This window comes from Mustela putorius, unplaced genomic scaffold, assembly GCF_011764305.1.
Source record: "Mustela putorius furo isolate JIRA1106 unplaced genomic scaffold, ASM1176430v1.1 tig00000868_pilon_pilon_pilon, whole genome shotgun sequence".
Taxonomy (NCBI): Eukaryota; Metazoa; Chordata; class Mammalia; order Carnivora; family Mustelidae; genus Mustela; species Mustela putorius.
Window position 1 is genome coordinate 1,687,965 of NW_025421502.1, and position 144,179 is coordinate 1,832,143.

Here is a 144,179-nt window from a genome sequence, read left to right on the forward strand (position 1 = left end):
TTTTTGCCTTTCTTTATGCCCAGAGCACCTAAAAAGGAATACACAATTAAAAGTACTACATTATCTATGGAGACATCTAAAATGTTTCTTTCATTTCTCTCTTTGACAACAGAACCTTTAGGCTTTACCTTAAGAGTGGAGTTAATGCCTCCCAAATTTACCCTCTGTAGTACTTTTTAAAATCTAACTCTTGAATTGGATATAATGGGCTTAACACCTTAGACACTTCAGGGGGCAGAAATCCTTGCCTTTCTAAGTAAGAGTTATCTTCTGTCAGCCCAAAGAAATGTTATCGAAAATAGAAAGTGTCAATAGAAATGTCATCTAAAACCAGAGCTTATAAGCTACAAACTATTCTGTAAATTGTTTTTGACACTTGGCTATGCTTTTTATGCATTGGTGCTATCTACTTATGCCTCCGCTTTATAACCAGTCCACTTTATTCCTGCAGGTACTTCATATTTTACATTCAATTTGTAATATCATTCTCAGATGGTCTACACTAAATTGAGCCAGATAATAATTGATTACCTGGAACGCTATTAGGATTTTCCTCTGATGGTTCTCTCTAATTTCCTTACATTGCAAGTTCAAAATTTTTATGAGATTCCTAAGATGGGTCCCTTGATAGAGTAAGTTTGGAAAATCATCTATTGGCTAGTTCTCTTTTTAAAATAAAATATTAAATTCTCTGAATACTAAAAGAATTTAAAAAAATATTTGTTTAATGATGTTTTTCCAAACTTATGTAACCAAAGATTCCCTCTTATGCTACACACTTCAAATTAAACATATTAACATCTTGTAACACTGATTTTTAGTAAACACTTTTTGGGAAAAAACTATGTTGTTGTGCACATTTGTATTATGCATATGTTTTAAAGCCTCTAAAATTTGTTTTAGAACCTGTTTTTGATGGTTTTATCTGTTTCAATAGAGTATACTATCTAAATTAAAAATGCATCTACATGATGGTTCTAGTTATTGTATGCATTTATTAAAAACCTAAAAGCAATGATTAGGGGAAAACTTTATAGACTAGGATGTGAGTGGTACCATATAAAGCTGGGCAACATAGCACCCTTGTAATGACAAAGTTAAAATCAAAAGCAGAATGTGGTTGTATCACCACAATTGATTTATTCTTTATTAGAATGGTGCAGTTCTCTATTCTTTCTGCATGCAAAATGACTGATGTAGATTAAGTAGGCAAGAAGACTAATCATTACAGTTTAGTTTGTAATATTATATTAAGAATAAAAAAGTTCAAGACTACATCACTCATATATTTCTGATGGGAATGCAAAATTATAGAGCCTTTCTGGGACACAGTTTGATAGTTTCTTAAAAATTTAAGTATACACTCACCATTAGATTCACCAATCTCACTGTTACGTGTTAACTGCAAAGAATGAAAATTTATAATCACACAAAATTCCCGTGTTTATAGCAATTATATTCATAATGGCCTCAAACTCAAAATAACAAAATGTTCTTCAGTGAATTAGTGGATAAACAAGTGGTACATTCATGTAATAGAATACAACTCAGTGATAAAAATATAACTTAGATGTCTCTTAAATGTATTATGCCAAGTGAAAGTAACCAGAGTCAAAAAGTCCCTTACTAAATGATTCCACTAATATGAAATTCTGTAAAAACTAAAACAATAAAGATGGAGAAGATATAGGTGGTTGCCAGAGACTAGGGTTGGGGGGTGCATTTGATAAAAAAAATAAGGGTGCTTGGGTGGTTCAGTCAGTTAAGTATCAGACTCCAGATTTTGGCAATGTTCATGATCTCATGGGTGGTGAGATGGAGTCCTGCATTTGGCTCTGTGTGTAGTGTGGACTCTGAGATTCTCTCTCTCCTCCCTTTGTCCCTCCCTCCACTCACACTAGCTTTCTCTCTCTCTCTCTGAAATAAATAAGTGAAATCTTTTCAGAAAATTAAGTAACGTAAAGGAATTTTTGAAGATGAAGAATCTGTTCTATATTCTGATTGTGGTGATAGTTACATGACTCTTTCTATTTGTCATATCTCACAAAATTGTAAAAAAAAGTGTCAATTTTATTGTATAGAAATTTAAAAACCAGTATGTTAAATATTCAACATGTAATTAAAAAATAAATGGATGGCAATATATTTATTTTAGAAGTAGTTTCCCCAAATAGATATATAGATAGATAGATATAGCGATTATCTTTTTTATAAAATTATGTTAAAATTATAATATATAGTTACTAGAAATACAGACAAATTCAACAACACCATACAAAATGGAAATTAAGTGACTGTAATGGTTTACCTCAAGAAGTAGAATGTATGGCAACAGGATGGGGTGCCCACATTTTTGGATGAGGATTGCTCTCAGTTTCCTGGCTTTTGTTTCAAGTAGTGAGTTTTGGGTACTCATATTCTAAAAATATTACTTAGAAAACCATACATCTTTTCATTAAATAATCAAATAGACAAAACTTGATAGTAAGTTAGTAAAAGAGAAAATATTTCTAGTAAAATTATCTTGCAAGCAGTTGAGAGAGAAAGAAAACAGAAAAGTAAATTGTTAAGGAAGAGAAAATACGAGTTGTAATCAAGGTTTCACTAGAGACCCAAAAAGAAAAAAGATAAGAGAATAAAGGAACAGTATTATTTGAAAAGATAAAGAAGATAAATTTTCAAAATTGGTAAAAATCAGAAATCCTCAAACCCGCCAAGAATGGACAGCAATCCCTGTACCAATGGATGAAAGATTACTCTAAACTTTGCTGTGAAAGAAAGAAAGTGTGGGGGGTGGTGGGAGTCAAGGCTCAGAGACAAGACCCTTTGCCCTTCTTTGCTTCTGCTTTTATTGGTCCTTCAGGATAAACACAAAACTTTATCACCATTTCTCAAGCATGTGATGTGTGACAAAGGTCTTACTGGAACTAGGAGGATGTATTTACAGGAATGATATAATATGCTAATCTCTCTGTTCTAAACTCAGCCAAACATAGCCTAGGGGACAATGCATATATCTCTTAGATCACAGGGCAGGTGTTTGGGCTAGGAAAGCTTTGGGGAAGGCAACTCCCTACAGCATTCCTATGGCCAAGTGGTTACAAGGGCCTTGGTATTCCAAAGACCTAAGCCCTTCTCTGAAAACTGAACCCCTTCACATGTCACATTTTACCAAGCCAGGTATTTTGGATGATTTCATGCTGTACATTAATCCCAACATAAGCCCATAAAGTCAAATATTTAGAAAGCAGGATAAATACAAAGAAACTGACACCTTTATACATTGAAGTATATTTCCAGAATATCAAAAACAAGAAAAAGTACTAAGAACAGAGAAAAAAGATAACTTGACAGCAGTCTTCTCAATAAAAACCAGAATGAAGATAATGATATCTTTAATATGTTGTCATTAAATAACTGCCAAACTATAATTCTATAATTAAAAAAGGTATCTTTTGAACATGCATGCAGAATTTTTGTCCTCAGTAATAGCTAAGTAAATTATCACATTGCCCTCTAGCAGATAAAAACTTGAGATGATGTACAAAAAACACCCTGCTTTTAGGCACTAGAGAGTGACAAAAGCAGGTCCTCTTCCTTTTGTCTTCCTTGACACAGAGTTAACACATTTGGAAGGATGAAACAGTTCTGGATACATTTCCTGTTGTCATGGCACCTAGCATGAGGGCACACAGAGTCTTAATCATGTGGCATGGGTAAAGACTTCTTTACTCTTTCTGGTTTGAAGAACAAGACAACAGAACTGGGAAAACCAAAACTGCTGAAAAGTGTGGGGAGACCACAAGAAAGGAGTAGGGAAGAGGTACCCCCAATTCTGTTTATTAACTTCCCCAGTATTTGGGTGAAAGTGGAGCTACCACATGAAAGTAGAGTCTAGGGAGTCCAGCTAAACTGTGCTGAGGTTTTACCTGCCACCCAAGAAATATGGTCTAACCAATTTTTTTGTTAGACCTATTTTTAATAGACCTATTTTTTAATAGGTCTATTAAAGTAATCAGCTAACAATTCAGTTTTAAAGAAGTAAAACCAACCAACCAACAATGACAACAATAATGAAAGTCTTCAGATAATATAACACAACATAGATACCCCACACATAACATTTACAATGTCCAGAATAAAATCTAAAATCACTCAACATGAAGAATCAAAGAAATATGACTTATTCTCAAAAGAAATGATTATCAAGGTTTAATAACCCTATAATGGCATAGATGAGGGAGATGTAATTAACAGAAATGAATTTTGAAGGATATTATATTTATGCTTGGTCAATGGTATAAAGGAATATATGTTTAAAACAAATGAAGTCATAAGAACTCTAAAGAGAGAAATATAAACTATAAAAAATAACCAATAGACATTCTAGAAACAAAAGTACCATATCTGAAATTAAAAATACACCAAAAAAGCCTTAAGAGGAAAATGGAATTGACACAAGAAATAGTGAATTTGAAAATAGATCAATTCAAGTCATTTGGTTCAACGAAAAGAGAAAAAGATTTGAACAGAAAAACAAAAAAACCGAGCCTCAGAAACAAGTGGAACAATATCAAAAGGTATAACATGTGTAACTGGAGTCCCAAAAGAGAGGACCAAAAAGAAAATGGCAGATAACGATATGTGAGAAAATAATGATTAAAAACCTACATAATTTGATGACATATATTTATTGGAGTCCCAGTAAAGTAGAAAAATATTAGAAGATACAATGACAAAAATATCCTCAGATTTGTGAAAGACATAAATTTATAGATTCAAGAAAGGAGTAAATTCTAAGAACAAATATTACAAAGAAGAAAAAAAACCCATTCAGACACATAAGAGTCAAATTACTGAAAAGCAAACATACAAGAAAAACTAGCAAATAACTAGAATGACAACAACAACAAAAAGTAACACATTACATAAAGAGAAACAAAAATTCAAATGACCACAATTTCCTGGTCAGAAATTAGAGAGGCAATAAATCAGTGACAAAAATGCTGAAATGAGGAAAAAATAAAATTAATCCAGAATTTTTATCTAGCTAAAATTTTCTTCAAGAATGAAAACAAAATAAAAACACATTTTGACACAGAAAACTGAGAACTGATCACCATCCTACTCATACAACCTGAACTACTGAAGGATGTTTTTCAAGCTGAAAAATTATATATAAACGATACATATCTTTGGAAAGAAATAAAGAGAATCAGAAGTGGTTTGGCAAAATATAAACGCTGTTTTCCTCCAAATTCCTTTAAAACGCAGAACTGTTTTGTTTGGCCCTGTTTGTTCATGGCCCTGTTTGGAAGATGGCCAGTTTGAGTTAAGACAACAAAAAGTTTTACCAGCTTTAGAGCTATTTCTCTCACTGTACCAAAGCAGGAAATCTAATTCATAACGCCACTCATTGTTTTTGCAACCTTCAGCCCGTCTGATGTAAGTACCTAACCAGAGGACATAGAAAGTTGCATAGCTGATTCAATAGCCTTGTGTACAGTGGCACTCAAACAGGGAACACAGCACATGGTTATTTGGTCTTCAGAGCAAAAGTGGTAGCCTCACCTGACCACAGCATTCAGTATACACTCTGGCCTGATTAAGGTCTCGAAGCAATGGGCTATACACACACTGAGTCTTGCTGCTCTGCCAGGAAAGGAAATAACTCATAGCCCGATCTGCTACCCATCTTCTTACCAGTGAGTATTTACTTTAAATGTAAATGAATTAAATTCTCTAATTAAAAACAGAAATGTTGAATGGATTAACAAATAAGATCCAACAATATGCTGTGTGCAAGAGAGTAATTTTAGCTTTAAAGACATACACAGACTGAGAGTAAAGCAATGGAAAAAGACATTTCAATCAAATGGTAACCAAAAAAGGCAAAAGTAGTTATATATGCATCAGACAAAACAGATGTTTAAAATGGTTTAAAAAGAGGAAAAGAAAGTCATTATATAATGGTAAAGGGGTCAATATATCAAGAAGATAGAACAATTGTAAATATGTACCCAATATTGAGGCACCTAACTATACAAAGCAAAAACTAACGAAGCTAAAAAAAACATATAAACAGTAATACAATAATAATTGAAGACTGTCTCTCAAAGTGAATAAATCATGCAGAGACTCAATAAGGAAATGGTGCACTTGAACAACACTCCAGACCAAATGGACCTAACACACAGATACAGAACAGTATATTCAATAACAATAGAATGCACGTTCTTCTTAAGTGTACATTTAGTGTTTTCTAGGAAAGATCATATGTTAGGCCATAAAACAAGTCTTAGCAAGTTCAAGAAGACTGCAATCATATCAAGTATCTTCTTTAACCACAATGGCATGAAACTAGAAATCAATAATGAGGAAAACCAGAAAATTCATGAACACAGAAATTAAACAACTCTTCCCAGACAACCAGTAGATCAAAAAATAAATTAAAAATGAAATAAAAAAGGTTTCTTGAGACAAATGAAAATGGAAACACACACACCAGAACTTGTGAAATGCATCAAAAGTTATTCCAAGACAGAAATTCACAGCAATAAATACATATATTAAGAAACAAGAAAGATTCCATATAAACAACCTATCTGTGCTTTAATGAATTTAAAAAAGAAAAACAAACTAAACCCAAAGTTAGCAGATAACAGGAAATGATAAAAATTAGAGCAGAAATGAATGAAATAGAGGAGAGAAAAACAATAGAAAAAATTAACCAAACTAAGAATTGGTTCTCCGAAAAGCTAAACTAAATTAACAAACTGTTAGCTAGAATAACCAAGGAAAAAGAGAGCACTCAAATTAACAAAATTGTAAATGAAAAGGGACACATTACAATGGTTCCTACAGAGATTCAAAGAAACTACTATGAACAACTATATACTAACAGGTTGAACAATGAGTAGAAATGGGAAAATTCTCAGAAACATACAGCTTACCAAGACTGAATCAGGAAGAAAGAGAAAATCTGAATAGATCAACTACTAGTAAGGAGACTAAATCGGTATTAAAAAATCCCCTAACCTTCAGTTTTTTTGGAACAGCTTCAGGAGAATAAGTATTATTTCTTCTTTGAATGTTTGATAGAATTCCCCAGGGAATTCGTCAGGTCCTGGGCTCTTGTTTTTTGGGAGGTTTTTGATCACTGCTTCAATCTCATTATTAGATATTGGTCTATTCCAGTTGTCAATTTCTTCCTGACTCAGTTTTGGAAGTTTATAGGTTTCCAGGAATGCATCCATTTCGTCTAGGTTGCTTAACATTTGGGCATATAACTATTGATAATAATTTCTGATCATTGTTTCTATCTCCTTGGTGTTACTCGTGATCTCTCCCTTTTCATTCATAATTTTATTAATTTGGGTCCTCTATCTTTTCTTTTGGATTAGTTTAGACAATGGTTTATTGAATTTATTGATTCTTTAAAAAACCATCTTCTAGTTTCATTGATGAGTTCTACTGTATCTCTAGTTTCTATCTCATTGATCTCTGCTCTAATCTTGATTATTTCCCTTCTCGTGTGTGGGGTTGGCTTAATTTTTTGTTGATTCTCAAGTTCTTTAAGGTGTAAAGAGAGCTGGTGTATTCTGGATTTTTCAATTTTTTGAGGGAGAATTGGATGGCTATGTATTTCCCCCCTAAGGACCGCATTTGCTGTATCCCATAGGTTTTGGGCCGAAGTGTCTTCATTCTCATTGGTTTTCATGAATTGTTTAAGTTCTTCTTCGCTTTCCTGGTTGATCCAAGCATTCTTAAGCACCGTGGTCTTTAGCTTCCAGGTGTTTAAATCCCTTCCAAACTTTTTCTTGTGGCTGAGTTCCAGTTTCAAAGCATTGTGGTCTGAGAATATGCAGGAAATAATCTCAGTCTGTTGGTATTGGTTGAGTCCTGATTTGTGACCCAGTATGTGGTCTATTCTGGAGAAAGTTCCATGTGCACTCGAGAATGAGTATTCTGTTGTTTTAGGGTGGAATGTTCTGTATATATCTATGAAGTCTATCTGGTCCAATGTGTCAGTCAAAGCTCTTGTTTCTTTATTGATATTCTGCTTGGATGATCTGTATATTACTGAGAGTGGTGTGTTAAGATCCCATACTATTAATGTATTCGTATCAATATGACTCTTTATCTTTATTAACAGTTATCTTATGTAGTTGGTTGCTCCCATATCGGGGGGCATAAATATTTACAACATGTGTTGGAGAGGATGTGGAGAAAGGGGAACCCTCTTACACTGTTGGTGGGAATGCAAGTCAGTGCAGCCAATTTGGAAAACAGTGTGGAGATTCATCAAGAAATTAAAAATAGAGCCGCTCTATGACCCTGTAATTAATTGCACAACCCTGCGATCGCACGACTGGGTATTTACCCCAAAGATACAGACATAGTGAAAAGAAGGGCCATCTGTACCCCAATGTTCATAGCAGCAATGGCCACAGTGGCCAAACTGTGGAAAGAACCAAGATGCCCTCAGTGGACGAATGGATAAAGGAGATATGGTCCATATATACTAGGGAGTATTATGCCTCCATCAGAAAGGATGAATACCCAACTTTTGTATCCAACATGGATGGGACTGGAAGAGATTATGCTGAGTGGAATAAGTCAAACAGAGAAAGTCAATTATCATATGGTTTCGCTTATTTGTGGAGCATAAGGAATAACACAGAGGACATAGGGAGATGGAGAGGAGAAGTGAGTTGGGGGAAACTGGAGGGGGAGACCAACCATGAGAGACTGTGGGCTCTGAGAATCAAGCTAAGGGTTTTGGAGGGGATGGGAGTGGGAGGTTGGGGGAGCCTGGTGGTGGGTATTATGGAGGACACATATTGCATGGAGCACTGAGTGCATGAATAATGAATTCTGGAACACTGAAAAGAAAAATAAATAAATAAAAATTAAAAAAAAAAATCTCCCAACCAAGAAAAGCACAGCACCTGATAGCTTTTAAATATATTTATTTATTTATTTGAGAGAGAGAGAGAGAGATCACAAGTAGGCAGAACAGCAGGAAGAGAAATGGGGGGAAGCAGGTTCCCTGCTGAGCAGAGAGCCTGATGTGGGGCTCAGTCTCAGGACCCTGAGATGATGACCTGAGCTGAAGGCAGAGGCTTAAACCACTGAGCCAACCAGGAGCCCCAGCACCTGATAGCTTTATAGGTGACTTTTACCAAGCATTTAAGGAAAAATTAGTACCTATCCTTCTCAAACTCTTCCCAACAAATCAAAGAAGAAGGAATACTGTCAAACTCATTTTATAAGGCTAGCATTATCCTGGTACCCCAAACAGAAAAGAACACTACTAAAAAAGAAAACTACAGGCCAATATCCCTGATAAATAAAAATGGAAACATTTTTGATAAAATAATAGGAAACCAAATTCAGAAGCAAAAATTGATCATTTTGGATTTATGCCTGGGATGCAAATATGACTCAACACATTTAAAGGAATAGAGTAAATGTTGAAAGCAATAATAAGTGAAAAATTTCTAAAGTTAATGATAGATACCAAGCCACAGATTCAGGAAATTTAGCAAAAACTAAGCAATATAAATAATAAAAATCTTTACCTAGAAATATATTCACACTGCAGGAAACAGAAAACAACAAAAATCTTTTAAAAAACCAGAAGGAAAGAAATAGGAGCAAGGTTATGAATTACATCAAATATATCTTTAGAAACTATATAAGTACGGAGAGAGTTGAGTGAAATACTTAAAGTGTTGAAAGAACTTGTCCTCCAGTTTTCTTGGAAAAGTCTCTTATGAGAAATAATTCTGAATTCTCTCCTATTTAAAATGGTGTGTCGTGCTTATATGTAGCAAAAACTTGTCTGGATATAAAAATCATTGATTCTTCTCTCTTCTCTTAAATATCCTGTAGATGTTACCTCTTTCACTGTCTGCAACTGTCTGTTGCTAGGGAGAAGTATAATCCCAATCTGATTTATTTTCCTTTACAAGTAGCTTATTTTCACTCAAATGTTCAAAAAATTCTTCCCTTAACTGAAGTCCAATGACTTTACTAGAGTATATTTCAGTGTTAAGAATTTTGGGTAGGGGCACCTGGGTGGCTCAGTGGGTTAAGCCTCTGCCTTCGGCTCAGGTCATGATCCTAGGGTCCTGGGATCGAGCCCCACATCGGGCTTTCTGCTCTGCAGGGAGCCTGCTTCCTCCTCTCTCTCTGCCTGCCTCTCTGCCTGCTTGTGATCTCTGTCAGATAAATAAAGAAAAATCTTAAAAAAAAAAAAGAATTTTGGGTAAATATTCCTGGATACAAGGTGTGCCTTTTCAATTTATAGATAAAGTTGTCTTTTAATTCAGGGAAGTTTTCTTGAATTATGGTTTTAAATACTGTTCAACTTTAATTTTTCTTTACATTTTCCATTATTTTGCCTTTTTTCTTCCTAATATACTGTGATCATCACTCACTGTTGCCTGGACATCTTTAACGAGACTTGCTGTACTTTTGATGTGATGATTTCCTTCACAGTCACAATCAATTTATTAAAAGACAATCAAATTTTAGTTTGTAATATTATAATCTAGGGTTCAACTGCTTTGTAATTACTTTGTAAAACTCATCTGCTGAAGTTAGGCTGTACTTTTCATCTTTCTTTCTTCTTTCCTTTTTCCTTAGAGTATTTTGGTTGTTAGAATTTTAAGATAACAAATCTAGGTAAATGTTAAATTTGGTTACAATACAATTAACTAACTCTATTACCATATTCCTGAAGTGCTTACCTTGTTTGCAACACTGCTTCCCTAATTCCTGTAGCCATATGAGCTTTTCGTCAACAAGAATATATATTAGTTTTCTCAAATGAAGAAAAATTAGGTGTCCTTGATATCTTAGCACCATATATCTCACTAAAAATAGACCGAACTTACACTATTCTGCTTTTTCACTGGCACTTTGAAGAAAGGAAGTCTTCTCTCATCTTCAAACTAGATCTATGAACAAATTAATGGAGGTTCTCAGCAAGGTGATTTGTGTAAACTCTGGTATATGTTTGTACATATATATTTTATCCAGGGGTCGGGTTTGTGATTTTCCTTATATTCACAAGGGAGTCCAAAACCAAAAACAACAATAACAAAGGTTAAGGATCATTTGGATGGAAGAAAGAGTAGTAAAATAAGACGTAGGGAAATCACAATTTGTACACTTACTTACATCACTTACTACCTCTAGGGAATAAATGATTTTAAAACTTCTTGCCTTGAAAATTCTGTGATTCTAAGGCTAGAAGTTTTTCTCAAATGCTGGCTGTCAACAAATCTATAAGAGCAATTCACAGATATCCCTTCCTTGCTATCTTCATTATGTGGCACAATAATCCAATTTTGTGTTAGTCAGAGCTGTGGCCAGCTGAGCATAAAGCTATAAAATACTCTTAGTCTTAGACCTAAAAGACAGTGAAGATCCAACAGAGTGCACAGATTCCAGCACTTGAAGCCACTATTTTTTTTATGACATTTAGATTGAGCTTTTAAGGTCAGAGTTAAAAGAGAACACTTAATTTAGAAGGAAAGCTGCTGTGGACAGCAATTTAAAGTTCACACAGAAAAAGACTGGTCATTTTTCTCTGGTTATTTTTATGCTCAGGTTAGAAGTTAAGGTACTCAGAAATCCCTCAAAGGAAATTTCTAACAACTAGTCCTCCCCTAATCTCACACCCTTCACACCTTATTAAACAAAACAAAACGAAACAAAAACAAATCCGGTGTAAGAGATTTGAATCTATAAAAAAGCAAATATTCTGTAGGCAACAACATAATTATAAAAGAAAACTATCATTTAGAGTAGTGGTATGAATTCCTTGCAACTCTACCTCAGCAGCCACTTTCTCTGGCAAATGACTATCAAACTAAATGAGACTTAAAGACCCTTCTTTAATCAGAATTTTCTTATTTATTTATTTACTTATTTATTTATTTGACAGACAGAGATCACAAGTAGGCAGAGAGGCAGGCAGAGAGAGAAGAGGAAAGCAGGCTCCCCGCTGAGCAGAGAGCCCGATGTGAGGCTCCATCCCAGGACCCTGAGATCATGACCTGAGCCGAAGGCAGAGGCTTAACCCACTGAGCCACCCAGGTGCCCCCAGAATTTTCTTCTTAATCTATTATGATTGATTATAAGGTTTTGAATAAAAAAAATTTCAGCACTAAATTAATTAATTAATTAAATTTAAAGATGTTGTGAAAATTGTAACTATAAGGCAAAATGAGGTTAGAAAGTGCTGGTGTCTGTTATAGACTGGATATTTGCACCCCTCCAAAATTTTTATGCTGAAGTCCCAAACCCCAATGCAACAGTATTAGAAGATGAAGTCTTTGGGGGAAAAAAAAAAAAAGATGAGGCCTTTGAGAGGTGTTTAGATTCTAAGGGCACAACCCTTGTAAATGGGATTAGTGTCTTTATAAAACAGACCTCCAGAGAGCCCTCTCCTTATTGCCCCCCACTACCCCCCCAGCCTTGTGATGACACAATGAGAAGATGGCCACCCATGGACCAGGAAGTGAGCTCCCACCAGACAGTACATCTGCTGGTACTTTGACCTTGGTCTTCCCAAGCCTCCTGAACTGTGAGAAAAAAATATTTGTTGTTTAAGCTACTCAGTCTATTAGCAGCTTGACTGTACTAAAATAGTGTCTGATATTAGAAAGTATTAGAAAGTTACATAAGACTAGACGCTTTATTTTGATTACTGTTATCTTGTCTCACTTAGAACACTGCTTGGGACTTAGGCATTATTCAGTAAGTACTTCATGAATGTGTGAAAATAAATGAATATATATATATATTATATACTGTAAAACATTTCATATGTATGAAGAAAGGAAGTCATTTCTAACTTACAGGTTCTCTACATAAAAGGCTTATCTGAAAAATAAAAGATATGCTATCAGATAACACTTCAAAGTCACACTAACGAATTAACCATTAGCTAATAAAAGTAAAAACTACAGATTATTCTGTGGTATTTCTGTATTCTTAAGATTCTCTAAACAAGGTTCTCCCAACATATTTTGAGTATGCATCCCAATATTTATACCCCAGTTTAGTTTCTTTTGTATCCAGTTGCAACAGTACTCATGTATTGTCATAGTGTAAAACACATGGAAAATAGAAATACAAAAACAGGTGATAAAGAAAAAATATATAAAATATGATACATCAAATGATTTGTGTTTATTTGTAATGATAATCATTTTTCCTTTCAATAAAACTATGATTAGTAAGAATATAGTTCTGTGAGAATGATGTGATTGACCTGGTATATTTAATTAAATCATCATGAATTTTATTTCCTTATGTCTAAAAAAGAGCTAATATTAGAAGTATCAGGTCAATCATTTTCTTACTGCTTTTCTCTTTATACTTGCATTATCAGAGCTATATATAAACAATTTTACTAAAGGAACTTTTTAAGCTACTTGTCTAATTTTTTAGGATTAGTGCAGTTTATATGATATAATGTTTCTATAAACATTTAATGGGGACAGAAAGGTTTTAATACTTGACGAACTTGTATTAAAAGACCAAAAAGTAAGAATGTTGCTTTCAAAATGTCAGGATGCCCTGGATGTTTTAAGGATTGTGGTAGCTATGCAAGGATCTAACCTGCAGAGCAGAGATGAAGGATCCAGCATCAATCCATATATTCAAGAGTATAAAAGACTAATTTCTTTCTCATTTTAGAAAAAAACACAAGTAGAAGTATGAATATTTTCCCCCACTACAGTCAAAGTTGTTTATACCTGATGACCTTTCTGATAATTTAATAAACCTTATTTCAAGATACATATGGTTGCTATGTTTTATTGTAGTCAACTGTTTAAGATGGAGGAGGATAATTCAATTATTAAAACTTAAAGGACACTAAGAGTCTCCTACTGTACGATCTTCATTCTACCAATGATACAACTGAATTTCAGAGATATGTGACATGCCTGCTATACAATAAGTATTTCTTCTATCCTTGTATTTCTATTGTGGCATATTTTATTGTTAATATATTTTATAATTAATGCTAAAAAGAAGCACGTAGTTCCTTCACACTAGATTACTGCAACATAAATCTTCAGAATGTAAATCTGAGAAAGGAACTTTGAGAATGTGTGTACAAATTAATCTTGTGAGGATTCATGCAGATTTAATTCTGTCATCGTAAGAGGAAACATATCATGACTGAGGAAATCATAAACTTAACCCCAATAGGTGAACACAAAATGTTATGTATTGAAGCGTTGAACTATTGAAAGTAACAATCTAAAATATATTTTCTTTTTCAGTCAGATGAAAGTCCTTTATTAAGAAAGTAAACTCTAGGGCCACCTGGGTGGCTCAGTGGGTTAAGCCTCTACCTTTCGGCTCAGGTCATGGTCTCAGGGTCCTGGGATCGAGCCCCGCATTGGGCTCTCTGCTAGGCGGTGAGCCTGCTTCCCCCTCTCTCTGCCTGCCTCTCTGCCTACTTGTGATCTCTCTCTCTCTGTCAAATAAATAAATAAAATCTTTAAAAAAAAAAAAAAGAAAGTAAACTCTAAAACTGCATGTCATTTTTCTGCCTTGTTCGTATTTTCCTACTATTTCAAATGGTAAGCATCTGTAGTGCTCCTAGTTACGCCTCTAACTTGGCTAGTGAGAGTTATGTAAACCTGTGTTTAAAACCAGGCCTATTATTTAAGACAACACAATTTGGGGACATTTTTTAACATCTCTGGACCTCAATTTCCTAGTCAGTAAAACAGGAATATAAAAAAGATGATGATGATGATGATGATGAAGAGGAAGAAGAAGAAGAAGAAGGAGAGGAGAAGGAGAAGAAGAAAATTAATACCACCTATGAACTAAGAGAGAGAACATAAATAAATAATCGGGCACAGTGCCTGAACTCCAACTGCCTTGGCTTCTTGAAGGTTTTGATGCCATCTGTGCCTGTCTTAAGCCTATTTGCCTTAAGATTCATTTCTTGTCATTTCCTTGTTCTGCTGTGTGTGGCAGAAGGCGGACTCTGCAGGCTATCTTTCTCAGGCTCCTGTATCCGCCAGTATTTAGCAGAGTCTGGCCAATGGGAGACCTTAGTGGAAGACTGGAAGGTGACAAGAAAGAAGATGCACACATTTCTGTGCTTCAGGCTGGGTGTCTAGAAGCTACCACAGCTCATGCAATGGCTCAGTGCTCACTGGACAGGCTGTTGTGGCTCCAACTTCAGCTGTGTGACTTCACTCCTGGAACTCTGGTAGCATACTTCCCATCACCCCTCTGATTGGGAGGTGATTTCTGCAGTTGACACTCAGAGTTATCTCCTGTCTTCCATTTAGCTTCCTTCCTCATTTATCCTTTGTGTAACAAAATGCTTTTGCTGATAGTTCCTTTTTCTTAAAATCTCAAATGCTTAGGTGCTTTCAGGTTACACCTGAAAGCAGAAAGCATTTGAGATTAGTTTTCTGTTGTTATAGACCAAATTATTCAAATTTAACAGATCAAAAGAACATTCATTTATTATCTCATAATTACAGGTAAATTCCATGTGGCTTCAACCTGATTTCCCATATAGGGTCTCACAAGGCTGAAAGCAAGGGGCCCTCTGAGGCTGTATTCTTAACTGGATGCACTGGGGGAGAATCTGCTTCCAAATTCACATTGTTGGCAGAATTCAGTTACAGTTACAGGTCTTCATTTTTTTGCCAACTGTCAGCTGGGGACTGCTCGCAGTCTCTGCTTTTCACATCACCCAGATCCTCCATCTCAGCAATGGACATCCTTTGTTCCTCATGTCCAATCTCTCTCGTGCTTTAAACATCTCTGATATCCTCCTTGAAAGGGTTTATGTGATTAAGTTAAGCCCACCTGGATAATCTCTATTTTATTTTTTTAATTTTAGAAAAAGATTCATTTATTTTTGGGGGGGGGGGGAGAACTAGTGGGGGAGGGGCATAGGGAAAGGGAGAGAAGAAGACTCCCCATTGAGCATGGAGCCTACACAGGGCCCCATCCCATGACCCTGAGATTATGACCTGAGCCTAAATCAAGACTCAAATGTTCAAACAACTGGGCTACCTAGGTGCCCAGGGATACTCTCCATTTGAAGGTCAATAATTAGTAACATTAATTGCACTGCAAAACGCCTTTTGCCCTATAAGGTAATTTAATCATTTAAGCAACACAAGCAGAGAAGGTCATCATAGAATTCTGCCTTCCACAGATCTTAAGTGATCTATTACTCTGGCACTTGCCAGGTTTGTGTTCTCGAGCCAACCATTTAACCTCCAAGGGCCTTAGATTCTTTATGTATAAAATATTTATAAATAAGAGACACAATCTGATTGCTAATTTTTTAGTTCCGTAATGCTACCATTCTATGACCAGAGACCAACATTATTTGGGCCAGTAGAAGACTGATATAGGGTTTTGCTCTCTTTTCTTGTGCAGTCCCCCTTTCACTGGGGAGCGTTTGGATTTCATTTCAGGAAAGGGGAATTTGTGTTTTATTCTACTTATTTCTTAAGTATAAGCATGATAAAAATGTTTATATTCCAACTGCACTAACTTCAGTATTTGGGAGTGAACTGGCACTTCTGGTGCTGTCAGTGCTCCCTCAGGTTCTGAGATAAGCCCCTATGTCAGGGTCCAGAGTGATGCCCTGATGTGACGTGAGCTGAAGACTATGGGAGGCCAGTCTGAGACGGGTAGTTAGAGGAGACTCAGTTTCAGACGACAGTGCCAGCCTTGGATCGCAGGCACACCACATAACATCTCTGGAAATTTAGTCGTATCATTGGTAGAATGCAGAGCTTAGAGTAGGGGCTTTTACTGTCCTTTAAGTTTTAACAATTGAATTGTCCTCCTCCATCTTAAACCCTTGACTCTAATAAACCATATGTATATTGAAATAAAGCTTATTAAATTCTCAGAAAGAAAGCTGAATACTTTTAAACAATATAATTTGGAAAATATCTTCATTAAATGATTTTGGTGTATAGGTTTGGATGCTATGATTCATCACTTTTTTTCACAGATTTAGTCTTCCAAATTTTTATAAATGTAAAACACCATCATATGGCAGTCATGTAACTCCCTCTCCTGGCTAAAGATCAAAGCACACCCTTTCTCCCTACTACAGCATTATCTGGAAATTTACACGTTCTTAGCTCTTTTCTATATATTTACGTTGTAGTGCATCTTTCAACAATTTTAAATCTATTTATTCCTTATTAATTCTAAAAATGAACATGTTTTATTGATTATATAGGCATTCACCTGCCTTAGTTTAACAAACATAAGCAGCTTTTTTTCTTTTTTTTAAAAAATTTTAATCTTGGAGCATAATCTATCTAGTTGGGATATTTTTACTGATAAAATTAATCAATTTGGGGGTGTATGGGTGGCTCACTGGGTTAAAGCATCTGCTTTTTCAGTTCAGGTCATGATCACAGGGTCCTGGGATCGAGCCCCACATTGGGGGGGGTGTCTCTGCTCAGCAGGGAGCCTGCTTCCCTTCCTCTCTCTCTGCCTACTTGTGATCTCTGTCTAATAATTAAATAAAATCTTTAAAAAATTAATCAATTTACCAGATTCACATTTTTTTTTCCAGATTCACATTTTACATTGCACTCATAAAGGACAAAGTCATAGAGAAGTTCTAAAACAGTTTGGTATTGTTATAATTTATTTTTTCAGTATGTTTGAGTTTCTGACTCTACATGTGTGTGGGAATTAGCTAAATGATTTGTGCTGCTCACTAACTGAGATAAACTGTACTATGATACTATTTTCCCATTACTGTTCCTTACATTTTCCATCTTGAACAGTGATTATTAGTCCAGTATTAGAACCATGTCAGAATCACTTGGAGGTATGGTGGGAAGATTAAATTTTTTCTAATAATGAAGTGTTAAATATTCTTCCAATATGTTGAAACACTTTTATAGCCTTATTTTTAAGATTAATGATTTATCACCCAAACCTGGACACTTTAGAGGGTGAAGAATTATTGGTAACAATCATATCAGTATACCAGTATAAATGAGGGCTATCAAAAGCAAAGCAGCAGTAGATCATGATATTTATATTACAAAAATGTATCAGCTGGAGTAATGGAAACTTGAGACTTACTCCTAAAATTCTGTATTTCTATTCTCAGTGGACTTTCTCATCTTCCATTTACAATTTGTTTGTAACAATTAAAATTTGTGTCAAACTTTATATTCTCCTTTAGAGACAGATGGCAGAGTTTCAAATCCTGCCAAATTAATTATTCTGCATCTCAGTTTTCTTACCTGATAGATGGGAATACAATAGTACTTACCTTACAGAGTTGTAACTTTTTTTTTTTTAAGAGAGAGGGAGAGAGTATGTGCATGCCTGCATGGGGAGGGAGGCAGAGGGAGAGGGAGAGAGAGAAAATCCCAAGCAGGTTCCATGCTCAGTGTGGAGCCTGATATTGGTCTAGGTCCCACCACCCTAAGGCCATGACCTGAGCCAAATTCAAGAGCTAGATGCTCAATCCACTGAACCACACAGGAGCCTCTAGGGTTGTAACAATTAATGAATAAATATGGGGTTGTAACAATTAATGAGTAAATATGATATATGAACATAGTAAACCCTATTATTAATAATAAAATTAGTAATTTCCACAAGTGAATGATAATGCATTTAAACTTTTGTACAGTATGAGCATTTTAGAGGTTGTACATTTATTTCAGGAAAGCAGTCGTAGTAGGCAGCCTCTAAGATAGTGACCAATGATCCTGCTTCCTGGTGTTCAGGCTATAGTGTAACCCTCGCCCCTTGAATGTGGGTTGGACCTAGTGATTCATTTCTAATGAGGAAAAATAAATGTAAAAGTGATAGGATTTCACTTCTGAGATTAGGCCACAAAAAGGCTGTGACTTCCTTTTTACTCTTTTTTCCCTTCTTACTCCTTCTCTCTTAGATCCATTGCTCAAAGAGAAAAGGCAGATGCCATGTTGTGAGCCGTCATATGGAGAGACCCCTGTGGTAAGGAACTGTCTCTGGCCAAAAGTCAGTGAGGACCCGAGGTCTAACAACACCCTTTTGGAGTAGCAAATGGTAGTTTAAAGATATTCAAAGAATCAAATTACAAGTAGTAGGAAAAATGGGATTCTTTAATTTCTATACCAACAGTTTTAAAATAATCCACCTCTTTGTTCATAAAAAAAAATCATTAGAATTTCCAAGTTAAAAATGTCTGTGCTTTGAAACAAAGACATATTATTACAGATAGAGCCTTTATAGAAATTCTAGCATGGAAATGAAACTGAAAGCTTCATGTCAATTTTACCACTTGATGGAGCCAGAATGCCAGAGAACACTTCAAAAATCACCATGTTTACAAGGAAGCAGTCTTTATGACAGATGTGAATAAAACATATCATTCGAAGTCTTGGTTGGGATCATTCTAGCGATTACCTTCTCCTGTCATCAAGCAATTTCTATAACACGTCAAAGAGAAAACTATATATAATAATCCTGAACTGTTAGGGGAGGAAAATTTGCTAATTTTTATTTTAATAATCTAGAAAATTTAAGGTTATTCCCTAGAAAATACTTACTTGTGCTGGGAAAGATATAATGTAATAAAATGTAAAGATGAATATTAAATCTTCTAAATATCGATTGTTTAATATTATGAGAAGGAAATGTGAACCTTCTTGGAGAGCAAAGGTTATGAAAGATTCTTGAGCCCAGCAGTAGTAGAAGAAAACGGATTTTTTTTTTCAAAGATGAAGGAAGATTCAAAGGGTGGAAGTGTTGGTCATGGGCAGACATAAAAGATTCATAGTCTCTATTCCTTATTAAAACTATTGTGTTTGGGGGCACCTGGGTGGCTCAGTGGGTTGAGGCTCTGCCTTCGGCTCAGGTCATGATCCCAGAGTCCTGGGATCGAGCCCTGCATTGGGCTCTCTGCTCAGCGAGGAGCCTGCTTCCCCCCCTCTCTCTGCCTGCCTCTCTGCCTATTTGTGATCTCTCTCTCTCTCTGTCAAATAAATAAATAAAATCTTAAAACAACAACAACAACAACAAACTATTATGTTTGGTAAACACAGGTCCCTTATCCCTTCTCTAAAACTTTGGAGCCAACTGTGTTTTAGAATTCAAAATTTTTCAGATTAAAAAAGACCCAAATATGGCAGTTATATCATATAGTACATAACATTTTCAGCAATGTCTAAGGTAGTGCCCTTAAATAAATATGTTGTCTCGGGCTACTTGCTATAAGAATCAGACTCTGTGACAGGTACAGGGAAGGATGTTATTTGGATATACTCTTGGGACCAAAACCGGGTGAAGAGAATTGAAGGAGGCAGGATTGAGCAGAGGGGAATGTTCCAACAAGAGCTTGAGGCAATCACATGGGAAGTTCTTGACTTGGTGCAGTCCTTTAGAGTTGTTTCAAATTTGAGTGAGGAGGATGAGTATTCATACCCTCCGTTTTGACCAGTCATTGAATAGAGGCTGCTGCTGGAAAAAAGGATTTTAGGTGCTGTTATCTTTTTGTGATCAAAAAGGGCTGACACTTGGAGGCCTTCTTCTGGCAAACTTTCCAGCAGCTGAGAGAAGAAATCCTTCATTCCAGTGGCATTGCTCAGACCACCCTCACCAAGGTTTCTGAGCCTTAGGTCACCAAGCGCTTTTCAGAAAAAGGTTACTGAATTCTTCCATCAAACATCAAAACTTGGTGATGGGGTACCAAGAGGTATCAAAATGATTATCTGCATATTAAAAATATTGTTTCCTGTCCCCTTTGATTACTTCTACTAGTGAAAAATGTCAATTACCCTTAATGATATGCTACCACTTGCATTCTGGTCACTTGCAAGAGAAGCATGGATTATTTAGGAGGCAATTATTAGCTTATAGTTAAACAGGGGTCTTGCTGTGTGTCTTGATGGAAAGATTCCCCTTTTGAGAGAAAAGCACCTGGAATGACAGGGATGAGAAGCACAAATTTGCCAAGTGAGTCACTGAGGATGATAGTAAGTGGAATTAATCCTGCTTCTACACTTTGGTTCCTGGACCAACATATTTTTCTTATTGAGGCACAACATCATAAAAAGATCTTTGAATTAAAGGGATACTGTCCTGGAGAAAATGGTATCACTGTAAAGTATCTCCTATAAACTAGCTCTTTGCCTCCAGCAGGCTATTTCGTTGCTCTATCTGGCCAGCATCTTTCAAATGACATGATATATAAGATGGCTGGTGGACCATGTGTTAGGATCAGCTGCAAACCCCCTGTTCTATCAAATGGGTCCTTTGACTCAACCCAATATTATATGGTGAGAGATGATTTTTTAAAAGATTTTATTTATTTATTTGACAGAGGGAAAGAGATCACAAGTAGGCAGAGCAGCAGGCAGAGGGGGGCGGGAAGGAGGCTCCCTGCTGAGCAGAGAGCCTGAAGCGGGGCTCGATCCCCTGGGATCACGATCTGGGCCTAAGGCAGAGGCTCAACCCACTGAGCCACCCAGGTGCTCCGAGAGATGATGTTTTATAGACCCTGGGACAGTGGTCTCCTAGGTCTCCTTTCCTAGGGCTCCATCCCTAGGAAACACAACTCCATAGCCATAATATGTATTGATTCTTCTCAAAATGAATTATTATTTTCAAGGTGGAAGAGATCCAGTTTATTCAGCTGACCACCAAGTAGCTAGTTGATGCCATATAGAAAGAAGGCTCAGCTCTGGTCTCTGTTGCTGACAGGTTGTACATTCTAAGGCTCTGGAAAGTAGTAGCCCATATTATTGGCCCATGCATAACCTGCATCTCTGTTCTCATGGATACTTCTCTTAGGTCTCCTTTGTGTCAACATGGGGATGGTTGCTGGCCAGAGGCTGGCTCATTTCAACTAGCCCATTCAGTTTTGTTGATCAGGGTGTTTATTGGCTCTTCCATGTTGTTGGACTGCTGGTGCCCAGTATGGTGTGATATGAAGATCCCCACAGTACATGACTATTTTCATATGTTCATGTACAGGCCTCTACCCAGAACTCCTTGAAACTGATCTTTCATTTCATTTCTCTTTCTAGGCCCCTGATCAGTCAAGCCATTTATCATTGTCCATTATTCCATACATACACTAAGCTTGGGCCACGTTTCTGTTTACATAAAGTAGATTACCAGGGAACGATTTGAACTTCTGCTCAATGATGATTTTCCATCGCCATTATTATTTTTTTTTTATGTGTTGTTTTCTTATCTTTGTAAACATTTTTAATTTAATTTCAGTTTAGTTAATATACAATGTATTACTAATTTCAGGGGTATAATTTAGTGATTTATCAGTTGCATATAATACCCACTGCTCATTATATTAAGTGCCCTCCTTAATGCCTGTTTCCAAATTACCTCATCTCCCTCCACCCCACGACCTCCCATCCAGCAACTTTCAGTTTGTTTTTTATAGTTAAGAGTCTCTTATGGTTTGCCTCCCTCTCTGTTTTTATCTTATTTTTTCCTTCTCTTCCTCTCTGTTCCTCTGTTTTGTTTCTTAAATTCCACATATGAGTGAAATCATATGGTTTTTGTCTGACTTATTTTTCTTGGCATAATACCCTCTACTTCTAACCACATCATTGCAAATGGCAAGAGTTCATTTTTTGTTAGCTGAGTAATATTCTATTATATGTATATTATTAATCCATATATACATATATTAATAATATATATTATTAATCCATATATACATATATAATGGAATATATTATATATATACATATACATATACATATACATACATACATATGCATACGTGTATGCATATGTATGTATGTATATTACCTCTTCGTTATCCATTCATCAGAGCTCTTTCTATATTTTGGCTGTTGTGGACATTGCTGCTATAAACATTGGGGTGTATGTACTCTTTTGAATCACTATTTTTGTACCCTTTAAATAAATACCTAGTAGTGCAATTGCTGGGTCATAGGGTAGCTCTACATTCAACTTCTTGAGGAACCTTCATACCGTTTTCCAGAGTGGCTGCACCAGTTTGCATTCTCACCAATAGTATAAGAGGGTTCCCCTTTCTCTGCATCCTTGCCAACATCTGTTGTTTCCTGAGTTGTTAATTTTAGCCATTCTGACCAGTGTGAGGTGGTATCTCATTGTGGTTTTGATTTGTATTTCTCTGATGTCAAGTGATGTTGAACATGTTTTCATGTGTCTGTTAGCCATTTGTATGTCTTCTTTGGAGAAACGTTTTTTGAGTGTTGAGTTTGCTAAGTGTTTTGTTTGTTTGTTTGTTTGTTTTTACAGATTTTGAATATTAGCCCTTTAATCTGATGTCATTTGTGAATATCTTCTTCCATTCTATAAGTTGCCTTTTAGTTTTGTTGATTGTTTCCTTTGCTGTAAAAGCTTTTTATCCTGATGAAGTTTCAAGTGTTCGTTTTGGTTTTGTTTCCCTTGCCTTTGGAAACGAGTCTAGCAAGAAATTGCTGGACAAAGTTAAGGAGGTTGCTGCCTGTGTTCTCCTCTAGGATTTTGATGGATTCCTGTCTCACACTGAGGTCTTTCATCCATTTTGAATTTGACTTTGAATTTGTTTTTGTGTATGGTATAAGGAAATGGTCCAGTTTCATTCTTTTGCATATGGCTGTCCAGTTTTCCCAACACCATTTGTTGAAGAGACTTCTTCGATTGGGTATTCTTTCCTGCTTTTCTGGTTTTTCTATTCTATACTGTTCTATACTGTTGATAAGTGTGTCTCTTTTTGTGCTAGTACCATACTGTCTTGATGATTACAGCTTTGTAATACAGCTTGAAGTCCAGAATTGTGATGCCTCCAGCTTTGGTTTTCTTTTTCAACATTCGAATTTTGGCTAGTAGGGATCTTTTCTGGTTCCACACAAATTTTAGAATTGTTTGTTCCATCTCTGTGAAAAATGCTGGTGGTGTTTTGATAAGTATTGCATTGAATGTGTAGATTGCTTTGTGTGTAATATAGACATTTTAACAATTATTTGTTCTTCCAATCTATGAGCATAGACTGTTTTTCCATTTTTTGGTGTATTCCTCAATTTCTTTCATAAGTATTCTATACTCTTCAGAGTACAGATCTTTAATCTCTCTAGTTAGGTTAATTCCTAAATATCTTATACCATCACTACTATCTTACCCTGAATGAGGAATTCATGCAGTTGTTATGCATATATAGTTCTCATCTATGTCCACATACCAAGTGGATCCATTTAAGGACCCAAACCTTTCCATCACTGGTTATAAGGCATCTATGTTGCAGCCACAGATGTGAGCAGAAAAAAAGGCACTGGTACAACAGTGACAGATGACTTGAGGGTCATTATGAGCAATTGCATGCACCAGGTTTCTGATGGTTAACCAATGCCACTGACCTCCGTTGTTTGGGGATATTATTCATTTTCTGTTGTTAGTAGTGAGTTCAGTCTCCCTGTCCTCCCCTTCCCACAGAAGAGAGCTATCACCTGAATTCTTAGTATTGTTGGTGCTACTCTCACTAATGTCATCCTTACTGTGTTGGAAAATGAGGTATCTTTGGGGTCTTTAATTTATTGGCTTTATTAATAATAGTTAAGACCAGAAAAGAATAGAGATCCTAAAGTTAACCCATGCACATACAGTCAATTGATTTATGACAAAGGAATCAAGAACATACAATGGGGAAGGGAAGTTCCTTCAATAAGGGTATTGAAAAAACCTTACAGCCACATGCAAAGAAATGAAACTGGATCACTATCTTATGCCATATTAAAAAATGAACTCAAGATGGATTAAAGATTTGAACTTAAAATATGAAGCCATAAAAGTCCTAGAAGAAAACATAGGCAGTAAGCTCCTTAGCATTGTAATTATGTGTGGTGATGAGGTTAACTACACTTACTGTGGTGATCAGTTTGCAATATGTACAAATATTAAAATGATTACCTAGTTTATCTGAAAATAATATAATGTTATATGTCAATTTTGTCTCAATTAAAATTATACAATGAGAACTATGCAAGAAGAAAAATAACTGTTGAATTTCAGAGATCTTTGTATTTTTGGAATTATGGATAAGGTGTTGTTAGGCAGAGAAATCCCTCTATGAGATTCCTATGACAACCTTTCATAAACAGGATATCACATTCCTGTCCAGAGAGAGCAATGTATCAGTGCTTTTTATTCTTCACAGTTCATGCCCATTCTCATTTGTCTAACAACAAACATGTCTCTACCCCAGACATCCTTCAAACTTCCTCAAGACCTTTTAATCTTTTCTTTACAGGCCCTTGAGCAGTCAAACCATTTGCCATTGCCCATGATCCCACATTTGTACTTTTAGTTTAGATACAGTACTGGGTGACTCAGAAACATAGGGATAGAAGCAGACTGGATACCAGAGTCTGATGACACAGATGCAATTATTTAATTGCAACCATTCACCTGTAACCCTGACCATCATGGGGCAGGAACATTAATATACCATAGTAGGAAGTTGAAAATCTGAGAAAATCCTCTTTACCTAAGTGGCTACTAGCTGACAACATAGCTATTGGTTAAATAATGAAACAGAAAAAAAACATAAGTGGTTATTTCAAAACACTCGTCAAAGATGTAGTAGAAAAAAAACTGTAAGAAATTTTCAGTGTTCGTTTTGTAGATTGTAATCTTAAACTCAATTTACTTGAAATCAAAACAAACTTTGAGACTCAAAGATAGAGCATTCCAATGTTTATATTTCTAGCACTGGTACAGATCCTACATTCAACCAATCCTTACCATTTTTTCCCTTAAAAACTGATTCATTCTGCTTTGTTTCTATTGCTGGCTTCTGACTGCAGACCTATTTCAGTTTTTGATTATAAATTACCCTAATTGAGTTTTCCCTGTCTAAAGAGGCTGCCTACCACTGCGAGGTTAGTTTTCCTTAAAATATATTTTTAACAGTTCAATTTTGACCCCAAATTACAAAAAACATAAATAGAAAGCTGCTCATCAAATACCCTTAAACAGGTTTAAAAAGAAGGTCCCAAATAGCAAGTTTATTAGCAAGTTTATTTTCATTATTACTTTTTAAACTTGTTACTACAAAAGGGATGCTTGCAACTTATAAGCAAAAGGCTCCAAAGAAAAATAGGAAAATATCACAAGTGATAATTCACAAATGAAGAAATATAAACAGACAATGCACATGAAAAAAAAATTCGAAGTTGATAATAATGGAAATGTAAATTAAAATACAACTCACACCTTTCTGTGCTACCCAGAAAGGGGTACATATGATATTCTGCGTTCCCATTATAATTAAAGGTAAATTTTTACAATATCTAGAACCTTTGATATCCCACAAATGAAGGACAATGTCCTCAAATCTCTTGTAGCAGGACTCCACTTACATGCGCCAGACTTGACTTCCAAATGGAATAGTACATCTACAAAGGAAAAGAGAGCATCTATATCATAAACCTGAAGAGAACCTGGGAGAAGATTCTGCTGACAGTTTGTACTATTGAAAATGTAGCTGATACCAGTGCCATATCCTTTAGGAATACTGACTGGTGAGATGCACTGAAGTTTGCTGCACCACTGAAGTCACTCCTATTGCTGGTCACTCCTAGAAACTTTGCCAACCAGATCCAGCCTTTGGGAGCTGTGACTTGTAGGAGTTACTGATCCTGGGGCTCACCGGTAGCCTATCACAGAGGTGTGTTGTGTTAATCTGCCTACTGCTGCTCTCCGTAACACAGACTTTGCTCTGTACTATGTGGACATTACCATTCTTTGCAACAAGGGAATTCATTCTGCAAATCTGATATGGTAAATGATGGCCCAGGGAGCTCTGCGCATGCATGGCAGGATCTCCCTTGAACTTCCATGGGAGGTAATGCATGATCTCTACTTACAGATATCCTGGAGAGAGTAAAGAGAACAGGCTGCTGCTGAAAAGCCCATGACCAAGAAGGAATTTCAGGGTGAGTGGACTGCTCCAGCTCCCTAAATTTCCTGCTAACTCAACCTGAAATCTCAGGCTGGTCTAAAGGTACAGAGGTTCCCTTTGTGCCCATCCAGTAGTTTCTTACCGAAGATTAGAGTGCTCAGCCTGTCATGGAAGACTGGTCTGCAAGTCCTACTGCTCAGGCCACTGAATGAGTAGGAATAGCCACTGAGACTTTAACCTCTTCTTCCATAGACTCTTAGACAGAAAATGGAAATAGGGGTAATGGAAAGTATTTTTTTTTAAAGATTTTATTTATTTATTTATTTGAGAAAGAGAGTGAACAAGAGAGAGAGAACGAGAGCAGGGGGAAGGGAGAGGGAGAAGCAGAATCCCCACTGAGCTGGGAGCCCAATATGGAGCTAGATCCTAGGACCCTGAGATCATAACCTGAGCAGAAGGGACTCTTAACCGACTGTGTCACCCAAGTGCCCCTGGAAAATAGTTTCTTAAAAAAGAAAATTCAGCTCATTATTAACTGGCTTTCATGTTGGTCAAGGTCACAAAGAATGATAATCAGCGAAGGAGTGAAAAACAGATCCCCTCAGGAATACTGCTGAATTGAATGTAAATTAATGTCGATTTTTGAGAGAAAGATTCCATAATTTGTTCTTAAAATTGAAAAATATGTAGGATCTTTTATCTAGGATTTACACTTTTAGAAATTTATCCTAAGAAATAATTAGGCATTTTCCCAAGATTTAGCTATAAAAATCTTGTCTCAAAACATTTATGCTGAAAAATGATATATGAAAGAAAAATAAGCAAATAAGCTGGTTTAAAAAATTGTGTAATCTGCATGTGGTAAAATACTTTATTCAATCATCAAAATGATGTAATAGAATATATTGTAGGGAAATATATCCAAGTTAGAGCATTAGGTAACAAAAGCAAGTTTTGTTTTTGTTTTTTTAAATTTTATTTATTTATTTTGACAGACAGAGATTACAAGTAGACAGAGAAGCAGGCAGAGGGAGGAAGGGAAGCAGGCTCCCTGCTGAGCACAGAGCTTGATGCGGGGCTTGATGCGGGGCTCCATCCCTGGACCCTGGGATCATGACCTGAGCTGAAGGCAGAGGCTTTATTAACCCACTGAGCCACCCAGGTGCCCCAACAAAAGCAAGTTAATAACTAATATATACAGTATGAAATCATTTTTAAAGAAAATAAACATGCATTAACAGAGAAAGGTCTCAAAATACATAACCCAAAATGCTAATAGGATTTTCTGTAGTGACCTTTCTTTTCTTTTTTTAAGATTTATTTATTTATTTTAGAGAGGGAGAGAGTGTGGGGGTGGTGGGGCGAGTGGGAGAGCACGAGCAGGAGGGGCAGAGGAAGAGGGAAAGAGAATCTTAAGCTGACTCTGGGCTCACTGTAGAGCTGGTTGTGGGGGCTTGATATCATGACCTGAGCTACAGACTCAACTGTCTATACCACCCAGGTACTGATCTTTCTTTTTAAATTAAAAAATACCTCTTAAATATGGAACATCTTATATAAAATGAATGAGTTTTTAATTGTAAAAATAAATGCCTATTACTTGCACTCTAAAGAGAATACCTGAGGACCACAGTCGTTATAGATCCCATTCTCCTGTCATTTTTCTGTACTTACCTTCCCTCCCACATAACCAGCCTGGGCCACTGAATTAACACAACCCACTTAGTCTGGAGACTCTCACAGGGAGGACAGACGACCTGGCTGCATAACAATTCTTCAGTATTTGTGTCCATGGTCCTCTTCAACATTCAGCTTCAGGAATGGCATAAATAGTTTCAATCAGATAAACCAAATGCCAAATCTATCCAGAATATTAACAGGGTGACAGATTTTGAAGTTAGATTTTCCTCATATTCAACTGAAAGAGTTATATTTAAGGATAGTATATTTGTTGTTCAAATGAAGGCTTTTAATAAATGTCTTCTCCAGCCAATTTAATTAATTAATTAAACCTGAGGAACAAATAAAAAATCCGTAATCTTTTGAAAAGTTAGAAGTAGTACTGGTAGCTTCTACTTCTTGTCTCAAGTTGTTATTATCAGTAAATTATATTCTCTTGGAATGAAACATATTTAAAAATCTCTCAAGCACACATAAGTAACATATACCTATAAACACAAACATGGCAATATATACACATCATGTAAGACAGAGATGGTATTTCTGAAAGGTTTAATCATGAATGGCAGCAGGTGTTATAAGAAAAATATTCCCTAGAATATGATCAATCTTCATTTTTAGCACAGGAGAACATTTCATTTCATAGTATACATTTCACAATGTATATTCATTTCATAATACCTGATTAAAATTCATTTCATAATACCTGATTAAAATCAGGGGAAAAGAACAATGTTATGGAAAGCAGCCAGGGGCCATGCATTGACCAGTTGGTGGGGGACCAGTTTCAAAGTCCTACCCATAAGGCACAGGGACAAGTTGTCAAATATTTACGTGTAGTTATGTCAAGAATTTACATGGAATTTTCATTTATTTATTTAAATTAAATTAAAAAAATATTTCAGTGTTCCAAGATTCATTGTTTATGCACCACACCCAGTGGAACTTTTAAAATGTGCATTTCCTTATCTGTTTTTAAGATACGCTAATGTATCTTAGGGGCCTGGGTGGCTCAGTCAGTTGGGCTGCTGCCTTCAGCTCAGGTCATGATCCCAGGGTGCTGGAATAGAGTCCTACATCAGGCCCCTTGTCCAGCAGGAGCCTGCTTCTTTCTCTGCCTCTGCCTGCCTCTCTGCATGCTTGTGCTCTCTGACAACTAAATAAATAAAATCTTAAAAAAATATATACTCTAATGTATCTTAATAACGCATTTGATCATGATATTGACCAATTTGGAATAGAAGTGCTCCTTCCAAATAAGGAGTAGGATCGTTTCTAAATTCAATGGAACAGCAGTCTTATTCTGTGGTCTTGACTTCCAGTGACTGCTGAATGACAAAATGTTTCCTTCTCCTGGTTTAGTTTCTCAGCCTCCTGTTGCTTCTGCTGTTCTGAACTTTTTAACATGAATGCCAATTGTTTGCTGACAACCATGGCTTCTGAAACACTTCTAAAACACTCATTTTTTGCTTCAAGTTGCAAATGATCTTCAAGGGTTTTATTCATCAGCTTCTGCTTTGTGGCAGAATCTTTGAAACTTCTGATTTCTCCTGCTTTAACAACATAAAATGGGGGCTTGAGGACTGTCTGCTGGTTCTCCCTCAGTCGTTCTTTCCTCTTCAACTTAGTCTTTTTCATCATCTGAATTCTTAGAACTTTCTGCATCACACAGTTTTCCTTTTAGTCTTTTCTTTTCTTTTTTCATAAAGTATTTGTTACTCTAAGAGTCTTCTTTCTTCACTAACTTTTTAAACAACTGGATTCAAAAGCTTAAATTCTTTACTTTCTTTCTCTACTTTGAAGTCAGTGTTCTCAAACAACTCTAAACCAATCATTGGTAAGGATATTATAAAGGCTCTTAATTTTCTTTTTCCAAGTAGATTTTTGCTTCTCTTTATGGTCCTCAATTAATTTAAGTTTCAGCTTTTTGTTAAATTCTGGCAACCCTTTAACTGGACTCTGGGCACAACATCTGTCTTCTATCAGATCTTATTTTTCTTATATTCTTCATATGCAAATCACTTTACTGTCAGTTTCACCTGTGACAGAGTCTAACATCCAGGAAAATTCATGCATACATGCCTGGTGAAAATGAGATGGATGAGCCCTAAATTTTCAAGGTCTGTCTTAGTGACAAATTTGTAATCATCATAAACTGCTTTCTGGATTCTTTTATAATTCTTCTGTTGAGTTGCCTAAAAAGAAACACCACCTGGAAGCAGAACTTAAAACTAGATTATTAGATTTTAAAAGGATGTAACTTAGAAATTACTAAAGCAGATTAAAGAGATGCACAGGGCGTAGGAGGGGAAAAGGGCCCAGAGTTTCCATACTTTTTCCTCGTATGCTACTTCCTGAAACTCTACATGTTCACCAACCCAGAAGTTCCCAGGATAAAGTATTTTTGTGAACCAGAACATGAAACATGGATGTCATATATAAAAGTATAATTATGGGTACAGTGAAGCAGCTTATTTTAACTTAGAATTGTTTTGGATAATCTGGGATATATGACTGGTTTAGAAACATCTTCAAAAAGTGGTGGAAAAACTGCTTTTTATTATTTTTTTTTTGGAAAAACTGCTTGTCAACTTAGGTCCATTACCATCCCCAAGCTTTCAGAAAAAATGAGAAAAATTAAGGTAAGCAATTCTTAAGAATTTTTAGAGTATCATGATAAAAAAAATCAACAATTTTTTTTCTTTTTATAATTTTTAATTTTTATAAACATATATTTTTATCCGCAGGGGTACAGGTCTGTGAATCACCAGGTTTACACACTTCACAGCACTCACCAAAGCACATACCCTCCCCAATGTCCATAATCCCACCCCCTTCACCCCAACCCCCTCCCCCCAGCAACCCTCAGTTTGTTTTGTGAGAACAAGAATCACTTATGGTTTGTCTCCCTCCCAATCCCATCTTGTTTCATTGATTCTTCTCCTACCAACTTAAGCCCCCATGTTGCATCACCACTTCCTCATATCAGGGAGATCATATGATAGTTGTCTTTCTCTGCTTATTTCGCAAAGCATGATACACTCTAGTTCCATCCATGTTGTCGCAAATGGCAAGATTTCATTTCTTTTGATGGCTGCATAGTATTCCATTGTGTATATATACCACTTCTTCTTGATCCATTCATCTGTTGATGGACATCTAGGTTCTTTCCATAGTTTGGCTATTGTGGACATTGCTGCTATAAACATTCGGGTGCATGTGCCCCTTTGGATCACTACATTTGTATCTTTAGGGTAAATACCCAGTAGTGCAATTGCTGGGTCATAGGGCAGTTCTATTTTCAACATTTTGAGGAACATCCATGCTGTTTTCCAGAGTGGTTGCACCAGCTTGCATTCCCACCAACAGTGTAGGAGGGTTCCCCTTTCTCTGCATGCTCGCCAGCATCTGTCATTTCCTGACTTGTTGATTTTAGCCATTCTGACTGGTGTGAGGTGATATCTCATTGTGGTTTTGATTTGTATTTCCCTGATGCCGAGTGATATGGAGCACTTTTTCATGTGTCTGTTGGCCATCTGGATGTCTTCTTTGCAGAAATGTCTGTTCATGTCCTCTGCCCATTTCTTGATTGGATTATTTGTTCTTTGGGTGTTGAGTTTGCTAAGTTCTTTATAGATTCTGGACACTAGTCCTTTATCTGATATGTCGTTTGCAAATATCTTCTCCCATTCTGTCAGTTGTCTTTTGATTTTGTTAACTGTTTCCTTTGCTGTGCAAAAGCTTTTGATCTAGATGAAATCCCAATAGTTCATTTTTGCCCTTGCTTCCCTTGCCTTTGGCATTGTTCCTAGGAAGATGTTGCTGTGGCTGAGGTCGAAGAGGTTGCTGCCTGTGTTCTCCTCAAGGATTTTGATGGATTCCTTTCGCACATTGAGGTCCTTCATCCATTTTGAGTCTATTTTTGTGTGTGGTGTAAGGAAATGGTCCAATTTCATTTTTCTGCATGTGGCTGTCCAATTTTCCCAGCACCATTATTGAAGAGGCTGTCTTTTTTCCATTGGACATTCTTTCCTGCTTTGTCGAAGATTAGTTGACTGTAGAGTTGAGGGTCTATTTCTGGGCTCTCTATTCTGTTCCATTGATCTATGTGTCTGTTTTTGTGCCAGTACCATGCTGTCTTGATGATGACAGCTTTGTAATAGAGCTTGAAGTCCGGAATTGTGATGCCACCAACGTTGGCTTTCTTTTTCAATATCCCTTTGGCTATTCGAGGTCTTTTCTGGTTCCATATAAATTTTAGAATTATTTGTTCCACATCTTTGAAAAAGATGGATGGTACTTTGATAGGAATTGCATTAAATGTGTAGATTGCTTTAGGTAGCATAGACATTCTCACAATATTTATTCTTCCAATCCAGGAGCATGGAACATTTTTCCATTTCTTTGTGTCTTCCTCAATTTCTTTCATGAGTACTTTATAGTTTTCTGAGTATAGATTCTGTGCCTCTTTGGTTAGGTTTATTCCTAGGTATCTTATGGTTGGGTGCAATTGTAAATGGGATTGACTCCTTAATTTCTCTTTCTTCTGTCTTGCTGTTGGTGTAGAGAAATGCAACTTATTTCTGTGCATCGATTTTATATCCTGACACTTTACTGAATTCCTGTATAAGTTCTAGCAGTTTTGGAGTGGAGTCTTTTGGGTTTTCCACATATAGTATCATATCATCTGCGAAGAGTGATAATTTGACTACTTCTTTGCCTATTTGGATGCCTTTAATTTCCTTTTGTTGTCTGATTGCTGAGGCTAGGACCTCTAGTACTATGTTGTATAGCAGTGGTGATAATGGACATCCCTGCCGTGTTCCTGACCTTACCGGAAAAGCTTTCAGTTTTTCTCCATTGAGAATGATATTTGTGGTGGGTTTTTCATAGATGGCTTTGATGATATTGAGGTATGTGCCCTCTATCCCTACACTTTGATGAGTTTTGATCAGGAAGGGATGCTGTACTTTGTCAAATGCTTTTTCAGCATCTATTGAGAGTATCATATGGTTCTTGTTCTTTCTTTTATTAATGTGTTGTATCACATTGACTGATTTGCGGATGTTGAACCAACCTTGCAGCCCTGGAATAAATCCCACTTGCTCGTGGTGAATAATCCTTTTAAAATACTGTTGAATCCTATTGGCTAGTATTTTGTTGAGTATTTTCGCATCTGTGTTCATCAAGGATATTGGTCTATAGCTCTCTTTTTTGTTGGGATCCTTGTTTGGTTTTGGGATCAAGGTGATGCTGGCCTCATAAAAAGAGTTTGGAAGTTTTCCTTCCTTTTCTATTTTTTGGAACAGTTTCAGGAGAATAGGAATTAGTTCTTCTTTAAATGTTTGGTAGAATTCCCCCGGGAAGCCCTCTGGCCCTGGGCTTTTGTTTGTTTGGAGATTTTTAATGACTGTTTCAATCTCTTACTGGTTATGGGTCTTTTCAGGCTTTCTATTTCTTCTTGGTTCAGTTGTGGTAGTTTATATGTTTCTAGGAATGCATCCATTTCTTCCAGATTGTCAAATTTATTAGCGTAGAGTTGCTCATACTATGATCTTATAATAGTTTGTATTTCTTTGGTGTTAGTTGTGATCTCTCCTCTTTCATTCATGATTTTATTTATTTGGGTCCTTTCTCATTTCTTTTTGATAAGTCTGGCCAGGGGTTTATCAATCTTATTAATTCTTCAAAGAACTAGCTCCTAGTTTCGTTGATTTGTTCTATTGTTTTTTTTTTTTTTTTGGTTTCTATTTCATTGATTTCTGCTCTGATCTTTATGATTTGTCTTCTCCTGCTGGGCTTAGGGTTTCTTTCTTGTTCTTTCTCCAGCTCCTTAGGTGTAGGGTTAGGTTGTGTACCTGAGACCTTTCTTGTTTCTTGAGAAAGGCTTGTACTGGTATATATTTTCCTCTCGGGACTGCCTTTGTTGTGTCCCACAGATTTTGAACCGTTGTATTTTCATTATCATTTGTTTCCATGTTTTTTTTTCAATTCTTCTTTAATTTCCTGGTTGACCCATTCATTCTTTAGAAGGATGCTGTTTAGTCTCCATGTATTTGGGTTCTTTCCAAACTTCCTTTTGTGGTTGAGTTCTAGCTTTAAAGCATTGTGGTCTGAAAATATGCAGGGAATGATCCCAATCTTTTGATACCGGTTGAGTCCTGATTTAGGACCGAGGATGTGATCTATTCTGGAGAATGTTCCATGTGCACTAGAGAAGAATGTGTATTCTGTTGCTTTGGGATGAAATGTTCTGAATATATCTGTGATGTCCATCTGGTCCAGTGTGTTGTTTAAGGCCTTTATTTCCTTGCTGATCTTTTTCTTGGATGATCTGTCCATTTCAGTGAGGGGAGTGTTCAAGTCCCCTACTATTATTGTATTATTGTTGATGTGTTTCTTTGATTTTGTTATTTTTTTTTTAAAGATTTTATTTATTTATCAGTGAGAGAGAGAGGGAGAGCGAGCAAGCACAGGCAGACAGAATGGCAGGCAGAGGCAGAGGGAGAAGCAGGCTCCCTGCTGAGCAAGGAGCCTGATGTGGGCCTCGATCCCAGGACGCTGGGATCATGACCTGAGCCGAAGGCAGCTGCTTAACCAACTGAGCCACCCAGGCGTCCCACTTTGATTTTGTTATTAATTGGTTTATATAGTTGGCTGCTCCCACGTTGGGGGCATAGATATTTAAAATTGTTAAATCTTCTTGTTGGACAAACCCTTTGAGTATGATATAGTGTCCTTCCTCATCTCTTATTATAGTCTTTGGCTTAAAATCTAATTGATCTGATATAAGGATTGCCACTCCTGCTTTCTTCTGATGTCCATTAGCATGGTAAATTCTTTTCCACCCCCTCACTTTAAATCTGGAGGTGCCTTCGGGCTTAAAATGAGTTTCTTGGAGGCAACATATAGATGGGTTTTGTTTTTTTATCCATTCTGATACCCTGTGTCTTTTGACAGGGGCATTTAGCCCATTAACATTCAGAGTAACTATTGAGAGATATGAATTTAGTGCCATTGTATTGCCTGTAAGGTGACTGTTACTGTATATGGTCTCTGTTCCTTTCTGATCTACCACTTGTAGGCTCTCTCTTTGCTTAGAGGACCCCTTTCAATATTTCCTGTAGAGCTGGTTTGGTGTTTGCAAATTCTTTCAGTTTTTGTTTGTCCTGGAAGCTTTTAATCTCTCCTTCTATTTTCAATGATAGCCTAGCTGGATATAATATTCTTGGCTGCATGTTTTTCTCGTTTAGTGCTCTGAAAATATCATGCCAGCTCTTTCTGGCCTGCCAGGTCTCTGTGGATAAGTCTGCTGCCAATCTAATATTTTGTATGTTACAGACTTCTTTTCCCGGGCTGCTTTCAGGATTTTCTATTTGTCACTAAGATGTAAATTTTACTATTAGTGACAGGGTGTGGGCCAATTCTTATTGATTTTGAGGGGCGTTCTCTGAACCTCCTGAATTTTGATGCTCGTTCCCTTTGCCATATTGGGGAAATTCTCCCCAATAATTCTCTCCAGTATACCTTCTGCTCCCCTCTCTCTTTCTTCTTCTTCTGGAATCCCAATTATTCTAATGTTGTTTCATCTTATGGTGTCACTTATCTCTCGAATTCTCCCCTCGTGGTCCAGTAGCTGCTTGTCCCTCTTTTGCTCAGCTTCTTTATTCTCTGTCATTTGGTCTTCTATATCACTAATTCTTTCTTCTGCCTCATTTATCCTAGCAGTGAGAGCCTCCATTTTTTATTGCACCTCATCAATAGCTTTTTTGATTTCAACTTGGTTAGATTTTAGTTCTTTTATTTCTCCAGAAAGGGCTTTTATATCTCTCAAGAGGGTTTCTCTAATATCTTCCATGCCTTTTTCGAGCCCATCTAGAACCTTGAGAATTGTCATTCTGAACTCTAGATCTGACATATTACCAATGTCTGTATTGATTAGGTCCCTAGCCTTCGGTACTGCCTCTTGTTCTTTTTTTTTTGTGTTCAATTTTTCCGTCTTGTCATTTTGTCCAGATAAGAGTATATGAAGGAGCAATTAAAATACTAAAAGGGTGGCAACAACCCCAGGAAAATATGCTTTAACCAAATCAGAAGAGATCTCAAATCGTGAGGGGGGAGAAAGGGGATAAAAATAGGTTCAAAAAGGAAGAATGAGAAAAAAAAAAGAAAAAAGAAAGAAAAAAATAAGAAAAGAAGAGAATTTAAAAAAAGAAAACAAATAAGAAAAATATAAAAAAGAAAAAATATATATATTAGATAAACTAGTTAAAAAACGTTAAAAAAGAAAAAGGTAAAAGTTAAAAAAAATTTTCCAGAAGGCAAGAAAAAAAAACAAAAAACGAAAAAGAAAAAAATTAAATTAACTGCAAGACTAAAAAAAATCACAGGGAAAAAGCTATGAGTTCCATGCTTTGCTTTCTCCTCCTCTGGAATTCTGCTGCTCTCCTTGGTATTGAAACTACACTCCTTGGTAGGTTTTCTTGTTGATCTTCTGGGGTTGGGCCTGTTGTAGTGATTCTCAAGTGTCTTTGCCCCAGGCGGAATTGCACCGCCCTTATCAGGGGCTGGGGTGAGTAATCCGCTTGGGTTTGCTTTTAGGAGCTTTTGTTCCCTGAGCGCTTTCTGTAGAGTTCTGGAGGACGGGGAATACAAATGGCGGCCTCCTGGTCTCCGGCCCGGAGGAGCCAAGAGCCCAGGGCCCCACTCCTCAGTGCGCCCTCTGAGAACAGCGCCCAGTTACTCCCGTCTGCCTGACCTCCGGCCACGCTCCGATCTCACCGAGCCTGTGACAGGTTCAAGGTTACACCAAGCTGTGAGCTTACTGTCAGCTCTGTCTCTGTAGCCGGCTTTCCCGTTCCAATACCCGCAAGCTCTGCGACACTCAGACACCCCCGATCCTTCTGTGACCCTGCGGGACCTGAGCCCACGCTGACCCCGCGTGGGCTTTGCGCCAGTTTAGCCTCTGGAGCGATGTCCCTCAGCGGAACAGACTTTTAAAAGTCCTGATTTTGTGCGCCGTTGCTCCGCCGCTTGCCGGGAGCCGGCCCCTCCCCCCGGGGTCTATCTTCGTCGCTTTGGATTCACTTCTCCGCCGGTCCTACCTTTCAGAAAGTGGTTGTTTTTCTGTTTCCAGAATTGCTGTTCTTCTTCTCTCCGATCTGCCGATGGATTTTCAGGTGTTTGCAATCTTTAGATAAGCTATCTAGCTGATCTCCGGCTAGCTGAAGTAGTCTCAGCCTGCTACTTCTCTGCCATCCCTCCTCCTCCCCTCAACAACAATTTTTTTAAAGAAACCAATATATCAACATGTTCAAAATGAAATCATAGGATTAAAAAGTGATGTGACTTTTTAAAATGCATACCATATGCTAAGTACCTTCTTATATATTAGCTTCTTAAAGATACATATCAACTCCATAGGATATATATAGAAAAGAGTTTAGTCTAGCTAGTTAGCAGAAATACTAAGGGAAATTAAAAATCTCCTGACTCTCTGGGAGAGCTGGAGGAGAACCAGACTTGGATGCTACACTGACAGGAATGGTAGAGAAAGGAGAAACTCCCAAAAAGGACTTATAAATAAAAATTATTCTGAGAAGTTTAAAAGGCATGAAGGAAGTATTAATAATAGTTTCATCAGAAACTGAAATTACTTTAGAAAACATATTGAATAGCTTTTCTTAACTTTTACATGCTTGATCTGCATCCAATTTCATGGCCATTGTAGGTACTTAAAAGCAGTATGTGTCCTTCACACTTGCTGACATTAATTCTAGTTCTAATGATGATTAAACAAGTGTTACAAATTACAAGATGGTCAGTAAAGTGATTCTCAGTGGTGGGTTGTATTATTTGCTTGCAATTACTTGTCTCTTCCCCATCCTTGCCATGATTCTCAATCTGCAGGGAACAATCTCTTGCCCACTAACACTGATTTAGTCATATGACTTGCTTTGGTTGCTGGAGCGAGAGTGGATGTGGTATACATTTGTTCAAGTAGAAGTTTCAAATGTGTTGCCTGGGTTGGCTCTGTCCCACCTGAGCAGCTGTCCTGTGCCATGAGAACATCATATCACAGACGGTGGCTCCTCCTTTAGAAGAGATTCAGGAGCGAGAGGACTCATGGATCAGGGCTGAACCCAGTGGAGCCCAGCAGAGAACAGCCTCCAAATTATGCCCACAACAATAAAAACTGTGCAATGTGGAAGTGGCTGCAATTTTGTTGCCGCCATTTACAAAGTTGGCTAATATACAGATAAGAACTACTTTTTAAAGTGGGCTTAAATTTAGAAGTTATTAAATTTGGGAAATCCTTAAGATTAAATTAAGACTGAATTAATCTTACTTCCAGACACCATCCCTAGTAATTTGCTTCTCCTTACAGAAATATATTTTAGCAAAAGAAATAAGAGTCCACAGGGGCCTCAATCTTGAAAGAGAGTATATAGCATATCTTTCACTTTTTATATAATATAGGAATACCTTTTGAGAATTTCCTAAATTGTATTTATAATTTTTTCTCAATCATAATCAGTTTCAGATACAAATAAAAATAAAATTGAATGCAGAATTCAGAAGCATTGATAATTAGTATAAATTTGTTTTAAAACAATTTCTGTGAACTAAAAATTATTATTGTTGGGCATGTTTAATTATAAGGCAAACTTTTTTTTCTCCTAAAATACTAACCCACAGATAACAGGATATAGTTACTTTATATCCAGGTCTTACAAAGTCTACTTATTGCAGGTCCTCTCTCTGTTTACTAAATTTGACTAATCAAGTTCTGTTTAGGGAAAAAAATACACTCCTGAAACTACATATGTCACTACTAGTATTAAGTGATTCATTAGTTGGTGACAAAGCAAGAAATTTTTTTTTTTTTTAAGATTTGACTTATTTATTTGACAGAGAGCGAGAGAACAAACAGGGGGAGTGGCAGGCAGGGGGAGAGGGAGAAGCAGATTCCCTGCTGAGCAGGGACCCCAATGTGGGGTTTGATCCCCATGATCTGAGCTGAGGCAGCTGCTTAACTGACTTAGCTCCCAGACACCCCAAGAAAAAATTTGATACAGATTTCTTCATTACTCTAGTGAGCATGACTTCACAATTACAAGTGTTTGATTATAAATAGGCCTTTTAAATTTTGCCTAAAAAGCAAAGCAAAAAGTGCTTATGTTGGGGAGATCACAAATGCATATACATAGGACAATATAAAAATAATGTACTCATGTTTCTTGGTTGTATAGGTGTGTAGAGTTAGGATAGATTTTCCAGTAAGAATATAATATACAGATCCAAAATGGTTTTATCTAAAATAAAAAATGTAGACCAATAAAATGTGCTTTCGACAAAAGCATTAGAGGATATAACAAGCGACTCTAATGATGATGAGACTATTTTAGAAGATGCATATGGAAAAAGGAATACAATGCAGCCATCAAAAGAAATGAAATCTTGCCATTTGCAACTATGTGGATGGAACTAGAGGGTATTACGCTTAGCAAAATAAGTCAAACAGGGAAAGACAGTTATATGATCTCCTTGATACGAGGAAGTTGAGAGGCAACATGGAGGCTTGCGGGGGTAGGAAAGGAATAAAGGAAATAAAATGGGATCAGGAGGGAGACAAAGCATAAGAGACTCGTAATCTCACAAAACAAACTGAGGGTTGCCAGGGGGTGGTGGGTAGTGGGAGGGTGGTTGGGTTATGGACACTGGGGAAGATATGTGCTATGGTGAGTGCTGTGAAGTGTGTAAACCTGGTGAGTCACACACCTGTACCCCTGGGGCTAATAATACATTATATGTTAATTTTAAAAAAAGAAGATGCGTATGGAGAGCTTGGCTAAAATATTTTTGAGAAATGTGAAAAAACATATTTCTATATTAATAAGGTAATTATATAACTTTTTTGGTTTGGTTTTTTTTTTAGATTTTTTAAAAATTTATTTATTTGACAGATCACAAGTAGGCAGAGAGGCAGGCAGAGAGAGAGAGGAGGAAGCAGGCTCCCTGCTGAGTAGAGAGCCTGATGTGGGGCTCAATCTTAGGACCCCGGGATCATGACCTGAGCTGAAGGCAGAGGCTTTAACCCCCTGAGCCACCCAGGCACCCCGGTAATTATATAACTTGATTTTGAATACATTTCATAACTTACTTAACAATTTAAATATTAAAAGCTAATATTTAACCATTTTATATACATAATTAAATGTTTATATAGTAGAGTGAGTTTAAAAAAAAAGTCTTTTTGAATCTTCTTGTGAATGGAATATAGGGGTTAACTCATAGTAGGGATATATGGTACCTGACTCAATTTGACCCATTTCCCTTTAATATTGACTACTATTAATCTCTCATACCTTTCCTACCCAAGATCAGTTCACTCATTCATTAATTAGTGAAGAAGACCAGAATGCAATTTGCAAGAAAAAAAATAATGTCCATCTCTCCTAACACCAGAAGGTTTACTAAACACTAAAGGTTCAGTAGAAAGACAGAGGTCTTATTTAATCATTCTAACATATGTGATTATTTTTTTTTCTTTTGATTAATGAAGAAGCAGCCAGAATTCAAGAGCCAAAGAGTATGCTGTCACGTCAGGCTCAGATCAACCCTTTGCTAATTAGGACACTGTTGAGCCCAATTAGACAAGTAATGATTTGACTACTATCATTGGTAAACGGGGACAGGCTCAATTGATTTCCGGCAAACACATTTAAAATGAATTTTCATGTGATCCGTAAAGGCAGATTTCTTAAAAAAAAATGGCAACAACAACAAAGGAAGACTACATTTTCCTTTTGGGGATCTCTTTTCCCATGGTTCTAATATTCCAAAATTAGAGGTTGTACTAACAGGAAAGGACACACAAATAGAAAGTACTTTCCATTGGTTTGTGAGTGTACTGAAATGAGTCCATCTAGGTTAATCCTGCCAGAATAATAATTAATAAGACTGTCAAAGTTATATCAGAAATATGTACTCATGTCCTTTCCAGAAAAACATGGAAGACATAAGATAATCCAAAGATTCTCTTGGAGCCTACCTACAAAAAATTTAATTTTGAGCCCTTCAGGTTAGCTTGTTCCAGTATTTTAATTTTAAGAATTAGTCTTTTAAAGAAGCACTTGTGGGTTTAGACAACTTGATCTAAAACTATTGTAAAAATTAGTATTTTTATAAATTTGATTGGTTCCTACTCTCATCTCTTTTCCTGTGCTGCTGATTCCCATGCCAGCCAAATCATCCCCAGCTAATAATCCCTTGTCTTTTCATATCTGTGAGTGACGTATCATACATGCATGATGACTATGCTCTAGAGCTTTGCTCTTTGAAGTGTGGTCTGTGGTCAAGTTCACAAAAGAGTGGACTAGAAATGCACTCAAAGGCTGCACTCAAACCTATTCTACTAGAATCTGCATTTTTAAGATGACTGGTTTGCACTTTTGAATTTTAAGAAACATTGGTATTTCCTTATTGTTATTCTTCAGAACAATAGTTCTCAGCCCAAGAGCTGCACATTAGAATCACCTAGGAGAATTTCGAAATCCCTAGTCCATAAGTCCATAAGACCAGGCCTTATACCTGACTATATCAGAATCAGTAAAGGTGGTCCAGGCATTAGTATATTTTAAAGATTCCCCAGGTGATCCCAATGTGCAATCAAGGTTGAAATCCTTCAGTGTGAATAAGAATCATGTAGTGGGATTCTTTTTTTTTTTTTTTAATTTAAACTCAATTAGCCAACATGCAGTACACATCATTAGTTTCAGATGTAGAGTTCAATAATTCGTCAGTTGTACATGGTGTGATTCTTAAAACAGATTCTAGCCTCTAAATGTCCAGCATTTAGTAGTAATAGGTAGGGTCTAAGATGTTGTATCTTGAACAACTTCCAAATCACCTAGTGCTTGCTGTCCTAGTGGCCATGCTATGAGAAATATGAACTTAGAGGATGTGACTGAAAGGTAGAAATTCCAAAAATCATCACCTAGGATAAAGTTTTCAGCCTATCTCCTGCTATCACCTTATCAATAAATTGATGAACTCAATATTTATGATGCATCTGACACCCCGAACTTCTTTCTTCTAAAACCTCTATTACTACAATTCTTCATAATCCCAATCACAGAACCACGACATAGATTTTTTTCACTTTTAAAGGGTCAAATTTCATGCTAGGTGGATACACGTGAATACAACACAACCACACCTGCCAATTTCCTCTTTCTGAATTTTTAATCTCACTAAATGATATCATCATTTACCTCAGATATCTAATCTATCAGGCATCCATCATTTTTTATTATTTTTCTCTTTTACCTTATGTCCAATATGCCAAGAAGTTCTACTGATCATTTTCCTGATCATTTCCTTTAGTCATATCTCCTCCTTACCCTATAAACCAGGAGCAATCAGGTTAGTCTCTAACTCTTTGCAGATGATTATAGCTCCCTCCAGCCTCATCCAGTCAGGCATTGACTGAATTCCTAAAATATAAATTGCTTTGAACACAAAAATCTTGCTTTCATAATCAAGAAGTGCCAATAGTTATCCATTACTCAAAATAAAGTCCAAAATAAATATGACATTCAGAAGGATACTCCTACAATCTCATCTTCTTTAATCTACCTTTCCAGTCTGTCTCCCACAGCTTTTCTTTTCTTTTTTTTTTTTTTTTAAGATTTTTTATTTGTTAATTTGACCAAGATCACAAGTAGGCAGAGGGAGAGAGGAGGAAGCAGGCTCCCTGCTGAGCAGAGAGCCTGATGCGGGGCTCGATCCCAGGACCTTGAGATCATGACCTGAGCCGAAGGCAGAGGCTTTAATCCACTGAGCCTCCCAGGCACCCCTCCCACAGCTTTTCTTCATAAGCCTGCTGAATTTTCAGACCCACTAAATCTCTAATGATTCCACAAACATGCTATTAATTTCTAATCATATGCATACATACACACATATATAACTACAACATACAATATAGAACATATTCCATATAATATACACTATATTGCATATATATGCAACTAGAATATATAATTTGTATTCTGTGTAGTTCTATATACTTCTGTAATATATAAGTAGAAACCCTCTGTTCACTCTTCCTTTAAAATCCCAATCAGTCTTCAGGACTCAGATCTCTTACTGCCTCAGATACAAAGTTTTCTTCAATGCCCTCAGATAGAATTAATAACATCCCATTTTACATATTTTTATTGTTAGTTTTATATCCATATGTCTTTCTTCACTCATAATAGTATCCTTTACAGCATTTAGCAGGATCTGGCTCTCAATAGAAATTGTTGAATTTGTTATTATATAAGTGGCAGAATTATCAAATAGTAATTCCCTGCCCTTGTGTCTGTAGCTGTACATCTGAAACTAAATGATAAAATGCATACATTTTATGTATGTATTTTTAAGCATACATAAAAAAGGCAGAATCATGGAAAATTCACTCTCCAATGTAGGCGGGCAGTTCCTTTCCATTAGAAGTTCAAGTGGATTAGAAATCCTGATAATATACAGCCATTATCTGTTACTACAGTATTGCTATGAAAGTTACCAATTGGGATTCTGACCATATTTTGCACCACTTCTATTGTAAGAAAAAATTGGATAGGAAAAGGATAGGAAAAGAAAAAATTGGATAGGACAAGGATGGAAAAGGATAGGAAATTGGATAGGAAATGGATAGGAAAACTTCTGTTTTCATTAGGTAAGAGCTATATTCCTCTGACCCCTTAAAATAATTTTTTTAAATGATCATCTGTTTTTTGTCAGTTTCAAATACAGTTCTTTCATATGCATTTTCACATCAACATTGAAATTAAGAGAGAAAATGTTCCTATTTTTTCCAGTTGAATGAACACAGAGACACAGGGAAACTAAATAATTTCCATGTCAGGTAATTAGTGACAAGATTAAGATGTAGCTAGGAGTTCGCTTCTTGACACACCAGAATACTTTACGGCCAATAGCTGCTTTCCGTTTCAATTAAGTATCTAACTTAGAGCATGCTGAGAGAATGACAAGTAATAGAATATTTCTGGACTTACTGAAGTTTCAACTACAGTAAGTAAAACCAACTTGAAAGAAATATATTAAACTACCAAAAATTTACAAGTTACTAATAGCAATTTAGTAATTAAGTAAATGTTTAGTAATTACTGAATAGTAATTTAACAAACATATTTCAAGAAAAATAAGTGAATCTTACAGCTTAAAAGGGTAATTTGTTACACACCACAATTAAATGTCAGCATGAGTCACAGTGAGGGAAAAAAACACTTTAACTAGTTCAGAAGCTATTCAGCTACTATTATGTTATAATCACATAAATTAATGTTAAAACAACCAAATTATGCAGAACTTAGGTACAAGAATATTTTGTGTGTGTGTTTCCTCATAAAGTTCATTATATCCTTCCTTGCCTAAATAAAGATAATATGTTAACTGTAATTAAGCTTTTACTTGATGACCCAGGGCAATTAATTTATATCAGTTGTGGACTACGGTATGGAGCCATTTCTTTTCTCCCTCCCCCATGCTCGACATAATCCTATGTATAAGGTATATCTTTCTCTTTTTACCAAAAATTCTGCCAGACATTTATGTTGCTCCATTTCAGCTATGTCGTTTTCTTTTATGACCAGTCATTTGTTATTGCTGTCAGATTTTCAGTTTCTTCTTATCCTATGGCTTTTTTTTCTATTCTCCAGTTGTAAATCTGAATGGATTTAAGAATTATCAGGAGATTTCAGAAAACTAAGCCATAGAACTATCAGAAAAATATTGTCAAATACAGAGATTTGCTTTTTTCATTTTCACTTGAGAAAGTAGTGGGAGGACAAAACCCAGTGGGAAGAACTGGATCCACCCCAAAGATGATCAGTCACACTGGAGATAGAATCACAGAAGGACTTTACTTACACTTGAAAAAGCCATCCTGGGCTATTCTGAGTATCCTGGATAATAAGGAAACAAATGTGACCTTGTGGATGATTGGGGCCTGAGGGTTGTCTATTTTGGGAAGAAAACAGATTTTAGAACCTAAGGCAGGTTCTAACCTTGAGGTTAGGGTGAAGTTTAAAGGAACCAGTCTCTGAGAGGATGACATGAGATTGTACTCCAGATGGAAATAAGACTAACAAGACAGCCAGCCCATGCAGGATCTTCTAGCTCTTTCTTGAACATCACATCCAGTCTTAGGTTTCCTGTCCACCCTCATACCATTCATTATTCTGGACTACAGTTTCCCCTGATTGGTTGTCATGAAGTCTTCACTGAGTCTGTAACCTGTTGTTCTTGGTGGAGTTACAAGAAATTATGGGAGAGGGCACTAAAGAGAAATGGGACTTTCCTTATATGACAATTGCAACATGATAATAGAAGGATAGTGGCACTGGTGTTTTGGGGGTTGATTATGATAAAGTGAGTGGTGGCCCCAGGCAGTGCTGAGAGAGGCAAGGAACAGAAGGCTGTGTGGAGAAGCAATTGTTACTTGGTTTAACTCAAGAAGTATATGAAACATACATTTTTTTACTGTCAGCTATATCATAGAAAGATGACCCTTAATAGAAGAGGTCACAAGCTGTAATTTGAACTATAATAAATAGACTTTATGACTACTATTATTTTACTAACTACTGATTTGTTCAAGATTACTTCTGAAGTCTAAGGCCGCTATAAAGCTGCTTCTTCTTCTTCTTTTTTTTTTTAAGTGATCACTTTAAGCATAAATACAGTCATACAGCTTTGCCAAAGCTAAACAAAAAACCAAAAATCCCAGGTATTCTGGAAAAAAATTATCTGCTGCTTTAGATTTACACAGTTAATAACCACACACACACACACACACACACACCACAAAGACACACACACACACACAGACACACAAGGACTTCATAAAGAATATGCAGTTTGCTATAGATCATTTCCTTATTTTTATAATATGCACATTTAGATATTTTGATGATCTAACTTATCTTTATCTGTTTAAGGCATACACTATATTCTTCCCAAGAAAATTGTTGTAATAAATATTTAAATGTCTAAAGTGGGTTACAGTACATTAGAGGTACATTTTGAGAATATTAGTTCTCTTTGGTAGCTTTTACAATCTGTTAAGGAAGTACAGTCTAGGTACATTAATCATTAACTAGAACAAATTGAATGATGGTACTAAAATTACAACATAAGGATTATTTCTCCACTAGGTATTAGAAAATAGTCAAACTTGGAAATTCTTGGTATTTTTAAATATGTATACCTTTTGAACCCAACTTCAAAATGGAGCTTTGCTGTTTTTGTGTCTGTAGCTGTACTAAGATGGTAGCCACTAGTCATATATGGTTATTCAAATATAAATTCTTATAATTTAAAAAAATTAAAGTGTTCCTTAAGCATACTATATAGCCATATATTTCATATGTTCAACAGTTGCCTTTAGGTAGTGGCTACCATATTGGAAAGTCCAGATTTAGAAACTTTCCAACATCCCAGGATATTCAATTGAATAGTGCTGGTGTATAGTATGATTTTCTTTTTTCCTTTCTTCCTTTTCTTCTACATTATCCAGGTACACATTAAAATATAAGCCATTATTACAGCATTTGTGAATGGCATATCCCAATATTCTGGCTAGCTAAAATGGAAAGCAGTTTAGTAATACAAGCACATTTTTCCCCATTTTCTTTCTTGGACTTAAGATGGATAAAGTTAAAAGCATTCAGAGTTCATTCAGTCCTTATATATAGATAGATTATGACTATGCCCCTGAGAAAAGGAAATCCGGTTTTTTATTCTTTGCATATGCTGGTATATTTTTCTTGGATTTACAGAATCCTAGGGAATGATAATATACAATTTGGGAAATAACACACAGTTACAACAAAAGTACACTCCAATCCCCTTCTAGGAAACAGGAGAGCATAGAGATCTATACTTGCTCATGGAAGCATCAAATAATTTCATCAATCAGAGATCCTTGTATTAACTTCAGGCCTCTTCTGTGAATTCCCAGTGGATATCATATTTAAATGGCTCCCAGCTTCTCGTTATGTTGCCATTAGGACAAATGTAAGGTCTTTGTTGGTATTATTTCCTTCTCTTCCCCAGGTAATTGCATTTTGAAAATGTAATCAAGATTAGAAATTACCTTCAATCAGAGATGTGATTTGGTTAAATAGTAATACTTAGTATAACCAAGTAAAAAATACCCTATTTGAGGATGAGAAATCTATTAACTGGTTTGAGGCATTATCGTTAATGTAATGAACAGTGGATGTACAAGTTCTAGTTTGAGCTCCAGACTAGTACAGCCAGAGGGCTACTGAGGTTTCTTGGAGTCCTAAAGTAAATTAAAAAGTGACTAAAATTTTGCAGGATTCTATGGAGGTGTTGAAAAAGAGAACTACACCAGAGGTTAAGCTGTGGGTTAATTGTGCCTACAGTACTCAGCAATTAGGATTTCTTTTTTTTTTTTTTTAAGATTTTATTTATTTATTTGACAGAGAGATCACAAGTAGTCAGAGAGGCAGGCAGAGAGACAGAGGAGGAAGCAGGCTCTCCAGGGAGCAGAGAGCCAGATGTAGGGCTCGATCCCAGGACCCTGAAATCAATGACCTGAGTCAAAGGCAGAGGCTTAACCTGTTAAGGCTTAACAGGCTTAACCCACTGAGCCACCCAGGCACCCAGCAATTAGGATTTCTGACAAGACTGGAAAGCCATGTCACCTGATAGTTGCTAATTTGGATTATCAGTATGTCTTGGAGGCAGTGGCCAACCTATAGAACTTTCTTGTGACCATGTGTCCCTGATACAGTCCTCAGCCCCCATATGTGTTTCCTTATTAGTCATCTTATATTACCTTAATTGTTTTCAGAGGTCTGGTTGACCCATATACCATAACTTCAATGTCTCACATAAAAAGCATAGGATCATCATTGAATAAAAATGCCATATTGCACTCACCTTGAATACCATGCAGTTGAGATCTGATGTACGGTTAATATGGTTTGTATGAATGAGTTCCTCGTATTGGTCAAGAACATATAAGGAAACCATCCATAAAAATCACTATTGCTGTTCTTGCTGATAGATTTTTGGGGAGAAAAAAGATTGTTTAGAGAAGCTACCTCAAGAAAATTTGTGGCAGAAACTCTGCAAATTACCTCTCTCTTAGAAGACTGCCTAACATACATCACTTCAGGACAATGTTTGAGATGTTACCAAGCAGACCTTTCCTTGGCAAAAGAAAATTTTCTGTTACAGGAAATCTTCTCAGAAGATTAAAATGATCAGTACAATAAGCTTGTAGAAATTATTTTAACTAAATTGTTCTTGTACAAAGACCTTGCCCATATCATCTAAACCATGGCAGCACTGGGATTGTTTAACATTAAAGGTGGGAAATTAGTTGGAAAACTAGTTTGCAGCAGGAGCATCGTATTTATTCTGTAGTCTAGAATATGGAAGCTCAGTGGCATAACAAAAGACAGTGTCCAAGAGTTGCTGTGGGATTGCTCCATGTGTATCATATCTGTGATTTGGCAGACCCAAAGACCCTGTAAGATAGGTAGGGAAATCAAAGAATACTGATGAACAAAAGTCTTGATCCTCTATGACAGCCTCACACATGCTAGTATTAGTAAACACTTGAATCACTTAAGCCTAACAATAAAAAAAAAAAAAAAAGAGAGAGAGAGAGACTTATTTATTGGGAAAAGAGAAGGCTCATCCCTATATACCATATACCATTACTAAAGGCATTTGAATTAATAGTTTGTTATTTTAATGTATAACTTTTACATGCTTAAATATATGGAACATGGATGGCCTTTATAAATGGTATATTGCTGGGAAGGGATTTTGCAAATGCAATTAAGATCCAAAATCAATTGACCTTAAAACAGGGAGATTATTTGTGATAGGCCTGAAATAATCACATAATCCAGAGGGCAGAGGGCTGGTCAAAAAGGAAGTCAGGAAGACTCAAATCATGAAAAGTATTTATTGCATCAATGCCAACTTCTACATGGATGAGGCCACATGACACGGACTGCAGGTTGCCTCTGGAGCTGGGAGCAGCCCCTGGCTGACAGCCAACATGGAGATGGGGACCTCAGTCCAATAACCCCCACCTCCAAAAGAATGAACTTGGAAGCACTTTTTCCCATCTCCAGATCAGAACTCAGTCTGGCCAACATCTTGATATCGGCCTTGTAGTACTCTGAAAACTCAGCCTCACTGTGCTGGACTTCTGAACTATACAACTAAGTGTTAACACTTAGTTGTTTGAAGCCACTGAATTGTGGTAATTTGTTGCATATCAACGGATAACTAATACACCTTCATTAAGACACTACATTGAGGACATTTTTAGAACAATGTGATTGAATGCCACTTTTTTAAAAAATCTTGGTTTAACATTTTGTCATAAAGAGATTAGAAGATCTGGCTTAGTATATTGTGATACCTGGCTTTAATCCCTGATAGCTAATAAAGATATCTCGCAAAGATATGTAAATCTTGGCTGAACTTATTAAATAATTTACTTATTTTTTACTTCTATCCATCGCAAAGGCCATTGTTGAAATTCAGGTAGCACATTTTGTATTTCCTAATGTTAATCAGTCATCCTCAAAACTAATCAGAAGATAGCATATTTTTGTATTTGTAATAAATCTGTTTGAATTTTGAATTAACCAAAATTCTTCATTTATAAGATTTTTAAACAGCTTAGAAATTTCTCTTGCCAAGTTTGTTACATTTTCAAAATCTGTGACATGTTCAAGCAGCAAAATCATATAATGCAAAGTATTTCCTAATATGTAGATCCATTTGCTATCTCTGTATTTTTGCTTGAAAAGCATTTGCTTACTCAGCTCTTTGTTTAAATTCACCTTCATTTTGAAGGGAAAGATTGTTTTTTGTTTTGTCTTTAACTGAACGTAACTTCTTGGAGTATACCACTGCCAGCCAGTGGTTATCACACACACACAAAAACAGAAGGAAGGAAGGAGGGCAGGCACGCAGGCTAGGGGAGGGAGGGAAGGACGAAGGAAGGAAAGAAAGAAAGAAATTTGGAACTCTTCATTTTTGTAAAATAACTCTGTTTGGCTTAATTTTTAAGTCCTCTGCCATGAACTAGCCAGTAAGCTTCTGTAAATATCAAAGATTTTCCTGATCATCTACATCTTACTATGAAATATTACACTATCCTACTCCTTAAGAAAATGAATCCAGAAATCCTTTTAATGGGAACATGTAAACTGTAATGTGTCTCAAAATGGTGAAAGCAAATGCACAAAAAAAGAAAATACCTTGGGTATATGAATTTTTTTTTTAATAAATGATGCTTGGCCTATGAAAAAAGGTCAAGCCTTTTTGGAAGCCCCATGAAAAAAGACAAATTGTGAACAAATATAAAAATTAATTCCAAGTAGGTATAAACCTAAAGAAAAAAACCCCTAAATATTTTAGATGATAACATGGAGAGTGTCTTCACCATCATGAGAGTAGGCAAAAATTTATTAAACAGTCACACAAAAAAGAACTAACCATAAAAAAATTGATAAATTGAACTTGACTAATATTAAGAACTTTTGTTTATCAAAAGATGCTAGTAAGAAAGTGAAAAAGGCAAGCCACAGAATGGGAAAATGTATTTGTAATATATTTACCTGAAAAAGGACCGACAAAGTCCTTGTATCAAGAATACATAAGAAATGATTTAAAAATTAAAAAAAAGATCATCTAAATAGGCAAAAGACCTAAAAGATGTTTTGAAAAAAAAAAAAAAAAAAGGGTTCCCAAACAGCCAACACATATATGAAGAAATTATCAATCTCATTGGTAATCAAAGAAACAAAAGTTAAAATCAGTTATATATTGCCATATATCCATCAAAGTAGCTAAATGAAAGAAAATAATAATGACTTTGGTAAGAATATGAAGCAACTGGAATACTCATGATCTCATGGTAGGAGTGTAAGCTACAACAAGCACTTTGCAAAATAAAAGCACATGTTCTATAACCCACTTCTAGATATATGCTTTCCAGAAATGTGCATAGATTCACCAAAAGACACTTAACAAAAGTTGTTAAACAGAATTATTTCTTAAGATGCCTGGGTGATTGAGTCAGTTAAGCAGCTGCCTTGGCATGACAGGTCATGATCCCTAGGTCTTGGGATCAGCCCTGCTCAGCGGGGAACCTGCTTCTACTTCTCTCTCTCTGCCTGCTACTGGTGCTCTCTATCTCTCCATCAAATAAATAAATAAAATCTTAAAATAAAAAAAAGGACAGAATTGTTTCTAAAATCCCCCAAATTGAAAGGACATAAATGTCCATTAGCTTACAATAAATGAACAAATTACAGTAAATGAAAACATGATATATTTACATAATGGAGTAATACACAGTCACTAAAATTAAAGTCTTTAGAACAACTTGGAAGAAATCTTATAAACATAAGGTTGAACAAAAGAAATTATATACAAATAAATACAGACTACACGATTCCATGTATTTAAAGTTCAAAAAGCAGGCAAAACTAAGCTATGCTAATTGAAGTCAGAAAAGTGTTTATTTTCAGAGGAGGGGAAAGATGAATGAGAAGGCACCTGAAGAGGTTTCTGAGCTGTTGGTGATATTTCCATTAATAATCTGGGTATGTTCACTTTGTGCATATTTTTAAATATACATATGTGTATATATATATACTTTGTGTACATTTATATTTAAATATATATTTAATATTTATATTTATATATAATATATAAAGTATATAAACATTATAATATATAAAGTATATATATACTTTATGTATATACATTTTGTGTTCACCAAGGTATATAATGATTTATGTACTTTTCATATATTTCAACAAAGAGTTACTTTAATAAACAGAAGAAAAATACCACCACTAGTATACTATCATTCTCTCAATACCCCCAAATACTAAACATGGCATCAAAGTATATAAACCAGATGAGGACTTTAGCTTCAATGGGGTATGAAATATTAAGACAGCTTAATTCCTTTCTATCTTATGCACATAAAACATATGCATATATGCACATAAAACACAGTATGAATTTCTTCTTTTACCTCAATGGATTGCTTTGCATACTTCCTGGGATGTGCACACTCCACTGTAGAGACCATTGGTATATAATATAGAAATATATATATTTTATATATATATATATAATATATTCTCTCTCTATATAAGAAATAATATATACTAATATGTATTGGTATATAGTATAGTATATAGTATAGAAGTATATAGTATAGTAGGGATCTGTGGAATTAAGAATGTGTACCATACTAATCACATGTAGGGGAGCAGTCGTGGGCAGTCTTCTAATGAAATTCATCCCTCAATTCTTGTTCTCCCAAGTGCTCCTCTGTGATCCATCCATCTCAGAGGAATTGTATCAGAAGCAGAGATCTACATTTATTTACTCAACCATTTTATCGTATTTCCTGAGCAGAGTTTCATAATAAAAAGAACTGAAATATTCTTATAGCTTGTTTTCTGATCTACTATTTCTTGTTTTAAATAGAGAATTTTTATTAAATATTTATGGGAAATTGAACCTTTCTCCTCTACCTTAACTCTTCTGAATTAGTAATGACCTGTTTTGAAGACTGGGGACTTGGGTAATATTGCAAGTACTATATAGTTCAGCTTTCATTATAGATTTGTAAGTCTTTATGACTGTCTTGGAACCAAATGTCCATTTTCAACTTTGTTTATAAGGACTAATTTTTCCAAGTTTCGAACTGACCTATAAATTAACCTTTCTAGAACAAATCTATCTGTAAACTAGGGATTTCTTATGTAACTGAATTGTGGAAAATGTAAAAAACAGAAACATATTTTTTATATTTAAATAGATTTAAAATGTGTTTTAGAAAACATGTTTTTCAAATGTAATATATGTTAAAAATATCGTAGGAATGGCATAGGTAGGGATCATTTTCTGAGATTAAGGCAAATTAATTATCTTCAATCTGGGATGGAGATGACTAACAAAGCCAGGAATAGAATAGTAAATGAAAATTGAGAATTTTTCCCAACCCAAGAATAATATAAGGTCAACATAGGATTATGTATTAGTAAATCTCCATTATTATAGTTGGAAAGTAGTTTTAGATTCAGTGAAATATCACAATGAATGAAAAACATCCTTTTAAAAATAGAAGCAGCGATCAAGCTAAGCAGATAACATTGTTCCTTCTGATTGTTTTATTTTATATAAGTCAGTAGGATTTCTTGAGATTTAAAATTTCTTCAAGCACTTGACTGAAAATAATTAAATGCAGCTGTTGAGAGCAAACATTTTGAAATCATACTTTCCAGTGCTTGGCTTTTGACAAATTCTTTGACTTTGCTGGGTGTCAGTCTCCCCACCTGTGAAATGGAGGTAAGGACATCCCTCTTGCAACATTGTGAGGATTAAATGAGATAACTCATTTAAAGCATTTGGCATCATACCTGGAATATCCTAAGTGTTTAACAAATAGTGTTCTCTGTAAATCTTTGTATTTAGTGCGGGTTTAATGTTGTCAAGTTGCTTTCATTTGTGGTAAGGAAACATGAAAGGTTAACCCTGGATCATGCTGTCTCTTCATTGATATTTAAATTATCATATTCAGCTGTAAGGAAATAAGAACCCTTCGTTCAAGCACAATGAAGATCATGATTTCATCCAAAAAAGTGGAAGTAGATGTTTTATTCAATAAACAGAAATTGCTATAAAACCGAGGTAACCCTCAATTATGTCCATGCAGATGACATAACTGATAAAAATGTACTGGAGTACTCCAGAACAGTACTGGAAAAACTGCCTTTACCATATTTTTCCAAAAATTTATTACACCTAGTTATGAGATGTTAGCTTATATGGAAGCATTGATGTTGCTTCTTTGCTTTTGTTGCTTTCTGTGAAAGATGTAAAATCTACACCTTAAAATCTGAACTATTAACAGATTTCGAATAAAAAATGGAAGGGAAAAGGAACGCACTTGTGCTTGAGTTCAGCTTGTGAATGAGAACTGAGGAAAAACAGAGATGAAAAGGTCAGAGATCAGGGCTGGCTGGGCGGCCCAGTCGTTATTAGGCGCCTGCCTTCTGCTCAGGTCATGATCCCAGGGTCCTGGGATCTAGCCCTGCATCAGGCTCCCTGCTCAGAGAGAAGCCTGCTTCTCCCTTTCCCATTCCACCTGTTTGTGTTCCCTCTCTCATTTTGCCTCACTCTGTCAAATGAATAAATAAAATCTTTAAAAAAAAAAAAAAGGGCAGAGATCAGATATAGGTACAACCCTGTTCTGTTCTGTAACATTAAAAATCCAGATGACAATCTGTAGAGAATTAAGTCCAGGTTTTCAAACAGTGCCAACAATGATGGTTTTAACTTCAAAAACACTGACTGTTTTCTCAGGATTGGGGGGTTTATTTCACATCTGAGTATCCCTGTGTATCTACTGTCCGTCTGGGCCACTCAGCTCTCCCAGCCAGATGTTAATCCATTTCCTCTCCTTCTTCCAAGCATCTTCTGGCCATTGAAACCACCCAACACCACACCTCTCCATGCTCTTCACTTTCACTTCAATCAGCAGAAAAGTCCTGGATCTCCTGATACTCACTGGAAAACAAACCAATTCCATGGGTTATTTTGTTTTGATTTTCAAAATTAGAAGAATTAAAGGGCTACTGAAGTAAAGTAACCAATAGAAAAGAATGAAAGCAGAGGATTTGTTGACCTGTGATGACAGGATATAATATGCAGAGAATGATTTCTTTATCCTTACACAAGCCATCTGTGGTTGCAACGAGAAGACTTTTCAAATGTGCTAAAGCAAGTTTCTTCCTTTATCTTGAATGATGTCATTTGTTTCAAGTTTGCTTTTTAATGACATCAACCCGAGAAGAATAATTTCTTATAATCAGATTTACATGCCATCATCTTTTTTTTTTAAATAGTTAAGAACCACTTAAAATGGCAGAATTGGTGACTGAGTGCTGGAAAGTTTGCTGAGTTTATCATTATACTTATAAGAATTAATATTAATAATATTATATTAATAATAATAATATCATTGTGGCAGCAAATGGAGTAGAAAATACCTGTTTTTTCTTCTGTTCCCAACCCATCCTCACTTTCAATTTTTTTTTTAAAGATTTTATTTATTTATTTGACACAGAGAGAGAGAGAGATCACAAGCAGGCAGAGAGGCAGGCAGAGAGAGAGGGAGGCAGGCAGAGAGAGAGGGAAGCAGGCTCCCTGCTGAACAGAGAGCTCGATAGGGGGCTTGATCCCAGGACCCTGAGATCATGACCTGAACCTAAGGCAGAGGCTTAACCTACTGAGCCACACAAGCGCCCCCTCATTTTTAAATTTTACAATCAAATTATTTGGCAAAGAAGAGTATTTTCCTCAACTTGAAGCCAACTCTTCACATCCAATCAGCCTGGAAATTGTCAACTGTATTATTATTTACCAACTAGTTATGTTCCATACTTCATACTTCTATCACATGCCAATGTATAGACTTCAGGACTGTGGGAATGAGCGCAGGTGTTTTTACGTGAAAATGATTATCTTACATGGTGCAATTATTAAATACCATTTCCATCCAGAATGAGTTTAGTGCTGCTACTCCTTTAAAGAGGAGATCAGAAAAGTGAATTCAGAGTGTGGTACAGTTAGCAAAAATGTCTCAAATATCAAGACAGAGCAGTGAAATAATTATAGGAAATCATTCAGCATTCTCGTTTCCAAATGAAATCTTCTACAGCTCTGGTTAGATTAGCTCCTTATGAAGGTAAGATGGAAAGCATTTAGACATGTCTATTGTAATTGTAACTTACACTTTTTAACAGCATTTTCTTGTAGGTCTCAAAAGAACCTATGAAATATATTTACCTCTTAGGTGTATATGTTCATTCCTGACTTGTAAATAATGGGGCACTCATAGCCTTTATGAAACAATGAAATTTCACTGGGTTATTCAAATGATTTATGTCCATCTGATTCAATAGATGTCTGTGTTTACATTCCAGTAGCATACACTGGTATTTATGTAAAGTGAGCTATAAAATGAGTCATTATACATAAGATGTTAGGATTCTTGCTTCTTTGAACAGAGGATGAGATACATATTTTGTCCAGACTTGTTCTCAATTAGTGTTAACATACATTCTAAATCTTTTTCTGCAGGTAAATTATGGGTAGTGTAAGATGAATATATACATGCCAACATGAATGAGAGACACACCAACAATTAATTACATTAGTATTTGTGTAGGTAAATAAGCACTGGCAATTGCATTGGACTATTTAAGAGAAAATACTCATATCAGGAAACAGATATCTTCCTGTTTGATTTTAGTTTTTACTATAGGAGAAGGACTTACTCATAATATTAACAGGCAATTCATGTCATTTGTTCTACATGTTAAAACTTTTTAAACCCTCATTCTTAATCAGTTTAAAACTATTTTCTAACCCTATCTCCAAAAAGAATGCTTCATTTAAAGAAGATCATGTTTCTATATTCTTGGAGCCTTCTGACATACTTGATTATTTGTGCATAGAGCCAGGAACTTACTTCTTTCTTAAAATTTGCTTCCTTTTCAGTAGCAAAGAAATCCCAATATATCTCCATAATTATTTTACCATGTTTCTTTTAAGGAAATATTGGTATCCCTCTTACAAATATTACTCAATAGAATTTTGGACAGACTATCATCATGGTTCTAACACTAGGTTCTTTCAAGTTAAAAAGAAAATGATTTTTCTTTAATTGACCTCAGATTACTTTGTAAACTCTCTTGACTTTGAGAAAATATTCAAGTAAAATCCTATACATGTTCCTAAAAAAAGGAATGATTTCTGACATGGTGATTTAATTTGGTTTGTGCATTGACTTCCAAAGCAGCACATTCATTCATGTAAACTTTACATGTAGGCAAGTCATAGGATTTTTCCTTTTTTTATTTTTTATCTTCTTCATTAGAAATTCTTAACCTTCATAAACTTTGGAGATCACCTTTTACTTTTTTGATGAAAGTTTCTCTTAAAACCATGGAGATCTTTTCATAGAGAAACTTATAAGTTTTTTTTTTCTTTAACCTTCCCAAATAGACACCAGTCATTTGACAACGTCTCTCCATTATTGCTATTCAATTCCTAATCTATACCTTATGGTCTACTCGACATTTCCTCTGGGATATTTAATAAGCATCTTAACCCAAAAGCCTGATCCTCCTTTTCTATCTTAATGAAAGACTACTTCTTTCTTCCAGGTTTTAGGCAAAAAAAAAAAAAAATTCAACTTTTTTATTTAATTTAATTTCTTTTCAGTGTAACAGAATTCATTGTTTATGCACCACACCCAGTGCTCCATGCCATACGTGCCCTCCATAATACCCACTACCAGTCTCCCCCAACCTCCCACCCCCAACCCCTTCAAAACCCTCAGATTGTTTTTCAGAGTCCATAGTCTTTCATGGTTCATCTCCCCCTCCAATTTCCCTCAACTCCCTGCTATTTCTTGTGTTCCACAAATAAGTGAAACCATATGATCATTGATTCTCTCTGCTTGACTTATTTCACTCAGCATAATCTCTTCCAGTCCCGTCCATGTTGATACAAAAGTTGGGTATTCATCCTTTCTGATGGAGGCATAATACTCCATAGTGTATATGGACCACATCTTCCTTATCCATTCATCTGCTGAAGGGCATCTTGGTTCTTTCCACAGTTTGGTGATCGTGGCCATTGCTGCTATGAACATTGGGGTACAGATGGCCCTTCTTTTCACTACATCTGTATCTTTGGGGTAAATACCCAGTAGTGCAATGGCAGGGTCATAGGGAAGCTCTCTTTTTAATTTCTTGAGGAATCTCCACACTGTTCTCCAAAGTGGCTGCACCAACTTGCATTCCCACCAACAGTGTAAGAGGGTTCCGCTTTCTCCACATCCTCTCCAACACACGTTATTTCCTGTCTTGCTAATTTTGGCCATTCTAACTGATTTAAGGTGGTATCTCAATGTGGTTTTAATTTGAATCTCCCTGATGACTAGTGATGTTCAACTCATCTTTGACTCGGTCTCTCATATCCCACATTTACTCTATCATCATATCCTCTCAGCATACTCTTCATAATCTATTCAATATCTTATTACTTACCACCTACCTCCACTGCTACCTCTACCTTCTATGAACAAATCATCATCCTCCCTCCCCTGGACTACTGAAGTCTCCTTACCTTACTGTAATTTTTGTGCAATTACAGTTTATTTTCAACATAGCAACTACAGCAATTCTCCTAAGAAGTGGTAGATCACTTCACTCTCCTGTGCAAAACCATCCAATGCTGACCATCTCATGTCTCATGCAGAGTAAAGGGGAAGATCCCTGCAAAGGCCCACACATCCCTCCTAGATCTGCCCACCTCCTCACCTCCCATACCCTCAGTGCTCTAATTCACCTTCTATACTGTCACCTCACTGACTCCAGACACACTGAACTTCTCATTGTTTCCCCAGTAGAACAAGTATGCTGCCTCTGGATCTTTCTTTCTTTTCCCCCTCTGTTTATAATGCCTTACCTCCAATATCCACTGGCTCACTTTGTCATTTCCATTGATCTCTTCTCAAATGTCATCTTATCAAAGAGATCTTCCCTGAACACCCTATATAAAATACCATCCTGTCACCACCACCAATCTCTAAGCATTCATTCCATGGATTGCACTTATTACTATCTGACATGTTATATATTTCTTGAAATTTGTTTTGACTTTGTCGACTTCAAAACTGACTATAAACTCAAAGAAAGAGACTTTGTCTTGTTCAATCTGTATCCTAGTGATTGGCATATAAAAAAGTCTCAACAAGTATTAATCAAAAGGATGTGTGAATGAACTGCACAACGTTCTGTATTATATGCTCCTGGGATTATAACACATGTCTGAGGTTGAAATAGTCATGTAAAAAGTATTATCCACACCCTAATTTCTCTTTAAAATAACCCCTTTTACACAGACTATTTTAATGAAGCGTGGGTACCTGTGGAGTCCTCAAACTCTTGGTTAAATAGTTTTTACTTTAACTTCTAAAACAAAATACACAAAAACCTGGGTTCATCATTATTCTGCTGAATGCTTTCTTTATGTTCCCTATCAGCATCACCATCAACTAATATTTATTGTTCATTTGCTGTGTTTCAGTCTTTGTACTATTACTACTCTAGTGGCTCACACTTTGTCTCTAGAGAAAAAAGTAAAGTTTGTTAGATTAAAAGAAAGAGAATACATATACTCTAATACGAGCAATGGTCAGAATTATTGTCAAATAACTGTAATTTTATTGGTTCAGAGCAGACTCTGAAATATTTCCAGACAGCTCTTTCACCTACCAGGATGTTTTAATAGTCCTCTATTTTCATAATTATTTCATTCATTTCTTACTAATTCCAGGTGGTAGGATTGTGGTTAAAAAACGGATGCACATTTGACTGATGATTGATGAGAGTGTAGGGCCTTACAATACAAGGAATCATGAAGGAACCCTCTGCTTTATTTTTGACACCGAAAGCACTGCTTTACTACTTGTTTTCATTTTTTTCTTGCCTTCCACTGGGAGTATGTTCTAGTTCCTAGTCACCTCACACTTAATCCTTTAATTCCTTAGCATCCTGGCCACTCAAATTTAATCTTAAGATAACAATCTTATAACTAATATCCATATTTAATTTTCTTTTTGTAGTTTTCTCAAAACTCCTTCTTCAGCACTTGTATTTAAAAATAATACCTGAGAATGAATTATTTACATTAAGCATAATGATTTTTAGGCTTCTATAAACCTTAGGTTTTATAAAATTTATTAAAATAGTATACAGACGAGAAAATATGCCGTCACAAGCAAAATATCCCATTACCTGGTATAAGACTTTTCTTACTTGGATAAGCAAATACATAAGGCCTACCTTTTGTACTACAAGGATTTCAAACGCACTAGCAAGCTTTAATTCCTAAACACAGAAGACTAGTTCACTTACTACATCTATTGCCTATATGATTATAAAATAACGCTGGAATTTGACATGTTAAAGAATAGGCATCCTTCTTTAAGTGTAATTATTTTAGACCCTAACTGGGTCTGTAGTTATTCATTTAAAAATGATATTTTTTGGGGGAGGGGTCCATCTACAAAATGATTTGTGAGTATCTGGCAATATTTAACACTGTACTTTGTTCTTATTGGTATTGTAGGATCTGTTTCAAAGTTAAAAACAAATATATTTATGATGCATTGGAGAGTCTAAAGTTGCTTGGAGCAGTGATAGAAATATTTTTTACATTACTGGGTGCTTTCTAATCTTTCAAACTAGAAACATTTTTCTGCCTTTAAGCTCCCCTTAGATATCAAATGCTAACAAGTTTTATTCCTCGGGCTCAGCTGTGCATCAGTTCACCAAAGGATTAATGACTCTTTGAAAAAATGGTCTTTTGAGATCAGTCTAGGATGGGGAAAAATATTTTACTAAACCTTCTCTGCCTTTGTAAATGGTTGGGGACCACTAGAGAACATGTTTCCAGGAGGCAAGGCATTAAAACTTACATCAGCAAGCCACTTGGGATGAATTTTAAAGTCAGGACCTTGACTCAAAGATCACATTTTGTAGATGAAGAAATGAGCTGTTTTCAATAACAAATAGTGTTTTGAGAACTAATTAGAACTTGGAATAAAAGAAGGCAGTGATTGTGGCTAGTTATGAAATTAGACTTATTTGTAGAAGCTTAAGGAAGATGTGAAGAAAGGTGAACCAACTGAACATTTTGGTTTCTGTGAGAAGGTGTGTGATGTGAATAAAAGAACAGAAACTTTGGAGAGAGACAAGGAACTGTGTATCTAACCTTGAACATTTAGCAGCTTGGCACCTTTGTTATCTTGGGCAGACCACATATTACCACAACTATATTTCTATTATCACTGCTATTATTACTACTAACTATACCTTAAATAACTTGCTCAATCCAAAGAGAGATTAACTTCTCTAAGTATCTAATTTATTTTAGAATTTATCTTATTTTATTTTACTTAACTCAACCTTTCGTGGTGTTTTAAGAATTAGAGTTAATTTCTATAAAGATGCTGGTTGGCATTTAGAAGAATTTATTTTTTTAAAGATTTTATTTATTTATTTGACACAGAGACGGCGAGAGAGGGAACACAAGTAGGGGGAGTGGGAGAGGGAGAAGCAGGCTTCCTACTGAGCAGAAACTGGATGTGGGGCTCTATTCCATTACCACAGGATCATGACCTGAGCCAAAGGCAGAAGCTTAATGACTAAGCCACCCAGGTGCCCTGTCATTTAGCAGAACTTTAAAAACTGAGTACTCTTCCGTTAATAGTGGGTATTAGGACACCCATGTATAGATCTTAAATCTCAACTTACTGAATTTAGCCAGAATTTAATTGTAATAGTGGCAGAAAGCAAGAATTACTTTCCCATATTCTTAAAGCTTTTTGAAATTCAAGGAGCTCACATGGAGTTTAAGGCTACTTTTGATCATAATCCAGTTTCCTAAAGACTATCAAATGGCCATGTTTACATGCTTGACTCTCAATATATATTTGTTGAATAGAATGTATTGAATCCATACATATAAGTAAAAATGCTAAAGACTTTAGATATCTTTTTTTTTTTTTTTAATGTAGTCTCCACACCCAGCATGGAACTCAGTGTGGGGCTTGAACTCATGACCCCGAAATCAAGACCCAAGCTGAGATCAAGAGTCAGACACATAACCAGCTAAGCCACTCAGGTGCCCCTTTTCATATCTTTTTTTAATGAGAATATTGAATTTACAAAATTGCACCAAATCTGCCGGGGAATTGGAAGTAATTTGGGAGAGAAGAAAATATTGTTTATAATTAACTTTTATGTCCCAGGTAATCAACTAAACACAACTAGAGGGGTATCAAGGTCAATTATGAATATGCAAATAGTTTTTTTTTTCAACAACTGTCCTAAGTGTGCCATGTTGAACAGTCATTCCACCCACAATTAACAGTGAACATCTACAGGGAACATCTCTAGGGGACACATTCACCTTAAAATTCTCTTCCATTACTTTATTTCAATCCACATGCACAGTTTATTTTCAATAATTTTATATTACTAAACAATCACTATTGTTTTCCTACTCAACGCATCCTGGGAGGTTAAACTTCAGCAGCTAGGAGGATTAAAAGTGTGTGTGTGGGGGAAGGGACACTCTGGTTTCCAAATCTCTGCTCCACACTATCCCTAATGTGTGCCTTTCTAGGAAAGTTAGAGTTGGGTTAAAGGAATAGGGGGGCAGTCTCCTTGTTTCACTGCCCAAGGCAAATGATCTCCTCTTTAATTGGTGCAAACTCCTCAAATTGCTCATTGTCTATGGGCTTGATGTTGACCTATTCACCCTATAGGTAAAGGTTCCTTCCTATGCAGCTCACGAAATTAAGCCACACTCTTTCATCCTTCTGGCAGCCTCATTCCTCATTCCTCTGAAAAGTACACACCTCTGACCCACACCCCTCTGATCCCTTATAATACTATGGCTATATGTATTATTTAGTCTCTTTGTGAGTTCTTAGACTAGAGACACCTATGGGATCAGACTCTGAGGTTACACTGCTTTTCTCTCCTTCTCTTAGCCTGGAAAACCCTGCAAAACCTCATCTGTAATGTTTTCGCCCATGCTTTGTAGCACAAAGAAGCAGGAAGTCTGATGGCTAAGTAGATATCTAACCAGAGAACAAAAATGTGGGTCTCTCTTTTCACAGGTACCCCAAAGTGTTTATAAGAGATTTTCTTTTTTCTTTTTTTTTTTTTAAAGATTTTATTTATTTATTTGACAGAGAGAAATCACAAGTAGATGGAGAGGCAGGCAGAGAGAGAGAGAGGAAAGCAGGCTCCCTGCTGAGCAGAGAGCCCGACGCGGGACTCGATCCCAGGACCCTGAGATCATGACCTGAGCCGAAGGCAGCGGCTTAACCAACTGAGCCACCCAGGCGCCCTATAAGAGATTTTCTTTGAGACTCCCACATTGGTTTTACAGAGAAAAAACATGCCACCTATTCAAAAGGGAGATGAACAGATGGAATGGCTACTTTTTATAAAATGTTCTATGATTTTTTCTCGTAATCTTCATTTTGAATCAATAAGAAACAGTAATGATAATCGTATCAGAAAAGGTAATGGTAATAAATCAGAAAGGAAGTAGCCTGAACAGTCAGAGATTCTCTGAACTTAAGACATAAATTTCTAATTTGTGAGTCTTACTCATTAATTTTGATGCATATTCTATTATCCTAGATGGATTTTTACATGTTTGGCATTCACAATTCAGTATGCTTTAAAAGAAAGAGTATATATGATTTAGTAGTTAAATTGGACCTGGATTTCAATCTCTACTATCTATTAGCTGTATTAATTTATGCTAAGCTGGGGCACAGGGATAGCTCAGTAGGTTAGGCCTCTTCCTTTGGCTCAGGTCATGATCTCAGGGTCCTGGGATCGAGCCCCACATTGGGCTCTCTGCTCAGCAGGGAGTCTGCTTCTCTTTCTCTCTGCCTGCTGTTCTGCTTACTTGTGATCTCTCTCTTCTGTCAAATAAATAAAATATTAAAAAATTAATGTTAAGTTTATTAACCATCCTGAGCTTCAATTTGTCCTGTTGCAAGATGTAAATAATAATTTGCACCTAAATTTTCAAAATAACTTGACAATGTATAATATAATACATATATATATGTATTATATATATATATCTTTCTATTTATCTATACACACACACATACATACATATGTATATGGAAGAGAGTGAGCAGGGTAGCAAGGGGCAAAGGGAGAGAGAGAGAATCTTAAGTAGAGTCCACACACACAGCACAGAGCTGACAAAGGGCTCTACTGCATGATTATGAGATCATGACTCCAGCCAAAACCAAGAGTTAGCCTCTTAACAGGGAAATACAAATCAAAACCACAATGAGATATCACCTCACGCCAGTCAGAATGGCTAAAATCAACAAGTCAGGAAATGACAGATGCTGGCGAGGATGTGGAGAAAGGGGAACCTTCCTACACTGTTGGTGGGAATGCACACTGGTGCAACCACTCTGGAAAATAGCATGGAGGTTCCTCAAAATGTTGAAAATAGAACTGCCCTATGACCCAGCAATTGCACTACTGGGTATTTACCCTAAAGATACAAACGTAGTGATCTGAAGGGGCACATGCACCCGAATGTTTATAGCAGCAATGTCTACAATAGCCAAACTATGGAAAGAACCTAGATGTCCATCAACAGATGAATGGATAAAGAAGCGGTATATATACACAATGGAATACTATGCAGTCATCAAAAGAAATGAAATCTTGTCATTTGCGATGATGTCGATGGAACTAGAGGGTATCATGCTTAGCGAAATAAGTCAATCAGAGAAAGACAACCATCTCATGATCTCCCTGATATGAAGAAGTGGAGATGCAACTTGGGGGGTTAAGGGGGTAGGAGAAGAATAAATGAAACAACATGGGGTTGGGAGGGAGACAAACCATAAGTGACTCGTAATCTCACAAAACAAACTGAGGGTTGCTGGGGGAAGAGGGGTTGGGAGAAGGGGGGTGGGGTTATGGACAATGGGAGGGTATGTGCTACGGTAAGTGCTGTGAAGTGTGTAAACCTGGCGATTCACAGACCTGTACCCCTGGGGATAAAAATATATGTTTATAATAAAATAAAATAAAATAAAATAAATAAAATTAAAAAAATAAAAGACTTAGCCTCTTAACCTACTAAGCCTACACATGCCCAACAATGTATATCTCATATAAATAATTTGACAATGTATATTTTATATAAATAACTTAGGAATATGTATGGTAAATAAATACTTAGGGAAGTTTTTTCTCCATTTAAAGCTAGGAAACCAATGTTCCATGGAGATTATAAAAAGCTGTCAAGATCACTGAAGGTAGCAGAGACAGTATTTGAACTCAGATCTGTCTAAAGCTAAAGCCTGTATATTTTCCACCACCACATGTCACCACTGCATTTGAAATTTACTGAGAGAAATTAAACAGTTGACCTATTTTCCTTTTGTACAAAAGCAACTTCTAATTAAAAATGTGAATTTTTTATTTCTAAGAAGGATTTAGGATATTTTTTAAAGATTTATTTATTTATTTTAGAGAGAGGGAGCACGCACATGGGGGTGGAGGGTGGGGCAGAGGGAGAGAGAGAGAATCTCAAGCTGAGCATGGAACCCAACTCGGAGCTCATCACAGGACCCTGAGATCATGACTTGAGCTGAATCCAAGAGTCTGGCACTCAACCAACTGAGGAACGCAGGTGCCCCAGGACATTTTTTAAATATACAGTGCTATAATCCAAATTAGAAGCAGTGAGAAAAGTATAGCAAAGGAAAAACAGGAATCAATGTAAAATGAAATTAGCAATGGGGCAAGTTCACAAAATAAGTGCTATGAAGTCCTATGTATTTGATAATAGTGGGATGCTGATAAACCTCTCAGAGAAAATCATAATCAATTACACGACTCAGATCTAAAAATGAATACCTATTGTTTAATGGAAACACAACACTGGTCTGCTCCTTAGATCAAAATGTATTTCCCTTAAGGCTATTTATGAAGAGGATGCTGAGCAAAGGATTTCAATGTCCCTAAGTGCATCCTTACAGCAATAAACAAAATACCTCAATATAGGCTAATGACTTATACCAAATGGAGATTATGGGGAGCCAAAAATATTCATGTGCAGCTCTGATAAATTAGCAGTATATCTGAAGAATCCTTTGATCAACCTTAGGTTTTAAAAGAGTCCTTGACTCTCTGAAATTATGTGAGATATTTAAATATGAATACGTACATGTAATATCCTTAAGTATTCAAACTGTTTTCATCAGAAAATTAAATGCAGACCTTTTGTGGTTAAACAATCATGGAGACTCATGCTAGCATCCTTTACAAAGTATCTGTGTCCCCTGGAAGGTCACCTCACCTCAGCTTTAAGCTAAATTTAACTAGAAATACCTTCCAGGATTTGAATATATTCTTATGTCAGGCACAGACATCATCTCTAAAATCTGGATTTATGCACACTAATTGATCATTATCTGTCATTACAAATTTGAGGACACAGATCCAAGGTTTGGGGCCAAAAACTGCCAAAAGTGGCTTATGTCTCAAACCTAATTACACAGAAAAGGATAAAAAGACTTTAACAACTATTTCTCATTATTCCCATGTTAGATTTCTAATAAGCATCTATAGAAAATATTCAGGTTTTTGTCTTATAAATGCTCTTTTATATACCTAAAATATTTAAAAGTTTTGAATAGCAAAAGCTTTAACATTTCTGTTTATATAAAAATATGTAATTATTATAGATTATCACTGTGCTTATATTTTCCATTGTTTAGCCCAAACTCATTTACAGATACCAATTAATTTATTGCAAATTCCATTTTTCATCTACAATATAGATGTAAATATTAGATTAAAAAAAAACTTCAGCAAGGCATTTTCAGCCTATCTCTTAATCTTATAATGCTATTTCTTTCTAAATAACTTAGGATAATTAAATACTTTTAAAATACTTTTTAAAACTAATAGCTTCAGCAATAAATTCAGCTCTCAGAAATACCAGAACTATCTTAAAATGTCTTAAAGTCAGGATGCTTCTCGTGAATATTTTTTCTTTTTACTTTATCAAATGTAAAATATTATTTAAATTCATTTTAGTTTTAAGGAGGAATCAGCTATTCTAATCATCTCTGTGGAAAAATATATTGAAAGCCATTAAAATCTTGAGGAAAAAGTAATGGAAGCATACATTTCATCAATGGGAGACCTATAACTCAATGCTAATATTTAAAAAAGATGAAGAGAATTAAAATTTTATTGAAATCAATATATTGACCAAATTATTACCTACTATAGCAGTGGGAGAATATTTCTGATATGCCAATGTAAAAAAATGAAACAACATTTAATGTTAAATTAGATAATATTAGTTACCAAACTGCTTCAAAGTACCCTAATTATATGATTCATTACTCCAATTAATAATTACCACACATTCAAGAATATCTCTTAGACACATTATTGCTATAAATCATGCAATTATATAATATTAGAAGTTGACCTTTTATTATTTAATTATATCCTCATATCCATTGGAGATGAGAAAGTTGAAAATAACATGAGTATTGGATTAGCATAAGATCTGATATCTCTGTCTTCCGGATAAGCACTTACCACATGACTAGTAGAATGTTACTTCATTTCCTTGACTCTGTTTTATTTCTTTTGTTTTTAAATTTTTATTTATTTATTTATTTATTATAAACATATAATATATTTTTATCCCCAGGGGTACAGGTCTATGATTCACCAGGTTTACACACTTCACAGCACTCACCATAGCACATACCCTCCCAATGTCCATAACCCCACCCCCCTTCTCCCAAACCCCCTCTCTCCAGCCACCCTCAGTTTGTTTTGTGAGAATAAGAGTCACTTATGGTTTGTCTCCCTCCCAACCCCATGTTGTTTCATTTATTCTTCTCCTACCCCCTTAACCCCTTAACCTGTTAAGTTGCATCTCCACTTCCTCATATCAGGGAGATAATATGATAGTTATCTTTCTCTGATTGACTTATTTCACTAAGCATGTTACCCTCTAGTTTCATCCACGTCGTTGCAAATGACAAGATTTCATTTCTTTTGATGGCTGCATAGTATTCCATTGTGTATATATACCACTTCTTCTTGATCCATTCATCTGTTGATGGACATCTAGGTTCTTTCCATAGTTTGGCTATTGTAGCATTGCTGCTATAAACATTCGGGTGCACGTGCCCCTTCGGATCACTACGTTTGTATCTTTAGGGTAAATACCCAGTAGTGCAATTGCTGGGTCATAGGGTAGTTCTATTTTCAACACTTTGAGGAACTTCCATGCTATTTTCCAGAGTGGTTGCACCAGTGTGCATTCCCACCAACAGTGTAGGAGGGTTCCCCTTTCTCCACGTCCTTGCCAGCATTTGTCATTTCCTGACTTGTTGATTTTAGCCATTCTGACTGACGTGAGGTGATATCTCATTGTGGTTTTGATTTGTATTTCCCTGATGCCGAGTGATATGGAGTACTTTTTCATGTACTGGCCATCTGGATATCTTCTTTGCAGAAATGGCTGTTCATGTCTTCTAACCATTTCTTGATTGGATTATTTGTTCTTTGGGTGTCAAGTTTGCTATGTTCTTTATAGATTTTGGACACTAGCCCTTTATCTGATATGTTGTTTGCAAATATCTTCTCCCATTCTCTCAGTTGTCTTTTGGTTTTGTTACCTGTTTCCTTTGCTGTGCAAAAGCTTTTGATCTTGATGTAATCCCAATAGTTCATTTCTGCCCTTGCTTCCCTTGCCTTTGGCGATGTTCCTAGGAAGATGTTTCTGCAGCTGAGGTCGAAGAGTTTGCTGCCTGTGTTCTCCTCAAGGATATTGATGGATTCCTTTCGCACATTGAGGTCCTTCATCCATTTTGAGTCTATTTTCGTGTGTGGTGTAAGGAAATGGTCCAATTTCATTTTCTGCATGTGGCTGTCCAATATTCCCAACATCATTTGTTGAAGAGGCTGTCTTTTTTCCATTGGACATTCCTTCCTGCATTGTCGAAGATTAGCTGACCATAGAGTTGAGGGTCTATTTCTGGGCTCTCTATTCTGTTCCAATGATCTATGTGTCTGTTCTTGTGCCAGTATCATGCTGTCTTGATGATGACAGCTTTGTAATAGAGCTTGAAGTCTGGAATTGTGATGCCACCAACTTTGGCTTTCTTTTTCAATATTCCTTTGGCTATTCGAGGTCTTTTCTGGTTCTATATAAATTTTAGGATTATTTGTTTCATTTCTTTGAAAAAAATGGATGGTATTTTGATAGGAATTGCATTAAATGTGTAGATTGCTTTAGGTAGCAAAGACATTTTCACTATATTTATTCTTCCAATCCAGGAGCATGGAACATTTTTCCATTTCTTTGTGTCTTCCTCAATTTCTTTCATGAGTACTTTATAGTTTTCTGAGTATAGATTCTTAGTTTCTTGGTTAGGTTTATTCCTAGGTATCTTATGGTTTGGGGTGCAATTGTAAATGGGATTGACTCCTTATTTCTCTTTCTTCTGTCTTGTTGTTGGTGTAGAGAAATGCAACTGATTTCTGTGCATTGATTTTATATCCTGACACATTATTGGATTCCTGTACAAGTTCTAGCAGTTTTGGAGTGGAGTCTTTTGGGACTTCCATATATAGTATCATATCATCTGTGAAGAGTGATAGGTTGACTTCTTCTTTGCCAATATGGATGCCTTTAATTACCTTTTGATGTCTGATTGGTGACGCTAGGACTTCTAGTACTATATTGAATAGCAGTGGTGATAATGGACATCCCTGCTGTGTTCCTGACCTTAGCAGAAAAGCTTTCAGTTTTTCTCCATTGAGAATGATATTTGCGGTGGGTTTTTCATAGATGGTTTTGATGATATTGAGGTATGTGCCCTCTATCCCTACACTTTGATGAGTTTTGATCAGGAAGGGATGCTGTACTTTGTCAAATGCTTTTTCAGCATCTATTGAGAGTATCATATGGTTCTTGTTCTTTCTTTTATTAATGTGTTGTATCACATTGATTGATTTGTGGATATTGAAGCCCTGGAATAAATCCCACTTGGTCATGATGAATAATCCTTTTAATGTACTGTTGAATCCTATTGGCCAGTATTTTGGTGAGAATTTTCACATCTGTGTTCATCAAGGATATTGGTCTGTAGTTCTCTTTTTTGATGGGATCCTTGTCTGGTTTTGGGATCAAGGTGATGCTGGCCTCATAAAATGAGTTTGGAAGTTTTCCTTCCATTTCTATTTTTTGGAACAGTTTCAGCAGAATAGGAATTAGTTCTTCTTTAAATGTTTGGTAGATTTCCCCCGGAAGCCATCTGGCCCTGGGCTTTTGTTTGTTTGGAGATTTTTAATGACTGTTTCAATCTCCTTACTGGTTATGGGTCTGTTCAGGTTTTCTATTTCTTTCTGGATCAGTTGTGGTAGTTTATATGTCTCTAGGAATGCAACCATTTCTTCCAGATTGTCAAATTTGTTGGCGTAGAGTGCTCATAGTATGTTCTTATAATTGTCTGTAGTTCTTTGGTGTTAGTTTGATCTCTCCTCTTTCATTCATGATTTTGTTTATTTGGGTCCTTTCTCTTTTTGATAAGTCTGGCCAGGGGTTTATCAATCTTATTAATTCTTTCAAAGAACCAGCTCCTAGTTTTGTTGATTTGTTCTATTGTTTTTTTGGTTTCTATTTCATTGATTTTTGCTCTGATCTTTATGATTTCTCTTCTTCTGCTGGGCTTAGGGTTTCTTTCTTGTTCTTTCTCCAGCTCCTTTAGGTGTAGGGTTAGGTTGTATACTTGAGACTTTTCTTGTTTCTTGAGAAAGACTTATACGGTTATATATTTTCCTCTCAGCACTGCCTTTGCTGTGTCCCAAAGATTTTGAAGCATTGTATTTTCATTATCATTTGTTTCCATGAACTTTTTCAATTCTTCTTTAATTTCCTGGTCGACCTATTCATTCTTTAGAAGGATGCTGTTTAGTCTCCATGTATTTGGGTTCTTTTCAAATTTCCTCTTGTGATTGAGTTCTAGCTTGAGAACATTGTGGTCGGAAAATATGCAGGAAATGATCCCAATCTTTTGATACCAGTTGAGACCTGATTTATGACCCAGAATGTGATCTATTCTGGAGAATGTTCCATGTGCACTAGAGAAGAATGTATTCTGTTGCTTTGGGATGAAATGTTCTGAATATATCTGTAATGTCCATCTGGTCTAGTGTGTCATTTAAGGCCTTTATTTCGTTTTTGATCTTTTGCTTGGATGATCTGTCCATTTCAGTGAGGGGAGTGTTAAAGTCCCCTACTATTATTGTATTATTGTTGATGTTTTTCTTTGATTTTGTTATTAATTGGTTTATATATTTGGCTGCTCCCACATTAGGGGCATAGATATTTAAAATTGTTACATCTTCTTGTTGGACAGATCCTTTGAGTATGATATAGTGTCCTTCCTCATCTCTTATTATAGTCTTTGGCTTAAAATCTAATTGATCTGATATAAGGATAGCCACCCTTGCTTTCCTCTGATGTCCATTAGCAAGGTAAATTGTTTTCCACGCCCTCACTTTAAATCTGGAGCTGTCTTTGGGTCTAAAATGAGTTTCTTGTAGGCAACATATAGATGGGTTTTGTTTTTTTATCCATTCCGATACCCTGTGTCTTCTGACTGGGGCATTTAGCCCATTAACATTCAGGGTAACTATTGAGAGATATGAATTTAGTGCCATTTTATTGCCTGTAAGGTGACTGTTGCTGTATATTGTCTCTGTTCCTTTCTGATCTACTACTTTTAGGCTCTCTCTTTGCTTAGAGGACCCTTTTCAATATTTCCTGTAGAGCTGGTTTGGTGTTTGCAAATTCTTTCAGATTTTGTTTGTCCTGGAGGCTTTTAATCTCTCCTTCTATTTTCTTTTCTTTTTTTTAATTTTTTTAAAATATTTTTTTAAAGATTATTTATTTATTTATTTGACAGAGAGAAATCACAAGTAGGCAGAGAGGCAGGCAGAGAGAGAGAGAGAGGAGGAAGCAGGCTCCCTGCTGAGCAGAGAGCCCGATGCGGTACTCGATCCCAGGACCCTGAGATCATGACCTGAGCCAAAGGCAGAGGCTTAACCACTGAGCCACCCACGCGCCCATCTCCTTCTATTTTCAATGATGGCCTAGCTGGATATAGTATTCTTGGCTGCATGTTTTTCTCATTTAGTGCTCTGAAAATATCATGCCAGCTCTTTCTGGCCTGCCAGACCTCTGTGGATAAGTCTGCTGCCAATCTAATATTTTTACCATTGTATGTTACAGACTTCTTTTCTCGGGCTGCTTTCAGGATTTTCTCTTTGTCACTAAGACTTGTAAATTTTACTAATAGTTGATGGGGTGTGGACCTATTCTTATTGATTTTGAGGGGGGGTTCTCTGCCCCTCCTGGATTTTGATGCTTGTTCCCTTTGTCATATTAGGGAAATTCTCTCCAATAATTCTCTCCAATATTCCTTCTGCTTCTCTCTCTCTTTCTTCTTCTTCTGGAATCCCAATTATTCTAATGTTGTTTCGTCTTATGGTGTCACTTATCTCTCGAATTCTCCCCTCGTGGTCCAGTAGCTGTTTGTCCCTCTTTTGCTCTGTCATTTGGTCTTCTATATTGCTAATTCTTTCTTCTGCCTCATTTATCTTAGCAGTGAGAGCCTCCATTTTTGATTGTACCTCATTAATAGCTTTTTTGATTTCAACTTGGTTAGATTTTAATTCTTTCATTTCTCCAGAAAGGCTTTTATATCTCCTGAGAGGGTTTCTCTAATACCTTCCATGCCTTTTCCGAGTCTGGCTAGAACCTTGAGAATCGTCATTCTGAACTCTAGATCTGATATATTACCAATGTTTGTATTGATTAGGTCCCTAGCCTTCGGTACTGCCTCTTGTTCTTTTTTTTGTGGTGAATTTTTCTGCTTTGTCATTTTGTCCAGATAAGAGTAAATGAAGGAGCAAGTAAAATACTAAAAGGGTGGCAAAGACCCCAGAAAAATATGCTTCAACCAAATCAGAAGAGATCCTAAATCGCGGGGCGGGGGGTGGAGAAAGGGGATAAAAAGAGGTTCAGGAAAAAAAAAAGAAACAATTTAAAAATGAAAACGAATAAAGAAAAAATATAAAAAATATATAAAAAAGAAAAAAATATATATTAGATAAACTAGTTAAAAAACGTTAAAAAAGAAAAGGGTAAAAGTTAAAAAATTTTAGCAGAAGAAGAAAAAGAAAACAAATTGAAAGAGAAAAAAACATTAAATTAACTGCAAAACTAAAGAATCATGGGGAGAAAGCCATGAGTTCCATGCTTTGCTTTCTCCTCCTCTGGAATTCCGCTGCTCTTCTTGGTATTGAACCTGCACTCCTTGGTAGGTGAACTTGGTCTTGGCTGGATTTCTTGTTGATCTTCTGGGCGAGGGGCCTGTTGTAGTGATTCTCAAGTGTCTTTGACGCAGGCAGAATTGCACTGCCCTTACCAGGGGCCGGGCTGAGTAATCCGCTTGGGTTTGCTTTTGGAAGCTTTTGTTCCCTGAGCGCTTTCTGTAGAGTTCTGGAGGATGGGAATGAAAATGGCAGCCTCCAGGTCTCCGGCCTGGAGGAGCCGAGAGCTTGGGGCCCCACTCCTCAGCGCACCCTCAGAGAATAGCACCCAATTACTCCCGTCTCCCTGGCCTCTGGCAACACTCCGAGCTCACCGAGCCTGTGACTGGTTCAAGGTAACCCCGAGCTGTGATCTTACTGTCGGTTCTGTCTCTGTAGCTGGCTTTCCCGTTCCAATACCCTCAAGCTCTGCAACACTCAGACACCCCTGATCCTTCTGTGACCGTGCGGGACCTGAGGCCACACTGCCGCCATGTGGGCTTCACCCCAGTTTATCCTCTGGAGTGATGTCCCTCAGCGGAACAGACTTTTAAAAGTCCTGATTTAGTGCTCCGTTGCTCCGCCGCTTGCCAAGAGCCAGCCCCTCCCCCTGCAGTCTATCTTCCAGTCGCTTTGGATTCACTTCTCCGCCAGTCCTACCTTTCAGAAAGTGGTTGATTTTCTATTTCTAGAATTGCTTTTCTTCTCTTCGATCTCCCGTTGGATTTGTGGGTGTTTGCAATCTTTAGATAAGCTATCTAGCTGATCTCCTGCTACCTGAAATATTCTCAGCCTGCTACTTCTCTGCCATCTTTCTTCTGTTCCCCGACTGTTTTCTTGAAAAGTACTTTAAGGATCGAATGAGATAATATGTATGGAAGTACTTTATAAGTGATGAAATTATTGCTTTGTGAATCATGGAATGTTACATTTCCTTGCACAGTTTGCATATTTACACACCACTGAGAGACTCTATTTTGTGCACCCTAGGGGACTTGGAAGGACAGCAATGGAGTTTGTACTTTGCCTATCAACCATAAGTCCCACTGCACCAGTTATATTTACCAATGTAAAATGGCTCAGGAGGGAATACTGGAACAAGATAAGAAAGAGATGGAGAATCCTTATCCTACTTTAGGAATTAGCCAAAGAAGTATTAAAAATGATCTTATCCAGGATGCCTGGGTGGCTGTCAGTTAAGCATTCGACTCTTGATCTCAGCTCAGGTCTTGATCTCAGGGTTGTGAGTTCAAGCCCCATGCTGGGCTCCATACTGGGCTCCAAAAAATTATCTTATCCTTTTGTCCTTCCAGAGTCTGGAAAGCCTAGAACCTACTTTTCCCAAGATCCCTTTGCAGCAGAGTACTAGTTTAGGTTCCACCTTTGGGAGGCACCACACAATATTTGGAAGGTGAAAGAATCATAGCCATTTTGCTCTGGCAGTAAGATAAACATGTTTTTCAAGAAGCTTCACGTATTCTGTGAATCACCTACATCAGTGGTGCAGGCAACTGATGGTTAGTGGTGTCCTGAAACTGATTATTTCCTTTGTCTTTGCTACAACTTCTAGATTTCCTAAATGTTAGTGATGCCTTTCTTGACCTTTGTTTTTCTAGCTTTTCTAATGCCTTTGTATGCACATAATTTATTATATTAAAGTTCTTCTGTTTTCTTTACAAAAGCCTGACTGATATGATATCTCACTTTGCTGAGATATTTGTGAGAATTTCTTTATCAAATACCTAATTGCTAGGGCACCTGGGTGGCTCAGTAGGTTAAAGCCTCTGCCTTCGGCTCAGGTCATGATCCCAGAGTCCTGGGATCGAGCCCCACATCGGGCTCTCTGCTCAGCAGGGAGCCTGCTTCCTCCTCTCTCTCTCTGCCTGCCTCTCTGCCTACTGTCTGTCAAATAAATAAAATCTTAAAAAAACAAAAACAAAACAAAAAAAACCCCGAATACCTAATTGCTGCATAAAACACCACTCAAAAACTTTATGACTTAACTGAACAGTGATGGAATTAAACTAGGAATCAATTAAAGAAAGATATCTAGACAATCCCAAAACATTTGTAAACTAAACAGCACACTTTTAAATAACCCACTGGTCATAGTAGAAATTGAAATAGGAACTAGAAAGTATTTTCAACTAAATAAAAATTGGAGCACAACATATTAAAATTTGTGAGGAGCAGATAAAGCACTGCTTAGAGAGAAATTTATAGAACTAAATGCCTGTATTAGAAAAGAAGTAATATTTGAAATCAATGACTTCAAATTCTATCTTAAAATACTAGAAAATGAGCAAATTAAATTCAAATTAAGGACAGTAAATAAAAATTTAAGAACACAAATCAATAAAATAGAACATAGAAAAATAATAGAAAAATAAATGAAGCAAAAACTTGTTAACAAGATCAACAAAATTAATAAATGGCTAGTTAAACTGCTCAGGAAAAAAAGAAAGAAGGCACAAATTAACCAATATCAAGAATTTTACAGGTAATGTAACTACAGGTCTTGTAGATGTTTAAATTATAATAAAGAAATATTTTGAACAAATTTAACAATGATAAATTTGACAACCTAGATGAAGCACATTGTAAGACACCAACTACCAAAGCTCATCAGAAAAAACAGTTAAACAGAATGGTCCTAGATTTATTTATATGTTGCATTTGTAGTTAAAAACTTTTCTTCAAAGGAAACTTGGGGCCCAGATGGTTTCATTGATGAATTCTATCAAATGTTTAAAGAAGAAATAATTCCAAATTTACATAAATTCATAAATTCATCCATAAAATTTAGGAAGAGAGAATACAATTTATCCCATGAACTCAGTATTTCTCTAATATCCAAGAATGCAAAGAAAGAAAGTCATGGACCCACATACCTCACAAATATGCAAATTTTTTTGCATCTTAACAAACCTATGTTAATGATTTACAAGGGGAATGGAACATAATGATCAAGTGGGGATTATCACAATAATATGGTTTGTTTAATATTCAAAAATTAACCACTATAATTTATCCTGTTCACAGAGTAATATATATATATATATATATATATATACACATTACTTCATTAGATACAGAAAAACTATTTCTATCAGCAAATAAGAAATAGAAGGCATTTCCTTGAACGTAATTAGGAAAGACTGAATACCTTCTTCAATATGAGGAACAAGAAAAATATATCTGCCTCTGATTTCTATTCAACATCATTCTGGAGATTCTATTCTATTCTATTTTGTTACAATAAGGCAATAAAAATATATAAAGTATCCAGATTGGAAATGGACAAGTAAAACTATATTTACAGACAATTTGATTGTCTATGTAGAAATAGAAAGGAATCTATAAAAATAAGTCATTTGATAATCTTTGAAGGAACCCAGAAATTCACCTCATAATCTAACCTCCATTTATTTCCCTATTTCCATCTAATAATTTCTGCTAGTCTTCAAGCACCATCATTAAAGATTTCTATTATGAAATGCTAACAAGCACTTCATGTATTTTATTATTTAATTAGCTTTTTTACAACAGTAGTCTTTAATGTATGTATTTGTTTATGCTAATACACAGCTTTCAAGCTAATTTTAATTTAAATAAATTGGGATAAACCTAAAAAAATTAGTCATTTTAGCAAGATTGCACAATACAAGGTCAATATATACTAACAATATGAAATCTAAAACAAATTTTAAATACCATTTCAAATAGCAACAAGTTAAGAAATTCTTGGTGATAAATATGTCAAAAATATTCAAGACCTATAAACTGAAAACGACAAAATATTACTGAGACAGAGTTAAAAAAAAAAAACCCGAAATAAAGGTAGGTATCATGTTCAGGGATGGAAAGCTCAGTATTGTTAAGACGTCAGTTCTCCCCCCACTGAATCTATAGATTAATTCCAATCCTCACTCACCCTCCAAAAAAAAAAAAAAAATCCAAACACCTTTTTTTTGTAGGAATTCACATGGTGATTGTAAAATTTAGATCTACAGAATCCAAAATTATTTTGAAGAAAACAAACTTGAAGACTTAAAACCTAATTTCAAAATCTATTAAAAGGTAATTAAATAGTGTGTTATGTTATGTAGCTAGAGAAATATATCAGTGAAACAGAAAAGAAAGACCAGAAGTAGACTCACACATATATAGTCAATTTATTTGAGTTTATTTTATTTGTTTTTGTCAATTGATTTTTGACAAAATTAACAAAGCAACTCAATGTGAACTCACATTTTCAGTGAATGGTGCTAGAACAACTGATTAGCTATATGCAAAAACACGAACTTTGATCCTTATCTTTTGACTAAAACAAAAATTAATTCAAGATGAATCATTGCCATAAATGTAAAACATTTTTTTCTATAAACAAGCATAGGAAAAATATTTGTGAACTTGGGCAGGTATTTTTTTTAAGATTTAACAGTAAAAGCATAATTCCTAAATTAGTATGTATCAGATGGTGAATGGCTGAAAATGGCCTGAGGTCACTAAAGATGGTGGTAAGAAAATAAAAATTAAGAAAGATATTTATAAAATGTTGCTTTTGATTCTCCCTCTCTTATCTTTGCCTAATTACTGTCTGCTTTTTATTAATGGAAATTGGTAGCAACATCCTACACTGTTGACATTGATTCTGATAGAATAATAACCACAGAGGAGAAAATCCCTGTTGAGGTGATGGAAATACTTACAGATTGCCTAGGCTTTTGCTCTTTTACTACTTCCCATTCTAGACCTCAGAGTTGGGATTTATTTCTCTCTACAGCTTACACAGCTGGGATTTACTTCTCTATACAGCTTACAGATGAAACTGTGATCAGAAAATCTGCCTGATACCAAGCAAAAATAATATATGATAATTCAGACTTCTGATTGGATTCAGAAACAGAAACCATTAATATGTTCCATACAAAAGATCTACTTAAAAACACCCAATCTGGGTGAAAATAAAAGGATGGAGAGATATATACCAGGTAAATATAACAAAAAAGAAGGCTAGGGAAATAGTATCGTACTTGATAAAACAAATTTTAACAGAAGAAGATATGATAAGGGTAGTTCCTATAAAAGATATAATAGGGCAAGGAGATCTATATATCATAAGCATATGTCCATCTAGTAATATAGACTCAAAGTATTTCAAAGCTATAGCTAAACAGCAGGAAAACAGGTATAAATCAACAACTATAGCTGTTGGCTTTTTGAAGACCTTTCTCAGAAACTGATAGAATAAGTAGACCTAAAATAAACATAGACCTTGAAGACTTAAAGAATATAATGAAAAATTTTGAGCTGGTATGTATTTGTATCAATCTACCATCTATCTATCTATATCTCAGCTTTACTCAACAGATATTAAATACATTGATGATCGCTCCCTAGAACATACAGAATATTAATAAAATACATCATGTACTAAGCCATAAAGGAAGCTTAAATAAATTCCAGAGGATCAATATTTTACAGACTTCTTTGTTACCAAAATGAAGTGAAATTATAAATAAAGAATAAGAGCACCTGGGTGACTTAGTTGGTTAAGTGTCCAGCTCTCGGTTTCGGCTCAGGTTATGACACCAGGGTCATGAGACAGAGCATCAAGTGGCGCTCTGTGCTCAGCAGGGAGTCTGCTTGAGAGATTGTCTCTCACTACGCCCCACTCCCCACTCTCTCTCTAAAATAAATAAATCTTTAAAAAAAAAAAAAGAACAAAAGAAATACAAAAGAACAGCTAAGAAAAACCTGTTATTTTTACACTAAATAACATTGCTTAATAGTTTTTGGCAAAACCTATAAATTGCAAAGGAGATGTAAAGATATTTAGAACTTAATACAGCTAAAGCCATGTTTCTAGGAATATTGATACCGTTCAGTACTTTTATCAGGAATTAATAAAGACTAATGAACCAAATATTCAACCAAAGAAGTTGCAAACAGAACAAAAGAGAGAACTCAAGGAAAGAAGAAGGTGGGAAATAAAGGCAGGAATAAATGAAATAAAGTATAAACAGAAAATACCAACAAATTCAAAATCACGTTCATTAAAAAGGGTTGAGTGGGCTAAAAGTGGTCCTATCTCTTTCTCCATTGCCTGATAACTATGAAGCAACATGTGGCATTTTCCTGGCACAGTGTAGGTGTCTCCCTCAGTAACTGAAGACCCTATCTGTGTTAGTAAGAGGCAAGTGGAGGTATGCTGGGGATTTTCAGAAACAGTTTTCTCATTCTCATTCCCTTGGCTGCCAGAAATCAGTCTACTCTTCCAGTTTGGGACCATGTGGTATAGAATATGAGTCCTAGAAGTGTTACAGCCACTTTTTCTTTCCACTGGGAAGTCAAGTCTAGCAGAGAATGTTATGTGATCACCAAAACCTGTTTCCTATTTCTTCCTAGAGCTATAATGCATTTTTTATACCCTATAATTTAGGGATATCACATATCCTTATGACTAAATTCTGGTAACTGCAATATATATATATATATATAAAGTGTTTGTGTTGCTTCTGAGCAAAGTCATAAGAATTAAATATGTCTCCCTTGTGTACTCTTTTGTCTGACGCTAGAGAACCCAGGATTTAGAAGAGAGTAGAACAACAAAATTGAGAGGAGTCTGGGTCCTGAACTGGGAATATAAAAGGCAGCTTGACCAGAAACACTCACAGAATTCAAAATTATTTATTATAGCAGTTAATTAAATTTCTTGCCTTGGAATTAAGTTGATACAAAGAAGACAGTAAAGATGGAAGAACAACTAGGTGATACCACTGAGCTTCTGAATCAAATAATCCCTGAAACTCAAATTATCCTGAATCTTTCAATAACAGGAATGAATAAATCCCCATTGCTGTTTAAATAGTGTGATTTGGATTTTCTTTTACTTTTAGCTGAAAGAAAATTTCATGAACAAGAAGACCAAAACCAACCAATGAACAAAAGACACAAGACTAAGCCAAGCCACAAAGAACAAGGAAAAGAGATACATCAACAGAACTATTATGCAAAATAAGCAAGGTTCTAGCAATAAAGCAGAACAGCTGATCTGACCCAGAACTATCAAGCTAAGAATCCGTGGATCTGAGCCTGTAACTATCATTTCTTTTAAGTTATTTCCAAATGTGAAATGTGTTTTATTTTTTAATTAATTATTTATTTACCTATCAACATATAATTTGTTTCAGGGGTACAGGTCTGTGATTCATCAGTCTTAGACAATACACAGCACTCATCACAACACATATCCTCCCCAATGTCCATCACCCAACAACCCCCTCCCCTCATCCCTCCCTTCATGCTCAGGCTTAAAAGTCTCTTATGGTTTGTCTCCCTCTCTGGTTTCCTTTTGTTTCCTTCCTTCCTCTCTTCCCCTATGATCCTCTGCCTTGTTTCTTAAATTCCACATATTAGGGAGATCACTTGATAAGTGTCTTTCTCTGATTGACTTATTCTGCTTAGCATAATACCCTCTAGTTCCAGCCACATTCTTACAAGTGGCAAGATTTCATTTTTTATGACTGTGTAATATTCCACTGCATGCATATATCTATATCTATATCTATATCTATATCTATATATCTATATATATATATATATACCACACCTTTATCCATCTGTCAATGGACTTATCAGCTATTTCTATAGTTGGCCTATTGTGAACACTGCTGCTATAAACATTGGGGTGCAGGTGCCCTTTGGATCACTACATTTCTATTTTTGGGGTAAATACCTAGTAGTGCAATTGCTGAGTCATAGGGTAGCTCTACTGTCAACTTTTTGAGGAACCTCCATACTGTTTTCCAGATTGGCTGCACTGGTTTGCATTCTCACCAATAGTGCAGGAGGGTTCCCTTTTCTTTGCATCCTCGCCAACATCTGTCATTTCCTGACTTGTTAATTTTAGCCATTCTGACTTGTGTGAGGTGATATCTCATTGTGGTTTTGATTTGTATTTCCCTAATGCTGAGTAATGTTGAGCACTTTTTCATGTGTCTGTTGGCCATTTGGATGTCTTATTTGGAGAACGGTCTGTTTACATCTTCTGCCCATTTCTTGATTGGATTATTTGTTCTTTGGGTGTTGAGTTTGATAAATCAGAGGGGGAGATGAACCATGAGAGACTGTGGACTCTGAGAAACAAACAGAGTTTTAGACCAGAAGGAGGTAGGGGATGAGTGAGCCTGGTGGTGAGTATTAAGGAGGGCACATATTGCATGGAACACTGGGTGTGATACATAAAACAGTGAAACTTGGAACATTGAAAAAAAAAGATAAGTTCTTTATAGTTTTTGGATACTAGCTCTTCATCTTATATGTCATTTGCAAATATCTTCTCCCATTCTGTCAGTTGTCTTTTGGTTTCGTTGACTGTTTCCTTTGCTGTATAAAAGCTTTTTATCCTGATGAAGTCCCAATAGTTCCTTTTTGCCTTTGGAGACATGTCTAGCAAGAAGTCGCTGTGGCTGAGGTGGAAGAGCTTGCTGCCCATGTTCTCCTCTAGGATTTTGATGGATTCCTGTTTCACATTGAGGTCTTTCATCCATTTTGAGCCTATATTTTTGTGTATGGTGTAAGGAAATGGTTGAATTTCATTCCACATGTGGTTGTCCAATTTTCCTAGCACCATTTATTGAAGAGACTGTCTTTTTTTTCCATTGGATATTCTTTCCTGCTTTGTTGAAGACTAATTGACCATAGAGTTGAGGGTCCATTTCTGGGTTCTCTGTTCTGTTCCATTGACCTATGTGTCAGTTTTTATGTCAGTACCATGCTGCCTTGATGATCACAGATTTACAGTATAGCTTGAAGTCTGGAATTGTGATGCCCCCTGCTTTGTTTTGTTTTGTTTTGTTTTTTCAACATTCCTCTGGCTATTCAGGGTCTTTTCTGATTCCATACAAATTTTACGATTATTTGTTCCAGTTATGTTATCCTTATTTCTACTCTTGTTCTACTCTATCCTTTGAAGGAAGGTACAGTGGACTGAATGTGTCTCTCCAAATTTCTTACATTAAAATCCTTATCCTAATATAACAGTATTTGGAAATAAAGTCTTTGGCAGCTATCTTGACTATAAAGGTAGAGTCCTCATGAATAGGATTAGAGTCCATATAAGAAAAGGTCAGAGAGCTAGCGCTCTCTCTGCCATGTGAGGATACACAAAAGTGTCAGTGTGTAACTCAGAAGAGGAACCTGAGTACTGACCATTTGGTCTCAGACTTCAAGCTTTCAGAACTATGAGAAATAAATTTCTCTAATGTATAAGCCACCAGTTTATGGATTTTTGTTATAACAGCCTGAGCTGACTAAGGTAAAAGGGCACCCAGAGCTGGCGTGGTACTCATATTGTGGCCATGGTGTTCTTCTGTTAAACATAATCTCACAGATGACCAATATCTGACAAGGCCACTCTGTGATCATAGTGCAGCAAGACAAAGCAAAACCAGTTCATAATCATTTTTGAGCACAGATACATACTAGGTCACTGTGAAAACCTAAAAACGGCCAAATACCTCTCTCTCCCAGCTAATACAAATAACTGAGTTTTTGAATGTAAAACTAAACCGCTTACAACTTTAGCCTTACTGTTCTGGCTTCTGAGATAAAATTCATTAAGATATCCAATCATATAGGGGCACCTGGGTGGCTCAGTGGGTTAAGCTGCTGCCTTCGGCTCAGGTCATGATCTCGGGGTCCTGGGATCGAGTCCCGCATCGGGCTCTCTGCTCAGCAGGGAGCCTGCTTCCTCCTCTCTCTCTCTCTGCCTGCCTCTCTGCCTACTTGTGATCTCTCTCTGTCAAATAAATAAATAAAATCTTAAAAAAAAGATATCCAATCATATATACCTCATCTTCTTTATCTTATAAAGATAAAGAAGATGAGGTATATATGATTGGATATCTTAATGAATATATATAATATATATATATTTTATTTGTATATATATATAAAATGCTGGGAAAAATAAGTTCATAATCATTTTTAATCATAATCATTTAAAAACCAGTTCATAATAATTTTTGAGCACAGATACATACTAGGTCACTGGGAAAACCTAAAAACGACCAAATGCCTCTCTCTCCCAGCTAATACACATAACTGACTTTTTGAATGTAAAACTAAACCACTTACAACTTTAGCCTTACTCTTCTGGCTTCTGAGATAATATTCATTAATATCCATATATATGGATAAAGAAGATGAGGTATATATGATTGGATATCTTAATGAATATATATATATATATATATATATATATTTATATATATATATATAAATGCTGGGCAAAATAAGTTAATCAGAGATCAGAGAAAGTTGATCAGAGAAAGACAATTATCATATGGTTTCACTCATATTTCGAATATAAGAAACAGAGCAGAGGATCTTAGGGGAAGAGACGGAAAACTGAATGGAAGGTCATCAGAGAGGGAGAAAAACCATGAGAGACTATTAACTATAGGAAACAAACTGAGCGTTGCTGGATGGAAGGTTGGGGGCTGCTAATTGGTGATGGGCATTAAGAATGGCATGTGATGTGATGAGCACTTGGCGTTATATACAACTGATGAATTATTGAACAGTACATCTGAAACTAATGGTGTACTATATGTTGACTAATTGAATTAGTCAGTTAAATTAAAAAAGAAGATATCCAATCACAGAAGTACTCATTCTTCCTGACAGCATCTTTGAACCCACCCTGAAATCACCTACCACAAGCCCAAATACTATAAAAAGTTTTTCCTATTATTTTCTTACCAAGGCACCCCATGGTTCCCATGGTTATGTTTCCTGTGCTGTAGCAAACATTAATAAGCCAAAGTTTGACTACGGTTGTGTTCCTGGTGATCTTTGACTAGTGGACACCAACTTTATACAATTAGTCTCAATAATGTAGCATATTTAATTTTTTAGGACAATATAGTCTGATTAATTACATACAATCTAAAAGGCTTAAATTCCAGGTTCTACATGTAGATTCAAGAAGTCCATATCACAAAAGCTTTATGTGGTTACTTTTCCATCTAGCACTACTGTATCTCTAGCCCATTATATATAAACTATTCTTTGAGCCACTAATTAGAAGCCTTTTCTCTGATCATTAGACAGTAACATTTTTTAAAAAATTAAGAGGTATATTTTGGATTCACATCAATTAACAAGTAAAGCATAGCTGCAAGATAATGGAAAATAACTAAAGAATCCCTCACTGAATCTTTAAAGTATGCATATACTCAAGTGCAGGAGCTACTCTAGGATACTTTTTATATTCAACTGGGGTCAATAGTAGATAAATAAATACAACTATTAACATTATGTTGCAATTCTTTAATAGAGTCTTGATTAACATTAACCAAGTGAATAACACAGAAATCAAGTGATGCTTTCATACCACTTGATGGTATTAACTCTAAGCAACACAGGAAGTTCAAATCCTGTCCTGCCAATCACTCATGATCAATCGTATCTGGTTTCCAAATAGTTATTCACAAAGATCATGAGCTGAATGGGGATCTATAGAATTAATGCTCTTAGGGTCAGACTTTGGAAAATGCTGGGCAAGTTATAGTTACAAGATTAAAAAAAAAATCTCCCTTATACCAAAATGTACAGACAACAATGATTTATTTCTATCTTTATTCATGCTCTCATAATGTTCTACACTATTAATAGCAACACAGGCTCCAGATGTGCCTTTAAATACTTTTATAAATATGAAGAGCTGACTCTGGAATCTTTCTTTGTTTCTCAGTTCACAATGTGTACATTATGTTTGCTAAAGCTGCTATAATAAAATACCACAGACTAGGTGGCTTAAACAAAAGTAATTTATTTCTCATAGTTCTAGAACTTAAAAGTCCAAGATCAAGGTGTAGGCAGGTTGATTACCTTTGAAGTCTCTGTCTTTGGCTTGCAGATGGCCAACTTCTGGCTTTGTTCTTGTATGGTCTTTCCTGTATATGTATGCCCCTGGTGTCTCTCTGTGTCCAAATTTCCTCTTACAAAGACACCCATCAGATTCCATTAGGGCCTACCAATATGACCTTATTTAATTATAATTACCTATTTAAAGACCCTAATTTCAAATAAAGTCATATTCTTAGGTACTGGGGGTTAGGACTTTAACATACGAATTTCAGGGGAAGGGTACACATTCATCCTATAACAACATGTAATGTACTCCCTTTCCCAGCCCACTCCCTTCCTACTTTTATGTTTTCTCTTCATCACTAGTTTTCAGAAATTTGTATGATGGATTTTGGTGTGGTTTTCTTTGTGTTTTACCTTTTTTGGGGGGGGATTTATTGTGCTTCTTGATGTGTGGTTTTATAATTCTTTATTAAATTCAGAGTATTTTTGGACATTTTTCCCCTCAAATACATTTTAGGTCTTCCCTTTACTTCTGGAATTCCAATTACACATATTCTCAGCTTTTGTATCTCTGAATTGTCTATTTGAGTATTTTGTCCCTTTTTCTAGTGTTTTTATTTAGCATTTTAGCACACATTTTCTAAAGTTTATTTGTCAATAATATTGGTCATTTTCTATGAAATACATTGCATGCATTTTTTTCTCCAGTTTATCATTTGTCTTTTGAATTTGTTGTTATGTAGAGTTGGGGTTGGGGGAGCATAAAGAATTTTTTTTAATTTTTAATTTTTTATTAACATATAATATATTATTAGCCCCAGGGATACAGGTCTGTGAATTGCCAGGTTTACACACTTCACAGCACTCACCATAGCACATACCCTCCCCAATGTCCACAACCCAACCACCCTCTCTCTAGCCCACTGCCCCAGCAACCCTCAGTTTGTTTTGTGACATCAATAGTCTCTTATGCTTTGTCTCCTTCCCGATCCCATCTTGTTTCATTTTTTCCTTCCCTACCCCCAAACGCCCCACATTGCCTCTCAAATTCCTCATATCAGGGAGATCATATGATAATTGTTTTTCTCAGACTGACTTATTTCGCCCAGCATAATACCCTCTAGTTCCATCCACATCATTGCAAATGGCAAGATTTCATTTCTTTTGATGGCTGTATAGTAGTCCATTGCATATATATACCACCTCTTCTTTATCCATTCATCTGTTGATGGACATCTAGGTTCTTTCCATAGTTTGGCTATTGTGGACATTGCTGCTATAAACATCCGGGTGCACGTGCCCCTTCAGATCACTACATTTGTATCTTTAGGGTAAATGCCCAGTACTGAAATTGTTGGGTCATATTTTCAACTTTTTGAGGAACCTCCATGCTGTTTTCCAGAGTGGCTGCACCAGCTGTGCATAAAGAATTTTTTAAGGTGGCTGAATTAATCTGGTTTCTTTCTTTGCTTCTGATTTTTAATTATACAAAGACACTCCTTATATCCAGAATATAAAGGAATTAACATGTTTTCTTTTAGTACTTCTATATTATTTTTTTAACATTTGGTTTTCTGGTTTATTTGGAGTTCATGTTTTAAACTTTGTGAACCATGGTTTTAACCTTATTTTTTTTTTCCCACTGACTACCATTTTTCCCAGCTATTTTTTGCCATTGCCTAGAGTCCCATATTTATCATATGCTAAATTTCCATGTGGATGTGTATCTGTTTCTAACTTTGCTATTCTTTTCCTTTGGTCTTCTGTTTATTAATGGATCAGTATTATAGTTTTAAGTATGGTTTACTTAAACTACAGTTTAAGTATTGTAGTATTTCAATAACTATTAAACTAATCACTTGCAATTGGTCTTCTGCTTTAGGATTTACAAACAAAAATTTTATTTTTATTATTCTGTATGAACTTTAGAGTCAACTTGTCTAGCTCTATGAAAAAAATAACTTGGCTGATTTTTATTCAGGTCATATTTATAAATTATCTAAAGCAGATAATTATACATGACATCTTTATAATGTTGAACAACAGATTTTTTTTTCATTTGATGCAGCCTACTTTTGTGTTTTTCACAAGTGTTTTAAAGTTTTCTTCATACAGATTTTACATATTTCTTAGGTTTATTCATAAGTAATGTCTTCTATTTTGTAGCTTTTGTAAATATGGTTTTATTTTCAATTATATATCCTCATTATTGTTGTGTTTTCATGTGTATTGATTTTGTATGTTAACTTCTTCTCCTGCTACTGTACTTACTTCATTTATTGTTTGAGTTCATAGTTTCATTGGTAGGTATTGGGAGGCATAACTTGAATGAGTGTCCTGGGAGCTAAGAAGCACAGAAAGCAAAGTGTTAGTAGACTTAGAATTTGTATCACTTCCTTTGATTCCAGTACCAGATGGCAGGTCTAGAATCATAAAACACTAGCTAAGATGGACAATACTTGTGAAAGCATGGTAGGCTGAATTACAAATGGAAGGCAGTTACTATGCCTTCCAGGTATTCTCTTCTTATAAGAAGAGACTTTTCTAGAAGTATTCATACTGTTTTGCCTTGCCAAGGCCATTGCCTTTTTAGAGACCCATGAGTCTTCAAGAAACTATTAAATTATTATGAGTATTCATTTGTATTCATCTCAATTTTCAAGGGATGAGGAAAGCCTGGACAGAATCTTTTCTAGAAATACAAATAATGTTGAGGAAGATGCAGATAATACACATAAACATAATTTGATGAGCAACAAGCCAACAGTCAGACAAAAGGTAGTAATGCTTCCAAGATGGTGCTTCACCACAATTACCCTCCAGTTTAAGGTCCAATTTGGAGTAGAGGAGAAAAACAATATGAGAGAGACATCTAAGTGCAATGCAGTGTGTTGTTCTGGGTATCTCTCTACCCTCTGGCTGCTGGGTCACTAACTTTGGATGGCTATCCTCAGGGCATACATAAGATTAGATAGGAAGTCCAGCTGACCTGTCAGTAAGTGGTGATTCATTTATGCTGGTACAATGGTATTTATTTCCACTATTCTATTTTCCCATTTTTATGTAGGTAGAATAATACTGAATTACATGTAACATATATTTTACAAATATAGATTCAGTGGTGATTTTGGCAGATTAATTCTTGCTGTAAGACTCTCCTCCAAAAAAATTGCAAAGGAAAACTAAGTGGGATGACACCAGAATCAAGGCTACTGAATGCCTTTTGATCTATTATTCATTCTTGGTTTTAGATGCTTCTTGCTACCAACTGGTAGAAAGTGGAAGGTAGGGGAAAAAAGGAAAGTGTAGAAAAAAGACCAAATCAATGACTAAACCCTGGACCTGACATAAATAACAATTCATAATCTCTATCACCCAGTTTCATTTCTTAAAAAACATTAATGAATAAATTAAGTGAATGAATGAAAAAGGAGCTCAATATACATGTTATGGATATAATGCAAAGCTGATGTAAATAAAACATTAATGGTAATGTCTTATTTACCATTTTCACTCACTATTCGTATCATCTTTATATTCTCAACAGTCTTTTTTTTTTTTTTTAAGAAAATGAACTTTAGTATAATAACATTTAAACCTGGCAATTACTATTTATTTAATTTTTTTTTTATTTGAGTGTGGCTGACACACAATGTTACATTAGTTTCAGGTGTACAGTATAGTGGTTCAACTTCTCCATACATTATGCTATGCTCACCATAAATATAACTACTATCTCTCACCATACAACCTTATTACAAAATCATTGACTATATTCCTTATGCTGTGCCTATTACTACCATGACTTATTTATTTCAGAACTGGAAGACTATTTCATATTCCCCTTCACCCATTTTGCCCATCTCCCAATTCCTCTCTCCTCTGGCAACCATCAGTTTGTTCTCTGTATTCATAGGTCTGATTCTGCTTTTTGTGTGTTTGTTTATTCATTTTTGTTTTTCAGATTCTGCATGAGTGAAATCATATGGTATTTGTTTTTCTGAGTCTGACTTACTTCACTTAGCATAATACACTCTTATTTATCCCAGAAACAGAAGAGCCCATGATGTTAAGCTCTTTAAATCAATGTTTAACTCTCAGATGATTATGTTTAAAGCAAATACACCACTTATTGTAAAACTGCAATCCAAACTTAGATGTTCCTTATTTTCCAAAACACACTCTTTTAAAAATGAGTAACAGCCCCAAAATTTCAGAAACATAATTCTGCATGAATCTAAGTCAGAAAGTCCCTGCAAAACTGTGTGTGGTTTTGATATATATTTATGTCTATTATATATGCAGTTTAAATTAGATATTTCCTGATTACATTATATTTGCTTTATTTAGCTTAGTTTTATGCTTGTTACACACACATATTTTAAAATTAACACCTTATAAAATTCCAAAATGCAATTCTAAGTCATTATTTGGCTATGTGTGGTTTTGTACAAATTCCAGTAAATTTTCTGCCTGGGTCCTACTAATAAACATCAACTTAAGAATGAAACCATATTCCAACACAAAATTTCTTCTAGTGATAAATAGCATGCTAGCTCTGGAAAATATTTACCACAACATTGTGCAGTGTGACCTTCTTCCAAGATCAGTCAGAAACAGCTGGTCATCCTAATTCCCAGTGTAAGCATTATATTAAGGCAATGTAAATTCTCCTTAGATTGTACCCAATACTTGGCAAGATATCAAAAGTGGGTGTGAGAGAAGGCAAACACCCAGGAATCAAGATAAATAATATTCTAATAAATTCAATAACTGAATTTCAATAAACTCAAAAACTAAATAACAGACTTCAAATTATTATATATTTTTAGATTTGTATTTATTTACTTGACAGACATCGATCACAAGTAGGCAGAGCAGCAGGCAGAGAGAGAGGGGGAAGCAGGTTCCTCACTGAGCAGAGAGCCCGATGTGGGGCTCAATCACAGAATCGAGATCATGACCTGAGTCGAAGGCAGAGGCTTAAGCCACTGAGCCACCCAGGAGCCCCAAATTATTTTTTTAATGTGATAAACAAACATCAAAATTTTATATGAAGACAAGATCCATCTATACTTGCAAGACCCCATCTCACTCAACTCATCCTACTCTAAGTTCTGGTTTCAATACAACTTTATTTACAAAAGTAGATGGATAGCCCATAGGTCATAGCTTGTCAGCTTGTTTTTTGTTTTTGTTTTTGTTTTTGTTTTGAAAAATGTGTGTTTTGGTGCTCCCTTAAAATACATTTGAGATGAGTACTTCATTTATCTCACTCTATATGTAAGTATACAGCTGGCTCTTGTGTCTATGTATGGCAAGCCCTATTGAACAGTATACTTCAGATATCTGTAGTTGATTAAACATAAAGTATATCTCAATGAAGCTGTTAAAAATAAAAATGAAAAACTCTTCAGTTGTGAAGCTGTAGAAACTTTTATTTACTTTCACTCCCATTCACTAATCGATTCACAGGGCATAAATTTTACTGGCTTGTATTTAAGGAGAATGTTATCTCCTCTATTTCCATGTTCTTCTCTGTACTGATGTAGATTATGGTAGAGTATGAAAAAGAAGGGACCTACGATTACTTTCTGACAATGTAGTTGTGTACTAGTTGGAATTAGGTTTATCTGTGAGTTATAGAATAATAGCAGTAGTTTAAAAAAGATAAAGTTTATTTCCTTCTCTCTTTTCTTTCTGATCTACAACCTTTATCCTTCTGGCTTAAGTAGGTGACCTCTGAGCTCCTACAGCAAAATAGGAAAACAAAGAAGAGGGTAAAGGGGACATTCCAGCTGTCTCTTTGGGAAGGTTTCTGGAAGCTACTACCATAACATACTTCTGTTTTCATCCTTTCCACAGATTGTAGCCAAATAGACACATAACTTAGCTGTAAGGAGCCCCAGAAATTATTATGGGTGGCCATACATGCAGAATAATGGATTATTATTCATTAATAATAATGAACTAATTCATTATTAATTAATAACAAATTATTATTTCACAAATAATATGAAATATATTATGGTACTATAAATAGTAATATAATTAAATATTATAACATTATAAATAGTATACATATAATAAATAAATTAGAAATAATTTATGAAATTATTATTTCATAAATAAAGATAATTTATCTTTTATCTTTATGGGATTAGGAGTCACCTTTCTCCTCTCTAAAATAAGGGGGTTTGCTTCATGACCTAGAGGTCTTCCCAAAATTTAATATTCTGTATTGTAATTAAATCAGAAGCAAATGTGAACCCAATTTGGGGGACATTGGGAATGAAAAGAGGTAATAGTAATAAAGTTAAACCTGAGTGAAAATGGGCTCTCTGGTTTGAGTTCAATAACACACAAGGAAGTACATTTTAAAAAGTAGTTATACAGAATGGTTAAAATGCCTCTTTAAATCTGTATTTATATATTCTAAACTGGATATAAAAACTGGGAGTTATTTTAATAACGCTTGTCACTTACATTTGAAAACATGTTTAATTTTTTCCATGAATAAAGACCAACCTTTTTATCCTTTTTCTCTTGATTAAAAACTATTTTAAGCTAACTAAGATATGCATGTTCAATCTGATGTTTTTTGTCTTTTGGGGAAGATTTAGTAACAATGACTAATTTGTTCAAATGTTATATTGCAAGACAGCAACCAGTATTTAAAGATGTATCTGGGGGCGCCTGGGTGGCAGTGGGTTAAGCCGCTGCCTTTGGCTCAGGTCATGATCTCAGGGTCCTGGGATCGAGTCCCACGTCGGGCTCTCTGCTCGGCAGGGAGCCTGCTTCCCTTCCTCTCTCTCTGCCTGCCTCTCCGTCTGCTTGTGATTTCTCTCTGTCAAATAAATAAATAAAATCTTAAAGATATATCTGGAAGATTTTAGAATCGTTTAACCTTAAGTAGCTAAAAAGAAAAGCATGGAAATAAAGATATTAATGTATTTTTTAAGTAACTGTAAAGATCTCTGACCAGAGAAATTTAATAAAGAGCAGGAAAGTTGAGTGATTTTTGAGAAGACACTTGGGAACTGGAAAGATTTGAATTACAGCTTATTTTGTAAATGTTCAAAACTTCCTATTTTCCTAAGGTCTCAACAGCCTCACAGACCCTGCTATGAGAACCCCACTCAGGTGACCGGCAGTATGGCAGTATGGCAGTATGGCAGTATGGCAGTATGATAAGTAAGGTTGGTCTCTGCCACAAGTTCCCCTTCTTACCCTCCCCTGACTGTGATCTAGTGACATTCAAATACATCAATGAAATCACCTCACCCCTTTGCTTGTACACTCCACTCTGATTCCAAATAAAGGTACCTGCCCACAGATACTCTCTCTTAGTTTCTTACCCACTATGCTAAGTCCACTCACACAGAGCTCCTCCTGGGTGGCTTCCTGAATGGTATGCAAGTAACTTCCTCTTCTAGGACCCTGAATATAACAAATCTCTTTCATTTTCATATGTCTCTCTATGCTGTTATTCTATGTCCATACCAGACTGAGCATCAAAAATGGTCCACTTTAAGTAACATAATTATCCCTTATAACATGGAGTCCTTGAAGCTGTGCTGGAGTGACTTAACCTCTTTGAGCCTCAGTTTCATCCTCTAAAACAAAGGGTTGACAATATAACCTGTATAATAAAGTAATGATACTGCCTTAATATCATCATGCCTATGAACTGCTTAACTTGAAGCCTGTTACATGGGGATTACTCAATAAATGTATTTATCATTTGTTATCATTGTTAAAATAGGAGAGAACCCAACAAAAGGAGGGGGAGCAAGAAAGGCAAGTAGGTTTGTGATGAGGAAATGTAGCAATTTTTTATACTCAGGAACAATAGCATTTGTGAGGAGCATAACATGGTGGAATCATAAACAAATGACTTTAGGAAAAGCCATGATTCCTAGGTGCTGGCATAATGATAATGGAAAGGAATATATGTAGATGACCCCATTCCTGTGTAAATTCACCACACTCAACCTGTATTCCATGTGCCTCAAACCCAGAAGCATTTGAAAAACATGAAAAGTCTCGTGATATATGGGTTTTAACCAGGAAGCACCTCAGCTGTCTTACTGTGGAAATCACACAATCAAAATGTTTCCCAACCATACTTTCTCACACACAGTTATTCCTTACATCTGCAGAATGGCACCAGAAGTATGACGTCTGTGAGTTTTATCTGAATAGTGGATGACCACAAGTCCAGCATGCCATAAAATACTCATGTTGCCTGGCTTCACAGAAAGAAAATACACGATTCTTAGCCAGTGTGAAACAGTTTGATGATACATGGGAGAGAACAAGGGAAGGGTGAAATATATCCATTGGCTACTTTGCAATGCAAAATATAGTAAATATCCACTACTCTGTATTTGTAAAAATAGAAATATACAGTATAATGCAACAAAGAGACATAACAGACTAAGGACAAAGGGCACAATTTCTGGAATGAGTTAAATTAATAAATGTATTATTGAGTCATCAACAAAATGCTGGAATAAATTAGGTACTCATAAGTTTAACTCTTAGTTTAAAATATCAAGAGGGGTGCATTTGGGTGGCTCAGTGGGTTAAAGCCTCTACTTTATTCCCAGGGTCCTGGGATCAAGCCCTGCCTTGGGGAGCCTGATACTCCCTTTCCTCTGCCTGCACTATACCTACTTGTGTGCTCTCTGTCAAATAAATAAAGTGTCACTTCTGAATATTTTCTCCCATTCTGTAAGTTGCCTCTTTGTTTTGTTGACTGTTTCCCTTCTCATGCAGAAGCTTTTGATCTTGATGAAATCCCAAAAGATCATTTTCGCTTTTTGTTTCCTTTGCCTTTGGAGACATATCTTGAAAGAAATTTCTGTGGCCAATGTCAAAGAGATTACTGCTTATGTTCTCCTCTAGGATTTTGATAGACTCCTGCCTCATGTTGAGGTCTTTTATCCGTTTTGAGTTTATCTTTGTGTATGGTGTAAGAGAATGGTGGAGTTTCATACTTCTATATACATAGCTGTCCAATTTTCCCAGCACCATTTATTGAAGAGACTGTATTTTTTTTCCACTGGGTATTTTTTCCTTCTTTGTTGAAGATTATTTGACCATAGGGTTGAGGGTCCATATCTGGGGTCTCTACTTTGTTCCACTGGTCTGTGTGTTTGTTTTTGTGCCAGTACTATGCTCTCTTGGTGATCACAGTTTTGTAATAAAGCTTGAAATCAGGCAATGTGATGCTCCCACCTTTGTGTTTCTTTTTCAACATTTCCTTAGCAATTCGGGGTCTCTTCTGGTTCCATACAAATTTTAGGATTGTTTGTTCCAGCTCTTTGAAAAATGCCAATGGAATTTTGATTGGGATGGCATTCAAAGTATAGATGGCTCTAGGCAGTATAGACATTTTAACAATGTTTATTCTTCCAATTCATGAGCATGGAATGCTCTTCGATCTTTTCGTGTCATCTTCAATTTCTTTCATGAGTGTTCTGTAGTTGTCGAGTACAGATCCTTTACCTCTTTGGTTAGGTTTATTCCCAGGTATCTTATGGTTCTTGGTGCTATAATAAATGGAATTGATTCTCTAATTTCTCTATTTTTTCGCTATAGTGTAGTAAGAAAGCAACTGATTTCTGTACATTGATTTTGTATCCTGCCACATTGCTGAATTGCTATATGAGTTCTAGTAATTTGAGGGTGGAGTCTTTTGGGTTTTCCTTATAAAGTATTATGTCATCTGTGAAGAGAGAGAGTTTGACTTCTTCTTTGCCAATCTGAATGCCTTTTATTTCTTTTTGTTTTCTGATTGCTGTTGCTAGGATTTCTAGTACTATGTTGAACAACAGTGGCAAGAGTGGGCATCCTTGTCGTGTTCCTAATCTCAAAGGGAAGGCTGTCAGCTTTTCCCCAATGAGGATGATATTCACTGTGGGTTTTTCATAGATAGATTTTATGAAGTTCAGGAATGTTCCCTCCATCCCAATACACTGAAGAGTTTTAATCAGGAAAGGATACTGTATCTTGTCAAATGCTTTTTCTGCATCAACTGAGAGGACTGTGTATTTCTTTTCTCTTCTCTTATTGATTTGTTCTATCACATTGATTGATTTGTGAATGTTGAACCATCCTTGCATCCCAGAATAAATCCCACCTGGTCATGGTGGATAATCTTTTTAATGTACTGTTTGATCCTCTTTGCTAGGATCTTGTTGAGAATCTTGGCATCCATATTCATCAGGGATATTGGTCTGAAATTCTCCTTTTTGGGAGGGTCTTTGGTGAATATGTTCACCAATGACAGTACAGACAAACGCTGATATCCAAGATCTATAAAAAACTCCTCAACTCAACACACACGAAACAGATAACAATGTCAAAAAATGGGCACAAGATATGAACAGACACTTCTCCAAAGAAGACATACAAATGGCTAACAGACATCATCATTAGCCATCAGGGAGATTCAAATCAAAACCACACTGAGATACCACCTTATACCAGTTAGAATGGCCAAAATCAACAAGACAGCAAACAACAAGTTTTTGGAGAGGATGTGGAGAAAGTGGAACCCTCTTACACCGTTGGTGGGAATGCAAGTAGGTGCAGCCACTTTAGAAAACAGTGTGGAGATTCCTTAAGAAATTAAAAATAGAGCTACCCTATGACCCTGCAATTGCATTACTGGGTATTTACCACAAAGATACAGATGTAGTGAAAAGAAGGGCCCATGTACCCCAATGTTCATAGCAGCAATAGCCACAGCCGCCAAACTGTGGAAAGAACGGAGATGCCCTTCAACGGATGAACGGATAAAGAAGATATGGTCCATATACACAATGGAGTATTATGCCTTTATCAGAAAGTGTGAATACTCAACTTTTGTATGAATATGAATGGGACTGGAAGAGATTATGCTGAGTGAAATAAGTCAGGCAGATTCAATTATCATATGGTTTCACTTTTGTGGAGCATAAGGAATAATACAGAGGACATTGGGAGTTGGAGAGAAGTGAGTTGAGGGAAATCGGTGGGGGAGACAAACCATGAGAGACTGTGGCCTCTGAGAAACGAACTGAGGTTTTTTTTGGGGGGGTGGTGATCCTGGTGGTGGGTATTATGGAGGGCACGTATGGCATGTAGCACTGTGTGTGGTGTATAAACATAAATTTTGTGGTGTAAAAAATGAATTTTGGAAGACTGAAAAAAATTAAAGAATGGAAGAGCAGCTTTGCGCAGTGGCAGTATCGTAGCCAATGAGGTTTATCCGAGGCGTGATTATTGCTAATTAAAGAATGGAAGAGAAAATCTAGCTTATCATATTTTAAGTGGCTTGCCTAATACTTTATTATTGTTCTATCCACGGATTTGAAATGTTACCTTAACCATTAATCAATTTCCCCTAAATAATAGGGTCTCTTTTGGAATATTTATTCTGTAATATTTTTTGTTCATTTATTTATTGTGTCAATGCCAAATTATTCTAATTATTGTACTATTGTATTTTAATATATAGTAAAATTAAATTAGCCCCTCATAACTCTTTATTTTCAGAGTATTATGGTTATTTTCACATTTATTTTATTCCAGATAAACCTGGAATCATTTTGTCACATTTTATATCTGCATTACATTCCAAATAACTTAAATTTATATGTTAGTAAAGAAAAAAATCTTTTATTTAAATGTTGTATCCCTACCTAAATAAATAAATAAATAAATAAATGAAATGAAATAAAATAAAATACCAGAATGGTAAATATAAAGGCCTAAACTGTAGTGGACTGGTCTCTGATGTCATAGGAAAATCAAAATATCATCAGTAGTATGTGTAATGCTGTATTTATGATGCCTTTTTATGGACATTGGCTTAATTATAAAATTCTATTTTTTTCTTTTTTTAACTTTAGAATCAAAGGAACCCAGGAAATGAGGACAAAGAAAAAGAACATTAATTAGTAGGGTCTCAATGAGCATTATAGTAATAGGGTATCATGCTGGTCTTTCTAATACACAGTAGAAACCCAGCCAGTCATGTCCGTAGTGATTAATTCATAGATTCATAGCTCTAGATATTACATTTCTCAGTCAGGATGAATGAGTCCAATCAGCCAGGTCTGCAATGACTCCTAGTTTTAGTAGATGTTTTGATAGTAGTTGTTTTGATAGTAGTAGTTTTGATAGATGAACAGTTTAGAATGTCTAAAATTCCCAGTGAAAGCTCCTGGTTATAGTTGAATTAAGATGGTCCAATTTTATATATATATATGATATATATATATATCATATATATATATTATCATTAACAAATATTTTTAAAATGACAATTATTATTAAGTTTTTCTAAAGAATTATGTTGTCATAAATGGATTTTTTTTTACTTGACTATTTCTAGGTGCAAAGTGATAGTGAAATACTACTTAATCTAATACTCTTCTCAGAATATACTACATAAAAATGAAAATGCAAGAACTGTGATGTGTTACCCAAAAGTCCAACCTGATAAACCAGTAGAGGCAAAGAGACTCCAAAATTGGATCTTCTGGTTGTACGTTACTTCTTTCTTATACATATACATTATTGTATTTTTTTTGAAAGTGGCTATTATATTTCAAAGTATATTTAAATAGTAATTTTAAAATATTAAATTTTATATAAATGTGTCAGTACCAGTTCCTCACAGGCTTGGTATTTCTCACCTCTTTTTCTGCTCTCCATATTCATTGGCTAAATATATAAATATATAAAGTCAACATGTTTACATTAAGCCCTCTCATTTTCACACAGAGTGCTTAAAAAATCAAAATTAAACCTTTTTCTTAAAGGCAGAGTGATTTATATGTTGCCTAAATTTTCATAAGACAAGAAGCTAGAAAAATCAAGGAAACAGACCCTCTATGCTACAGTTTTCAAAACAGAATCTGCCCTGCCAACACTTTGATTTTAGCCCAGTGAGATCCATGTTGGATTTCAAACCTGTATAAATATAAATAATATATATTACATATTTTTATGTATAAATATATTATATATATTTCATTTACATATTTATTATGTATATATTTATCCTATATGCTTTATGTAAATATATAAAATATATAATATATAGTCATATATAATATATAATTTATATAACTTACATATAATATATAATTTATATAATAGATAATTATATATAGTTATATAGTATGTAATATACAATATATATATCTGTGAATAATATATCTGTGTTGCTTTAAGCTACTAAGTCCATCATGATTTATTATTCTAGCAATAGACATCTAAGTAACAGCAACTATAAGCAATATATATAATATACAGATAAATCTATGGTAAATGTAAGAAATACAAATTAAATATTATAGATATATATATTATGTATGTGTATATATATTATACTTATATTCAATAATAGCTCACCTTGCTAAAGCGAGCAAGTCATCCAAACATGAAACAATTGGAAGGTAATAGAAATTACTGTGTAAGCAAGTGCTAACTTGTGCGATTTAGAGAAAATATAAGACTTCAGAGAAGGATGTGTTTGAGTATCAGTATGAGCGCATGGAATTAGATAAAACTTCTCCTTAAGGAGAGAATTGCAGGATTATATGCAAGATGTGATTAAGAATTCCTTGATAATATTGACCATGAAGAATAGCTGAAATTACATAACACAATAAAAAAAAAGAATAACTGGAATTAAAGAAAATTTGGAGTTCTCATCTTTTTGTAATTCTTTCAGATCATAGATGAAGTTTTTTGTTTTTCTTTTTTTTAATTTTTTTGGCTTGTTGTTGGGTTTTGTTGGTTTGTTTTTTCTTTTTTCAAAATAGACAGCTTGCTTTGATTGATGGTGAGGCCCTGGAGATCTGGGATAGAATTCGAGACCTTATTTGGCCTCAGAAGGAAATGGTGCCATGGTATATTAAGGTCCCAGAGAAGAGTAAGACTTCCCACACTTAGTTTTTATATTACCACAGCTGATATTTAGCTCATGCCAGTTGATAAAATATGGAACTATAGTAAACAATATAAACTATTCAGGCTGATAAAAAGTGACTCTCTAACTCCACAAATATCTCACTATTACCTTGGCTACTTTGATTCTACCATGGGACCCTGAATTATCCCTAATTTAGCAACTATGGAACTAATGTGCAGTAGCCATACTGGTTGCTTTATTGAATAAAGGTAGGGTGTTAGACTAGATGATTTTTTCAAGGTCTGTTTGAAGCCTATGTTTATGTAGTACCTAGAACAAACAGAATATATATACTTGGTTAAAGGAATATATTAATTTATGTTTATAGATGTAATTTATTCTGAATAAAATGGAAAAGTAGCTGTATTAAAATTTAGTTCTTAGGAAAAGCCTGTTAATCACCATCATGGAAAAGCTGTTGGTATAAACACTTAATAAGATGCTTAGCAATGACCTCACAACAGTAGCAGGAGTTGGCAGATGCATGCCATTCAGTTTTCTCAGGCCAAATAGTACAGTTTCTTGGCACACTTTGAAAAAATTCTAAAAATGGCATTTTCCATGTGTAAAGCAATGAGAATGGAATGTCTTTTCTGTTACCACCATATATAGAAGGAATCTGGAGTTTCTTACAAACATGTAAGTTTTGTTGTAGTAGCTAGACACAATACCAACATATGGCGGCTAGAGAAACAGACATTTAGAGTATCTTATGTAAGAGAATTAAAAAATGAAAAACATTTCATTAGCAGTTATGCTGGGAGAATGTATGACTGTATTTAAGTCATGACCATATAAAAACAATTACTAAGGAAATGGCACCATATTCAGGTACAGCTGCTGTTCTCATTTATGCTTTTATCTATGAGGTCATGGTTGACTTGTTGAACTAGCCAAAACTGGACATTTTCTGTAGAAAGCAAATAGGTTGCCAGAAATTATTCTGTAAGAACAATTCCCTCTATGTCTCCCAAGCCTATGCAAAATTACATATTTCATATGTTTATCCCAGTCTTCACCTAGATTATCTATTTTACCTGAAATCTTTGTGCAATCTGGGCACTGAGCCAGTTGAATAAGTCTAGGATCTATGATATAGATCTTGCTTTTAAGGAAAATTAAACAAAATACCAGAAATGAGAATAACCCCGAATTTTATTGCTTAGTTATACTCTGCCATTAATGATATTTAAATTGCATTGTTGCTAAATCTAGACCTAAAATTTCTTTACTACTTTTTATCAAAGTTCTTCTGGGCTTGGCAATATGTTAAACTTCAAATTTGACTAAAAAACGAACATATACAATCCAAGAGCATAGAATGGTCTTCCATCTTTTTGTGTCTTCTTCATTTCTTCCATGAGTGTTCTGTAGTTCCTCAAGTACAGATCCTTTACCTCTTTGGTTAGGTTTTTCCCAGGTATATTATGGTTCTTGATGCTATAGTAAATGGAATCGATTCTCTAATTTCCCATTCTGTGTTTTCACTGTTAGTGTATAAGAAAGCAACTGATTTCTGTACATTGATTTTTGTATCCTGCCACATTACTGAATTGCTGTATGAGTTCTAGTAGTTTGGGGGTGGAGTATTTGGGTTTTCCATATAAAATATCATGTCATCTGCAAAAAGAGAGAGTTTGACTTCTTCATTGCCAATTTGGATACATTTTATTTCTCTTTGTTTTCTGATTGCTGTACTCGAGGAACTATAGAACACTCATGAAAGAAATTGAAAAAGACACAAAAAGAGTGTGAGTTCTTTATAGATTTTGGATACTAGCCCTTTGTCTGTAGTGTCATTTGAGAATATCTTCTCCCATTCTATAGGTTGTCTCTTTGTTTTGGTGACTGTTTCCATTGCTGTGCAGAAGCTTTTAATCTTGATGAAGTCCCAATAGTTGATTTTCACTTTTGTTTCCTTCGCCTTTGGAGACATATTTTGAAAGAAGTTGCTGTGGCCAATGTAGAAGAGGTTACTGCCTATGTTCTCCTCTAGGATTTTTTTTTTTTTTAGTGATTATTTTTTTTTAATAATTTTTTATTTTTTATAAACATATATTTTTATCCCCAGGGGTACAGGTCTGTGAATCACCAGATCTCCTCTAGGATTTTAATGGATTCCTGTCTCACAGTGAAGTCTTTCATCCATTTTGAGTTTATCTTTGTGTATGGTGTAATACAATGGTTGAGTTTCATTCTTCTGTATGTAGCTGTCCAATTTTCTCAGCACCATTTATTGAAGAGACTGTCTTTTTCCCACTGGATATTTTTTCCTGCTTTGTTGAAGATGATTTGACCATAGAGTTGAGGGTCTATATCTGGGCTCTCTGCTCTGTTCCTTCGGTCTATGTGTCTGTTTTTGTGCCAGTACCACACTGTCTTGATGATCAGAGCTTTGTAATATAGCTTGAAATCAGGCAACATGATGCCCCAGCTTTGCTTTTCTTTTTCAACATTTCCTTGGCGATTCAGGGTCTTTTCTAGTTCCATACAAATTTTAGGATTGTTTGTTCCAGCACTTTGAAAAATGTCAATGGAATTTTGATTGGGATGACACTAAAAGTATAGAGTTGGCACTGAAAATATAGATTGCTCTGGGCAGTATAGACATTTTAATGTTTATTCTTCCAATCCATGAGCATGGAATGTTTTTCCATCTTTTTGTGTCTTCAATTTCTTTCATGAATGTTCTGAAGTTCCTCAAGTACAGATCCTTTACTTCTTTGGTTAGGTTTATTCCAAGGTATCTTACAGTTTTTGGTGCTATTGTAAATGGAATCAGTTCTCTAATTTCCCTTCCTATAGTTTCATTGTTAGTGTATAAGAAAGCAACTAACTGGGGAGCCTGGGTGGCTCAGTGGTTTAAAGCCTCTGCCTTCAGCTCAGGTCATGATCTCAGGGTCCTGGGATCAAGCCCCACATTGGGCTCTCTGCTCAGTGGGGAACCTGCTTCCCTTCCTCTCTCACTGCCTGCCTCTCTGCCTATTTGTGATTTCTGTTGGTCAGATGAATAAATTTTAAAAAATCGTAAAAAAAAAGATAGCAACTAATTTCTGTACATTGATTTTGTATCCTTCCACATTACTGAATTGCTGTATGAGTTCTAGTAGTTTGAGGGAGTCTTTTGGGTTTTCCATGTAAGATATCATGTAACCTGGGAAGAGTGAGTTTGACATATTCTTTATCAATCTGAATACTTTTCATTTCTTTTTGTTGTCTGATTGTTGTTGCTAGGACTTCTAGTACTGTGTTAAACAATAGTGTCAAAGGTGGACATCCCTGTCATGTTCCTGAACAAAATGGGAAAGCTCTCAGCTTTTCCCCATTGAGAATGATTTTACTCTGGGTTTTTCATAGATAGATCTTATGAAGTTGAGGAATGTTTCCTCCATCCCTATACATTGAAGAGTTTTATTCAGAAAAGAATGCTGTATTTTGTCAAATGCTTTTTTGGCATCAAATGAGAGGACTATGTGGTTCTTCTCTCTTCTCTTATTGATTTGTTCTATCACACTGATTGATTTGTGAGGGTTGAACCACCCTTGCATCCCAGGGGTAAATCCCACCTGGTCTTTTGGTGGATAATTTTTTTAATGTACTGTTGGATCTTATTAGCTAGGATCTTGTTGGGAATCTTGGCACCCATATTCATCAGGGATATTGGTCTGTAATTCTCCTTTTTGATGTTTTTTTTTCTGTTTTGGGGACCAAGGTAATGCTGGCTTCATAGAAAGAGTCTGGAAGTTTTCCTTCTGTTTCTATTTTTGAAACAGCTTCAGGAGAATAGGTATTTTTCTTTCTTTGAAATGTTTGGTAAAATTCCCCTGGGAATTCATCAAGTCCTGGACTCTTGTTTTTTGGGAGGTTTTTGATCACTGTTTCAATCTCGTTACTAGATATTGGTCTAGTCATTTCAATTTCTTCCTGTTTCAGTCTTGGTTATAGGTTATAGAATTCCAGGAATGCATCCATTTCTTCTAGGTTGCTTCACTTATTGGTGTATAACTGTTGATGACTGTTTCTGTTTCCTTAGTGTTAGTAGTTTGGCAGTTTCTTATAAAACTAAACATACTCTTACTGCTTTATGGTCTAACAATTACACGCTTGGTATTTATCCAAATGAGATGGAAACTTATGTCCACACAAGAATCTGCATATGAATCTTTATAAGTAGCTTTATTCATAATTGCCAAAACTTGGAAGAAACTAAGATGTCCTTCAGTAAGTGAATAGATAATTAAACTGTAGTACATTCAGGAAATGAGATATTATTTTGTGCTTAAAAGAAATGAGCTATAGGGGCACCTGGGTGGCTCAGTGGGTTAAAGCCTCTGCCTTTGGCTCAGGTCATGATCCTGAGGTCCTGGGATCGAGCCCCGAATCAGGCTCTCTGCTTGGTGGGGAGCCTGCTTCCTCCTCTCTCTCTGCCTGCCTCTCTGCCTACTTGTGATCTCTGTCTGTCAAATAAATAAATAAATACATCTAAAAAAAAAAGAGCTATAAAGCTACGTAAACATATGGAATTTTAATCTAATAAAGAAAGGAAGTGGAATAGAGAAGGGCTACATAAAAATTATTTAATATTATTATTTAATAACCTCAGACAAAGCAGATTTCAGAATATTATCAGTCATAAAAAGGTTTGAAGTGGCAGGGGTGGGAGGTTGGGGGAACCAGGTGGTAGGTATTAGAGAGGGCACGGATTGCATGGAGCACTGGGTGTGGTACAAAAATAATGAATACTGTTATGCTGAAAATAAATAAAAGAAAAAAAAAGGACACTGCATTATGCGAAAGGGGTCAATTTTCCAAGAAAACATATTAAGCCTAAATGCATTCATCTAACAAAAAAGCATGAAAATAAATGACACCAAAGCTGATGGAACTTAAAGGAAAGCAGACAAAACCACTATTAAAGTTAGAATTTCAACACATTTCTTTCCGTTATTAATAGATAAAGTAGGCAAAATAATCAGTAAGAATATAATGACAGCACCATGAATCAAACTGATTTAATTCGCATTTCTAGAACACTCCATCCAACAGAAGAATACATTCTTCTCAGACTCAAATAGTATATTCACCAAAATAGATTGCATTCTAGATTATAACACATACCAAAACAAATTTAAAAGAACAGAAATCATAAATAGTACATGATCTATCAGAACAAGATGAAAATGGGCTGGATATCAATAATAGAAATATAGCAGAAAAATCCCCCAATATTTGGAAATTAAATAGCACCTTTTTAACTAATCCACATAAAGTAGAAAGTTTAAGAGAAATTTTAAAATATTCTGAAATAAAAGAAAATGAAAATACACCTTATCAAAATCTGTGCTATGCAGCAGTAGCAATGATTGGAGGGAAATTTATAGCATTAAATGCCTATTTCAGAAAAGAAGAAAAATCTCAAATCAATAACTGAAGTTTCCATATTAAGAAACTGGAGATAGAAAAGCAGAAATCAATGAAATTGGAAAGAGGAAAATGATAGAGAAAATCAGCAACAACAATAACAATGAAGATGGCTCTTTAAAGAGCCATAAATTCATGAAACTCTAGTCAGTTTATTAAGAAAAAGAGAAAATACACAATTTACCACTATTGGAAATAAAGTCATCACTACTTATCTCATGGACATTAAAAGAATAATAAAGGAATGTTATGAGAAACTCTATGTCCTCAAATTTGAAAACATAATTGAAATGGACCAATTCCTTAGAAGACTCAAAACTGCCAAAACTCACACAAGAATATCTATCAAAGAAACTACATCAATAATTAATAACCTTCCAAAAATAAAACACTAGAGGGCAAATAATACATTAAATGTTAATATAAACATAAAATAAAAAAAATAAAAATAAAGCACCAGATGATTTCACTGATACACAGAATTAAACAGTTGATCTCACAGAAGCAGAGAATAGAATGGTGATTGTCAAAGGCCAAGAGGTTGAGGCAAATGGAGAAATGTTGGTGAAAGGGTACAAAGTTTCAGTTATTCTGGATAGATAAATTCTGGAGATCTAATGTTCAGTATGATTCAGTATAGGTAATAAAATTGTACTGTATACTTAAAAATTTTGCTAAGATGGTAGATCTTAAGTGTTCTTACCACAGAAGAAAAATACTATGTGAAATGATAAATATGTTAATGAGGTTGATTACTGTAATTTCACAATGCATACATATATCAAAATATCAGGTTGTATACTTTAAATATATAGAATTTTGGTTAATTATACCTCAATTTAAAAATAAGATAAAATAGAGCATCAGGCGCAGATCGTGTCAGTGGTGAATTCTACTAAACATTTAAAAAAGAAGTAACAGAAACTGTCTCTGGTTTCTTCCAAAACATAGAAACAGAAGAAACATTTCCTAACTCATTCTAGGAGGTCAGTATTACTCTGTAACAAAATCCAGATCAAGATATTGCAAAAAAAAAACAAACAAACAAACAGAAAGACAACTACAGACCAACATCTCTCATAAGTACAAATAAAAAAAAACTCCTAACAAATTTAATCCAATAGTATAAAAAATATAACATAATGACCTGGTGGGATTTATTCCAGGTATACTGGAATGATTCAATATTTTATAGATTATATTTATATATAGATTTATATTTACATATATTATATATAAAATATATTATATATTTATATATATTTATATTTATATATAGGTTTATAGATTATATTCAGTCAATATAATCTACATATTGACTAGCTTTAGAAGAAAATACATATATTAATTTATGCAGAAAAAAAGCCATTTGACAAATTCCAACATTCATGATAAAAAAATCTCTCATGTTGCATTTCTACTCAAAATATACAAAGCCTCTTAAAATTCAACAATAAGAAACAAAAAACTCAATTAAAAATTGGGCAAAATATCTGAACAGACACCTTATAAAAATATACAGATGACAAATAAGCATGTGGGAAAATGCTAAATATCATATGTACATTGAAATAGTAATGAGAAATGTCAGATACCATTACACACTTATTAGAACGGCTTCAAAAGAAAAGAACTGCCAACTTCTCGCTAGGATGCAGAGCACGAGAAACTCTCATTCACTGCTTGTGGGGAAAAAAATGGTATGGTCACTCTGGAAGACAGTTTGGCAGTTTCTTATAAAACTAAATACACTCTTAACATTCCATCCAGAAATCACACTTCCAAGTACTTACCCACCTGATTTGGAAACTTAGGCTACCAACAATCTGAATATGAATGTTTCTAACAATTTAATTCCTAATACCAAAAACTGGAAGCAAACAATATGCTCTTCAGTAGGTTAATGGATAGCAAACTATGAGTATTCATACAATGGAATCCTATTCTGCAATAAGGAGTGAGCTATTGAGTCATAAAAAGACATGAATGAACTTCAAATGCATATTGATAAATGAAAGATTTAGTCTGAAAAATGCTGCAGACTTTACAATTCAATTTATATGACATTCTGGGAAAGAAAAAACTATAGAGACAGCAAACAAATCAGTCATGTAAGAAACTTGGTTTTGGGTGAGGGTGTTAAATAGGTAAAGCACAGAGAATTTTTTTAGGATGGTGAAACTCTTCTATATAATGATGTTATGGTGGCTCTCTGATACTTTATATTTACAAAACCCATAGCACTTTACAGCAGAATGAGCAAACCTTAATATATGTAGATTTTTAAAAAATCACATACAGGTTAAATGATCCCTGCATAAAATTCTGTGACAATAAAAAAATCTAACTATATTACAAATATATGAACTAACCTCATGGAAGGAGTATATGAAAAAGTTGTTCATTTCAGTAACCTGGAAAACAAATGGAGTCTGTAAGACTAAAAGCAAAAGGAACTTCACGTAAGTAATGAACTCTAGTTCATAAAGTTGTTTCCTACAGGGTTATGGCTTAACAGACTGACACCACTACACATGTGTACTGCACTTGAACAGTTAAGTAAATGAATGGTGGGTGTTGGGCGTCAGGTTTATCACTGTTGGAATGGAAGGTTTTAGACAAGCAAAAGGAGAAGGCTTCAATGACCCCTGTGGTAATTGATTGGTCAGAGACATTAGTATGAACTCATGCTCAGCAATTTTCATAAAGATAAATAATAAAGGAGGTAGATTATTATTAAGCCTCATGAATAGTTGTTAACAAAATGTTTCTATAATTTGAATCTAAATATGATAGAGTACTATGAGGCAAACAATTGTAAAACAAAAAAAAATTTTTTTAAATGCTTTAAAAGAGAAATCTACTTTGTAGGGCTATTTCAGCTTCTTTTTCTTACCATTTTCTTATGATACAGACTATAGGCTTACATCTAATGTAAAGGTTTTTTTTTTTTTTTTTAAGATTTTATTTATTTATTTGACAGACAGAGATCACAAGCAGGCAGAGAGGCAGGCAGAGGCAGGCAGAGAAAGAGGAAGCAGGTTCCCTGCTGAGCAGAGAGCCAGATGCAGGGCTCAATCCAAGGACCCTGGGATCATGACCCAAGCGGAAGGCCGAGGCTTTAACCCACGGAGCCACCCAGGCACCCCCTGATGTAAAGATCTTTTCTGAAACTTAGGTCTATTATGCTTACTTCTTTGATAGTAAAATTGTATTTCTAGGTGACTTAGATGAACAGTAATTTTAATACTTTCTACATAGACAAAAATTTAAATATAAGCTATAAATATTTATAGCTATATAAATACATGTTAGTATGTATGCATACATTTCTTTACTATTAGCTGAAAGTGCCTAGAAGCAAGACATCCTAGTAGCAACAAACATATTAGTGCTCAGATTTTGGTTTCTAGTACTATTTTCTAATAAAAAAAATCAGGCTTCTTGGATAAATGGTTTATATAGAACTGAGGCATAAATACATATGAACTTGGAGCATTTTGTAGAGTCAAAAAGTATTTAAACACATACACATTCACATACAATGATGTGGGTATATCAAAGAGACATAGCAGCCAACTGAAAGACCTTCCAATAACCAAAGCTGGAACAAGTTTAGGAATAAATAAGTAATATTATATTTTTTCAACATTTTGAGGAACCTCCATGCTGTTTTCCAGAGTGGCTGCACCAGCTTGCATTCCCACCAACAGTGGAGGAGGGTTCCCCTTTCTCCACATCCTCACCAGCATCTGTCATTTCCTGACTTGTTGATTTTAGCCACATTGGGGAGTGCTGTGAAGTGTGTAAACCTGGTGATTCACAGACCTGTACCCCTGGGGATAAAAATATATGTTTATAAAAAATAAAAAATTTAAAAAAATTAAAAAAAATAAAAAATTTTAAAAAAAAGTAATATTATATAATAACCTAAACTATAAAATAAATATCTCTGAGTCCTCACTGATATATAAATAATTGAATAAACAAACAAATAAATAAGACAAATCTCCCATCCAGTAGAGTTGCAAATTATTGTAGATACTCCACCATCAAGAAAGTGGAGTGTAACTCTTTACTCCTTAAATATGGGTTACTCATAATGACTTCCTTTCAAAGAGAGAATATAGAAAGGCAGAAAAAGGAGTACCTTTATTGTTGAGAAACACTACTTCAGGTCACCAAGGTCAACATTGACAGTGATGAATCATGTTGATAGTATGTACCTTTGATGTGATGTGGTGACACTGACACTTTACTTCCGTGGCCTTCTTAAAAACCTAGACCCTCATCCTAGTCATAAGAAGAAACACAGAAAAAAATTACATAAAAGACTTCCCTACTCTTCAAAACTGTCAATGTCAAAAAAACAAGTAAATAAAAACAACCTGTCAATGTCATCAAAAACAAGGAAAATCTGGGAAAGTATCACAGTCAAGAGGAGCCCACGGAGATGTGATGACTAACTAAATATAATATGGTATCCTATATGAGATACTAGAATATAAAAAGACCATTAGGTAAGAATTAAGGAAATCTAACTAAAAATATAAACTTTAGTTAATACTTATGTATCCATTAGTCCCTTAAATGTGACCAGTATTTTATACTAATGTAAGATGTTACTAACAAGGGTAATAGTGATTGATATTCTTTCACAACTTTTTTTAATCCAAATATATTCTAAATAAAATGATCAATAAATTTTTAAATTTATAGATAAAACAACTTAAATTTTAGATGTACACATCTATAAGAGACCTTATACATCAACTATTCCAACTTCCTCTTTTTACAACATAGAAAACTGACACCAGAGGTCATGATTAAGTCAAGTCCACACAAGTCTAGAACCCTTGTCTCTACTACTCAACTTTGCCATTATGCCTGTTCCCACTGGGAAATTTCAGTTTCTTCAAAATTCAAAGTGTACAACTCATTAATATTAATAAATATGTAAGATGTCTATAACATATTTTATAAATCCTTTTAACATAACATGTTAACTTGAATTTTTCCTAATGTATGTTTTGTCAAGTGTGTTGGGTTCAAGGAAAGCCATAAGTGCTTAAAAATCATGATCTCAGTATTACTCATAAGAGAACCATTTATTCAGAGTAATGGTAATCATAAGTTATGCTGCCCTCTGAGTCAATCTTCTCCAGGAATAACTTTGCAAAACAAGCCTGACTTTCAGAATAGCCTTTTAGCTAAAGAGAAGAGTGTTCAAAAAATATCCTGTGCTTTTTTTCCTGTTAGAAAAATAAACATCCTAGGAAATTATAACCCAAAGGAGTTACATGAATTCCTTATAGTAATATATTAAGTCAATGGCATAATTCCTTGTTAATCCATCTAGTTTATATTTCTAAATTCTGTATATGTCATAATCATACTAAAATAACTCAAATATGATTCTACAACATAAAATAAAATTGAACATATTAGAACCCAAGAAATAAAAGAGATCTTTATTGAGGGCCTCACAGGAAAACAGGCAGCATGCCTTCTCTTAATATTTTCTCTAATGCCTACTTTGACATCTTCCATTAAATATTTTGAAAAGTTTTGTTTCCAGAAATAAAAGTAATGAAATGATAGGATACCTTGTAGGACCTACAGAAATATTAAATCTATTTTGCTAGGTTAGTCAGTATGTAAAGCATTCAATATCACTCAGTTATTTTCATCCATCTGTTCAATATTCAGGAAAGTGGCCTTTCTAATCATCCTTTTCTCCATGAAAAGAAACAAAGTGAAAAACTCAGCAATTTGCATAAAGATAAATAATATAGGAGGTAGATTATTATTAAGCCTCATCAACAGTTGTTAACAAAATGTTTATATAACTTGAATCTAAATATGATAGAGTACTATTAGGCAAACAATTGTAAAACAAAAACAATCTTTTTTTTTAAATGCTTTAAAAGAGAAACCAACTTTGTAGGGCTATTTCAGCTTCTGCTTTTCTTTACATTTTCTTATGATACAGACTCTATAGGCTTACATCTGATGTAAAGATCTTTTAAGAAAACTTAGGTCTATTATGTTCACTTCTTTGACAATAAAACTATATTTCTAGGTGACTTAGATGAACAGTAATTTTAATACTTTCTAAACAAAAAAAAAATTAAGAGCCAAACCTCAGAGTCCTAAGTCTTCAATATTTTTTCTGGCTCTTTATGAAATCAATAAAATACTGGTTCGTTTTTCCCCATAAGTGGTCTTTCTATTAACATTATTCACTGATTTGCTTGCTTTTTTTCCTGTCTCCTAGAATTCCTGATTATTCTATCACCTTTTAGATTATTCTACTAATACCAAACCAGTTATATTATTTTCTCCTTTTAATTTTTTTTCATGGCTTAAACTAGACACAATTTCCTTTGTAGACTTCATTCTTTTTTCATACCAGGACCTTCTTCCCCTTCTTTAATTCAGCAAATCAACTTATAATCATATGGAGTTCATATTACACATTCAGTTTAAGGATTTAAAATAACACACAAGTATACTAAATTTTATTTTAATTTTGTTCAAATTAATTTTTTTTTAGTATATGTGCTGCCAAAGTGAGCACAATTGCTCAACTTAATTTTTAAGCTGCATAGGCCAATTCTTGTAAAATGTGTGAAAATCTGGTTCATTATAATTTCATGAGTGAAAAAATGGCCTTAATAAACTTATACCATATAGGAAAGGAGATGCCCTAAAAATGACATGCACTGCTTTTTCCATATCATAGGGGCTGACTGACAATGCTGAATACTCCTGAAATTGCCAGCTTGCTAGGTAATAAAACTAAAAGAATGCTGCACATGGTCAGGCTGACCAAAAAGATTGATGGTGAGGTATTAAGTTGTTTTCTCTTTTCTTCCAAAAGCTGATGTAAAGTAGCAACTGAAAATACAACATAGCATTTTCCTTCCTCCTATCACTCCCTAAAGTAAAGTTTCCAAAAACTAGAACATGTTTGACTTGCTTGTAAATTATTTAAAGCCAAAATCAATCATTCATATGTTCTGCAATGATGTGTGTGCATACATGTAAATGCACACACATAATATTACACAACTAGTTTAGGTAAAATAAAAACTCACCAAAATCTTCTTCCTGTGATGCAATACCAATCTATTTATTTTATTTATTATTTTTTTTAAAGTAGGTTCAATGCCCAGCTCAGAGCCCAATGCAGATCTTGAACTCATGATCCTGAGATCAACACCTGAACTGAGATCAAGAGTCAAATGGTTAACCAACAGAACCCCCTGGTGTTCCCCAAAATAATCTATTAAAGAAAGAAGCCAAATATAAATTAATTACTTTTATCATAAACATCTATTGACTATTTTACACTTTATACATTATTATTTTTCTGGGAATATAAGGATTAAGGAAAATTTTTTCAACTTAAGAAACATAAAATGTAGTTGAACACAGGAGCTGACATGGGCTTCAATTAATATATTATAGGATGGAGAATAAGCGACTAAGAGAAGTATGAGGAAAGGGTTGTGGCAGCTTGGATGGAAGAGTTTCCCTTGTGTGTGTGTGTGTGTGTGTGTGTGTGTGTGTTGACAATCTGAGGGAAAAATTTTAGCTGACTCTTGAAAGTTCACTAAAATTAGAACACATGAAAATGGTAACATAAAGACATTTTCTGGGGGCGCCTGGGTGGCTCAGGGGGTTAAGCCGCTGCCTTCGGCTCAGGTCATGATTCCAGGGTCCTGGGATCAAGCCCCGCATCATGCTCTCTGCTCAGCAGGGAGCCTGCTTCCTCCTCTCTCTCTCTGCTGGCATCTCTGCCTACTTGTGATCATTCTCTCTCTGTCAAATAAATAAAATCCTTAAAAAAAATAAAGGCATTTTCTGACACTTAATAGAGCATGGAGGAATGGTTGAAAAAAAATACATATATGAAACACATTAAGGAATTGAAATTTGCCAAGAGGGTTGAAATTAAATGGAATGGTGGAAAGTAGAGTTGAGAAGACAAATAGGTCAGATCATTTAGGAGTATGAATTTGTAAGCAATGAAACTAAGTACTCTTCTGTAGGCAATGGGAAGTCAATAATGATTTTATGATAAAGGAGTAACCTAACTGCAGTCAGCATCAGGAGGACAACCTTGACAACAGAGTATAAGAACGGAAGTGAGGACTCATACAAGACACTGAGTATGCTTTATTTATTTATTTATTTTTTCAATTGGCAATGAGAGAGAGAGAGAAGAGGGCAGAGACTTGGTTAGAGAACCAAGAAGATTTTTATCATCTTTCATTTGGGTTGAAAGATATAAGGTCACTATTGGCCCAAATGTAAGAAGGAAAGATTTAGGAGAAGACACCATGAAGCAGAGATAGTAATAATTCTCTCTTAAAGGAACCACATATGCATGCAAGATTCTCCAAGATGGAGGAAGGGAAAAGAATTGATGTTTCGATGTTGGTGACAATGCCTCTGAATTCTCCCACCGCTCTTGGGTGAGTCTCTAGATGGAGGTGGGGGCTGAGAATGACCTAAAACCACCTTAATTCTCTGAAGAATTCTGAGGGTCAGAAGTCTTTGGAAAAATTTCTCATGTCAGAGTCATGTATTAACGATAGATTAGGAATGACAAAATCTAGTATCTTGGTCAGAGAGAAATTTGTTATCCACATCCTGAATCCTCTGAGTCCTGAAGCCTAAGTGTCCCTGGAAAGCAGCTGAACCTTCCCCAGCTGAACTGTCTCTATCAGAGACTTAAGAAGTTAGCTAAGGAGATAGCACAGTGGAAAATGGAGTGAACATTTAAAGACTATGATTGGGTCACAGATACCACAGCAAAACAAATGGGATGAACACTATGACTAGACTCTATGGTTTCTGCTGACTAACTTCTGTCCCTCTCTAAAGACCACTACCTCTCTCTGTGGTGTTCACATTTCCAAAGGAAAATAAATTATTTGTTCAAATGGAATTTAAGTGTAAATATTATTGAAAGGTAGAATCTGAGAAATAAGAGACCCATGTAAAAAAAAGTTTTTTCAACACATAAACTGTCACAATGTAATCCATAAGACAGTGAAATACATTTTGTAAACAGGTAACAGAAGTGAAAATACAGATAAGGGTGGCCCACCAGATAAAGAGACAAGTGATACATGCTGAGGAAGTCACTAAGGGTTGCATTAAATTGTCCATGTGAGCCAGTTTCTGTGATGTTTTGTCAATGTCCCACAGAGTACTGAGATGAGGCTTGATGGAAATGAGCATTTTGACACGTACAACCTATAGAGGTTACAGTTTACTGCTATAAACACAAAAGATAAATTCTGAGAAAATCTCAACAGGAGATACGAAGCTGGATGATAGTGTGTGAACTGGGTTTCTATAGTCTCCTCAGTTCTTCAAGGGAACTATGTTTAGATTGGAAGTGACAGTATTCAACCTGTCCCAGATGAGTATTTTATACCCTAACAATATCAGCTTGAAACGTATAGTGTATTTACACATAAGTAGCAAATACTACCTTTAGAAAGCTTCATGATCCAGCTTCTTAGTTTTGGGTTCAGTTTCTTATACTACAACCCACGGCTTCTTCATACATTGTCCGTATGTTATACAGGAATGTCACACACAAAGGACCTCACACTACTACTATGTGACAGCAACTAGATGGTGAGCAAGTGAAATCAGTTCAAAGCCTGGTTGGAGGTGAGCACTGTGAGTCTGGTTAAAATAAGCTATAGGGCTGGCAATGTACAAATTTAGGTTCTTGTCTTCCTTCCTCATTTGTCCTCCATTTCTTACTGCAAACTCAGTGTGTCTTGTCCTTACAAAATGGATATTCCCAAATAACTGAACTTTCCTCTGCTTCCCATCTTTCCTACATAACCTACCTGTTCTACCATGTTCTTTTGAAGAACATGGAAATACATTTATACTATTTTATCCCCATCATTATTGGTATCTGCTAATTTTCAGCAAAATCTTCCCTTTCTCTAATGGTTTGAGAAAATACTTAGTACAGTGAGTGTGAATTTAAATGCATAACATTTCATATGCAAAAACATAATATATATTTTTTAGAACTAAATTTAATTTTTACTTTTGAATCTTCTTTCCACCTGAAACCACAAAATGCATCCATGTCACCAAAAAAAAAATAATGAAACTCTTAGGTAGGGTCAGCCACAGCATTAAATGCACTGAGAAGCAGACACTCACAGGGCACCTCGGTACCTCAGGTGGTTAAGCATCTGCCTTTGACACAGGTCAGAATCCCAGGGTTCAGAGAATGAGTACCACATTGAGCTCTCTGCGCAGCAGGGAGTCTGCTTCTTTCTCTCTCACTCTCCTTCTGTGCTCTCAATCTCTCTTAAATAAATTCTTAAAGAAAAAAAAAAAAAGCAGATACTCCCTTTCCTGTTGAGCTGTGGAAAAGGGAAACATCAACCTAAGGAAGAAGAGAGAGAGGGGCAAGATGTCAATTTTTTTAATGAGCTGAAACCTAATTTAATCTGGAAATGACTAGGGTTACCTAGCTTTTTAATCATAAAATAATTGCCTCTAATTGTCAACTTTACAGCAAGACCTAAAAGATGTGATTCAGGAAACAATAGGAAGTCCATCCTTCATTCCACAATAAGAATACACTCTACAATTTATTACGACCATCTTTCAACTTCATTTCCAGGACTTGTGTTATTTGGATACATACATACTGTCCAAAGAATCTTATTTAACTACTCAGTGATACTGGTGACATTCAAAATCACATCAATAAGACTATCTGTGTATCCTATTTATCATTCACTATTTTAGTCCCTCAGCTGATCATAAGACAATAATTGATTTTCTCTCTACTTTCTGTTCTCTTATAAACTGAGTCCTACTCTCTCTTCACTGCTCTTCCCCAAAACTTTCATCATAATTGGAATTATATTACCTTTAAAATAAGGTATAGGGTCTAAGAGGCAGGTACCTTTTTCTGTTTTACTCACTATTCACAGTGTAGAAAAGTGGCTATTATCTCGTACATGTTCAATAATGAATGTGTGTCTTCCCCCACTGTATTGGAAGGTCCACATAGCATAAATACATCAATATTGCACACTTTCCTCTCATGGTACAAAATTCATTTTGGAGATTTATACAGTAGTCATTCCAACTTCTTACTCTTTGGGCCCCACTTACATTTCCTCTCATTAACTATTCTGCACACACTAGAAACTTCACCCAGTTGGCAAAGCCCCAACTCTCTTGACACATGCCATGCATTTTTTTTTTAATTGAATTCTCTCACCACTAATCTCCTATTTAAAACCCAATCAATCCTTTAAGATCTTGCTCAATTGGGGCTCTAGGTAAATACAATTAAAGTCCTGTAATTAAATACAAATCCATCTAATGTTTAATTCACCTAACAAAGTATATGAAGAATTCATTTTGCTAAAATATAAAACATCTTCCATGTAATGAGTTAATTTCACCTTTGAGAATTTTTGCATATGTATTTGTATTTTGTGTACTTTTGAATATTTCAAATGTCTTACTCAATTTACTTAAAGCATCCTGTAAAACCTCAATTCTATATTGTTTTATTTTTCAATTTAATGTGTTATATTGACAAACTGTGGAGTTCTTACTCATTTGGGTATTTTCAAATATTTTCATAAATTTTTAAGTATGATCTAAATGGCTCTGATTGGTTTGCTCATGAAGGGGGTACACTACAATAGGAAGTGGATGGTTTTTTAGAACTTCAGTTCTTTGGATTCATCCCTTACACAACATCTGTCACAAGGAAAATGATGTGTTGAACACTAGTTGTGAACAGAGACAACAAATCACAGTAAATGTAGCAACAGCCAATTAGCAGAATCACTGCATTTGTTATGGTAACTGACTATGAGAAGCTGTGATGATGGGACTTCAGAAAAATCTCAGAATCTTTCATTTCTTTGGTTGGCTTTTGTTGTCTTTTTCTAAATCACAGAACAAAAAGTAAATCCTAAGTACTACACAAGAAACTTACATCTTAAATCTTTTTGTCCTGATTCATTAGTTGGATTTCAGTCTAAATGCCCTCTTTGTGTTCCCATAGTACCCTGTCACTTGTAGCACTTATCCATATCCCCAATGAGAACGTCCATTTGACAGTGTCTTCCATCAGAATGTGAATTCAATGAACGTAGCAATCATATCTCTATTGTTTACCATGGTATCTTTAATGAAGTTCCTGGAACAAGGTAGTCTCTTAGGAAATATTTTTGCATGAATAAGTAAGTGAGAGCATTCTAAATTCTACTTAAACACAGCATATTAACATCAACCCTAATTTATTTCAAATTATAGGTTAGATAGTTTTCTGAAACTATCAAACACATGTAATATCATATATTCAGTTTATCACAATTTATACATTGCATCATTCTAGCAATGCCTCACACATCAAAGTCTAAATAAGATGCCCTTATGTTTATGCATTATCAGTCTGAGTGGCCACACATGGAAGTCCTGATAAATGCTGACCTATAGCACCACCTAAGATCATAATGGAAGTCCTGATAAATGCTGACCTATAGCACCACCTACGATCTTAAACCCTCACAGGGTTTAAGAGCACAGGAAACCCATCGGGAGTCTTAATCTTATTATAAACCCTTAATGATATACCATTCTAACTTTTCAAAAATAGTAAAGTTTTAAAAAGAGTGATTTTCATTAGATGCAGTTTTGGGTTTTATTTATTTTGGTTTTTGGTTTTTTGTGTTTTGTAATGATTTTAGAAACAAACCTTCATATAAGATGTGACTCTGTCCTAGTTAAGATCCATCAAAAACATGAATTTTAAAAATGTTTTCCCTCTACTCGTTTAAATTATACCAACCATTGTAGAGAATACTTGATCTTATTCATTCAGCTTTCATTCACAGCTCCAACTATAAATACAGCTCCTTCTTCTGAAAGTTTTAAAATACATTTTGTTTATATAACCCTTTGGTAAGACATCCTGACACAGGAATGAGTTGTTTTACACATACATGTTCTCGTTCCTAAAATCTTGGTATAATACAAATCTCTTTGCATCTTCCTAAACACCAAATTATGTGATTTATGTAGAAGGGGCATTGACTACTTGATCTGAGTTTGTATTGGGCAACCGGCAAAACCGAATGTATATTAGCTTGTACAAAAGTTATTATAATCCTTTGACTCATGTAAGAGGAAAGTTAAGAAAGGACCTGGTTTCAGGATGACTGGATCCAAGGATTCTATGATTATTGCCTAGAAGCTTTTACTTTTCTATCCAGTTTTCATCTGTGTTGTTTTTATTATTGATTTTCTCAACATGAAGCCAAAAATGGCTTTCATAAATCCTCATTTCCACCCTCTATTTTAAAAAAGGCATATAAGCTTCATACCTACATTTCAATCACTGTTAATCTTTACAACTTTAATGCAAATTTCATGTGCTTATCATATTGTAATAAATAATTCCTTTAAAGCACTCAATATTGTGGTGAAACAGAGTGTTACAATAAATTTGTAATAGAATCTAAACTCTTAGAAATATCCTAACTACACATTGTTTTCCATGTTAGAACAGAATGATTCTTTTTTATCAAAGCAATACAGTAAATAAAACCTATTTCATCACATTCAAGTTATGTGATAGCAGAGAATAATTCACTCACTTTCCTACCTGAGATCAATATGTACCTTTGTTTTTGTGCTTGGAAAAATTTGTATGATGTTTGTTTAAAATACAACGTTTCTATGTGTTGCATTTTCCTGGGAACACAGATTTCTGAGGTAATTAGGATGGAAAGTCATAATATCAACAACCATAAAAAAGAAATCATTTTTGCTTATATATGGTCATAGGAAATTTCTACAGTTGTAACTTAGGTTATTATTTCTGTAACTTAGCTGTTTACATAAAACAGAGGCTTATTGTTCAAGAATTAGTATTTATTTTCTATCGCTGCTTCTCTTTGGGGAACTCAGAGATGAAGTAGAGAAAGCATAGTCCCAGATGGCATATGCTTCATTTATATTGACACTGAAGCACAGAAAACATGTGCAGAACTCCCCATCCTGATAACTGCCCAGACAGTAGACATAAATTAGACCACAACACACATTTTCCAGCTATTACCTGCTTAGGTATGCACCAGGCATACTTCAACATGCACACAATCTAGAGCTGTCTTAGGTCTTCCCAGTGAGTGGATCAGAACAAAGGTGGCATGATGGGCAAACAACTGATATCTCAAAATGAGGAAGGTAACAAGGCAGCCAAACCAGGATGAAAGGAGGCCTGGTCTAAGTGGAAAGTGTGACAAAGAAGTTCAGGGGCCATTTCTCCCCAAATACTGTCAACAGTTCTTAGAGATCAGAAACATGGCTGAAAGGTAGGTATATGTATAACCTCTCTGACTTGAGAAGCAGTGCATTTATCAAGTCTTTATTTCAAATTTTGCTGACCCTTTCCAGGAAGGCACCATTATTCCCCTCCTCTTGCCTTCTCTTCTGCTAATATCCCAAATCCTATGCTCCATCAATACAGAAGACACTCTGTGGCATATGGGACCCTGAATGCAGAGGACAATCTCTTTGCTCTGGAATGATTGTGAGGACTCATGCAATTCCCATGGTTCTGTGAACCTTCAGACACTGCATTTCCTTGGGCATAGGGAGAAAATTTATACCTTCACTTAATATTTTGAGCCATCTTTCTTAAATCAGAAAACTAAAATAAAAGCATGAAATTTCATGAGTGCATTTTGTGCCATAGATTATAAATATTAAATGTATTATAGACGATTGCATGATGTATTAGTTTTCTATTGCTGCTAAAACAAACTGCCACAAACTTCACAGTATAAAAAACCCATATTCATGACCTTAGAGTTCTGTAAGTCAGAAGTCCAAGGGATCTTATCAAAGTGTTAGCAGGTTACACTCTTATCTGGAATCTCTAGAGAGAATCCATTTTCTTGCTCATTCAAGTTGTTGGCAGAATTCAATTCCTTATCATTATAGAATTAGCATTTCCATTTCATTGGTGGCTATTCAAAGGCCACTTGATTCTTTGACTCACGGCCCCCTTCTTCCACCTTCAAAGCCAGCATCTGTGGGCCAAATTCCTCTCATGCTTCAAATCTCTCCTATATCTTCCCTGGTCACACCTTTTACTGAGTTTTCTGTCTTCCTCTACCACTGAAGAGTCGATGTAATTACACTAGACCCACTCAGGTAATTCAGGATAAAATCCCTTCTTTAAGTCCACTAATTAGCAATCTTAATCACATCTGCAAATCCCTTTTCCTACATTTAGGTTCAAAGGATTGGGATATAGACATCAATCGGGGACCTACCACACATACTTATAAAATGCTCTTTAAAAATATTTACTCGCATAAAGACTGATTTTTATGAACTGGCACATACAATAACCTCAATCAGTACTAGACACATTGTTTTCCTATAAAATATTGGTTATTATTTTCTTTGTTGGAAGTATCTACTGTTAAAGAAAAGATAGCAAGCCCATAAATGGAGGCACCTATGCTAAAACCTGTGTCAGCAACCCAAACTTAATAATGTAATTTCAGTTTTACCCCCCTAGGAGTATAACCTTTAACTAGTCAATATGGCATTACCTGATTATTCCTATAGATGATCTGCTAATAGACCCCCTTTTTCCATTCCCCTTAAGAAGATCCAATCTTTATTAAAAATTTATTTTCACCCTCTTTCTGCCCTTAAAAAAACTTTCCTTTTCTACAATTTAACAAAACTCCCTTCTGTTGCTAGATGGTATGTTACCTGATTCATGAATCACTAAATAAAGCCAATTTAATCTTTAAATTTATTCAGCTGAGTTTTTGTTGTTTAATACTAAGAAGGAACTAAGTTTCTGTTACCCTTATTTAAATCCCTAAAATTTCTCAAGGGATAAACAAAAACAAAAAGAATTGTTGATACTTTTAGGTTATTACTTTCCTTCATTCATTTAAAGAATTCAAAAACCTTTCTAAAAAAAATAATAAAAAAAAATAAAATCTTGATTCTTCCAGAAGGTATCCAGCTAATGTCACCCTTTCTGCCCTACCTCATATACTTGGCAGACATTACCTAATTTAGCTATTCTAAGCAGATAGGAATCTCCATGTTTCTTTAATAGCAATGAGGCTATAAAGACTCTTAACTATAGGAAACAAACTGAGGGTTTCTGGAGGGGAAGTGGGTGGGGGATAGGGTAACTGGGTGATGGGCATTAAGGAGGGGACTTGATATACTGAGCAGTGGGTGTTATATGCAACTGATGAATCACTAAACTCTACCTCTAAAACTAACAATAAACTAATGTTAACTGAATTTAAAGAAAATAAATTAAAAATAACAATGAGTCTCTAAAGCTTCAGTTTATCATTTCTTGCTCATGAATATCATATATTACTGTCAGGAAATCTTTCTTGGTATTTCACACAAAAACTCCATGATATAATTTAAAGCTTTCTAACTTCCTCCTTTGGAAAGTAATGGATTTGTACCTTGAAGTGCTACTGAAGTTTTGTAAGTTCTTCTCATCTCTTCTCCCTCAAAAGTCTTTTAAAAACCCAGAAGTTTCTTATATTGAGCTATGTTCCCTCTAAACGTATTTTTTGAGGGTTTTTATCATGAATGAATGTTGTACTTTATCAAATGGTTTTTCTGCATCTATTGAGAAGATCATTTGGTTCTTAATCTTTCTTTGAGGGGCGCCTGGGTGGCTCAGTCATTAAGCATCTGCCTTTGGCTCAGACCATGATCCCAGCATCCTGGGATCCAGCCCTGAGCCCTACACCGGCCTCCCTGCTCTACAGGAAGCCTGCTTCTCCCTTTTCCACTCCTTCTGATGTGCTCCCTCTCTTGCAGTGTCTCTCTCTGTCAACTGAATAAATAAAAATCTTTAAAAGAAAAAGAAAACCTTCCTTTGATTAATGTGGTATATCATGTTGATTAATTTGTGAATAGTGAACCACCCTGACAACCCAGGAATAAATCCTACCTGATCATGGTGAATGATTTTTTAAGGTATTATTGGATTTGGTTTGCTACTATTTTAGTGAGAATTTTTACATCCATGTTCATCAGGGAAATTGGCCTGCAGTTCTCTTTTTTTTTTAGTTGGGTCTTTATCTTGATTTGGTGTCAGGGTAATGCAGGCCTCATAGAATGAGTTTTTTTTCTATATTTTGGAATAGTTTGGAATAGTTTGAAAAATAGCTATTAACTCTTTTTTAAACGTTTGATAGAACTTGCTTGTGAAGGCATCTGGCCCTGGACTTTTGTTTTTTGGGAGTTTTTTGATTATGGATTCAATTTCTTTCCTGGTTATTATTCTGTTCAAGTTTTCTATTTCTTCCTATTTCAGTTTTGATAGTTTGTATGTTTCTAGGAATTCATCCACTTTTTCCAGGTTATCCAATTTGTTGAAGACTCCACCAAAATTTAGCTAGAACTGATACACAAATTTGTCAAATATTGTCAAAATGTCTATAATACCCAAAGCTCTCTATACATTTAATGAAATCCCTATCAAAATACCAACAGCATTTTTCATAGAACTGGAACAAACAATTCTAAAATTTGTAAGAAACCATAAAAGACCTCCAAATAGCCAAAGCAACCTTGAAAAAGAAAAGCAAAGCTGGAAGTATCACCATTTCAGACTTCAAGTTATATTTCAAAACTGTAATGATCAAAACAGTATGGTACTGACAAAAATATAGACACATATTAACAAAACAGAATAGGAAACCCAGAAATGAACCCACAACTATATGGTCAATTAATCTTCAACAAAGCAGGAAAGAATATCCAATGGGAAAAAGACAGTCTCTTCAACAAATGGTGTTGTGAAAACTGGACAGCAACATGCAAAATAATGAAACTAGACCATTTCCTTATACCATACACAAAAATAAATTTAAAATGGATGAAAGATCCAAACATGAGACAGAAAGCCATCAAAATCCTAAAGGAGAACACAGGCAGCAACCTCTCTGACATCAGCTGTAGCAACTTTTAGGAAAGGGGAACAAAAAGAAGAATAAAGTAGTGGAACTTCATCAAAATAAAAAGCTTTTGCACAGCAAAGGAAACAATCAACAAAACTAAAACACAGCTACAGAATGGGAAAAGATATTTGCAAATGACATATCTGTTAAAGGATTAGTATCCAAAATATATAAAGAACTTAAAGGAGCACCTGGGTAGCTTGGTCAGTTAAGCATCCAACCCTTGATTTCATCTCTGGTCATGATCTTGGAATCCTGAGATCAGGTACCATGCTGGGCTTTATGTTCAGCATGGAGTCTGTTTATTCTTCTCTCTCTGCTCCTCCCCCTGCTCATGCACTCTCTCTCTAAAATGAATAAATAAAATCTTTTTAAAAAATAAGTAAGTTATAAAACTCAATACCCCAAAAATAAATAATCCAACTAAGAAGTAGGCAGAATTGGTGTAGTCTTTTTGGAGAACAGTGTGGAGATTCCTCAAGAAATTAAAAATAGAACTTCCCTATGACCCTGCAATTGCACTCCTGGGTATTTACCCCAAAGATACAGATGTAGTGAAAAGAAGGGCCATCTGTACCCCAATGTTTATAGCAGCAATGGCCATGGTCGCCAAACTGTGGAAAGAACCAAGATGCCTTCAACGGACAAATGGATAAGGAAGATGTGGTCCATATACACTATGGAGTATTATGCCTCCATCAGAAAGGATGAATACCCAACTTTTGTAGCAACATGGACGGGACTGGAAGAGATTATGCTGAGTGAAATAAGTCAAGCAGAGAGAGTCAATTATCATATGGTTTCACTTATTTGTGGAGCATAACAAATAGCATGGAGGACATGGGGAGTTAGAGAGAAGGGAGTTGGGGGAAATTGGAGAGGGAGGTGAACCATGAGAGACTATGGACTCTGAAAAACTATCTGAGGGTTTTGAAGGGGCGGGGGGTGGGAGATTGGGGTACCAGGTGGTGGGTATTATAGAGGGCATGGATTGCATGGAGCACTGGGTGTGGTGCAAAAATAATGAATACTGTTATGCTGAAAATAAATAAAAAATAAATTTAAATTAAAAAAAAAAGAAGTATGTCTTCTTTTTCCAAAGAAGACATACAGATGGCCAGCAGACACATGAAATGATACTCGACATCATTCATCATTAGGGAAATACAAATCAAACTACAATGACATCACCTCACACCTGTCAGAATGGCTAAAATCAACAACACAAGAAACAACAGGTGCTGGTGAGGATGTAGAGAAAGGGGAACCTTCTAACAGTTATTTGTGGGAGTGCAAACTGGTGCAGCCTCTCTAGAAAACAGTATGGAGGCTCCTAAAAAAGTTAAACAGAACTACCCTATGATCCAGCAATTGCACTATTAGGTATTTACATAAAGAATACAAAATACTAATTCCAAAGGATACATGCACCCCAATGTTTATAGCAGCATTACCTACAATAGCCAAATTATGGAAAAGCCCATAAGTCCATCAATTGATGAATAGATGAAGAAGATATGGTGTGAATATATATATATATATATTCCACAAATATATAATGGAATATTACTCAGCCATAAAAAAGAATGAAATCTTGCTATTTGCAATGACATGGATAGAGTCAGAGAATATTATGCTAAGCAAAATAAGTCAGTCAGAGAAAGATTAATATCAAATGGTTTCACTCATATGTGGAACTTAAGACACAAAACAAATAAACAAAGGGGAAAAAAAAAGAGAGAGAGAGGCAAACCAAGAAACAGACTCTTACCTGTAGAGAACAAAGTGATGGTTACCAGAGAGGAGGTGGACCAGGAGATGAGTTAAACAGATGATAGGAATTAAGGAGTGCATTTGTTGTGGTAAGTACCAGGTATTGAATGGAAGTGTTCAATCACTATACCATACACCTGAAACTAGTATTACACTGTATGTTAGCTATTTGGAATTTAAATTAAAAAAAAAAACTGGAGTTTCAATAATATCAAATTAACATCTATAGGAAGTCATTGTTATTAAATTTATGTAATACCAAAATATAATTGTTTGTCAATATCATGACAAATTATTAACAAATAGAATATTTGTAAAAGTAGAACTGAGTCATCAAAATGTCAATATAAAAATGCAATTAAGAAACACAAAACTATTTTTGTGCCTCTAATCACAAAGAACAAATCTAGTGTAAGAAAATGTAAATTCTATTGACTCTGCCACTAACTTAAGAAATGTGTTTCGCAATGGCTCAACTGGTTAAGCTCCTGCCTTCAGCTCAGGTTAGGATCCCAGCATGCTGGGATCCAGACCATCGTTGGGCTCCCTGCTCAACAAGAAGTCTGCTTCTACCTCTCCCTGCTCTTGGACTCTCTCTCTCTCAAATAAATAAATAAATAAAATCTTTAAAAAAAAAGAGAGAGATGTGCTTTAACTGAAAAACAGGTATTGTTAGCGCTTATGAATTCTTTGTCAGGGATTGTAAATGACAAGGAAATTATCCAATTTGGGAAAAGAAAAACTTAACTATGGAAAAAATAAAGGAAGTAGGAAGACAGATCAAATTCCTTCTGTCTAGAGAACCACAATATATGAAGAATCCAAACTAATGAAATTCCATAGCATTTTGTCTGAACTTCTTTGTTGAAGCTTTCAACTGAATACACTGTATCATAATCATTATGAACATGTCTTATCTTCCATTTTTTAAAAGACTTTATTTATTTTCCCGAGAGACAGAGAGAGAGAGAGAGAGAGCCCAAACATGGGGAGCAGCCGGCAGAGGGAGAAGCAGGCTCCCCACTGAGCAGGGAGTCTGATGCAATGCAGGACTCCATCCCAGCACCTTGGGATCATGACCGGAGCTGAAAGCAGATGCTTAACTGACTGAGCCACCCAGGTGTCCCACGTCTTATCCTCTGAACTGGAATTACAGAACTATTGATTTGAATCATTCCAGTTCTTACCAAGCACTTACACAAAAGAATAAAAGTGTTCTGCTCTAGGATTACTGCAGTACTCTAATTCATTGGGTAGAGGTCTGTGTTGGAAATATTCGTAGATGTCACTTAAACTCAGAGGCAGCTAACCCCATCTGATTAGTAAAGATGTATGGAGGAAGTTAAATCCTGCATGAATTCACCTAGCCTCGCTAGGTAAGATAAGATAAATACAATTCTCCTTGACAGAGTTTAATTATAAAGCAAAGAAGGAGTGACCAGAAGAATGCTTGGCTAGCTAAAATATGATAAACACAATCTTTCTTGGGAGAAGCTAGTTGAAAAGCAAAGAAAGAGTGACCAGAAAACTGGGCCTCCTTTTAGGTTTTTGGGCTGAGAACAGTCAGATCTTATTTGTGGCCCAACGCTATCTCCCAGGGGACAGGTTAGATATAAATCCTTAATAGTTACCTACTCCCTGCCTGCAAGCCACAGACTCAGAAAGTTCTAACCCTACAATGCATGTAAATGCCACCATCCTAGTTACTGAAACATTACATTCCTTTCTGATCTTCAGTCTTTGATAACATGCACAATAAAAACAGAGGTAGAGCTTCACCGCTAGAGTGTCTGGTCCCCAGGTTCTCTGCTTTCTCCCACTTCGGTGTCTGGAGTAATATTTTTATTCACCATCTTGGGGTTTACTGGCCAGACCCGACAAACTCCAACAAGTTTTAGCAAGGTGAAGAAAGACAAGGGAGCAGGATGGGTATCCTTGTAATGGGAAACTACATAAGTAAAGGAAGGGAGATAGAAATATCTTTTTAGAGTGATTTTGAGGAAGCTCACAACATTAAGCAAGAGTAGAAGATGAAGGTGAAGATGTAGACAGGAACTGGACACTGGAGTAAAATTACATGAAATTCTTATAAGTGATTCCATACTGCTCTATCTATGCATGTCAGCACTGGACATGTGTATTTGTGCCCCCCCCCCAAATTTAATAGCTCTCTAAATTACCAGAGCTCCACCTCTCCCTAGAAAACACAAAGCAGAACACCTTTATGCTCCTTCCCCACTACAGGACTTCTGATGTGGGATTGAAAGCCTGTTTTTAGTCTCACAATTCCCTTCACTATTTCTCTCAGGCAGCCTAGGGATGCTCATGAAAATGGAAATTTGCTATGGTTTCCTTTCTTATACTAGAATTCTTTGGGTAGATATGCCCAGTGTATCTGCTATTCTGTGTGTGTGTGTGTGTGTGTGTGTATTGGTGTATATATGCTTATATACTACCCATTTTGTCTCATACATAGAGTACACATTCAGTAAACATTAATAGAATAGAAAACAAAGGGACCAATCAATCAACCAATCTCACCTGGTGCATACATACTAAAGCACTCAACAAATGTTTTAAATATGAGTGAATAATAAATATACACCAAGTTAATACCATGTAAAAAATGTAAATTAATTTGACATTAAACTGCTGAAAAAGGATGAGATCAGTATATGGACAGAAATTATTAAATCCTAAGTAACATGTTTGAGATAAGTAGTCTAAAAATTAATAAAAGGAAGACAAAAAAGTCCAAGAAAATATATAAGGAAGTGGAAACACAAGTTGTATCTTAAAGGATAAGTAAGCAGTGACTTTCAATCACTCTCTATATTATACAGATAAACAGTGGGGTTGGGATAAGGAGGTTAGAACATGTTTATGAAAAGGCCCAGGAACAAAAATATACAGAGAACGTGTTCGAGGATCCCAAGTTATATGCCTCATGTTCTCAATCTTTAATAGAGAAGTCACCAATCTTTGGTAGATTTACTCCATTCCACGGTTTCCATGGCTATAGATTCAAAGGCTTGGAAATTACATAGCTTTTCCTCTGCCACAAACCTGCTAACAGTGTCATCAATTACTCTCACCCAGGGCAACGACACAGTAACTATTCTATGGTTCACCCGAGATTGATAATATGCCTCACAGATCTGGAGATAAAGACTTTGGACCAACGATTTATAGATGTTGATTCATGTGCATTTTTTCCAATATCCCACAATATTGCATTCACTATGCAGTTAGTCTTTTGCTGTGAAATGTGGGAAGATAAATTGGACAATACATTAGACTGAGCAGAGCACCCAGCCGTTTGCTAAACATGAAATCATGACCCAATTTCTGCAATAAAAAGTGATTCAGAGAGATTCTCTGCTGCATTCTGTATTTGGAAAGCTACCTGAAGGAAAGGAGCTTATATATAATAAAAACAAACTGAAGGATTACTCATAAGCATAAGTTTGTGGAGAATAATGGAACATATTTAAGTACTGTAGATAGATTAAAACAATAATCCAAAAAAATAAAAAAAACTAGACTGGATCAATAGGTATGAACTTAAAGATACAGTTCATTAGAAGGTCTATAAGCCAAATCCCTAACACTACTGTCAGGAGAGAAAATGAGGAACATACACTCTCTTAGAACAAATTATATATCTATCCATCTATCTGGCATTTGTCTATCTGTTATTTATCTATCCATCATCTACAATTTTAACTTACTACTTTCTGATATTGCTTTACTTCTAAAAGATGCCAGCCTACATAATTCCTACAGTAAAAGTTTTTGTTGTGATGTGAAAAATTGCTTTATTGGTTCTATTTATTTTATATATTCATTCTTGGTTTTAGTAAATATGTAAAATATGTATTTACATATGTATATGTGCAAATACATATGTACATATGTAAATATGTAAAAATTTAGTTAAAAAAATGAAGATTATTTTATTATACTTCAAACCAGTATAGCTATGCTTTTCCACATTTTACTGAAGAATAATATATATATAGAAAGTACATATTTCACAAAGCATATAATGACCCTGGTCAGAAATGTAAAATGGTCCAAACCATTCATTAATGAGTATGTCTTACTTATGCAAAAAATCAAAACATCCAATCTTCTATATCATCTATGATAATAAAATCTTTATGACTCCTAAAACTACTGAAAATGCATTGATCTTTCAGAATATTTTGTCTTGTAACTTCCCTCATTAAATTTATTCTTTCAAGTTGCTGTAACAAAATAAGTGAAATCTCTCCTTTTAGTTAAATTAAAAAAAGATCGTAGAACTATATCCACAATTGTATTACTTACATACTTCTGCATAACAATATTAACATGAACTTTGCAGGTAAAAATAATACAGATTTATTATTACACAATATCTGTGGGTCAGGAATATAGGTAAGGTCGAGCTCAGTCCCCTGCAAGCCTTCAATCTAAGTGTCAGGCATGACTGGGTTTCATCTAGGGTCATCTGGGAAAAGATCTACTTTCAAGCTTTCAGTTACTGGGTTTTAGTTTCTTATGGACTACCAGACTAAGGGCTACTTTTATTTTATTTTATTTATTTTAATTAATTAATTTATTTATTCGTAACTAAACAAATTATTTATTTATTAAATAAATATATTTTATTTATTTATTTATTTATTTATTTGTATGCTTGCTAACATACTTGGATAGACCAAATCCACACCATGATAACTAACAGTTGCCAAAATATCAGTGGTTTGAAACAAAAGTGTTTATTTTTCACTTACACCGAATGTTTTTTACAGGTCAATTAGGAACGTAATCAGAGTTAAAATCTATTTGACAGCCACATTATATCTATCTATATGCATCTGCCCAATTTTCAGAAATACAAATATGAAATATAATCTTTCAAATAAGGTCATTTATTTGTGAATAATTTCAATGAATAAATCTTATACAAACATTAAAATTCACTTTACATTTTTCAAATCAGTCAACTTATAAATGATTTTGAGGAACTTTCCTATTGAATAGAATTACTCATAGACATCATAAACAATAATCTTTTGATGCCAAAAGTAAATCATGAAATTTTCTTGATGATCTTTAACAAAGATAGACATGGAATAAATTCACTAATTTTTTTAAAAGAAATATAGACATGATAAAGAAATGAATTACTAAGATGATTTATATTCCTTCCTGCTTGTATGTAATATGATATACTAGATAGCCATACCAGCTTTCTTTCAATATGAAAGTAACAATTACATTATCTTCAAAATATACCGCCATTAGAATGGGCTTCTAGAAATAAACATTGTTTTCCTTACATAAAAAGATGATGACTGTTTTTGTCCCTTTTGAAAGAATATGCTGTCAAACATTCATTTGTTTAAATAGCATCTTCATTTTACTAAGTGACTGCTTCTCTTTGGGCATACTACCAATAAAATTTCCTAGCATTGAGCAAAATTATATAAGAAGTAATTATAAAATTTGACAAATTATAAAATTTGGCAACTATAAAATTATATGATTATAAAATTTATAAAATTATAAAATTTGAATGTCTGCCACATATAAATCTGTTCAGGCAATGACTGAAAACAGAATTTAATGCAGTTTATCTGGTTAGATTGATTATATTAAAAAGTTAAAACTGGGCACCTGGGTGGCTCAGTCTTTAAGCGTCTGCCTTCAGCTCAGGTCATGATCCCAGGTACTGGAATCTAGCTCCACATCAGGCTCCCTACTCAGCGGGAAGCCAGCTTCTCTCTCTCCTACTCACCCTGCTTTATTTCCTCTCTTGCTGTCAATTTCTCTCTGTCAAATAAATAGTCTTTTTTTTTTAAGTTGAAATTATGAATGATGCCACAAATTTTTAACAAGTGCCAACAGAATCAAAGCTATGGAGATAAGACTTACAGGAACTGTGTATATAAAATTTAATGTTTCTGAAATAATTGAGCTTCTGAATTTCTCTTTTCAGAACCTACTTTAAAATAGTAATAGTTTATTCTTTTAATTTAATTTACTTTTTTTTAATGTTCCAAAATTCATTGATTGTTTATGCATCACACCCAGTGCACATGCACTATGTGCCCTCCATATGATACCCACCACAAGGCTCCCCTCCTTCCCCCAACCCAAAACCCTGTTTGTCTCCTGGAGTCCATAGTCTCTCATGGTTTGTCTCCCCCTCCAACTTTCCCCAACTCCATTTTCCTCTCCATCTCCTAATGTCCTCTGTGTTATTCCTTATGCTCCACGACTAAGTGAAACCATATGATAAATGACTCTCTCTGCTTGACTTATTTCACTCCGCATAATCTCTTCCAGTCCCATCCATGTTGATAGGTAAGTTGGATACTCATCCTTTCTGATGGAGGCATAATACTCCATTATATATATGGACCATATCTTCTTTATCTGTTCATCCGTAGAAGGGCATCTTGGTTCTTTCCACAGTTTGGCAACTGTGGCCATTGCTGCTATGAACATTGGGGTACACAGCCCTTCTTTTCACTACATCTGTATCTTTCGGGTAAATACCCAGGAGTGCAATTGTAGGGTCATAGGGAAGCTCTATTTTTAATTTCTTAAGGAATCTCCACACTGTTCTCCAAATTGGCTGCACCAACTTGCATTCCCACCAACAGTGTAAGAGGGTTCCCCTTTCTCCACATCCTCTCCAACACTTCTTGTTTCCTGTCTTGTTGATTTTGGCCATTCTAACTGGTGTAAGGTGGTATCTCAGTGTGGTTTTGATTTGAATCTCCCTGATGGCTAATGATGATGAATATGTTTTCATGTGTCTGTTAGCCATCTGTATGTCTTCTTTGGAGAAGTGTCTGTTCATGTCTTCTGCCCATTTTTTGATGTGATTATCTGTTTCGTGTGTGTTGAGTTTGAGGAGTTTTTTATAGATCTTGGATATCAGCCCTTTGTCTGTAGTGTTATTGGCAAATATGTTCTCCAAAGACCCCACCAAAAAGGAGAATTTCAGACCAATATCACTGATGAATATGGATGCCAAGATTCTCAACAAGAACCTAGCTAATAGGATCCAACAGTACATTAAAAAGATTATCCAGCATGACCAGGTGGGATTTATCCATGGGATACAAGGGTGGTTCAACACTCAATCAATGTGATAGAACAATCAATCAATCAATCAATGTGATAGAACAAATCAATAAGAGAAGAGAAAAGAACCTTATGGTCCTCTCAATTGATGCAGAAAAAGCATTTGACAAAATCCAGCATCCGTTCCTGATTAAAACGCCTCAAAGTATAGAGATAGAGGGAACATTCCTCAACTTCATAAAATCTATCTAAGAAAAACCCACAGTAAATATCATCCTCAATGGGGAAAAGATGACAGCCTTCACTTTGAGATCAGGAACACGACAAGGATGTCCACTCTTGCCACTTTGTTCAACATAGTACTAGAAGTCCTAGAAACAGCAATCAGGCAACAAAAATAAAAGGGATATAAATTGGCAAAGAAGTCAAACTCTCTCTCTTCACAGATGACATGATACTTTATATGGAAAAAACCATATTCTTTTCCATGATACTTTATATGGAATAGACTCTGCCCCCAAACTTCTGGAACTCATACAGCAATTCTGTAATGTGGCAGGATATAAAATCAATGTACAGAAATCAGTTGCTTTCTTATACACTAACAATGAAAAAAAGTAACAAAAGTTTATGATTAATTACCAGGTGTTAGTGTTCCTACTGAATTAATTAGTCATGGCACCATTTTGTCTTGGCCATAGTAATTGAACTTTACAACCTTATTGTACTGAAGAATACCCTGGAGTTAGACTCAGAGCTTATATGGTGACTGAGTTAGAAATGCCTAAAAAGATAGAGAATATAAAAGTATAATATAATGTACTATAATCCTAGCTCTTATTATCTCTGGTTAATAAAAAGGGCAGAAATGTTTGGGATATATATTTGATCTTTAGAGAAAAAAATTCCATTTTCTTTTCCCAATAAACTGAAATCCTCATAAAACAATGCTAAGGCAAATTAATTTTTAAGTGAGTGTGTGTGTGTGTGTGTGTGTGTGTTTGCAGTGCTTCATATATGCTGTGGCTGTTTTTATAATGACTTATTGAATGTGATAAGTGAAAATAAGCCATAACAGTTTGCCTGACAGAACCATTTAACAACAATTATAAATCACATGCAACCACTTGGAACATAACACTGTATTCTTAGAGAAATACAACTATACAGGACATTACCCTCTTTGATTCTAGAATTTATAGAAAAATCAACAGTACCTGGAGCATGAAATAAAGTCCCTTATTATTTTATATTGCAACACTCTAAAGGCAGAAACACAAACTGAAATGCTCAGTTCTTTGATACTGATGTCAGGCTCTCTATATAAGTTCAATGAACAGAGCAATTAACAATGAAGATCAATGGCTTATTATAGTTCAAAATAGACTTTTTGCTCAAATAAAGAGTTAAATTTTTCTACAGTGTCTGCCACAGATAGTTAAGAAGAGCATTTCTCTCATTTGACTTTGCTAATCATAGAACTATGTTGACTGACCTACCATAAATTCATGCTGACTGTTTTCAATTGGGTTCTCAAAGCTACTTGACAATCATATTATTTATTTCTAGATGATAAATTAGACCATTCCCTATAACTCGAATTCCAAATCTCTCATCCTCTCAAATCTTCTTGCTTAACTTTCTCAAACACTCTAGATCTTCAGGTATCCTGTCTTTTTGTTTACTGAAAACTTTTTTTTTAAGTGGGGGGAAAAAAGCCATAGGAATTCATTGGAAAAATAGATCACTCCTTTTTTTGAAACACAAGTGAAGACTACTTAGTAAATAGATAAATAATGAGTGAAGTGAGAGCTTCAGCTTAACAGTCTTAATATTAATGTCTTCAGCAAATGGGGATTAAAGAGTCCACTTTAAAAAAAAAAAGTCCCCCCCAGCCACCTCTCCTCTGGTAACCATTAGTTTGTTCTTCATAGTTCAGAGTCTGTTTCTTGGTTTATCTCTCTCATTTTATTTTTCCTTTTGTTCCATACAGATTATAGGATTATTTGTTCCAGGTCTGTGAAAAATGTTGATGGTATTTTTATAGGGGTTGCATTGAAGGTGTAGATTACTTTGTGTAGCATAGACATTTTAACATATTTGTTTTTCCCATTCATGAGCATTGGAATGTTCTTCCATTTCTTTGAGACTTCCTCAGTTTCTTTCATAAGTGTTTTATACTTTTCTAAGTACAGACCATTTACCTCTTTAGTTAGGTTTATTCCTAGGTATGTTATGGTTTTGGGTGCAACTGTAAATGGGGTTGATTCTTTGATTTCTCTTTCTTCTGTCTCATTGCTACTGTATAGAAATGCAACCCACTTCTGTGCATCGATTTTATATTGTCATTTCACTGAATTCCTGTTGAGTTCTAGCGATTTTTGGGTGGAGTCTCTTGGGTTATCAACATAAAGTATCATGTCATCTGCAAAAAGTATACATTTGAATCCTTCTTTGATGATCTGAATGCTTTTTATTTCTTTTGGTTGATTGCTGAGGTTAAGAATTCTAGTACTATGCTGAACAACAGTGGTGACAGTGGTAATATTCCTGACCTTAGTGGAAAAGTTCTCAGTTTTTCCCTGTTGAGGATGAGATTCACTATGGTTTTTTCATATATGGCTTTTATGATATTGAGGTATGTTCTCTCTATTCCTACACTGCAGAGAGGTTTAATCAAGAAAGGATGCACTTTATCAAATGTCTTTTCAGCTCTTTTGAGAAGATCATATAGTTCTTGTCCTTTCTTTAATTAATGTTATGTATCACACTGATTGATTTGCAGATGCTGAACCACCCTTGCAGCCCAGGAATAAATTCTACGTGGTCATGGTGAATAATCCTTTTAATGTACTGTTGGATCCTATTGGCTAGTATCTTGGTGAGAATCTGTGCATCCACGTTCATCAGAGATTTTGGTCTGTAATTCTTTTTGTTGAGGTCTTCATCTAGTTTGGGGCTCAAGGTAATGCTGACCTCATAGAATGAGTTTGGAAGTTTTTCTTCCATTTCTATTTTTTAAAATTGTTTCAAAAGAATAGATATTAATTCTCCTTTATTTTATTTATTTTTTATTTTTTATAAACATATATTTTTATCCCCAGGGGTACAGGTCTGTGAATCACCAGGTTTACACACTTCACAGCACTCACCAAAGCACATACCCTCCCCAATGTCCATAACCCCACCCCCTTATCCCAAACCCCCTCCCTCCAGCAACCCTCAGTTTGTTTTGTGAGATTAAGAGTCACTTATGGTTTGTCTCCCTCCCATGTTTGGTAGAATTCTGCTGAGAGGCCATCTGGTCCTGGAATACTGTTTGTTGCACCTGGGTCTGTTCATGTTTTCTATTTCTTCCTGTTTCAGTTTTGGTGGTTCATGTTTCTAGGAATGCATCCATTTTTTCCAGACTGCCTAATTTGTTGGCATATAGTTGCTCATAACATGCTCTTATAATTGTTTATATTTCTTTGGTGTTGGTTGTGATCTCTCCTTTTTAATTTTTTATTTTATTTATTTGGGTCCTTTCTCTTTTCTTTTTGATAAGTGTAGCTAGGGATCTGTTGATCTTATTAATTGTTTCAGAGAATCAGCTCCTAGTTTCAATGCTCTGTTCTACTGTTCTTTGATTTATGCTTCATTGATTTCTACTCTAATCTTTACTATTTCTCTTCTCCTGATAGATATGTCAGAGAAAGACAAATATCATATGATTTCATTAATAAGCAGAATTTAAGAAACAAAACAGATGAACATAGGCGAAGAAGAGGAAAAATAAAATAAGATGAAAACTGACAGGGAGGAAAAACACGAGACTTAACTATAGGAAACAAACTGAGGGTTTCTTGAGGGGAGGTGGGTGGAGGGATGGAGTAATTGGGAGATAGGTACATCATTACTTGGTGTAATGAGCAGTGGAGGTAGCAACTGATGAATCACTAAATTCTACCCTGAAACTAATAATACTGCATATGTTAACTAAATTGAACTTAAATTAAAAAAAAAAAAATAAATGCCTCTCAGTCCCACCTCTCACTCCTAACACTGCTACCTGCTTTGTTAATGTGCAATCATACCTCCTCATCTTAGGCCTCCCTGCCTCTCTCTTGTTTCAGGATACAAGACCTCTCTGATGTTCTGGTGAGGGTTTTCAGTTGAAACCTTCTCAAAGCAGTCTACAAATAAGACAGAGTTCATGCCTAAGGGGACACCCTTATTCCCTGGGCAGAAAGCACAGAAAATCATTTCGTATGATTCCTTATAAGGTCCCAGAGAATCTAGCCCTAGTGCTTGAAGCAGTGGCCATTCTGCAATGAACCCTTGTTTTGGCTTTGCCTTCCTCCTTGTTTTATTACCTTGTACTGCTTTCCTACTTCCTCAGATTATATTTCCAAATTAACCTACTGTACCCAATCCTTTGTCTCACTCAAAAAACAAAACAAAACAAAACAAACCTAGGCTAAGAAACAGTAATATATAAAAATGTAAGAGTACATATAAAAAATATGCAAAGGTATGTATCTTTTACTCCTCCAATTCCATTTTTGGAATTTCTCCAAAGGTTGAAAAGAAGGAATGAGGTAGACACAAAAGATCTATATACAACTATAAAACATATTCCTTAAATGTCCAATTTTCAGAATGTGACAGACTAAATTTTTGCATTAGAGATTGTTTTTTGGGTCAATGTAGCTCCTTCTTTTAGAAAGTCCTCAGTTTGTTTATATAATTAGGAAATCTATATCCAAGTTTTGACATTGCTATTAAACACGTCTAAATACTATGAAAATATGGCTGAAAGCCATTGTCTGTGATGCTTATAATGATAGCCAAAACTTTAAGTAAATTTGTACTCTGTCTTTGTTTATGAGCATGTATTAGTTTCACTATAAAAATAGTACAGTAAACCTTTTCAGTTTATGATTAATTTAAGGGTCTGTGGAAACTTCCCAGATCCTAAGAACAGAATGTAGGTATGTGTAGTAATTTTATCATTGTTTTATAATTCCTCAAAATTAAAATAGAGTAGTAAAACAAGTATTTTCACAAACTAGGGTTGATATACATTAATCTTTATCTTTATAAAATAAAATGAGATATTACTGGGAATTACTTTATTTCATACATGAAACATGGGCAAAGAAATTTGATGCTTTATTATTCTGTAGGGTATCACAACAAGAATGCCAAGAATCCTTTTAAAGCTTAAAAATCTGAAATAAGATCAGTTACATTAGCAAATTGTTTCTGCAGACACTTACAATTAAAAAAAATAGAATGAAAATATCTAGAAGTAAAGATTTTTAAGGTAATTTACCTAGAATAACCAATTTTTAAAATTTCCTTAGAGCTTTCCAAAGAGTTGACCAGTTTTTTGTTAAGTACAGATAATAAAATGTCTCTGTTAAGTTTCAGGTGAAATTCAAATTTTAGTTAGTTTGTTATATGTCTTCTTTTTCCCTATTTATTTTTTCATTATGAATAAGGTTGAATATTTTTAATAATTTTTTGATATTATTTTGTCAATTGTCTTTTATGTACACTGCATAATTTTTCCATTGGGTCTTATTTTCTTTTTGGTTTTTGAGAGTTAATTTTATACTAAGAAAATTACCTAATTTCAAAATATAATAAAACATTTGGTTATTTAATTATTGAGTTAATTGCATCTTGGAGAACATGCTCATTTTATATTTGTATAGGTCAACTTTTTAACTTTTTTGAAAATTTTACATCAGTGCATCTTTCTTGTCAAGTGAGTGACAAATAATTTTTCTAATTTTTCAGTTTTTTTAACTTTTCAAGGATTTCCTTACATTATGTAATTTTTTAAAGATAGATTTATTTATTTATTTTAAAGATTTTGCCCCAATTATTTATTTATGATCCCAGGGTTCTGGGATCAAGCCCTGCATGGGGCTCCCTGCTCAACAGGGAGCCTGCTTCTCCCTCCCACTCCACCTGCTTGTGTTCCCTCTCTTGCTGTGTCTCTCTGTCAAATAAATAAATAAAATCTTAAAAAAAAAAAAAAGAAAAGAAAACGAAGAATGCTTGGGGCATACAGAGGTAGAATTATTTACTAAGCTCAGAGCTTGGTCAGAGGGGCAGGGTTCATAGGAGAACTTCTCCAGGAACAAAGGAGCTGGCAGGCTCCATTTCCCTCCTCTGACCCTCAGCAAGGCCATCTGCAGGAACCAGAACAGAAGACATTCACTACTTAACTTGCTTACACTAAGCCCCTCTCCTCTATGTTTTGGTGATTCCACCCTTTCCAGTCATACTTGCTTCAGTGTCAACATTGGAGATCCCCTCCCCAAGAAGACCAGTTCAAGCCTTGCCAACAGTATACCTCCCAACCAGGGCACTATGCAGGGTCTTGGTTCTAATGGTAGTGGGCGCCCCCTCCACAGAAGACTGGCAGTCACCTTGTTAAAACTGCATGTCCAGCCCACACATGCTTGCTGATTTGCCCCAATTATCCAGCCCAGGGACCGTTGTAGTTGCAGGTCTCCTACTATAAGCAGACCAGCAAGCACCTTATTAAAACATACACCCTGCCCCTCCAATACACTCTTGGCTGGAGCCCATTCAAACCAGGGCCACAAGCCTGGCAGTGTGCTAACAGTCCTAACAGGAGCCAGAATCACTCCAAAGTGATCCTAATCTTGGGTGAGGGGATGATAACCACACATACCAGTCAGATGGTGGCAGCCCAAGCAGGGGGCTAGGGGCAGAGAGCTTATCTGATCATCACTGGCCCAACCAACCAATCTCAAAGGATAGCACTGGGAAAGTGCCCTGCAGTTTGATGTGACTGCACTAGCAAATGCCTGGCCTGACTCAGTTCAAGCCCAACATGGCCCCAGACTGGCCCACTAATACCACAGGGACCAAACACTGCACACAACAGGAAAAGAGAACCACTTTAGATGACTAGATAGAAGGAAAAAGTGGCCATGACACAATAGCAGAGGGCACACAATACAGACAGAAGACACCCCTGATGTGCCAGGTTCTGGTGAACAGGGAACAGTGCACTGCTTTGCACAACAGGCCCTCTTCTTCATAAGGCATTACCCTCAAGAACAGGAGACATAACTGACTTACCTAAGAGATAAAAAGACACAGAGAATTAAGCAAAATATGAAGACAGAGGAATATGTCCCAAAGGAAAGAACAGGATAAAACCACAGCAGGAGACCCAAGTAAAATGGATAGAAGCAATATACCTGATAGAGAATTTTAAAAAAGGATCATAAAGGTACACACCAGACTTGAGAAAATAGTGGAGGACATTAGTGAGACCCTTAAAAAAGAGAAATAAAAAACAGTCAATCACAGATGAAGAATGCAATAAATAAAATTTGAAAATACTAGATGGAATAAATAGCAGGCTAGAAGAAGCAGAAGAATGAAGTAGCAACCTAGAAGACAGAGTAATGGAAGGTAATCAAACTGTGAATGTGAGAGGAAAAAAAATTATGCAAAATGAGAATAGATCTAGAGAACTTGGTGACTCCATCACGAGTACTAACTTGGGGGTCCTAGTGATCCTTATAGGAATCCTAGAAGAAACCCCAGAAGAGAGAGAAAATGGGGCAGAAAATTTATTTGAAGAAATAATAACTGAAAACTTTCCTAATTTGTGGAAGAAAACAGATATCCAGAACCAGGAGGCACAAAAATCACCCAACAAAATCAATCCAAGAAGGTCCACATAGACACACAGAATTAAAACGGTAAAAGTAGTGATAAAGAGGGAAAAAAAGACAGTTACATACAAGGGAAACCCCCTAAGGCCATCAGCAGATTTTGCAAGTGAAACTTTACAGGCCAGAAAATGGAGTGGCATGATATATAAAAATTGCAATAAGGGAAAAAGCTACAGCCAAGAATACTCTATCAACAAGGCTATCATTCAGAATAGGAGAGAGATTTTCCCAGACAAACAAAAGCTAACAGATTTAAGACCGCTAAACCAGCTGATGCCAAAATTCTTGCTTTCTTGCCTCATATGAGGGCAATAGCTAGATTCAGTACTAATTTACTGTATTACAACTTACTTTTCTGACTGAGACACCCAGGTGCCCCAGCCTAATTCATTTTTATACAACCATCTCCTCTCTTCACTATATGGCCATTGATTCTTCTTTTATTCATGTTCTAATGATTCCTTTGTATCACTTTAAATTTTAAATTAAATAATTAGTTTACATTTCTAACTTACAGCATATTTCTAATTTATTTCAGGTTAGATAGGATATTAGTAATAAAAAATAAATTACTGAATTTAAGGTGAAATTAAGGTGAATTTAAGGTGAAATTATAAAAACAGAGTATATATTTGGGATTGCTGAGTATTTCTTTCCTTCCTTTTCTTTTTTTTTTTTTTTTTAAGATTTTATTTATTTATCTGACAGAGAAATCACAAGTAGGCAGAGGCAGGCAGAGAGAGAGAGAGGAGGAAGCAGGCTCCCTAATGAGCAGAGAGCCCGATGTGGGGTTTGATCCCAGGACCCTAGGATTATGACCTGAGCTGAAAGCAGAGGGTTAACCCACTAAGCCACCCAGGTGCCCCTAAACATACTTAATTTTTAGATTCCATTTTCCTTTCTCTTAAATGTTCTTACCTTGAAACTCACATAAATACAGTACTTCTGCAACTATATACTGAACAGCTAATCAGACTAATGATTAGCAAAAAGCTTTATAAAATAGGAAGGGAAAAGGATGTAAGAAATGTAGCAGCATTAAAAAATACTTCCATCTGGGGGGAGGGAGGTTGGGAGAAGGGGGTGGAATTATGGACATTGGGGAGGGTATGTGCTTTGGTGAGTGCTGTGAAGTGTGTAAACCTGGTGATTCACAGACCTGTACCCCTGGGGATAAAAATATATGTTTATAAAAAATAAAAAATTAAAAAAAAATACTTCCATCTAAAGATCTTTTAATATGGATTTATGTATTACATACAGCCTACATAAGCTACATAAGTTATTAGGATATTCCCATCCAGAAGACTATAGTGGAAATTTTAATATTTAAACTTATGTAAACTAATAGTATTTGTGCATGTTTACTTCCATGTATGTGTATTACATGAAGTATCCATAAGCATACATAAATAAATGCATAGGGCGAAGGACAGCAAGGTTAAATCATACAAAGTCAGCAAACTTTACAGATCATTAGAAGTTAGGTGATAAAGAAACTTAAATAAAATTTTGAATTAAATTAGTGTTTTTCAAAAAAATCCTGTATATTTACAAATATAATATAAACTAGAAGTAAAAAACTGGTGACCCAGAGAAAAATCCATTTCACAAATTTATTTCCATTGTCCTAACACCACGTCATTTACCAGTTTCATAAACTGTAAAAAATTATTTGTTAACATTTAAGTAGATATGAATTCTCATAAAACCTAGATTTGGGGACTCTTGAAAAATCAAATTTCTGGCAGCACTGGGCCTGAGTTCCCAAAAGGCAATGATGTGCTGGAACTGTGCTGCAGCTTGTCTTCATGGTTTTACAACACTTGGGGAATTCTTCCTATTGCTTCTGCTGGACTAAGGACATCAGTGGCCTAATGTTTTCATAGTTTTTTTTTTTTTTTTAAATGAAACATTTCTGGTATCCATATTGTCAAAAATAGGAAAATGGAAAGATCAGCAGCAAGGTCTATGTATTTCAAAATAAAGAGGGAGTGAGGAAGGGGAAAAGCATATGGTGGAAGCAGAGACTGTTTCTACATGTTTAATATCAAGCAATAAAAGAAGGTTTTGTAAGAAAGAGTAGTCTTGCCTGCTTTACTCATTTATTCATTCCATTTAAGATTATAAACTTTGTCTTAAAACTTATCTGTTCCTGTTTCCCTATCAAATTAGAAAGAATAAACAGAAAATATCCTAGCCCTGCCAAATCTAAATTCCACTAGATTACTATTTCTTACCCAACCCTACTTCTATTTCACCACTATGTTAAAAATATTACCAAGTGCTTAACTCCATGACAGTTGTTTTCAATCCTGGCTGTATACTAGAACCACCTGGGGCACTTTAAAAATACCACTATCATACCTCCACCCTTAAAGGTTCTTATTTAACATTTGTAAAATGTGTCTTTTGCATCAGTGTTTTTCTTAAAAAGCTCCCTATATGATTCTAATAGGCATCCACAGTTAGGATCACTGCTGTATGGATTTTGCCGCCTGTTGGTAATGAGTATATGCACCCTCTGCCCTCTCTTTTCTGCAAATTTCAGGAGTGTATGTAGTCACTTAACCTGGTTAGATCTAATATATTTCCTTATAAAATGCTATAGGAGGCATCACCAGACCAGTTCTTCCAGAAGCCAACCCAAAGCAAGGATTATAGTGAAAGGCACATTACCTGCTTGCAGGAGCACAAAGGCTCCTCACAAAGGCTGTGAGGAGAGCAGAATAAGGAAGGGAGACAACCTAACCACAGGTGAATTTCAGGAAAATTTCCAGACACCCTGATACCATTGAGGAATTCTGGCCTGTAACTATACCTCAAGGTTGATCACACAGGAGGCAAAGAAATCTGGTGTTTATACTCCTAGACCAATCAATGACTATGGGGCATTGGGAAATATCCTAAGAACTCCCAGATGTCGAGAAACTTCTCCAGGTGAAAAGTCTCCACTGCAATCCTCCAAAAGTCCCAGGTAAGAGGCATTGGCAGGAAAGTACCCAGGACCTGGGGGATGGGTGAATAGAGAGAGAATAAGGGATCCCAGTGGGCACCTCTGTTGGACACCATGCAAAAGCATTCCTTACAGCCCATAGTTGCACTCCTAAAGAAAAGAAAGTGTAAAATGGTGGTGGAGAATACAGTGGTGTTGAATTAGAAGATATCTAAGACATTTGCCTGGTTAAAAAAATAGTTACAAGACACTATCTGAAACAAGCCCTTTGGATCTTTATATTCTAACTAATAAAGATTTAAAGATTCTACTTTCTTTATGCTTCAATAATCTTTTGATTCCTATTTTGGTAACTGCTTGACAGTTTGACAGGGATACTAATTAACACCTAAAATTTAATTCTTTCAAGAGGGGTGAAGGAAACACCTTAGAGCTTTAAATAATGAAGGAGAACATGTTTCACAATAGCACTTTTTCACTCTTACCAGTCAGAATGCTATGTTACTTGTAATCAAATTTGGAGCCATGTAACACAACCAAAGATTTACATAAATGGGGATGTATGTAAAAGATACACTTTTCTATTTACCAAATATTTATTTAAATATGAGTACATAAAAATAATGAATGTATTAAGCAAGAGGCATCTATTTACAATTTAGTTTCTGTTATCTGCTTTAATAAGAAATCCCATGAAGGGCTATGTAAGACTTATGTTTAGATGGTTTAGGCTTACAGGAATTACATTCCCCTATTTGCAGGGAAACTTTTTTCAGGCAGTTGAAATCCTTTCGACAGGGAATACTATAACAAATGGAACACAACATTTTCACCCAAAATGAAAAATGGTAACTAAGTAATTTACCCTAAAAAGTATAACAATAATCCTAAAGATAATATTTTCAAGCATATTAAATTTGACTTGCTGAGACTCTTGGAGAAGTACCACTGTTGTAGAAATTCATGGTACAACCCCAATATTCAGCCACAGAAAATCAATTCAGGAATCCTGACCAAGTTTTTGGACCACTCCCTGCAGCTTTACTCAATCTTTTTAAAAATATGTCACTTTTTGATGAGGAGTCAAGATGGCGGAGAAGTAGCAGGCTGAGACAACATCAGGTAGCAGGAGATCAGCTAGATAGCTTATCAAACCATTCTGAACACGTACAAGTCCAACAGGAGATCGAAAAGAAGAAGAGCAACACTACTAGAAACAGAAAATTGACCACTCTCTGAAAGGTAGAACCAGCAGAGAACTGAACACGGGAAGATAGACTGTTGGGGGAGGGGCTGGCTCCTGGCAAGCAGCAAGCAGCGGAGCACTGGAGCGAAAAATCAGGACTTTTAAAAGTTTGCTCCACTGAGGGACATCGCTCCAGAGGATAAACTGGGGTGAGGCCCACACGGGGGCCCCAGGTCCAGCGGGGTCATAGAAGGATCAAGCGTATTTGAGTTTCGAAGAGCTCACAGGTATTAGAGTGGGGAAGCTGGCTACAGAGACTGAGCCGAGAAGTAAGTTCTCAACTTGG

At 35.4% G+C, this 144,179-nt stretch overlaps 1 long non-coding RNA gene and 1 other non-coding gene across 3 annotated transcripts; both read left to right on the plus strand.

The window, feature by feature from the left end:
• Window positions 1-12,514: 12,514 nt before the first annotated feature.
• LOC101694002 lies at window positions 12,515-111,987 on the plus strand. Of its 2 annotated transcripts, XR_199124.3 has the most exons (7): window positions 12,540-12,601; window positions 12,746-12,774; window positions 18,959-19,023; window positions 26,912-26,978; window positions 80,688-80,885; window positions 98,057-98,209; window positions 111,810-111,987. It is a non-coding gene; the product is annotated as an uncharacterized LOC101694002 (long non-coding RNA). The 2 variants fall into 2 exon arrangements; XR_001178708.2 differs by lacking the exon at window positions 12,746-12,774 and having other exon boundaries at window positions 12,515-12,601.
• Window positions 96,889-97,029, plus strand: LOC123393498. Its single transcript, XR_006608278.1, has one exon. It is a non-coding gene; the product is annotated as a U4 spliceosomal RNA (small nuclear RNA).
• Window positions 111,988-144,179: the final 32,192 nt, after the last annotated feature.